At 44.1% G+C, this 107,587-nt stretch overlaps 1 protein-coding gene and 1 long non-coding RNA gene across 7 annotated transcripts; both read left to right on the top strand.

Annotated features, from left to right (window-relative positions):
* Positions 1–12,094: 12,094 nt before the first annotated feature.
* On the top strand, positions 12,095–93,284 carry LOC123612639 (uncharacterized). 6 transcript variants are annotated; one of them, XR_012507705.1, is made up of 9 exons: positions 12,095–16,904; positions 51,723–51,995; positions 55,414–55,612; positions 67,744–67,833; positions 76,948–77,082; positions 81,613–81,821; positions 82,728–91,146; positions 91,745–91,838; positions 92,964–93,284. It is a non-coding gene; the product is annotated as an uncharacterized LOC123612639 (long non-coding RNA). The 6 variants fall into 6 exon arrangements; XR_012507704.1 differs by having other exon boundaries at positions 82,725–91,146; XR_012507702.1 differs by having other exon boundaries at positions 81,613–91,146.
* Positions 93,285–105,129: 11,845 nt separating this feature from the next.
* On the top strand, positions 105,130–106,994 carry LOC141577824 (C2 calcium-dependent domain-containing protein 4A-like). Its single transcript, XM_074364815.1, has 2 exons — positions 105,130–105,559; positions 105,754–106,994. Exons 1-2 carry the CDS (start codon positions 105,294–105,296, stop codon positions 106,913–106,915), a joined length of 1,428 nt encoding a protein of 475 aa, XP_074220916.1. The 5' UTR covers positions 105,130–105,293; the 3' UTR covers positions 106,916–106,994.
* The last annotated feature ends 593 nt before the right edge of the window (positions 106,995–107,587 follow it).

Genomic DNA, 107,587 nt, shown 5'->3' with positions numbered 1-107,587 from the left:
CCCACGTGGGCGTCTCCATAGGACTGCATGAGGGTCCTCACAACATGGCAGCTGGCTTCCTCAGAGTTGGGGGGCCCAAGAGGGCAAGACTGAAGCCACACGCCTTTTATAACCTGACTTGTGAAGTCACACTCCACCATTTCCACACTTCTCTATTCAGTGTGGGAAGAGTATGAAGACTAGGAATAAAAGCATCAGAAGGGAAAGCCCCCTTCGTTGCGTGGGGTTCGTGCTGGGCCAGGCAACAAGTAGGAAGAGCCTGTTCAGAGAGGCATGAAGGGACCATCAGGGACTCAAGAGGGGCTTTGGAAGCTTTCCTCAGATTCATGCTTTCAAGTTTTTAGTCTTAGGTGGTTTAGTGTTTTTTCTAACCTTTTACCAACAGTCACACTAGAAAGCTGCTGGGAATATTAAATTTTTAAAAAAAAGAGGAAAGTCAGGAAAAGTTACCTCTTTCTTTTTTTGCCTCTGTGACAAAAGGCTGTCAGCAAAGAGGGAAAGGAAAAATATTTAGTTCTCCAGAGAAATATGTTTTACGTATAAAAATGCAATAGTGTATCTGGTATACCTGGGTTTGGATACTCTCCTAAGTTTGCCCGAATGTTTTGAGATTCAAGATTAACTGGTTGTGAGACCAATTTTCCTGGAGTCTTTTTTTAATTAGAGGCATAGAAGGTAGAGATTATCACGTTGGAAACATAATTTGAAATGGATCAGAATCTGTATTTGTAAGTTTTCCTCAACCCTGGGCATCTAGGCTTTCTATAATAAACTACTTTAGCTAAGAAAGAACATGGGAGGAAACGAAATGCTGGGCCAGAGCTCTCCAGACTGGAATTCTAATCTGATGTGGCCCTGGACACTATGTATGGCACCCTGGCCTCGCTCGTCCCTTAGGGATACATGGTTGACAATGCTTTTCTCCTTCCACAATGAGTAAGAGTAATAATGTCAAAGGGTCCCACTATTCCTGAATAGCTTACCCAAAGATTAAAGAGTGTTTGAAGGCTCTAGGGGGAATCAGTAGACAAGGAGAAAGAAGTGGTGGGAAGGAAAGTAAGAGAGGATTATAAACATGTTCCAGGCATTGGTTGAGTAAGCAGGTAACTCTGGAAAGAGCCAAAGAAGGCGTCTTTCCTCTTATCAGCATGGTGATGACCATGCAGCAAGGGGGAATCAAAAGGAATAACGTGCAGAGCAATTAAAACTCCCTTTGGAAGCCTGCATGTCTTCACCCATGTCTGAGGTCAGTGGAAGGTTTATTACATACTTTTATTGAAAGCTGGTCAGTTGGTCAATAAAGTATCCATTGTAGTTTATTTTCTTTCCACAGGATAATTTAACAAAAGTTTAGAGACATCAAAGCAAAGCTTGGGCTTTTACCTGTAGTCATTCTTCATGCAATCTATTCCTAGAATAGATTTCTGATGTACAAAAACTGTCTCTCATTTGATAACTACTCATCTGAGACCTTTGTGGTACACTTCACCATTTGATTCTATTTATCTATGCATTTTAAAAAATTTTATTAGTTTTATTTGTTTATTTTTATTGAAGTATATAGTCAGTTTACAGTGTTGTATCAATTGCTAGTGTACAGCATAAATATCTCTGCATTTTCAAAATCATTAAGCAGTTAAGGGCACATTTTTAATTAAAAGTACTGAACTTTAAACACATAGTCCTTTTGTGTATGTCTGATACAAATCATCAGAGAGAGCCAAAGCAAAATACGGTGGGAAAACAGGAGCCCAACTCTGCCCTTGTGAAACTCAGGGGTCATGAAAGTGCCCGGGACTTAGTATCAGGAAACCTTGGTTTGGAAACCCTCTTTGCCTCCTTGAACCAATCACTCAACCTTTCTGAGCTTTAGCTTCTCAACTGGAAAATGGAATTATAACATCTACCTAACAGGGATGTTGTAAGGATCAAATACAATGATGTATGAGAATGTAATTAGTATGTTCCCGATACATGGTTGTTGGATTAATCCATGGCCATTGAATCTGTGTCTCGACTTTTTTTAGAGGGTTGCTGATAATTTTTTAATTTTTTTCAACAAGTAGTCATTTAGAATGGACCATGAGCCAGACCTTTGTGGCGCGCTGGGAGGAAACAGTGAAAAGGTTGGTTTCCATCCTTACTCTCACGGAGTTTACAGCCTAGAGAGGAATACAGATTAGAAGCAGGTACTTATGGGGGGAGGGTGCCAAGTGCGGAGAAGTCATGTGAGAAATTGTTTTATGCTCATATCACATTCATCTCAAATCTTCAGCTGTGTAGCTTTCATAACCTGTAAACCCAGGAAATGCAAGTGCTGGGCAATGTCAGGGCAGGATTGCACTACGGGACAGGCCTGTTACTGGGCCGGAAGTAACGGCTGGTGTCCTGTGACCCGACCCAGGAATGGAAGAAGGGCTGCACCTCACCCACCTGAGATGATGCTGCAAGATTGTTTTCCCTCGGGAGTGTTTTTGGGGGTTAGTTTTTGTGCCCTCAAAACCATAGGCTGGAGTCAGCCCTAAGTTCTCTTTTTTGTTTAAAAAAAAAAAAATCAGCTTACTGAAGTAAAATTACCACACCCTAAAATCCACTCATTTTAAGTGTACCATTCAATAACTGTTTAGCTTAGAGTTGTGCAACCATCACTACAATCTAGTCTGAGAACCTTCCCCATCACCCCTGAAAGAAACCTCATGCCCTTCTGCAGTCATTAACTGTTCACACGCCCAGCCCCAGGCAACCACTAATCTATTTTCCATCTTGATAGATGTGCCTATCTGGGACATTTCATATAAATGGAATCAACAGTATGTGGTCGTTTGTGTCTGGCTTCTTCCACCTGGGCTAACGTTTTTGTGGTGGGTTCCTGTTGAAGCAGGTATCTGCACCTTTACTGATGAATAGTAAGTACGCCATTATTTGGATGCTCCACGCATTATCCATTCACCAGCTGATGGACATTTGAATTGTTTCCACGTTTCAGCTATTCTCCTTGATTTTGCTGAGCCCCTCCTTGAATGGATCAGATTTCCAACAGAATTATCCTTGTTTTTGCCCCAAGCGCAGAGTCACAATGGCATTAAAGCCTTCAAGCAGCATCCTCAAGAGAACATGGATTTCATTCTCTGGTTTTTCTTAAGTCGTCTTTCTCTGTGCGGTCTCTGGCTTTTGCCTGCCTTTCCCTTGGACTTCTCCATCTTTCCCCTGCCTCACTGTTGCTTTCTCTTAGCTGGTCAAGACACACGCAGCATGGTTCACTGGCAAGAGCTCCAAGTGACAAGCCAGAACACCTGGGTATAAGTCTGGCTTTCAGTCTGCTGTCAGCTAGACCCTCTTGGAGCCTTAGTGACTTCATTTGAGGGAGACAGGCTAGAACAATTTTATTTGACTCTTTTAGCAGAATCATTTTCTTCAAGTAAAATCTTAGTAGAATCTCAATGCATAAAAGACTATATTTCCACAAAGTTTGCAGTGAGGGGTTAAGTTTGGGATTCTGTTGACTCTGTCTAGGGGTGTTCTGTGGGCCTCAGAGGAGCTCTAGGGTCCATAAAATGAAATGCCCTGGACTAGTTTCATTCTAAGAGTCTATGAATGTTTTTAAAACCTCAGATCATCCCAGCCTTTCTCCAACATTTTCTTATGGAAAGAACCAGGGATAATGGTCAAAGCAGTAGACATGAGAATCAGAAGACCTGGCTCCAACACTTTTTGACTATGTAAATCTGGGCAAATTATTTAACCTGATTCTTAGCTTCCTCATCTGTAAATTGGAAGTAGTAATATGCACGGTGATGTCCCATCACATGCACATTTAACACACAGGAACTCAGGGCTACCACTGGCACCAAGAGAAGTTTAATTATTATGCGAGCCCTGGTTCTATTTGTCCTCAGCGCCATCCCTCACCCTTTACCTGCACTATGTAAGGGGACTGACCCCTGCAGGCTGCATCTGATGGGCTCCCTTGTCCACTGGCTTGCAGCTCTGTTCCACCAATGAGGGGTGCTAGTGGGAGACTGGTGGGCAGGAAGACAGACACTTTAGGGTATTTCTCTCTCTCCTTCTCTTCTCGGGTGGCATCTCCTTTATGGCTCCACTTCCTGCTGACCTAGCCCACCTCGTTCCAGTTTAACCCCAGTGATCCCAGCCCCTAGATCCTGATAACATCTCCTCTTCCTGTTTCCCTCCATCCAAGAGATGGTACAGACTTCCAGAAATCGGGAACCTGTTGGTAGCTTCACTGTCTTTTGTCTGACTTCTCCACTCTCTTCTGAGCATTTCTATCATCTGTGTAACCAGTTCTCTATATTAAAGCCCCTCTATTTGAATACCTAGAGTGGTTTCTGTTTTCCTGCTGAAACCCTGACTGTTGCAACTAAACACTTGGCAAAACAGAGAGGGAGAGAATAAGAATTAAACAGGATGGGCAACTCCACTGGCCATTCGTCTTAATGAGCCAGTGTCCTCAAGTGAGGGTGAGTGGGAGACGTGGGACCCCCAGTCAGTCTCTGGTCTTAGTGCCCCTCATTGGGCTTAAAGTTATGGAAGGTTTTGGTGTATCCAGGTTTCTGAAGGCAAGCTAACTTATTTACATAGCCATCACACCATGTGTTTAGTACTGTGTGGTCAGGAGATGTTAAGTAGGTGTGATTTGACCCTTCCTGATGACTACAGAACCCAACCTACCCCAAGTCCCAATAAAAGATAAAGCTCTGCTAAGAATCACAGGACAATATGAGAACCAGATAAAATAGTACGTGTGAAAGTATGCTATAAACTCTAAAGTTTCAAACAAATACAGGGCATTATTATTACGTATATTCCAACGCCAGGTCTTCCAGGAACAATGCAGTTTAATACCACCTTTTTATGAGACTTAAAAAGTTACTTTGGAGATTGTTCTAGGATCCTTCATTTTATACAAATGCGCCACAGGGGAGATAAAGGAGAGAGTATTTAACCTAAGTTGACAGGTTTTTTTCCCTTTTTTTAAAAACTGAAGTATAGTCAGTTTACAATGTTGTATCTGGTGTACAGCATAATGTTTTAGTCATACATATATGTACATAAATTCCTTTTCATATTCTTTTTCATTATAAGTTACTGTAAGATATTAAATATAGTTCCCTGTGCTATACAGTAGAAACCTGTTTATCTATTTTATATATAGTAGTTAGTAACTGCAAATATCGAGCTCTCAATTTATCCCTTCCCACCCAGTAACCATAAGTTTGTTTTCTATATCTGTGAGTCTGTTTCTGTTTTGTAAATAAGTTCATTTGGGTCATTTTTTTTGTTTAGATTGCACATATAAGTGATATTGTATGGTATTTTTCCTTCTCTTTCTGACTTACTTCACTTAGTCTGACAATCTCCATGTCCATCCATTATTTCATCCTTTTTTATGGCTGAGTGGTATTCCATTGTGTGTATATCGATATCTATCTATCTATCTATCTATCTATCTATCTATCTATTTATCTATCATCTCACAACTTATTTATCCAGTCATCTGTTGATGGACATTTAGGTTGTTTCTATATCTTAGCTTTTATAAATAGTGCTACTCTGAACAATGGGGTGCATGTATCTTTTCAAACTAGAGCTTCCTCTGGATATATGCCCAGGAGTGGGATTGCTGGATCTTATGGTAAGTCTATTTTTAGTTTTTTAAGGAATTTCCATACTGTTTTCCATAGTGGCTGCACCAAATTACATTCCCACCAACAGTATAAGAATATTTCTCCACATCTTCTCCAGCATTTATCATTTGTGGACTTTTTAAAGATCTAAGTTAATAATTTTGTTCTTCTACTAGAAATACAAAAACAACAACAACAACAAACAAAAAGTGATGTTCTTTTCTTTTCTATAAAGTTCATTGGAATTTACAGAATCATTAAAAGGCCACATTGCTGTCTTACAGATGAAATTGGTTAGGGGGAAAGTATGGAATTTTTGGCTTTATCTTGCTAAGTGCTCAATGTCAAATTAATATTTCTTTGTATTTCCTTACATCTTCTTTCTCAAATTAACCCTAAAGCTTAAATTAGAAAAGAAAAAGAAGTTTAAATTCCACTTTCCTCTTTTTCAAGTCAGAAAGGTGATTTTTGACAACCACAGGTTTTTCACATTGCTGCATCAAATTACAAATTTTACTAACATGAACTAGGCCCTCACATATCCCTTCCTCTGAAAATTTGGAAGTTGTGGGCACCTGTTTTGAACAAGTGAACATTTTTCCTAAATCTTTGTCCAAATCTTCAAACTGCTTTACTGGCTTGTCTTTTAGGACCAGCAACTGAAAATTCTTTTTGATTCTAAGAGGTAATGAAGTTAAAGGGGCACTCATACAATCTGGCCTGTCACTAATTTTCATTTTATAAAATAACAATAATGATGGTGATAATGAGCCCCATAAAATTGTTGTCTCAGCTTTCAGAAATCAGAATTGAGGAGTTGCTAGCCAAACGTCATAAAATTATTTCCTGATTGCTACATTTGAAGTATTTGTCTCTCTAGTGACGCATACTCGGCTGGACCCATGGAATGATGAAATACCCTTCTTTTTGCCTGATCTTTGTTTTGGATGCTAACTCAGCAATAGATCTGAATTTCTATGTAGGTGTTCAGCTTTTAGATTATTCCAAGTGTCTCCAAAAATGTAATAAAGAGTTCCAAATCAATTTTTTGAATAGTCTGAAATGCAGTTTTTCTACTGAGACAAGCATTGATGGATGTTGCTAGATTCCTGCCAGCATGTGTGTGTGTGTGGAGGGGTGGAGGGTAGGATGAGGATGGCACGGGATGGAGAAGGATGGAGAGGGTCTGTTCTGCTTTACACAGGGCTGAAGTCTCACAACATGTGCCATGTAATCAGGCTAAGGACAAATAAACCCCATGAATAAATTTACAGTGAGTTGACCTATATTTCACATTAGACAAAGCACACTTAAGTCATTAAGTGAATTTCTCCCCCTGGTTCATTAGTTCTCAGCATGCTCTGATCCTTTACCCATTTGTCACATAGCTCATGAAAGCTGAACATGAAAAAAGAAACTAAATCACTGCATCCATCCCGTTACCAGGTCAGGACATGTTCCCCACAGAGGAATTATGACGATGTTGGAGATGGGCTGGTTCTCCTCGTGATCTTGGCTAAAAGACTAAGAAGCTGCTTTGCTTGACGAGAGGGCCTTATGGCCCTCTGCCAAGCACTGTGCACTTTAGCAATGATGTGCCCACACTTGCATTTACCCAGGAGTTACCTAGTGCTAAGAGCTTACATTCAGCATTTTGAGAGCCCTTGAGAATGGACCTAGTGACAGTTTTGAGCATCAGAGTTGATGATTAAAGAGGCTGGCCTTTTAAAAAATTCTCACTTGAAGCTCCAACAGCCTCTCTCTCCTCTCTGAAGACACTGGGTGAAGGTGGTGTCGAGGGCAACAGTGTAGGTCTGCCTCGGGCAGTATTTACCACACCAAATGGATCTATTTTTAAACAGAGTTATCCTTCTTGGTATGGAACTCATGGTATTTCATGAAGCTGCTGGTCTGGCTTTGGAAGGTCTGAGAAACAAAGCAACATTGTGGTATTAGCAGTTGAGGGCAGTATTTTAATAAATAAGGACATATATACAGTAATGCTCTAGAGTAGAGACAGAAATGCTGCAAAGTGAAAAAAAGGAAACCAACATAAACAAGACTCATCATGTGTCATCAGTGGCTGCCTGCAGAGTTCACGGGATCCTAGTTCTCATCACTTAGAGGTATGAACAATGGAAGGAGGGAAGTGCATTGGGAAGATCAAACGTATGGTATCTGTTCAGAATTTTGACTAGTGCAGTGAGAGGTACACAGGCAGAATGGAGCATGTTCAGAAGTGAGAAATAGATGCCATATACAAAAACTGATTCTATTTAAGTAACATACACGAAGACAAGCCCTGAGATATACAACACCCTCTCTGCCCTCAAGGAGATCACAGCTGGTAACGCTGAAAAAAGATGAGTAGCTAGGTAAAACGAAGACCCTAAATGCTTACATTCTTGAAAAGTCATCATACAGAAGAGGGATTAGTCCTGTTCTATGTGTTACTAAGGATGGAATTATATCCAATGGGTGGAAGCTCATTTTAGTTCAGTATGACAATATCAGGTTGAAATTTTTAACAGTGAGAGGTATCTGAAGATATAATGGACAGCTTGAAGAAATTGTGAGGTCCAGCTTCTTGAGTGTTTAAGAACAGACCTGATGAGCCATTATGGAAAACAGTATGGAGATTCCTCTAAAGACTAAAAATAGACTTACCATATGATCCAGCAGTCCCACTCCTGGGCATATATCCAAAGGGAACATTAATTCAAAAAGATACATGCATCCCAGTGTTCACAGCAGCAGTATTTACAATAGCCAAGACATGGAAACAACCTAAATGTCCATCAATAGATGACTGGATAAAGAAGATGTGGTATATTTATACATTGGAATACTACTCAGCCATAAAAAATAATAACATAATGCCATTTGCAGCAACATGGATGGACCTGGAGAATGTCATTCTAAGTGAAGTAAGCCAGAAAGAGAAAGAAAAATACCATATGATATTACTCACATGTGCAATCTAAAAAAAAAAGATAAACTTACTTACAAAACAGAAACAGACTCATAGACACAGAAAACAAACTTATGGTTACCAGGGGGGAAAAGGGATGGGAGGAGATAAATTGGGAGTTTGAGATTTGTAGACACTAACTACTATATATAAAACAGATAAACAACAAGGGAACTATATTCAATATCTTGTAGTAACTTACGGTTAAAAAGAATATGAAAATGAATATATGTATATTCCTGTATGAATGAAGTATTCTGCTGTACACCAGAAATTGATACAACATTGGAAACTGACTATACTTCAATAAAAATATGTTAAAAAAAAAAAAAAAGAACAGCCCTGATGACCTGCCGGCAGAAATGTAGGGGTGGTGGCGGTACTCATTCACTATTTATCCTGTTGTGTACCAGTACACCAGGTACCCTACTATCCCCAATTTTATGCATATACTGGTGAGCAAATTCAAAGACCCTTTTCTAAAGGAACTTGTGCCTAGTGGGAAAAGACAAGTATGAATTGAATAATCACAAAAATACATGTAGAACTGCCACTGGGAAAAGTGTTTGGATGGAAAGGCACATGGCATTACAAGAACAGATAAAAAGAGTGCTTTCATTGACAGACGACTGGATAAGGAAGATATGGTACATATACACAATGGAATAATAATCATAAAAAAGAATGAAATAATGCCATTTGCAGCAACATGGATGGACATAGAGATTGTCATACTAAGTGAAGTAAGCGAAAGACAAATATTGTACAACATCACTTATATGTGGAATCTAAGATATGACACAAATGAACTTATTTATAAAACAGAAACAGACTCACAGACATAGAAAATAAGTTTATGGTCACCAAAGGGGAAAGTAGGGGGAGGGATAAATCAGGAATTTAGACTAGCAGACACAAACTACTATATATAAAATAGATAAACAAGGTCCTACTGTACAGCACAGGGAACTATGTTCAATGTCTTGTAATAAATCATAATGAAGAAGAATATATGTAAGTATAACTGAATCACTTTGTTGTACACCAGAAACTAACATAACATTGAAAATCAAATATACTTTAATAAAAAAAATTTTTTTTTAAAGAGTGCTCAACTTTGTTGGGAAGGCCAGGGAAGACTCTGACGAGGAACTCTCAACTGAGCTGAGATCCAAAGGGTGAGCGTGGGTAGAGAAGGTGGCTCCAGGAAGAAGGACAGACAGTGCAAAGTCCTATGGTGAGAAGAAACCTCTCAGATGATGGTGTTTCTCCATGACCTTTAAAGTCCTTTACTTTTTAAAAATTGTATTTATTTACCGAATGGGTGATCCATAAATGAAATACAATTCAAAAATAGGAAAGGGCATGGAGTGAAAGTAAGTCTCTCCTTCCTCTCTGACTTGCCAGAGACAAGTAACTGCCACAGGTTTTTCTGATCCTCCTGGAGGTAATAGATGCACCAACCAATATTCTATTTTCTTGCCTCCTTCATTCCTCCACCAAGCTGTAGCTCCCTCCATACCACTTAGTATCTTGGTTTATTCTCCAAATGGTAGATCTTGAGGTTTGAGAGAGCCTCACGTAGAGCTACCTTGCAGGTTTTTTAGTAGCCACACAGCAATGCATCGAAGGAGGCACATAGTTTATTTAGCCTCTTTTTTCCTGAAGCCATTTGGGAGGATTATAAGCAATGTAGTGATGAATAGCCCTGTATGTACATAATTTTGCACATTTTTTAGTAAATCTGTAATGCAAATTTTTGTTTCATTCCTTAAAAAATCTTTCATTTCATTTTCGATGACAAAAGTGACACATGGTTATAGGGAAATATTTAAACATTGCAGAAATACATCATGAAGAATGTGAAAGGACCCAAGAATTCCACCCTCCATAAATAACCACTATGACTATCAGTTTACTTAGGCGATTTCTAATCTAGAGCAATTGAGTAAGAAGGGACATGGCACAAAAAGCAGATAGTAGATTCCAGAATTTCTCTCTCTCTCTGGTTTAGGGCTCCTGTGGGAGAAGTTGCCAAAGAGAACTCATGCATTCCTCTGTTATTTTTAAGGGTTTTTAGCCTGGCTGGGCTCCATGGACGGCTTTGGAATATAGATTAATTTATCAACATATGTGTATTTTCCAAAGAAGGGGTCTATATCTTTCATCAGATTCTCAGAGGGATGTATGACCCCTAAAAGTTAAGAACCAACAGAGAGGCCATCAGGTAAGTTTCATTTTTGTTTAAGAATGATGTTAATCTTGGCAGAGGACTCTTCCAAGAGTTCCTAAATTCTTTTCTTTTTAAGATTTCATTTATTTATTAATTTATTTAAATCACTGAGTTTTTCATTTTGGAGTTTTTTTTTTTTTTTTTTTGACGGGGGGCAGGAGGTAATTAGGTTTATTTATTTTTATTTTTTAATGGAGTTACTGGGGATTGAACCTTGGACCTTGTGTATGCTAAGCATGTGCTCTATCACTGAGCTATACCTTCCCCCAACTAAATTCTTAACAGAATTTGGACAAATGATTTAGCCTCATCTATAAAATAAGGATAATAATAGTCATTCTTAGGGTGGTTGTGAGAATCAAATAAGTTAGTATTTATAAGTACTTAGAAAAGTTTCTGTCCAAGAACAAGACTTACATACATGTTCATAAATTAACTCTAGTTCCCACATCCCCTGCCTCCCCAACCTCAACAAGAAAACCAAGGTCCGTAAGTAAAGAACAGCAGACTCTTGACAAGCGGCCCAGATCTCCTGAATAATTTCTACTGCAGAAACCTTCCCCAGAGCAGCATGCTAACCCTATCCAGGGATCAAAATGTATCTAGGTCATTTGAGGAAGTAGCTAAGCAAGGGGATGTTGAAGCACTGCAATAAAACCTATGTAAATTTTGCAGCTAGTAAGGGTAATGCTTTACCATAAAAAATGCAAATTATGTGGGATAGATAGATACATACATACATGCATGCATACATATGCCATATTTCCATAAGAAGTTATTTAATTTTCAACTGAGGGATTTTTCTTTCCAACAGCAAGAGAAGAAACTACCTCTGAATCAAAATATCTGAAAACTCACAGTTAGGATATGGAAGCAGCAAGAATTATGATTGCCTTATTCATTCCTCATCTTTACCCCCAAGAACCCCCCAAAAATACACACACACACACACACACATATATGTATGTATTATTTTACTTACAGGATAATGCAGTTGAATTATGTTATCTAAAAGGCACCTTAAATATTCCACAGACTTGAGGATTGCTAAAAAAGCACCTGCACACTTGAATCCCAGATCCTTCATTTCTCTCCTTCTGTCTCATGATGCAGTGCAGTAGGGTCCCAGCCTGCACTGACTAAACTTTAGGCAGTGGAATGAACTCAGTTCTGTCTCACAAGTACTTACTGATCACGTGGTCTGTGCCAGGAGCTTTGCATAAAGCAAAGAGAAATCAGATGGAATCTCTGCCTCTGTGGGCTTGTCTGTAAAATAAGATGCTTAAATTAGATGATTAAGCCATCTTTCCCCAGTTCTGAGCTCTGTGATTCCTGTGAGGTTAAAGTAAAACCAAGCAAATGTTCTCCAACCAAAAGTTCTTCAGAAATACTTATCGATAGACTTCATATGATGATCAAATTGCTATTTAACCCACTTCCTCAAGGTGCTCCCTCCAGCACTTAAATCATTAATAATGTATCACGATTATTAATGATGTGCTATTTGTACAATGCTCCCTAATACCAAGAACTCTTCACAACTGCGGATCAGAGAGCACTGGTAGTCTCATCTCTATTTTTGCAGATAAGGAAACTGAGGTTGAGACAGGTGAAGATGGCAGAAGAGGCATTTGAACCAGGTCTGACTTCTCATGAAGGCTCCTTCAGCCCACATCACATCTCCACTTATGAAATGGCTACCATCCTTGCTGCGTCCAAGTCATCCCTCCCTTCTGCATGGGCAGAATCAGTCCTTCATATTTCCTTTATGGTACCCACACATCCTGTCCACCTCCAGCAGACTTCTGCTTTACCCTGGTGCAGGCCACATCCCACATCTCTTTGATGGGCCTGGGAGGCTGCTCTTGGGTGGATCTGGGCTCTGTGGACAGGCCTAAGAGTAAGCAGTTAGAAAACAGTCCCGCTTGCCTGACTGCTTGGTCCTATGCTGCCAGCACTGGCAGCTCTGTTCCCTGGGCCGGAAGCAGGAGCCCAGAGCTCTCTGTCCACCTTATCCCAGCATCAGCAGGCCCTGCATTGTTCATTTGAAACTCCCTGAAGAAAGCTGTAATCAGCTGAACTTGTTCTCTTTCAGGTTTTGATCTCAGCAAAGATGAATGGGTCATTTTAAGTGCTTCTGTGTGTGGCTTGGAGAGACATGCAGCCAAGGCTGCAGGGCCAGCCCCTCACCTCAGTCATACTGACCCATCTGAGGCCAGTCCCCAAGGGACATTTCCACTAGTAATGATAATAAAATGTACTTGTTTATTTTATTTATGGCAGGGGGAATATTTTTCAAAGCACAGCCACACACAGACAGGTTGGGGCAGGCATGACTGACCCTTCTTTATGGCTGAGAGAAGAAAGGATTAGGGATGGGAACTCAGGGTTCATGGAGCTATTAAGTTGCAAAGGTGAGACAGGAATGTAGATCTCCTAACACCAGGCCCTGGGATTGCAACATTCTTTCAGCCTTGGACCACCCTGTAGAGCTGGCCAGGTGTATCTTGGAGACGCTGTCTGCCCTTTTGGGGATCCAGTGCCCTGCAATAGCCAGCTGGGAAACCCCAATCTCATCAACAAGCTGAGACCTTTTCTCCCTCACTTTATCAAATCTCTCACTGTGTTTTTTGTTTTTAATTGTTTTGGTAACTTAGAGCTATTTATTTATTTTTATTGAAGTTGGTTTACAATGTGTTAATTTCTGCTGTACAGCATAATGATTCAGTTATACGTAAATATGTATATATTCCTTTTCATATTATTTTTCATTATAGGCTATTACGAGGTATTGAATGTAGTTGCCTGTGCTGTACAGTAGGACCTTGTTGTTTATCTATTTTATGTATAGTAGTTAATATCTGCAAATCCCTAACTCTAAGGGGGAAGGAAAGGAATTAAATATATTTGCATATAGATGTGAATTAATAAGTAATTATTTAATGTGCATGTCAGGGATACTTTGGAATCCCCAAACATAGGCCTTTGGGAAAGTGAAAGTTCAAGAACTACTCTGGGCACACAAAATATGTTTTATAATATAAATAAATATAAAGGTCTCTGCTCACTCTTAAACTCCATTCTAGATGCCCCACAGCATGGATGCCTGGGTGGGCCCCGGAAAGAGGAGGTTCTCAGACCCAGGACATCATTTAAGTTCTGAGACCATGACCAGTGACCCAGTGACAGTATGAAAAGTAGGCAGATAGGATGCAAAGGAGCTGAGACTGATTCGAGTAGGGACAGTGAATTAACCTGTGAGGCACAGCTCTGAGAATAGTCAGGTACAGGACACTGAAGACCAGTTCCCATAGATAAGCCTGAGGCTCTGAGCGGGGCTGAGTCACCCTAGAACTATTCAACCACATTCCCATCACTATGCCAACCAAGATGGAAAGGCTCTGCTCCGGTCCTTTGCCCCCTCACTCCCTACCCCTGCTTGTTCTGGAAGTCCAGACACACTTGTGCAGCAGGGGAGCACCAAAGAGTCCACTCTGAGACTCTAAGGCTCCTGCCAGGCTGGTAACTTTCAGAAGGAATTTTGGGGCTCTTTGGTTGACACCTTCACCAACCACTATTACGGGTCTTTCCAGGCCAGTCCTGAGCCTCCTGCTTCCTTCTCTCCTGTGATTGAGGTATACACTTCTCAAACAGACTCATCTTCTTTTCTGTCTGCTCTGGACTTTCAGCTTCTCTGCAATGCTCTCCCTGTGCCCAGACACTCGCTTCCATGCTAGCAGACCTCCCAGTAATGTGCCATCAGAATTCCCATTATCACTGGGAATGTGCTTGCTACACAGCTGGACAGTGATTCAGGCACCGTGCTAAGCACTTGGTTTGCATTATTTCTTTTAATCCTCCTAACCAGTTAATGATGTAAGCACTATTATTTCCAACTGTACAAATGAGGAAACTGACCACAGGCAGGTTAAGTAATTTGCCCCAAATCACACAACTGGAAATTGAAGCAACTAGGGTGTTCTTGCTAATACAATGTTCCAGTGCATAGCTCTTATTTTTGCAAGCTGTTGAAAGATGATTTCAAGTTGACTGATGGAGTCAAATAGAAAGCACATTAAACATTTTAATACATCTTTCCAAATTGCCCGCAAAAATGACTGTACAAATTATACCCCCATCAAAAACACATGAGAGCTCCTATGGCCAATGTCCCTGCCAATATTGAATATTTCTATTTTTCTTTCTTTCTTTTTCTTAATGGCAGTGCTGGGGATTGAACGTAGGACCTCGTGCATGGTAAGCATGTGCTCTACCACTGAGCTATACCCCCATTATTTCTGAATCTTATATCTTTGTGAGTTTGATAAGAAAATGATCTTGTTTTAACTTCTGTTCTTTGGTTAATAGTGGGGTTGAGCATATTCCCATGTTTATTGGCCAGTTATTGTTTTCTGCACAAACATGAATAGCACAACAGAAGTGACTTCCTCATAAAATCTGCATTTCCTTTATCCCCTGTTAGTTGATGGCATGATCATCCACCCATTACTCAAAATAGAAACCCAGGTATAGATTTTGGTTTTCCTTTTTCCCTTTCCCTCTACAGCTGGTCAATCAAGCTGCAAGGACTCCACCATGTAAATACCCCTGAGATGGACACCTTGCTGTCCCTAAGGCCTCCTCGATGGTGCAGTCCCTCGTCATTATTCTTGGAACGAACCTTCGGCACTGCTGCTGAGGTGACTACGCCATCTTCCGTCCCCCTAGGGGTAGGTGCTGCTACCCCTATTGTACATGTGTCCCCTAGCCTCCACCATGAGAGAGGACGGATTGTTTCAGCCCCTTCTCCATTGCCCCCGACTGCAAGGGCCTCTTAGTCCTACATTCCAACAGCCTCCGCACACCCCTCCACCATCTGTGGAAGACCCTCCCTGCGGGCCCAGGGCAGACTTTCCCAAGGAAGCCGCTGCGAGGCCAGAAAGCCCACGGCGAGACCACATAGGAGGAGAGTTCAGATTGTGACCCTGACTGCCTTGCTTTCTCTTTCTTTAATTTTTCTTTCTTTTTTAATATACTTTTTTCCTTTTTTTAACTCCACCTCCTCCTTTTTTTTTTTTTTTTGCAAACCCTTGTTAACGGCTGATTTTCAATAGATGGCAGCGAGGGAGCCGCTCTGCTACGTACGACCCCCACCCCCCCAAAGCAGGTCGTCCCGAAATGGTTTAGCACCACGTTCCCCACGAACGTGCGGAGCGTGACGGGCGAGGGGGCGTCCGCCCTTCCGGCCGCGCCCCGCTTCCCAGGACCAAGGCTCTCGGCGCCGGACTGCGGTCCCCACGCGCGGCGGGAAGCGCAGCGCCACGCGAGCGCGCGCGCGGCGGGGACCGCGAGCCTAACCCGTCCCGGCCCCTTCTCCTTTTCGCTGCGTCGGTCCCCATCTCCCTCTCCTTTGTGCTCCCCTTCTCTGCTGTTATTTTCCTGGTCTCTCTCTGCCCTACCGCCTCTCAGCCTCCATGTTTCCCCACTTGTTTCTCTGGCAGCTTTTCTAGCCCCAGGCATTTAACTGCCTCCCTGCCTCCTTCCAGAGAGAACAGGGTCTCGGGCCCCCGAGGAAGAGGGAGAAGGGACACCACGCAGTCCTCCACGGAGGCCGGGAAACAACTGCTCCGTTCTTCTACCCTCGCTCCCGGGACAGGCCAGGCGGGGCGCACCCCAGCGTCCCCCGGACCCGCGCGCGCACGCCCGAAGGCTCACCGCTACCACAGGCGGGCCGTCCCGGTGTCAGGAGCCCACGTCCCCCGCTCAAGCTGCCGTCGCCCGTGTCCCTGCCCTCGCCATTACCCTGAGGCGGCTCTTGGCCCCATTCCCGAAGCCAGCCAGGAGGACCTTTGCCCCTGAGCGCCCGTCCTTCGGGGACCCTCGCCCCCCCGCCCCACCCCCCACGCCTCCGTCCGCACCCCGGGCCCCACGCCCACCTGGGTGCCACACGGAGGCCGGGCTTCTCCCGCCGTCAGTCTGGCAGCGCCCGGAAGCGGGCCTGCCGTGAGGAGACTTCGGACGGACGGAGATTCGTCGGACAACTCCCCAGAGACAGGTACCGCTAATCCTCCTCAGAGGGAGGCTGACTTTCCTCGTGGTGCCAACTTTTTAAAATGCTTCTTCTTAGAACCTCTTTAAGCACGTCTGAGGTACAGAAGAGGCGAGCCGGGGGTGACAGTGAGGCATGGGGCAGAGGGGCTGGAGCAAACGGGCTCTCCCCGCCTGGACCTGGACGGGTTCTGCAGGCGCAAGGGGCTGTCTCTGAGGGAGGCAAGGCATCAGGTGGAACCCAGTGGACGTCAGTCCGGGACTCAGAATCTTTGGTGAGGCGTACGACTTAGGTCCTGCTTTAGTGGGCGAGCCTGTAGCCTGGTTTAGCGAAGCCCCGTGTGGTCCTCCCGCGGAGGCCTGCGCTCTGGCCACGCCCCCACCTGAGGGGCGGGGCTCCCAGGCCCGCCGCGCCCTCGCCGCGCCTCGCCGCTCCCTGCGGGCGGGGACAGTTGACGGCCTCAGCGCTTTGGGGCGCCCGCAGCTGAGAAGGAACGGTACGCCTTCCTTCCCGAACGGCTGACCTGTGGGCCTCCTTGCTCCCACCCCTGGCTCAAGAGCCTGTTAAGATCGGATTTCCTTTCAGTTATAGATGCGTTTACTCTCCGTTTCGTTGAGTTCGTTTTAAACAAAAGTAAAAAAACGAAGTCAGCATCTGTTTTGTGATACTCCTGAAGCCGCATCGCGGTCTAGGCCTCTGCAGCTGGCTCTTGTTTGCACCACGATTCAAGAGTCTCCACCACCACAGAGGGGTGCTTCTCAAACTTGAGAGTGCTCCAGGATCACCCAGGGTATTTGTTAAACACGCATATTCCTGGGCTGCTCTTCTCACCTGCTGAATCACAATCTCTGGGTGATGGGACCCAGGTTTGTATGTTTTTAACCAGCTGCCCAGGGGTTCTGTTGTGTAATGAAGCTCAAATCAATGACTTATATAGGGTGTGAGAAGGTGGGCTCTGCGTGGGAGGCTTGGGCTATAATCCTCTGCTGGGTGACTTTGGGAGAGTGTCTTAACTGTTCTGTGCTTCAGTTTTCTCGTCTGCAAATTGGGGCTGACAGTACCTCCCTGAGGGATTTTTGAAAAGAATGAACAGAGTAATGTGTGCAAATCCCATCTAGGACAGTGCCTTCACTCAACAAGTGCTTAATAGAATTGTTCTCAAGAATTGTTCTCCTGCTGGAGGAACAGGAGCTCCCAGAGTCCTGCCTGCTATTAGGTAGGGGGTTTCATATCCTGAACAGGGTCTTTGTGATTGTGACTGAACAGGGCTGGAGGCAGGAGGTGACAAAGTACTGCTGCAGGCATCTCATTAAGTTTTCAAAACTATATCTTCCCACAGACAGGCAGCTCCCATGGGCAGGGTCCATTTGCCCTGCTCCTCTGCAACCCTTCCGACCCCTAGCAGAGAGAATGATGGGGTCTCAAAAAGGCTGGCTCAGGTACCCTGGCCCTTTCCTCCCTGCCAGCCAAGGCCAAAGGGCTTCTGTTTTGGTATTTGAATCCTTTCTGAAGTAGCAACGCTATCCCCAAAGCCCCTTTTCTCCTGCCTCCAGACGGTCCAGACGCTGCTTGGCCCTCATCCCACAGTAAACTCCTGGGCCTGTATTTAAAAGTCACATGACCCCACGCCTGACACAGGCCAAGCACTTCACACATACCCTCCCCGCAACTCCACAAAACAGGTGGTGTCATTGTCCCCATTTTTCATCTGAGAGAAATAAAGTTCAGGGAAGTCCTGTCACTTCTTTAAGTCCATACAGCTACTGGATGGTGGGGTGAGGATTTGAACCCAGGTCTCACTCCAGAGTCTACCCTTAACCTCCACGGTCCTCTGGGCAGGCACCTGCCTCTGTGTCCTCTTCCAGCATCTGGCCAGTGAGCCACGCTGCAGGGTGTCCCCTGCTTGTACTCTCCATTCTTTCTTCCGAAACTCTTGCTAGCTCTGTTATCTTGGCCAAGTTAGTTAGCATCTCTGGGCCTCAGTTTCTCGTCTATAAAGTCAGACTCGTAAGCAACCTAATCATGGGGTTATTGTGAGGACAGTGTGCGGGGCTTAGCTGTGTGCCAGCCCCAGTCATTTATAACGTCATTTATATATGACATCTCTATTATTTATAGTGATTACCCTACATCTTCATCTTTTAGGGCAGCGGTTGGGTAAACCACAGCCTGTGGGTCAAATCTGGCCCACCACGTATTTTTGTATGGCCTTTGAGATGAGAACAGTTTTTATATTTTTAAATGGTTGAAAAAAATTCAAAGAATAATAATATTTTATGACATGTGAACATTATATGCAACTCAAATTTCAGTGTCCAAAAATAAAGTCTTATTAAAATACACCACGCTCATGCTTACACATTGTCTGTGGTTACTTTCATTCTACAATGGCAGACTTGAGTAGTAGTATGGCCAGCAAAGCCAGAACTATTTACTATCTGATCCTTTACAGAAAATGTTTGCCAACCACTGTGCTTTTACATAAGGAGGGAAAAGAAATTTTTGTCTGCTGAAATCACTGTTATTTTGAAATTCTTATCCAGAGTCAACCTTAATCGTAACTGATGCAGTCTTCAAGGTGTCTTTTGGTGATAACTGCCTCTTTTCTTCCCTTTCCAGAGGTTCTTGAGCTTTGTTTTAATAGACTTTCCCAGTGTCAAAGTGTGGGGAGCTTTGGGGGGGGGGGTATCTGTCGCTGGTGATGCAGAAGGTGGAGCAGGAGGCGGTGAGGAGGGCAGGCTTGCTGAGGGCTGATTTCTGTGCTCACCTCCCTCAGCCAGCAAAGTAATGGCAGTTCCCGTCTTCGGCTTAGCCCCAAGCCAAGCACACGCGAAGAGGTTTTAATTTATTTCTATTTTTTATTTCTTAAGCTAGCTGTTTCATTTTCATCATTTATGCTCTGATAGTTACCCAAGTGCTGAGGGCAAGCGCTGCCTTTATAAAATGGAGAACTGGTCACTTGTCCCCCCCCCCCTCCTTTAAAACTTGTGTTGCCCAACGTCTCACATTGCCCATAAAGCAAAGCTCAACGTCTTTAGTCCAGCCGGAAACCCCTTCACAGTCTGGCTGAAGCCAGCCTCTTCATTGCATCCCCTACCTCTCGGAAAACCAGAAGAGCAGCCACTGCGAGGTACCAGCCTTCCAGGGGCATCCTGTTCCACTGGGTATTATACAGATTTGCCACTAGAGGGACCCTTCTCAGAGTTGAAAACGTGTGTGTGTGTGTGTGTGTGCGCGCGTGTATGTGTGGGGCTGGGCGTCAGGGCTTCATAACCAGCGTCCTCACCCAAGAGCAGGTGGTAAAAGATGCTGACCTGGCCTGGGGCCCTGAGTGTTGACTCTGGCAGACTGGATCAGACTCTAGGAGCTAGGGGGAGGGCAGAAGAGGGAGAGGGAGCCCTGGAAAATCTGGCCCAGACCTCCCTTGCTCTCCTAACACTACAAATCCAAGCACTGAATAGACAAGCATCCTTTTTTTTTTTTTTTTTTTTTTGAGTTAGGGCTCAAGTCATTTACTTTCCTAACTCAGGAACTCAGGAATCAAATAGATTGAAATATCACAGTATCCCTCTCTATCTCGATGTACTTTCCAAAGGCAGAAATCAAATGGATTAGAATGGTGAGGGATATTTCTACTTTCTCTTTTAGGAGAAAAAAATACATTGAGATGTATGATAAAATGTTTTCCACCTGATAACCAATGAGTCTGTATTTTATAAAAATGTAATTACCAGGCTTATGGAATTAAATTTATTACTTGAGTCATGTTTATTAAGACATTGCATCTTTCATTTTTTATTTTTGATTTTTTAATGGAGGTACTGGGGATTAAACCCAGGACCCTGCACATGCTCAGCATAGGCTCTACCACTGAGCTATACCCAGCCCCCAAGATACTGCATCTTTCAGGCTGCTTATATATTTTAATTCTGTAGAACCAGGATGTTGACAAGATGGCTTGTAATTGTCATTTTTTTCATGGCCATATGTTGGCTGCTAGAGAATCAAGTTCAGTTTCCTCAAAAGATGTTCGAGACCCTCCACAATATTACCCATGTTTTCCTATCCAGCTAAGCCGTCTTACTGCCTCCCCACACATACCTATTCATTTCTCACCTTTGCTATCAGTTTCCCATGCTAGGATCTCACCTATCTTTCTCCTGTGCCTTCCAAATATAATCCCTTCTTTAGAGAGAAACCTAGCTCTTCTGAACTGAAACCCTCGGTGAATACCACAGACTGTAACACTGTAGAACTTCCTCCACCTTTTTCCTTCCTGAAAGTACATGTGCATAAGCATCCCTCCTTAATAAAACCATAAGCTACTTAAAGGCGAGGACTGGGACGCTTCCTCCTTCTTTTTTCACTTCGTTATCCAGGGTCAGGCTAGTAGCAGACTTTCAATAAATATCTCTGGATCACTGCTAAAGTTGCCAGTTGTGCAAAGGCAGACATTCGAGTTAGAAGCACACCAGGACCAAATGGGAACCAGAGATAATCAAATCCTGTGAAATGCAATTTCCTGTTTTGTGTAATGCCAGAGTCAAGTATTTCTACCACATCTCCTAGGAAATATAGAAAGAATTGAAACTGAAAAAATGTATGGAAGCCAAACCGAAAGGCGGCTAAGGAAACAGAAACAAAGCACAGGTGTTTCTGGCCACAGAAACAGGAGTGTTTCCACTCCTACTCCTGCCCCAGGGTACCAGTCTCAGAGTAAGTCCAGCCTTTTCCAAGATCAGAGCTCTGGGTGAGCCCTGAGCCTGCCCCTCCGGTGCAGGTGTGCCTCTCATTCCTCTCTTTCCTTTGGTCTTTGTTAACATTGAAACCCTCTGCAGGTGAGAGGCTGACTGGAGGGTGCTCTCTGAACAGCTAAGGCAAAGGGCCAAGGGCCAGATGGCAGGTCCTGTGTCTGGAAGGATGCTGTGTGGCTTTGCGTGGGGGCCGCCGGCTCCAGTCCCAACCTTCTGAGGGGTCTCCGGCCTGGCAGGTCTGGGGGCGGCAGCAGCGGCAGGGCAGTGTTCTGACTGCATTTCCCAGAGTGTTCTGCCAGCTGCTCTTGGTGGGAGTCTACCTCTGGGAAGTAGCCAAAAGTAGAAGAAACCAGCCTGCACCGTCTCTCACCCTTGGCGGGGCCTCTGGCAGCATTAGCAGTGACAGGAGTGTGGGTTCCTGGCTCCCACCCAGGGTGGCAAGCAGCTCCATCAGTGGCAGTAGTGGGGGTCAGTGGGCTTCACATCCCGATGTCTGGGTCATCCCTTCTCTCTCTGCCCTGCCTACCCCCTCAATACCCTTGCAGCCAGCTCTCTGCATGAAATGTGTAGAGCAGGTGCAGATTTCCCAACTGGACCTTGCTAATATAGATGCCAGGTTAAACAGTCCAAAACCTGGATGCTGTGGACAGGACAAAGGCCCCAGGTGTGGGCCCAAACTAGGCAGAAAAGCGAGGAAATGCAGTGTGGAAGGCATATCAGACCAGGAGGACGGCCACCTACAGGAAGCTTCCTCCACTGTTCACAGGCCACGGAGTGAGCATGAGAGAGCCAGCAAGGGCCTGGGCTGGATGTCAGGTCAGCCCAAGTACAAGATCAGGGACTGTCCTGAGAAGGGGTTCAGAAGGAGGAGAGGAATGGAGAGGACACACAGGCAGTGGATGGAAGAGAGGGGCCGCCAAGGGGCAAAGGGGTGGCCACACTCCCAAAGACACTGCCATTTCACTGCGTGGCTCAGGGCTGGACTTCTAGCAGAGTGATCAGAAAGCAGGGTTTCAGGCTGTAGCTGAAGATCACACGTCGGAGTTAAGGTGGATTTGATAATACACTCTACTTTGATAATAGAGTTAAAATGGATTTGGTGTGACTTTAAAAAATTAAGATTTTGTTTAGGCTATGAATTTGGTGTTATCCCAATAGAAATTCTTTTTATTTCTCTCTCTCAATGTTTCTCAGTCACTAGGCTGGACTTGCTTCTAACAAATAACATGCTGTAAAGGTGGTGAGATGTCACTTCCAAGAATAGGTTATAATAGACTGTGACTTCTGTCTTGCTAGTGCTGTCTCTCCCTGGCTGGCTCTGATACCATCCCTGTGAGCTGTCCTATGGAGAAGTCCATGTGGCAGGAAACTGAAGGTGGCCACTGGCCCACAGCCCATGAGAACTGGATCTTGCCAAGAGCCTCATGAGTGAGCTTGGGAGGAGATACCTTCCCAGTTGAGTCTTGAAAATTCTGCAGCCCTAACACCTTGATGACAGAGAACCTAGCTAAGCCACACCCAGATTCTGGACAGATAGAAACCACGAGATAATAAATGTTGTAAACCTGGGAGTGAAGGGGTAATTTGTTACATAGCGTAGACAACTCATACAGACACTCTACCCTGAGTCCAGCCAAGATGACGGCTTCTGTCCCCTTCCCTCGCCATCTGCAGAGCCAGAGCATGGGCCCCATTCAGCAGTGGATGGACAGAGATAAATGACCAATGATCCACTCAGAGACTGACCGCAAGGAGAGGCAGGATCCTTTGGAAGGAGGAGGAGCAAAGGAGAGAAATAAACTAAAATGGAGCAGGGGGAGGGGGCAGTGAAGGAGGGGTTCCAAGAGGAAGGGTCCCTGAGAGCTGAGAGCTAGGCTCTGTTAGAGGGGCTGGCAGGGTTGAGAGGAGGTGGTGAGTGTTCATCAGTCCTGAACTTCAGCCACAAACTTGGGCATAGGAAAAAGATGACATTTCCTTTGCTATTTTCAGACAAAACTTCATTGTACCTCTAAGTCTTCCTCGTGACAGGCAATCACTCCTGGGACCTATGCCACTTTCCCAAGGTGGGGCAAAGGTTCTGGGTCCTTCCTGGGGCAACACCCCAATCTCTTAGTTTGTATCACACCTTCAGGTCTGCTGGAACTGCTGGTCCTTCCCCTACTTGGAGCATGGGAATCTTGGCAAGCCAGACCCAAGCCTGGAATCCTCTCTGGGCAATGCTTCCCTCCAAGGTCCTGCCATCACCTTGGGCTCTCCCAGGGAGCAGACTCTAGTCCTGTCTCTTACTGGAAATCCCTGACCCTTCTCCCCTGAATTTCCTTTGGGTCAGGGGCAATCCTTCCTCTCTCTCTCTCTCTTGCTCTCTGCTTCCCTTGGATCCCTCCATCTCTTCTCAATAGGCCTACGCTTTTGGAAATAAAAGCCAGGAAGTAACTACCACTTCTTGCCCTGCTCCACATCCCCACTGATGCAAGGAATCAGAGTTCCATTCTATTCTATTCTTCCTGCTCAGATGGGGGAAGAGAGAAGGGGAACTATGGGGAGAAAAAGGTAAATTAATTTCTTCAAAACTTCTGCCAGAGATGAACATGTGGAGAAGCCATAGCCCTTCTGTAGCCTTCCTGCCAGTGCGCCCTAGTCTGAGTCTCACCAGGAAGAAACGATCAGACAACTTCAGACTGAGGAACAGCCTACAAAACCCCTGCCTGTGCTCGTCAAAAATGTCAGCGTCATGAAGGAAGAAAGGCCAGGAACTGCCCTGGAATAAAGGAGACTCAGAAAGACATGACATCTAAATAAAATGGTGATCTGGAATTGGAACCAGGATCAGGAGAAAGAATGCTAAGAGGACATTATGGAGATCAATGTCAAAATTTGAATATCCTGTCTATATCATAGAATGGTATTACATTTCCTCAGTCTGTTGCTTGTGTTGTCATTATGTAAGAAAATAACCTTGTTGAGATACACACTGAAGTACACAGTTCAAGGGAAAGAGGTAAGACGTCTTCAACTGACTCTCGAGTGGTTAAACAAAGGCTATACGGGAACGTTGGATAGCTCTTAGAGAGAGGAGGCAGATTCACAAGCAACGCATCAGAACGAGTAGGACCAAAACAGACAAAAGCTACGGGGGCAACCACTTTAAGGTGCTGAGACGGGAGACGGAGCAGGTGGTGAAAGCCACATGAGATGCTCCCAGAATGAAAAACTGTGAAGGATGCCGGATTGGCGTGGAAAGGGGGAGGTGACAAGAATTGGAGTCAGCTAGAGGAGTGTTACAGGGATGGATGCATCTGAGGACTCTGCAGAATTGACAGGATTCTGCTGAGTGCTGGGTGGGATGAAAGCAGAGAGTTCGCTGACCAGGTGTGTGTCTGGGATTGGTTTTGGGTAGGATGTTTGGGAAGATAAAAAGTGAAGAAGTGTCCCACGTTCTTGCCCACTTGGAAAGTAGTGGGTGAGACAACTTCTAATTATTGAATGAGATTTGAACAAGTAAGGCAGGCAAGGAGGGCTTAGACTGGAAACTGGCTGCAGCCTATGCAGTGTTGGCAGGAGACCAGTACGGTGGCTCAGCTGCCTCTCCTCTGGTGGAATCCTCTCCGCCAAGGCAGTTAGTTCAGACAGAGGGTGATGAACGACAGGCTGCTTGCTCCTGGACCTGGGCACTTCTCAAAAGCCAATCCAGAAAAGGCTATATAATCAGACAGGTGAAGTGTTGGCCGTTGTACTAGAGTGTCATGCAAATCCAGGCCGCACTCCCAGCCGCTCCATCCTTCCACATGGATGTGGGCAGAATAGGCAGGTGACAGCCCAGGGCCCCCTCCTGAGGAAACCCTCTGTGGTACTGGGGAAATGCAGATGTGCAGGGAATGGTGTGAAAAGGGTCTGGGGTCTGCGGGTACCACTAGGTTCAAACCCTGAAAGGCAGCTCCAGGCTCTCACTGCAGCCAACCATGCCTGGTACCCAAGCGTCATCCCATTGCTGTGTCGAGCAGGCTGAGAGCAGCACTGCAAATGTTCTTAACTCGAGTAAGGGATGCTGGCACAGTAGGATCCAGAAGGCTGAGCGAAGCAGCTTGAGACCTCCACTAACCCTCCCCTGGGAGGGAGTGGTCAGGGAATTGGGGCTCCACAGCTTAAATTCACAGCTTCCCCAGAAATGAAGGAGTAGAAGGAGAGGTAAACAGCAGTAAGGTAGCTGTGAGGTGCAATGGAATTACAGCAGGTTTGTATTTAATTCAACACATCCAATTTCTGGGCTAGTGGCTGCAGTAGAGGCAGAGGGAGAGAGAGGCATGAGAAAGAGGGGAGATTGAGGGCAAGAATCAGTGTGAGGGAAAAAAAAAGCCCCAGGGTGCCCCCCCACCCCTGCTGTTGTCCCTTTACCTCAGCCACACCTCTGAAGATGGTCCTTTCATTGTGTGCTATTTAATTACCCTTTGCACAGTGTCTTTTTTGTTCCTTGCCAGGACCCTGACCTAGACAACAGTAAGGGTTATTGGCCCATATTGACACTGGCACACAGTGCATCTCAAGGAAAATGTTACCCCCAAATTTCTTGCCTGGAGACTGTGCAAATGAGCCTGCAGAGTTAGTGAGCATTGGCTTTTATCAGTAGGACAGGAAAGCCAAGACCTGGCCCTGTGTTAGTGACTGCTCTCAGGGGAAAAATTGTCCACCATTTCCCCTTGGGAGCAGAAAGTTGCCACTGTGCCACAAATGTGTGTGTGTGTGTGTGTGTGTGTGTGTGTGTGTGCAGACTCTTCTAGGTTTATGGGTTTCCTACCCAGATCCAGGACTCAGGACTCTTCACTGCTCTGGATGCTGGTGTATGTGCTTGTGGCCTAGGAGTAAGCCTATGGTTAGAAACTGAACAAACTCTCCCTGCCACAAGACTAGCCACTGAGCACTGGGGTTACAGGGGTATTGGTACAGAGAAAGCCTCAAAGGGTATCTGCCAGTCTCTTCACAGTGGAGACCTCTGGCAGATGGGATGAGAGAGGACCTTTTTCTTTCTATTTTGTATATTTCCATCTTGGTTAATGACTTTTAGAATTCCTATGTTATTTTTATAATCACAAATATGATATCACTGAGTACTATAGAAACCCCTTGAAATTTTGATCGGGATGGCATTAAATCTCTACATTAATTTGATAAAGAGTTGTCATCTCTAGAATAATTTATCTTCTTATCCTGTTCATGGGATTCAGTATTACTTTTATACTTTCCAATAACATTTGGTTACCCTGGTATCTGTGTGTGTGTGTGTGTGTGTGTATTAAGAACAGAATACTCTAAAATACTCTAAAATATACCGGTGTGTGTGGGGCATGTATCTCAGTGGTAGAGTGTGTATTTATCATGCACGAGAACCTGGGTTCAATCCCCAGTACCTCTATTTAAAAATTAATTAATTAATTAATAAACTTAATTACCTACCCCCCAAAACAAAAACAAAAGAGGGCAGTAATGGCTCAGTGGTAGAGCACACGTCCGGCGTGCACGAGGTCCTAGGTTCAATTGCCAGTACCTCCATTAAAAGAAAAAGAGAATTTTAAAAGCTTCGAAGAAAATAAATGCATTAAAAAATAAGAAAAATAAAAATAAAATATACCATGTGCTTGCCCACTGTTTATTCAAAGGCCTCACTTTAATACTATGAAGCAGGTATTTAGGGATGAGAAAAAACAGGCTCTGGACTTGCTGGGAACTGGGCTCCCAGTCCAGATCCAGATGACACAGAAGCTGGAGCTTTTTTCTAGGACCCCACGCTGCACCAGGTTCCCCATACTCTGGAGTACATGACCTGGGTGTAGACGAGATAAGCTGTATGATATCCATTACGTAGTTCTTGAAGCTATTTCCCCTTCAGACAACTAATCAGCACCTGGAATGTACTACAAACATATATTAGTATGAAGTTGTGAATTGTCCTTTAAAGTATTGAAATTCAACTTCCCCTGCAAAGACTGTACTAGCCTATATGAAACACTCTTATTTCAAGGATCCAGGACTTTAATTAGCATTCAGAGTAATTACTGTCAAGCACCTGACATAAAATTTTCTGTTTCACACATCAATAGTCATTTTTCCAACACCTTTATTGTGGTATGGTTCCTGTACAGTACACATATTTCAGATGTGCAATTTGATGAATTTTGATAGATGTAGACACCCATGAAACCACCACCACAATCAAGATAGTTGACATTTCCATCACCCCTTCAAGAGGTACAATTTTTGAACTCCCCATTTATGCCTTCCCACCTCCTTTATCCTTTGGTAACCATAAGTTTGTTCTCTATGTCTGTGATTCTATTTCTGTTTTGCAGGTAAGTTCATTTGTGTCATTTTTCTTAGATTACACATATAAGTGTTATCATATAGCATTTTTCTTCCTCTTTCTGGCTTACTTCACTTAGAATGATGATCTCTAGGTCCATCCATGTTGTTGCAAATGGCATTATTTTATTCATTTTTATGGACGAGTAGTATTCCACTATATAAATATACCACATCTTCTTTATCCAGTCATCTGTTGATGGACATTTGGGTTGTTTCCCTGTCTTGGCTATTGTAAATCGTGCTGCTATGAACATTGTTGGGGGAGGGGGGTGCATGTGTCTTTTTGAATTACATTTTTCTCTGGATATATGCCCAGGAGTGGGATTACTGGATCATGTGGTAAGTCTATTTTTAGCTTTTTGAGGAATCTCCATACTGTTTTCCATAATAGTTACACCAAACTGCATTACCCACCAGCAGTGTAGGAGGGTTCCCTTTTCTCCACAGCCTCTCCAGCATTTGTCATTTGTGGACTTTCGAATGATGGCCATTCTGACTGGTGTGAGGTGATACCTCATGGTAGTTTTGATTTGCATTTCTCTGATAATTAGCAATATTGAGCATTTTTTCATGTGCCCATTGGCTGTTTATATGTCTTCATTGGAGAATTGCTTACTTAGGTCTTCTGCCCATTTTTGGATTGGGTTGTTTGGTTTTTTGTTACTAAGTGATATGGGCTGTTTATATATTCTGGAAATAAACCTTTGTCAACCATATCATTTGCAAATATTTTCTCCCATTCTGTAGGTTGTCATTTTGTTTGCTTATGGTTTCCTTTGCTGTGTAAAAGCTTGTAAGTTTAATTAGATCCGATTTGTTTGTTTATGCTTTTATTTCCATTACTCCAGGAGCTGGTTCAAAAAATATATTGCTGTGATTTATGTCCAAGAGCATCCTGCCTATGTTTTCCTCTAGGAGTTTTATAGTATCTATACCAGTAGTCATTTTTCTTTAAAGTTATTTGTTTTTAAAGGGTATAAAGAGTTTTGGGTTTTTTTTAATCTTTTGAAATAGGCTTTCTTGAAGAAAGCTAAGACCAGGCAAGTCTCTTTTCTCTTGAGATTCTAAGCCAATTGCAGAGATGCTCTTAGTGGGGCAGGGGTGAGCAGGCAGTCTGGAGTCAGAGGGAAGTAGGTTTCAATCCCAATTCTACCATTTCTTGCTGTGTCCTTGAGTAACTTATTTAACTTCTTTGTCAGTCAGGAAAATAGAAACCCACTGGCTATTTTACCAGAGAGAATTTAATGTAGGGAATTGTTTAAATTGGTGCTGGAAGACTAAGAAAGCAAAAAGGCAACCCAGCGTGTACACAGTAGAACTACAGGAAACAGCAGTTTTGTCTTCTCTGGGGTTGGGGGCAAAAGAAGCAGTTGGGGTTCTCAGAATCCAGAAGATGGAAGGAGAGACACTGGAGCAGGAGCCTGGATCTTTGAAGGGAAGAGCCATCTCTGGGAGAATGTCGACAGGAACCGGAAGCAAAGGGAAGGGACAAGTCCCTCCTCCTCCTCCTCCTTTACCCCCTGTTGGCAGAGCCTGATGAGGCAAAGCCGAAAGGAGGATCACAGAGTCCCAGCCCTCAGAGTCACAACACAGTGTAGACGGTAGCTGTGTAGCCCATACCCCTCTCTAAGCTCCAGCTTCTTCAGCAACGCATTACAAATGATAAGAGTACTTATCTCAAAAGCTTGGTGTAAGAATTAAGTGAGATCGTGACTCTAAGTGCTCAGCCTAGTGTCTGGCATTTAGCGGTGCTTCATTTTTGGTGGCTTACTGTTAATAAATCACATCAAAGTTAAGGCATATGCCCATGCAATCAGTGTTAAGGAATAACTAAGGGATATTTATTTTACATGCAAATTGTTTACTCACATGTGAAGGACTCAGTTATTAGGGGAGAGGAGGAAACAGGAGGGGAAAGATGGGGAGAGGACGGGAGGGGATGGGAGGAAGGGGACAAAGTGCCTAAGTATGTGAACAGTGATTCTTTCTTGTTTGCACATTTTGAGTACACTTGTTTCCTGGCAGCTAGCAGAGGCGAAGCTGGCATTCTTTGAGTACGCTGACTAGGGGTATCAATTTATGGGTTCTCTAGAAGACCCCAAGAGCTTGGCTGTGAGCACATCTGGCAGACTAGGGTGACAGGGTCCTTCCGTCAGCACCACCACCTTTGTTAGGTCAGAGCTGCACTATTTCCCTCATTGGGAGGTCTTACCTGTGTTGATACTTCAGTTGGGGTCTCACCCAGGGATCCTCATCCTGGGCTGATGGCGGAATTGCCTGGGGAGCTTTGAGAGACTGATGTTTGGCTCCATGGCTCCATCTCTAGCAATTCTGATGTAATTGATGAGGCGGGGGGATGTAGGGGGGCTGGGCATTAGGAGTTCTAAAAGCTCCCCAGGTGATTCTGAGGTGCAGTCAGGTCTGAGAACCACTGGTGTAAACGGACAAATCAATTTGAACTGGTATTGTCTGAATTAATACATCAATTCATTTTTTTTAAATCGTCAGCTTAATAAAATAGTTGACAAAGGGTCAATTTTTTTTAACTTAAGAAACAGACAGGAAAAAATAAAGAAAAGCATGAAACACTTTAGAAAATAGCTCAAAGTGAGAAACAAGTGAACATTAAATGCTCTTTCCCAGATCTGTTAAATTACAATCTTGGCAACCTGCTTGGGAATGTGGAATTTTAAAAACTACCCCCTAGATGATTCTGATGATCAGCCAGGGTGGGAAACCCTGCAGGTAAAACACAATTCATTAACTTCAAAAATTCCTCTCGATAGTAACATCAGTGTTGGCTTGACTCACCCTGCTGTGGCATCCAGGCTTAATTAGGATATATCTTCCCAACGTACCCTGCATCTTTGCCGCATATCACTCTTGGACTTGCCCAAGTTCCCTCTGACTTCAAAATCCCTGCAAACTTTCACCAAATGACACTTTTCTGTGGTGACCTTTGCCTACAACCTGCAGTTGAAGGAGTTAGAGCAGATTTCAGGTTCTCAGGGTCACAAGTTGTCCCCAGTTGCAAGTGCTGAAGGTTGGATACAGGGTCCGATGACTTGAACAATGAATAGGGCAGTTCTGGAAAATGATTCTGTTTTGGGGGGGCCAGGAGGGAAAGAATAACATGATCCCAGCCCTTAGACTCTAAGTTGAAGTGGCCAACATCTCAGCTGTGCCTTTATTCATTAGCAGGTGAAGGGGCAAAAGGCACTATTTCCCAGTTTGATAAAGTGAACTACACCAGGGCCAATTCTGGGGCTGGGGGCACTGCAGATCCATTACATGGCCCCCCCAGGGCCCAGGCCCGTCTACAGTGTCCAGGTCACTTCTAGACATGTGACCATGTTGGATGTGGAATAGAGCAACCCTGCAGTGGGGTTCCTCACCAGGGGTCCTGATGGCTGCATTTTGATGGCCAACATATATGGAAACACTTAGCTAAGTGTGGAATGATTTTTGGATGAAGTGTGATTGGCAAGTGTTGTCAGAACCGTTTCAACACCCACCTCAGTCAGAATAGTTATTTTCTTCTCTCTATTCTGTTATAGACCAGTGTTGTGGGAAAGCAAAGAGGGGGGAGAAAAACCAAATTAGAAAACAGTGTGTACTCCAGGAGTCTATTTATGTAGAAGAGTATTTTTATGAGTAGAAAAAGGCTGGAGAAACAGATTAATGAAATGCTAATAGTTATCTTTGAGTGTGGGACTTACGAGGCATTTAAATTTTCCTCTTTGTTCATCTACGTGTTCTAAAGTTTATATTTAGTTATCAAATTAAAATGTAAGAGGTATAATAACTATGCTTTAACAGAATACCGCAGACAGAGTGGCTTATAAACAACAAGCATTTCTTTCTCACCGTTTTGGAGGCTGAGAAGGCCAAGATCAAAATGCCTGCAGATTCACTGCCTGGTGACAGACCACTTCCTGGTTCACAGACGGCCATCCTCTCGTCAAGTCCTCAACACGGCAGAAGGGGCTGGCAAGCTCTCTGGGATCTGTTTTATAGGGACACTGATGCCATTCATGAGTGCTCTGCCTTCATGACCTAATCACCTCTCAAAGGCCCCACTTCCTACTACTACCGTCACCTTGGGGGACTAGGTTTCAGCGCATGAATTTTGTGGACACAAACATTCGTTCTATAGCCATGATTTCATAAACAGGAAAGGAAAAGCTGTGGAGCAGCAGAGTCCCCTGGGGAGTGGGGACAAGGACATTGGCAAGCCCAGTCCCCATGCCAACATGTCTGTGCACAGACGTAAGATAAACTTGCATGATTTATCAGTATCTATTTGTTGGTTGACTTGTGTAGATCATCAGGGAAAAAATCAAATGAGGGAATGTCTGAGGTGCACATCAGGAAACCATCCTTGAGGGTTTACCTTCATTTTTCACTGCAAAGTATCTCATAAGTTTCTGCGTATAGTCCTAGATGAAACATGTCTTTCATGTGTTTATCTAATGAGGAAGAGAGAGAAGTTTTAAGTGGCAGCCCTTCAAAGAGAAGGCTAATAAAATACAATACGAGTTAAATATTTGTATCCTGGCAGGAGCTTTGGTTTTCTGAAAGAAGAGAAAGAAAAACAGAGCAAACCTCGTCCACTGTGACACTCCCCAAATGAATTCTGATCTTCATTCCTCCACAGAAAAAATTTCTGCAGTTTAGTTCTCTCTCCATTACATTTTTGAGGGTCTTTGATCTCCTCAAATCTATCCTTCAGGAATAACCAACTAATTAATTGTCTCCCAGAAGCAGATGTTTTGGAAAAATGATAATTAGGAGGTGAGCAAAAAAGCTTTCATCTCAAATATTTACTAATGAGTAAGCATATTCACCTTACCTCAAAGGCCAGAGACAGACTCCAGAAGACCCCAGAGCTCTGTCCACCTGAAGTCTGGTTGCACAAAGCCTTTCTTTCTTTATGTATTTATTTTCTCATCTAAATTTCTCATCATAGCATCATGTTTTGGTGAGCACTGGATCTCTGATGTGGTCTTTGTTTTGAGTCACGGTTTGCAATTCTAATTGTAACAGTCAAGCCAGGCAAGACCAAGCTGCCAGATGAAAATGATCCCACCTACTCTACCTAATAGGATGTCATCTGCTAACTAGTCGGGTGGCCACAGGGAGCGCCCAAAGACGGGGTAGCAGCTGGGGTGGGGTTGTGCTGGGGAGTAGGTAGAAAATGATACCGCACAGGAGGAACTCCTTTTCCAGCCTTCTGAACATTTTTAAAATGAAGTATTTTTTGAATAGATAATACATGCATGAGGCACGAAATTGAAAAGGTGCCAGAGGCTATACAATGGAGCTAAATGTATTTCAGGCAGGCACATTGCCTATGGCTATGCAGGTAGTGCACTGCACAACTCCTGGGAACCCTAATCCCACAGTTTAAATTTTTTATGTACTTATTTTTTTCAAGATAAACTCTTTTCTTATTATATAAACAGTCTATCTTCTTGGAAAATCCTGAAAAGTTCAGAACACGTAAAAATAAACTGTCATCCCAGCCAACTAGCAATAACATCCGCCTGCATTTGGATGCAGTTGCTTTCAGTTCTTTTAAAAACACGTACATTTGCTAAGTGCATTAAATAACGCAATTGCATTAACTAATTGCATTTCGACTCCCATCTGCTTGTCGCTTCAGTGTCTTTCCAAAGCCCAGCGCAGCCAGGGCCCAGAGAAGGCTTTGCTTCACTCAAATAAAACACTGCTTAGATTGAAGATGCCTGGGGTAGCCTAACCTTTCAGCTGTCCTGTCCTGTTACACTCCCCAGCTACAACCTTGTTCTTGGTGAGGAGATGGAGGTAGGGCTTTGGGTACGGTCAGCAGACTTTCTGGCAACTTTATGCAACTCCTGGACAAAACCTATTCCCTTAGACTTCTGAGGTTTTGAAAGGGAGCAGTTACCAAATGCCTTGGGTCCGTGAAAAGGTTTTCATCTATTCATATTGTGGAAACAAAAGGACAATGCAACATTTTTCAAAGAGTTCAATTTGTTCAATATAAAAGGATTGTCTTTCATAATGTCCCACTTTGTTTTTACAGTTTTTATTGAGTTATAGTCATTTTACAATGTTGTGTCAAATTCCAGTATAGAGCACAATTTTTCAGTTATACATGAACATATATGTATATTCATTGTCACATTTTTTTTGCTGTGAGCTACCACAAGATCTTGTATATATTTCCCTGTGCTATACAGTATAATCTTGTTTATCTATTCTACATTTTGAAATCCCAGTCTATCCCTTCCCACCCCCCACCCCCTTGGCAACCACAAGTTTGTATTCTATGTCTATGAGTCTGTTTCTGTTTTGTATTTATGTTCTTTTTTTTTTTTTTAGATTCCACATATGAGCGATCTCATATGGTATTTTTCTTTCTCTTTCTGGCTTACTTCGCTTAGATTGACATTCTCCAGGAACATCCATGTTGCTGCAAATGGCATTATGTTGTCAGTTTTTATGGCTGAATAGTTTTCCATTGTATAAAATATACCACATCTTTTTTATCCAGTCATCTGTCGATGCACATCATAATGCCCCATTTTTTGATGTTAAAATAGGTTTTTCTTTCAGAAACAGTGAAAGTTTAAAAATGACTTTGTTAACAATAGCAAAAAAAAAAAAAAAAAAGTTGGCCACCTTTAATCAGTGCCCTAAATTAGTTTTGAGATTTTAATGACCTGTGAAATCTGAAAGTCTCAAAAACATTGAACTCCATAGTAACCTCTTATCAGATGAAGCCATCCCAGGGAAGGCTCTGGTGTGTACTCACTTGCCTGGCTCACCTGAGTCACTCAATGTATGTTTGTCAAGTCACCATGCACAAAGCTGGTGGGGGTGGGGTGGGGATGGGGAGCGAGGAGTTAATTGGGCTGAGGCTCCCTGAAATACTAGGTCTGAGAAAGGTATTCACATTTGCTGCAGTGACATTATTACCTACCCCAGAGGAGATGCTTTCAAGTCTTTACATCTCTGAATTGCCCCTGAGGACATTATAAGGATCAGTATTCTCATTTTATGGAAGAGGAAATGACTCTCAGAGATTAAATTGCCCAAAAACTACACAACTGCAGAGTTTAGATTGGAACCCAGGCTAGCTGGATGCCAGAGTCCTGACATCTCCCCTACCCCACACCCAGATCACAGACCACCAACTGAGGGCCCCTCTGGGTAATTTGAAATGTCCTTAATCTACCTCCCTCTTCCCCCAAGATAAGAAAAGTTAAAGGAGAGGAAAGGGGTGCCTTCTTAACTCTTAGTGCCACTTTGGTTGATGACTCTGAGCCCCTTAGACCTGGTCATAATGGCTCCATTTAAAAATCAAATTGAAGAAAAATCATAAAGAGCTGATCTAATTTTGTGCAAATGCAGCAGGTAAATTATCTCTGTTCACCCTCAGATTCCCTTTCTGCATTTTCCCTCCTCTCAATTTATTGGCTTCTACCCAAACACCATCAATTTGATTTAATAGAATCCCTTAAGGCTGTATGATGAAAGTTTATTCACAATTGTATGTGCAAAGCACACAGTTAGATATGAGTTTCTTAAACTTTAAGTGCCAACAAATCACTCATGAATCTGGTAAAAATGCAGAGTCTGATTCAGTGGGGCTGGGGTGGTGCCCAAGAGTCTGAATGTCTAAGAGCACCTAGTAGACACTCATGCTTCTGGTCCTTGGATGACCTATTGAGCAGTGAGACTTCAGGTGATATCAGTTTTCCTAACTAGGTCCTTTCTGAGCTGGGCCCCACAATAGAGCCTTTCAGGGAGGATTATCTTTCAGGAATTCCACCATAGCATGAGTTCCATCCTGAGCTCTGTCAAATGAGAGGCTGTGTGCCCTCTGAAAGGAGCTTGGAGCCTCAGCAAACAATTGTGAAATACCTTTTTATTTTATGTAAGGAGACCTTCCCGGCTGCTTTTGAAGTCACGTCATCAGTTGTCAACTTGAATTCTGCATAAAGATGACTCTTCGTGGAACCTCCACTTTCACATCTGCCTAAATACATAATTTGATTGTGAATTATCCACTTAATGAAGAACGTGCTAGTCAGGTCTATCCATCTATGTGACGGGTGAGAGTTTAGATAATATCATTCTTGTGTTTGCCCTAGGCCTTGTGTCTTTATTTAGCATTACAGAATTATATTCTGGAAGAACGGCAGAGGTCATCTAGTAACACTTTAAAGAAGAATTGTGGTCCAGAGAGGGTGACTGACTTGTCTGAGGAGACACAGACTGTAGGCTGTGCCAGAACCCAGACCTCAGCCTGAGGGCTCTGGGCATATGGGCCAGGTGCTCTGAGCCAGCTGGTGTAGGCAATCCAGGGCGTCTCAGCTCTCCACTGTCTGCATCCTGAAATGGTTCCAATGAGGCATCTTTGATATACCCACCTACATCTTCTTTATGTAGTTTTTAAGAACCTGCAGACCGCAAGGGGTGGCAGGAAGACCACGTTTAGTGGTGAAGGTCGGGACATGGTACCAGATAACTTCAAGCTTGGCTGCTCAAGCTGATGTAGGTGGCTCCCATCTCTGAGGTCTCAGAGGTGGGAAAGTTAGGGGAAAAGACAGCAAAGGAACCCACGATGTTGCCTAGGCAAGTAGAAAGCATGCATGAGGCTGTCTGGCTACCTGCCCTCACATTTGAGCCCCCTGAACTTCAGCACATGAGGAATCAGTCTAATGAGCTGCCACTCGTTACGAATTAGCACGTTCTCAGAACAGGAACAATGGTATTCTGGTGGGTTCTATGTTTAGCACCACATGTCAGGGTATCTGGCACCTACTTTTCAGAATTTAAAAAAGAAAGTGCTTGGGAAAGAAAATTGCCTTATGGCAGAAACAACTTTCAAGTAATTTTCAGCCCTCAGACTATTTTTTTCTTTTTAGCAATTATATAATTAAGTGCCTGCTGCCTGCAAAATATATAGGGTTTCCTCCCTCCCTCCCTTCCTTCCTTCCTCTTTCTTTTCCATCTGTCCATCCATCCATCCATCTATCCATCCATCTTTCTTTAGGTAATATGGAATTGTCTGGAAATATAGATGTGCTGGGAAGCAAAGGTTAACCTGCATGGCATGCATGCAATATTTAGGAAATGAGAATTTAGCAAAACACACTTCAAAGTTCTTCTCAAAGTATGTCCCATGAAACACAGATTCCACAGGATGTGCTGGTAACACCAGTCAACCAAAGGAAGAGGTTCTGTGCTCTTATTGAATTGGGAAAATGTCCCAAGTGTTCCATGTGAAATCTACCTCGTATAGATTCACAGTGTCCATTAGTATGTGAAAATCTCTGAGAAGTACTTTGGTAATGAAACATCTGCCTTTTGTTTAAACTTAAAATACAGTCTGTGGAGTTAGTCAGCTGAATGTTTGAACTGTTTTCTTCTTGGTGTCTGACAAGAACTAAAATGAACAGAGTAAGTGTTTAGAAACTTTAGAGAAATTTGACAGAATAATTTAATGTTTGTTGATCATCATAATAAAGGAAATCAAGCCTCTTTGTGTGCCTTTTAAATTTCATTTATTTGGTGATTTGTTTTTATTATATTTTCAAAAAAAAATGGCATGAGACAAATTTGAAATAAAAGGAAAATTGATCCTTCATCACAGAGAGTTTGAAAAGATTTGACTTAAACCAATTTTTCCAGACCTGTTTGACCAAAGAGACCCTATGATTGGCCACCCCGGTAGCAGCCTGAGGAACTGGAGTTGCACACTGCATTTTGGGAAATGCTCTGCAAAAATTTAACCAGGCATGATTTAATCTTTAATATTTTCAAAAGCACTTCAGGATTTTGAATGCCTCAGATTCATAATTTAAACATAATTTTTACTGTGCTTTATACAGCTGGTTTGTAGTTTTAATTACTTGAGGTATGGACCACCGATGACCAGGCTGTAGTATCTGCAGTGTGAAGAGCCTGTACCGCACGTTAAGGGTTAAAGACAGAGCAAGGGGTGAAATTTGCAAAAGGTAAAAACATTAAAAAGGAGAGACATTAGATGAAGCACTTAGTGCCAATTAAAATTTCATGCTTAGTCAAATTACGTGCTCATATTTTAAAGAAATTTAAGACCCGTCATATAAGCTATGAAAATTTTATTTCATTTTATCATTCCTTCAAATCTGAGTTGAAAGGATTTTCCTTTTTTTTAAAATGTTCTTACTTCCCCCAAATTACCTTAGTTCAGTACTAATTTAATCTCTTCATTATTAATTCAAATTTGCAAAGTTAAAGGAAACCAGTTTCTCTGTTGATCGTGAGAGGAAAAAAGAAAGGGCTTTATTTCAAACCTACCAGTGTGATTGCTTTTTAAATTTCTCTCTGCCATCATGCTGGTCATTTGTGGGTCCTCAGCTCCTGTTCCTTCCCTCTGTTTCCTGCTGTGTATTTTAGGAACTTCGTTTCCCAGCCCACCTTGTGTGTTGACTTTCTGTTGGGTTCTGCCTGTCAGAAGCTGTGAGGAAGGTCTGGGAGGCAGGTGGGAGAGAGGTGCAAGGGTCCTGCGGCTGAGGACGTTCACAGCGGCTGAAGCCGGGAGCCTCTTCTTCACCCCGCAGCCTCAGTGGTCCAGCACCCGCCAGGCAGCCCCTGCATGGTTTCTGCCCCTGCCCAGGGCTCTGGCTGGGCACTTCGGGCATTGGCCCGAGGGCCCCACCCAGTGGTCCCAGTGCCCCACAGGACACCCCCAGCAGCCTCACCTAGAGGATGCACCTGGGGCTCTTCCTCCAGCTTTGATTCCCCAGCCCTACGAGTGACAGCGTTTCCTCAGATTACTAATACTTGCGGCTATCTCCTCTCAGCCTTTTTAATTCTTCCACCCTTTTCAAGATTTTAGTAATTAGTTGCCTGTATTAAATCGTCTCTGAAATACTTGGCAAGGTACGCATCAGAAAAACATTCTGAAGAAAACTGATATTGACACCCTATTTAAATATGGATATATATGTGTGTGTATATGTATAATATATAATATGTATACATATAAAGGTAAATATATAATACAAATACATCATATGTATGTGCGTATATAATAATTACACAGTACAATTATATATGTACACATACACTGTATATATTATATTACATTTTAATATCCAATAAAGACCCCTTGAAAATATATTTTAAAATCCAGTGACAAGATCTCCCTCTGCCAAAATTTGTACAAAAATGCGATTGATTGTAAACTAATGAAATAGGCAAATAAAATAAAGGTAGCTAATGGTACTAGGTGAATGGGAGTGAAAAATCTGCGTTTCATAAAATACGTAGTGATAGATACTGGCTTTTAAAATGTATTTCACTTCTGGAAGAAGTTTCACTTTTGAATGGGTTGAATAAGAGTTTCCAGAGTGTGTTCCAGAGAAGAGTTGGTCTTTACGTAGGAAAAGGGGGCTCTGTGTTCGTGGGAGTCTGGCATTTAGAGGGCGTTGTGCCACTCCTCTCCAAGATTCACAATATATTTTAGTGTCTTAGCTGTTAGGGCTGCTGTTACAAACACCACTGACTGGATAGCTCGTAAACACCAGGAGTTTACTTCTCACAGTTAAGGGGGCTGGAGTCCCGTGTTGGGGAGAAAGAACACTTTCCTCCCCGCTTCTAGGGTCTTCTGGCTGTTCCAAGAATTAAACTGACATGAGACAAATTAAGGGGGAAAATCAAATTTAATTTCTTATGTAGGGGAACCCCACATACATGAGAGGTCCTGAGACAGAACAGTAAAATGGGGTGTACCTGCCATCCTGAGCTAAGGAGTGGGTTAAGGACCTGGGGCTTCCAAGGACAGGAGGGCCACTCACAGGACGGTAAGAAGGGCAGATGTTTGGTAACGAATGTTTGCCTGCCATATAGATGGGGCCACTTAGATACAATTTATTTTCCATCATAACTGTTTTCTAGGAAACATCCTCCACTTGAGGGAGGGGCAATGGTTTCTTTTGACCCCCAGGGTCTTGATTGCCTGTAGCTCAAAGTAATCCTCATGCAAAAGGGCCACATTTCAGGAGGCTCGCTCTCCTGTACAGCAATATCAAGGTGCTAGCATGGTGGGGTTCTTGCTAAGGCCCCCTTCCAGACTGCTGACTGCCAACTTCTTGATAAGTCCTTACTTGGTGGAAGCGGCTAGGGAACTGTGTGGAGCTTCCTTCATAAGAACACTAGTCTCGTTCAGAAGGGCCGCAGCCTCATGACCCAATCTTCTCCCAGTGGCCCTACCTCCTACCCTATCTCACTGGGCATTAAGATTCCTACAGTGAATTTGGGGAAGATACGGACATTCAGCAGATAGCAATTAGCATATAACTGACTCTGAGACATACTGCAGTAAAGATACCTGCTTAATATTGTTTAAATAAAACTTTCCAAAATTCAATTGATTGTGGGATTTAAAAATATATATCCATAGTAAACTACCATATTTTAGAACTTATTGTGGGCCAGGCATTTTGCAAGAATTACTTTCTTTACTCCATTGCTTCAAACATATACAAACACACAAAATTTCTTTTTTAAAATTGAGGTATAATTGACATATAACCTTGTGTAAGTTTTAAGATGTGTAACATGATGATTTGATACACATATATTGCAAAATGATTACCGCAGTAAGTTTAGTTAATACCTCCACCACCTCACATAAGTATGTTTTCCCTTTTTTTGTGGTGAGAACATTCAGCAACTTTCAAGTATGTAACACAATGCCAGGCGGTACATTAGATTCCCCAGAACTTACTCATCTTATAACTGGAAGTTTGTACCCTTTTTCAGCATCTTCCCATTTCTCCACATCCCAGTCCTGGGCAACCACCATTCTATTCTCTGTTCTATGAATTTTGTTATTTTCTAGTATATAAGTGAAATCATACAGTATTTGTCTTTCTCTGTCTGACTTACTTCACTAAACATAATGGCCTCAAGTTCTATCTATGTTGCCACAAATGTCAGGGTTTCCTTATATCACATGACCGAATAACATTTCATTGTATTTACAGATATTAGTGGACACCTGTTTCCATATCTTGGCTGCTGTGAATAACGTTGCAGTGAACTTGGGAGTACAGATACTTGTTTGAGATAGTAATTTCATTTCCTTTGATATATATCTAGAAGTGAGATTGCTGGACCACATGGCAGTTCTATTTTTAATTTTTTGAGGAACCTCCATACTGTTTTCCATAGTGGCTGTACCAGTTTACATTCCCACCAACAGGGCACAAGGGCTCCCTTTTCTCCACATTCCCACCAACTTTTGTTAACTCTTGCTTTTTGAGAATAGCCATTCTAACAGGTGTGAGTGAGATCTCATAGTAGTCTTGATTTGGATTTACCAGATGATTAATGATGTTGGACATCTACTCACATATCTGTTAGCCATTTGGATGTCTTCTTTGGAAAATGTCTATTCATGTCTTCTACTCATTTTTAAATTGAATTATTTGGGTTTGTTTTTTTTTTGGCTATTGAGTTGTATGTGTTCCTTGAGTATCAAGATAGATGGTTTACACATATTTTCTCCCAGTCCATAGGTTGCTTTTCCATTTTGTTGATTGCTTCTTTTGCTGTGTAGAAACACTTTAATTTGTTGTAGTCACACTTGTTTATTTTTGTTTTTGTTGCTTGTGCTTTTGGTGTCATATTAAAAAAAAATCATTGCCAACACCCATGTCAAGGGGATTTCCCCTATGTTTTCTTCTAGGAGTTTTACAGTTTCAGGTCTTAAATTTAAGTCTTTAATCCCATTTCAAGTAATTTTTGTGAATGGTCTAAGATGGAGGGCCAATTTCATTCTTTTGCAGACAATTATCCACTTTTCCCAACACCATTTATTTATTTATTTATTTAAAATTTTATCTTATCGTGTTATAGTCAGTTTACAATGTCATGTCAATTTCCAGTGTAGAGCACAATTTTTCAGCCATACATGAACATACACATATTCATTGTCACATTCTTTTTCACCGTGAGCTACCTCAAGATCTTGTATATATTTCCCTGTGCTATACAGTATAATCTTGTTTATCTATTCTATATATACCCCTGTCAGTATCTACAAATTTCAAACTCCCAGTCTGTCCCTTCCCACTCCCCTCCCCCGGGCAACCACAAGTTTGTATCTGTTCCCAACACCATTATTGACGGGACTATCCTTTCCTCATTGAGCATTTTTGGCTCCCTGGTCAAATATTAGTTGACTGCACATCCTCACACACACTTTCATCACTATTCCTAAAGGGCCAGTGCTGCTGCTTTGGATCAAAGGAAATGTTAGGTGAAAAGATAAATAGTTCATCACACATTATGCCTATCTCCTTATACCTTTTACTCTATAACATATTTGACTTCTCAATATTTTAATTATAAACATCCCCTTGTGAAGTATAAATTGCATAAAGAGCAAATGTGTGGTTTCCCTTAGCCAGTGCTGGCAACGCAGTCTGATTAACAGCATCTCCCCTAGAAACTGCTTTTCTTCACAAAATGTCCTGGGATTAAATCACAGAAAGAGGTAGGAGTGAAGAATTATTTGGTGCTTCCCATGTTTGTATTTAAACACTCGTCTTCATGTGATAAATAAAAATAATCAAGGTCCTCAAGGAAATAAAAGCAAAGCACAGCAATGTCTTTGTGCTTCGCGCTGCAGGGTAATGATGGGAGAAATACAATATCATATCCTGTGTGCCAGGCGGCCTCCTGAGTATCCAGCACATCCAGCAAAGCCAGATTCCATTCCGATCTCAGGCCCCCTGCGATATTTCTAGGGCGAGTGTCGAACCACAGCACCATCAGGGGAAAGGCCGCTTTCTTCCTTTTTTTTTTTTTTTTTTAATGCAAAAGGTAAATCAGCTGTTGGAAAGAGGATTTTTAAAATTTGTTCATGTACGAACAAGCTTTGGCACCTTCTGCAGCTCCAGAGATGTAAACATAACTTGGAATTTGAATCTGGACAATTCCTAACAGGAGCCATGATTTGGATTTGGCTGAAAATTCTCTGTCTAATTTTCCAGGACAGGCTGATGATGGCTGCTGGCCAGCACTTGGGCCTGGCCTGGCAAGACCTGCTCCTCTCCCCTCCTGTCTCCCTCCCCTTGCTTGGGCCTCTGAAATGCCCACAAGCCAGCAGCTGACGGAGGCGGGTGGGCAGAACAGCCTGGTGCGGACAGGTGGCCCCACCTGTGTCTCAGTTGTGCCAGCTCCAACAACTGGTCACTCGGCTGGGAGGTGGGCAAAGGGGTAGAAAGACAAAAATGAGGGTGGGTGGAGGGGAAGCCACAGTGACAGGGGGAGTTTGGGAGAGGAGTGAGGATGGGACGAAGCCTGTTTAGCTGTGTAGGCAAGAGGGGTTTGGCTCCTCCCAGGGACTTGCTGGATTCCCTCAGCACCAGTGAATCAGGCCTCATGCAGAAGGCAGAGTGAACAATAATTCTCTTTTGAAAATATGGCCACCTAGGTAGTACTCTTAAACCCTCTGATCCTGCAATCCCAAACAGGTTTGAAACCTGATAACCATTACTGACTCCACCAGAGGTAAACAGACCACACACACTCCCAGGCCTGAGGGTGAGCTCCACGCTTGCTCCCCTAAGGTGGGCAGAACATCTCAGGGAGCGCTGATTTCAGACAGCCGTGGCCAAGGCCTCCAGGGGGAAGCCAGCAGTCAGGGCAGCATCGTAGCCGAGGGACAGACAGGGCTCTTCAGGGTCCTGGCCGGTTGACCCAGCCCTGGAATTCTCCTGTCGCTTCTTCTCAGGTCAGGCCGTCAAGGGCAGGGTAGGACACCTCTGCGGCTCCATGTGATGTTTTACGAGCTCCTCCCCAGCCTCTGTGAGCTGTGACTTCAGGTCCCTGTGACTCACGTGTGACTCTTCTTTGGAGGACTGCCCTGGGCTACTGGACAATTTGCCCACCTGCACAGAGAGCTTGGAAGGCCCGGGCCCTGAGCCCATGGTTCTGGAACCTGGTTCCCTTGTCTCAAGTCAGGACAGAGTCTGAGGCACAACTTACCCTCCGGAGCTCCCCTGCAATATCAGATTGAAGTTACCTCCTGGAGAATTTTGTCTGAGCTCGCACCTGTCAGGGAGGAGATACGATTTTCCCTCTACCCTTCTAGGTTCTTCGCTGAGACCCTACCCCAACTCCCCCTTAATAAAAGATACATGAACAAGAGAAAAACAATTTAAATTACGTATGCACATGTATACCATGTGGGAGCTTCGCAAAGATGTGAGACACAAAGAAGTGAACAGGCCAGAAAACTTTTATACCTTTTAGACAAAAAATAATTAATTTGTGAAGAATTGACAAGACAAAGGGGTTTGGGTTTGAGATAGTAACATGGTAAAGATATAACACAGTTTGTTTAGACAGCCTTCCTGGCCCTAAATTCCCTGCCTCTGGTGATAAGGATGTCCCCCTTCCTCCTGGTACAGGGAGGGTACCTTCCACATGGGAGATTTATCCCTGGCTTTCAGGGAAGAAGGCTGGGGTCAGAATGACCTTCCTGCTTCTGCTGGTTTCTCACTATGCCAAGGGTAGCGTGCCCTGAAACCCATCACATCTTTCCCTGTCCTGTTCCCCCTTCTCTTTATCAGTTTCTTTTGGAAGCCCTTTGGTAATACATCATTTGCACCTAAATTCTCTTGGCATCTGCTTCTGAAAATCCAGGTGTCCCTGAGAAGAGTAGCGCCTTTAAGACATGGACAGGCTGGCTCTGATAATTTAATAAGAGCAGTTCCATTAAAGTGTTTTCCTGGACAAAACTGAGCTGAGGATGGATGACTTTTCAGCCATTCTTTCACCTTCCCAAGAAAGTCTTGTTGGGGTGGGGCAGTAGCTCAGGAGCAGCCAGAGGCTCTGACGGTTTTGTGGGTTGGAGGCTAAAAGAAGACCTTTGCCCAGGGCTGCCTCTGCCCAGGGGTACTGAACACAGGTGGGGTCCCTGCACACAGGAGGGCTCAGTCAGTTATCTGGGGACCACTAGGCCAGCCAGTCAGGGTTCTAGGCTGTGATTTCAAAGCAAAAGAGCTGCCCACTTTTCTGGCTACTTTTAACCATTACTCTGATTCTCTCTATAATGAGAATGCAAACTAGGAGAAGTTCAAGGCTGTATTCTTTTAATGACTTTAGCAATGTTTTACACTCTCTTAAAAGCATAGCCTATCGCAGTAATGAAAAAAAATCCTTTCAAGTGGTCTTTTCCTCTAGGCACACAGGTGTTTGGTTCTTAACTACATGATATTGCTCTGTTATATATTTTTAAAAGTGATGTGTAAACAGGCACCATTTAGTGAATATAAAGGGAACCCATTTGACTTGAGCAGGGCAGGAAATATAACCAATTTATACCTTGAGGCGCAAGTGAGAAAATATGGTAGAAGTTGAAAAGTCTGAATCAGTGAATCAATTCACATTTATTTTAAGTAGCTTGGGACCGAAGCATAAAGAATGTGATGTTAATTTAACTGAAATAAGTACCTGGGGCTGAAAATTCACGGTTTTGTTTTTAAAGTGTGAGGAAATCTAGACTAAGTTAATTGTAAAGCCCTAGGTGGATATGACTGCTTATAATTTTTTTGCTCAATGTGAGGTTGGAAAAAGATAAGGGTGTTAATAGGACGTGAGATCTTTAAAAAAAAACTATTTTAAAAAATTGTTTTAGTGAACACCAGAGAACGTATAATGCATGTGTGATAATCTGAAGAATAGAAATGGCACGTACCCCTGTGTATGCTGCTCTCAGCATTAGAAAGAGATTATACTAACACTTTGGAAGATCCTCTGGATCCTCTCCTCTCTCACATGGCATCCTTTCCTCTCTCTTAAGGCATAACAGGTGTCCTAAACTCTGTATCAATCATTCCTTTGCTTTTCCTTATGGCTTTACACACATGGATGGAGACTTTAGTAATATATGGTTAAGCTTTGTATGTTGCAGACCTTCAAAGAAATGGAGTCACATTGCGTTTTTCTGTTAGCAGCTTTTTCTTTCTTTCAGCATTGCTTTTGAGACATGTTACCAGCAGTTCATTCATTTTCATTGTACTACATTATTCCACTGTGATTATACCATCATTTTAAATCCGTTTTAGTCTCGGTGGGATTTAAGTTGTTTCTTTTTGCTTTGTTTTGTTTTGTTGGAGGGGAAGATAATTAGGTTTATTTATTTGTTTATTTTAATGGAGGTACTGGGGATTGAACCCAGGACCTCATGCATGCTAGGCACTCACTCTACCACTGAGCTATACCCTCCCCACTGAAGTTGTTTCTGATGTTGTGAAATTACAAATCGGGTTTTTATGAATGCTTTCTTGGTGAACAATTTTTAGCTTCTCTAGGGTAAACCTAGGGGTGGAAATGCTGGGTCCTAGGTATGTGCAACTTTAATTTTGTGGACAACGTGTGGATTCCAGTCAGGTTTAATGTGAGTGACACCTGACAGTGCTTTGACTCAGGTGTGTGGCACTACCTCTTACCTCCTGCTCTGGATGTTCAATTTGGAAATATGGAAGGACTTAGCACCTTCTGGGGCAAGCCTCTGACTGATGGTGGATGAAGCCTATGGATAAAGGCTCGCCCCTCCTCTCTCCACCGTCAACAGTCAGAGATGCATTTCGTCCAGCTTCTCAGTCGAGGACCCAGAGCACCTTCGGCAGCAACACAAATGCATCCTTACCTCACTCTCCCTCTTTCCCTGCTTCACTCCCTCTTTCTCTCTTGCCCCAGGGAATCGCACTCTACAACACAACGCTTTGTTTTATTTGGCTGCACTTTCTGGGAAACCCAGGCTAAGATACATTTACCCTCTTATAAACCTTTACAGCTAAGCGCTTTCTTCTGAGGACGCCCGTCAGTTGTGTCTCAACACATCTTGTGGATCTTTTGCGGGGGGCAGAACAGGGGAGCTCTCAGACTTCCTCAATTTTTACTTTTTTGGGCATTGACCTCTGAATTATTTATGTGTGTCTATTTTCAAATGTATAGATTTTAAAAGTTATCTTTTAAAAAATTAATCTCTATCTTAGTTACATTGTGATTAGAGAATGTGTTCTGTTAGGCACTGACTCTTTGCAATTTATTGAGACTTGCTTTACGGCTTACTGCGTGGGCAATTTTTATTCAAAAAGCCTTTTCTTCAGTTTTGTTGTTACAATGTTCTATCTTATTGTCCTCCCCAAATCTTCTATAAAAGCTGATTGCTTTTCTGTGTGTCTAATCTGTCAGTTACTGAGAAAAGGACATTAGTGTCTCCCACTATGATGGCAAGTTTGTCAGTTTCTCTGGGACGGCCAATTTTTGCTGTATATATTTTTTGCTTTATCTGGTCAGCAAAGGTTAGTCAGGCCTAAAAAATGGAGTGGAGGTCAAGAAAATGATGGCATCAGCATTTCAGATTCTCCTGGCCTGTTTTAAATGGAAAAAATGGGTAAACCTCAGCTGAGCTAGTTCTTTTTAAAGTAAGTAATGGGTGAACAGGTAAGGAAAACCTCATTTGTCTGTAATAAATTGTTATATATAAATATATGGATTTTCCACACGACTGAAGTTCAGGCCAATTAAATGTCTAACCGTTAAAAATAATTAACTGTTTCCTCTCCCTATCCTTTATTTTGAAAAAATTCAAACCTATATAAATTTGAAAAAATAGTATAATGAAAGCACACAAAACATTTACAACCTTCTTCCAAGTTCACCAATAGAAATGTTTGACATGTCTGCCTCCCCTTCACCCTACATATTTTTTTTTAGTTGAACCAATGGAAGGTACATTTCAGACATCGTAACACTTCACCTGTATATGTTTTAGCATGTGTCTCCTAAAAACAAAGATATTTTCTTAAAGAACCACACCATTATGACATCGAGAAATTTAATATTGATTCAACAGAATTACCTAACATATATATATATAAAATCATATTCAAATTTTTCAAGTGTCCTTTGTAGTTGGTTTTCATTTTTAAAAGTTATTAAATTTCCCATTGCTTTTGGCTGCCGTGTTTCTTTAGCCCCTTTACATTTTGAACAGCTGCCTCCTCCTACCCTTGTCTTGGTCTTTGAAGACATTGACGTTTTCAGAGTCCAGGCCCCTTGTGCTGTAGAAGGTTCCATTAGCTGGGTTTGTCAGATTGTTTCCCCATGATTAGATGGAGGTTATTTTTAGCCAGAGTTCTACGGAGGTGATACTTCCCCTGCTTCACATCAGGAAGCACATGATATCTTCCCCTCCTACCAGTTATTGGTGATGCTAATTCTTTGATTAGGTTTATTGAAGTATAATATACATATAGTACCATTCACCTTTTAGTGTAAATGTATACATTAGTTTTGCATAAATTGTATAAAAGGTATACAGTTATGTAACCACCACTTCAATCTGGATACAGAGTTTCCATCATCCCCCAGAGTTCCCTCATGTCCCTTGGACTCCCTCTCTTTCTCCAGCCCCAAATCCTAGCAGTCATAGATCTGATTTCTGTCACTGTAGTTTTGCCTTTTTATGAATGTAAAATAAATGGAATCATACAGTTTACAGGCTTTTGTGTTTGGCTTCTATCACTTAGCATAATGCTTTTGGGTTTTATCCATGTTGTTGCATGTATCAAGCAGTTTCTTTTTATTGTTGGTTAGCATTTCTTTGTATGGATATAGCAATCACTTTTTATTCCTTAATCAGTTGATGGATATTTGGGCTATTTGTAGCTTTTAGCTATTATGAATAAAGCTGCTGTGAACATTTGTGTGGACTTCTCTATATTTCTCTTGAGTAAATATCCAGGAATGGAACTGCTGTGTTGTCTGGATGAGTGTATGCTTAGCTTTGTGAGGATCTGCCCAACTCTTTCCAAAGTGACTGTACCATTTTCACTCCCACCAGTAATGTATGAGAATTTTAGTTCTGTCACCTCCTGGGCAGTACTTGGTGTTGTCAGTCTTTTAACTTTAGCTATTTTAGTAGCTGTGTAGTAGAATCTCATGGTAGGGTGATGCCAACTTCAATTATGTGGTAAGGTGGTGTCTGTAACGTCTCTCCATTGTAACCATTCCATTCCCCCTTTGTCTTTAGTCAGTAATTTGTAGGTGATACTTAGAGATCATGCACATGTTTTTTTTTCACTTAATGGTTTTGGCGTTTATTGATGAAATTTTCCTGAATCACTTAATGCTTACTAATTATTACACTTGTGATACATTGGCAAAATAGTGATTTCAGGAAATTTCATTATTTTTCTACATTCATTAATGGATATTATTTTGTAAAAGAGAGTTTCTCCCCCCCCCACCCTTTTCCTCTTCCTATCTCTCTGGTTTCAGCATGTACACAAATAGATGCTTTTTTATATAGTCCATTATAATCCATTACAGTCACTATTAATTTTGATGCTCGCATTGTCCTGGATTTGACCATGGGAGCCTCTCCAAGCTGGGTCCTGTGTCCCTTTGATATGTCACTGGCAGTCTTTGAGCATGATTGTGATTTTGGGAACAAAAAACGTTTCTAGGCTCATCTTACACGTCCCTGGAATCAGCTGTTTTTCCAAGGAGTCCCGGTTCCTTTTAGTGAGGAGTGCTGTTTAAGAAACAAAATCTGGGCATTGTAGCTACCGGAGTGTTATTGTTTCTAAGCCCCTGGAGTGGGCAGACCTGGAATATATACTGTATTTTAAAAAACAATATTGAGTTTATATTGACACCTCCAATTAAATCCATTACCACAATATTCTTCTCAGTTTCACATTTCAAATTTCCCACAGTGAGAACTTTGGTTCCAAAGATATCAATATATTTATTTATTTGTTCTGCCCTACAAATATTCACAAAATAGTTTCAGAATTTCTAAAACTGGTTGCTTTACTAACAACAAACCTACTGAGTAAATTCAAGGTTTTTTGTAGTTCTTTTTGTCCTCAGGATCTTTTTAACCCAGTCAGATTACATTGTTTTCAATAACTACTTGAATTATTTTTCTCTGGTGTTGTGTTAGCAATTTGATATACAGTTGAATTCATTTGTGTCTATTTAATTTTAAAGCTTGATTCATCCTTTTAAATTTAATTTGATTTTTGAATGTGGAAGATATTTCCTTGGTTTAATAATGTAGGCCGTGTCTTATTTTCAACAAGACACCTGATAACTTTCTCCCAATAATTTTATAGGAAGTTATCATCTGATAGGACCATCCCAGCCAAACAATGTTGACTTGTGGGTCAATCCAATTTTGGAGGATCATTTCTCATGACAACCGCAGGGCTGTGATACTGTGAAAATGATTATCAATGTCCTCCCATGAGACAGTGAGCTCCTATGGAACAAAGGCAACAAAGGCAATGTCTCTGAATCCCCAGAATGACCAACAAATCTCAACAAATGACCAAAACATAAAATTTGTTCAATAAATCTTTATTGAATGAACAGAAGGATGAACAAACAGGTGGGTGGAAGGGAAGAGTATCTGAACAAGCTAAAACGATGAGCTAACATCAGCTAAAATAAATTTATTGAGACTGAATGAAGTGTGATATTTCTATTATAAGGGAAAAAAAAAAAAAACACAACACATTTACCAAGGTATAGAATGTGAGAATCTTGGCTTAACAACAATATTTTTTGTTGTCTTTTTGACCTGAGAGATTTCACTGACTCAGGATATTACTACTCAAAACCCCAATACATTTTTAGATTTCATTAACATAAATATGTTTTGAATTGTATAGTATCCAGATCATCCATCGCTCTGGTCAGATGAGCCCTGAAGTGCTGTATCCAATTCCAAACTGCATACTCATGAAGCAGGACATTGATACAAAGGAAGAATTTTTAGGAAGGTGACCGTAAGCCTGAGGGGTCTGAAAACCACCTCATGTTACCAGATATAAACTTGTTTATCTGTTTTGTATATACCAGTCAGTATCTGCAAATTTCGAACTCCCAATTTATCCCTCCCCACCCCACCCCCGGGTAGCCATAAGTTTGTCTTCTATGTCTGTAAGTCTGATTTTGAGCAACTTTAAATACTGAATGATATACTCCTCTGACCGATTCACAATCAGGACATATTAGGGGGTGGGAGAAGAAATTTCTTTTAACTTTAACTCAGCATTTCCTAAACTTAATTGCCAATGTGACTTTACTTTTTTAAAGAAACACAATAAATATCTCTTCTTCCAAATTTCCTTAATAATGAAGCCTGCTTTCCTGTTTTTATTTGTTTGTTTCTATCTCCTTCCTCCAGGGCATCCCCATTTAATGCTGTTTCTGCAAGACGGCAGCCTCAAACACAATTTTCTAAATCGACCACAAGGTGGCTCTGCTTGTCTTACAAAAGAAGGCTGTGGGCTCTTTCCTAACGTCTGGCTCGCAGGGCCTTTAAAGAGGAGGGCTTGAGTCTTGTGCCAGACAGGGTAGCCAGGTGTAGGGAAGGCTGGGGTGTTACCTGTGTACACGGGTTAAGTTAGAACTGTTGTCGTCTGACCCAGATGGTGGAGTTTTCAAAAGAATGTTGTAAGAAGTGGGGTTTTCTGGCTGTCCCTTCCATGTTTCCATTTTGAGGATACGTTTCCGTGGAGTTCAGGAAACTGGACACCTTTCTTCCAGGTGAGCGGTGAGTGAAGCACCTGAAATTTGGGGAGAGACTTTTCCTGCAAAACCACTGCGTTCAGCAAAGCATCCTTTCTTTTCCTTTTAGGTCTTTGAGAATAAAAAGATGTTGAAGCAGGAAGCCAGAGCTGTTGGCACTGAGCTCTTTAGTGTCCTAATCTCCAGCTTGGCCCTCAGTGCTGATGAATCCATTCTAATTAGCAGCAGCAGGAGCGATTCAGTAGTGCTCCTAGCCTGACTGCACCGTTTCCGAAGAATTGCTTTTTGCAGGCGTATGCACTTTTAATGAACGGGGAAAAATAATCGTTGTCCTCAAGGCCAAGAAAGGGATATTTCTCACTGCATTGAAAGGGCTCATAAGGTAAGCTGTGCTGTGGGTGGGCAAGAAGGGTTAATGATTTCCAAGGGCTCTCAGTATCCTTGTGGTTGCCAAATTTAAGATCTGTGTTCATAAATGGTACCTTCAGATGTCTTCAGAAAAAAATCAATCTCTTTACATCAGCTTTTTCTGTTACCCACTCTGTTCTTTTTAAGTCCTCTCTCAACTTCAGGTTTTCATTCACCCATTTACTCATTCATTCACTCGGAAGATTTAGCACCTACTCTTTGTAAAGCACATATGCTGAGTGCTACAGGGGATTTGAAGATGAATTCCCTTGACATGGAGGTTGGAGAGGGATGAGGTAGACAGATACATAAAACGCAGCGAATTCTGTGCCTAAGGTTCAACAGGACAGGGAACATACGCTGAATGTGGAACTCTCAGCTATGGATTCTAAACTGGAGCCCTGCACTCTGATGTGGAAGAGATCTTTTCAAAATCCTCTCCCAGGGGGTTATTGGGGAGAGGATTTTAAATAGAGAAGGTTATCTGGCTTATCTTTGCTTAGTCACCATTTGTCATCTTAAATTATCTACAAGTTCTCAAACAATTAGAGAGGAAAGGAGAATCAGTGGTTGTGACACTGTTTATCCCAAGGGTTCCAAGAAGGATGTTACCAACAAGAAGGCATTAATAACTAGAAGAGGAATTAGGAAATGTCAGTGACAGAAGTGTAGGCTGCTATATAAGTTGACCAAAGATAATTTTCTTGATATTTCTGCCCAGCAGGATATGATATTTGATATAGAAATGTTTAGTCTTTTTCCAAATGGCATTTTTCATTCCAATTTTATTAGTAAAACTTCTTGAACATGTAAGAATAGTACAATGAATGTGCATTTCTGTAATACCAAGACCCAACAGTTGCTAGTATTTTGCTATATTTGCTTTATCTTTCTATATGTGCTCCCAAAAATGTCTTTTAAAGACATTTCCCATCAAATTAGGATCCAGTGAAATCTCATGCATTATGTTTGGTTGTTTTGTCTCCTTAGTCTCTTTTAATCAAGGAGAGAGTCTGCCTCCTTTAAAAAAAAAAATGGCACAGCACTGACTTCTTGAAGAAACTGTAACAGTTGTTTTACAGAGTATGAAATGTTTCACATTCTAGATTCATCTGATTGTGTCCTCTTGATGTTTTAAAATTTGCTTTGCTATCCTCCTGTATTTCCCAGAAACTGTAACAGTAGATCGAAAGATGGCCCTGTACACAGTCTCTCTGGCTTAGATTTTCCAGAGAGTGCATCTTAGTCCTTTAGTCCTCTGCCTGATTAGCAGAGGGAATCTGGGATTTTGCCTGTACCTTAAAGACTTTCAGCCAGTAATGAAAAAGGTAGATAACAACGAATGTTGGTGAGGATATAGAGAAATGGGAACCCTTAAATATTTCCGACTGAATACGTCTTATAATCTCATCCTAGTGAGGTTCCCCTTCCATCATCATAATAATCCAGACACTGTGATAAGCCAGAGGCATTCCTGAGAGGGAAGTGGTCATGTGTTCTTCACCTGCAGTTCAGACATAGGTGTTCTTTCAGGTCTTTTTTGATGATGTTTTCTTCTTGTGGGTGCATATGATCTATCACTCATACCTGCCTATGGGCATCAGAAATGCCTGTGAGTGGACCTGGTAGCTCCTGACATCTTGACTTCCAGGGTAACTCCTTAAACATGTACATGTTTTCCCAAGAGCCTTGCATCAATTAATAAGATAAAAATTGGAATTTCAAAGCCCTTAACTCAGATAAGGTGAAAGGGACAGCCCAGCTCTAACTCTTGAACTATGCTTTTAACTACAAGGGAGGCTGTATGAATATTTCAGTCATAAGATTTTTTTAAAAGAATATGGATTATCATCAGATGCCTTATACACACGTTAGAATGTTGTGAAACAGAGACTGAAGGAGGATAAACACTGATTAAGGCAGGTTTTATTCTCTATTTCTGCCCCTTTAAATTGAGAGTTTTGTATCTTTTACCGAAATCTAAGTTTCCTCCCCATGTCTGCCATCTAGTCATGTGACCCGGGTCAGCCATATAACCAGGGATGACATTCAGAAATGTCCCAGCTGAGCTGAGGCAGGCTCTGGCCCGACAGCGGATGGTCCTCACACTTCCTGCTGTGCTGAACATTCATCCTTACCTGGTGGATTGTGGTCCAGGAGGTCCTAGGGGAGGGTCTAGGACATCTGGAGCCAGAGGAGCACTTAGGAGTCTTGGGGCAATAGCTACTTACTACTTGGTTTACAATTATTTCAGTATTAAATCAACTGATATGACTGCACTAGTGCATAATGGCTGCATGTAAGCTTTCTGAGGTTATGTCCCTCCTCTGTAAAATGGAGATAAAATCCACTCTGCCTGCTTTATAGAGTTGTTGAACCATGTCTGTAAATAATCTATGAGCACAGTAGAGCCCTGTATAACAGAAATATGAGATTAGAGTTCTGGTTATAATTGTTTCCTTTACTGCACTAGCTTTCTGTTTCTGGAATTATTGAGTGCCCTTTCTCCCAACTATTAGTTAAAAAAATGTGTATATATATATATATATATAAATTTTCCAATACCTCCCAAGAACCTCTCACTTTTCCATGTGCTCAGTCCTGTCGGATAACTTATCCATTTCTTTTTTCCTTCTCACTCACACCCAACCTGAAGACCTTCCACTCAGAGACCTCTGTTTTCCTGCTCCAGTCCAGACGGGGGGCTCTGTGGGCCTGCCACACAGCTGTCACGCTGAGATGACGTTTTCCACCAGCCTGGGAATGAACACAGCCTCTTTTCTACGTAGGTCCTCTCTAACCTGAATCTCATCTCTTCCTCTTTATGACTGTTCTGGGTATCTTCAATTTGTCTCTCCAGATCCATTCTTGATCCTATTCTGGGCACCAGAAGGTTAACTTGTACAGACTTCCCCCAGATGCCTCCTTGACCTCCAGATTCTAGCAGGAAGCACTGGTAGGAGACTCAAGGGAAGGAGGAGAGTGAGGTAGGGTATGAGTACTTCCTGGCCAGATTGCTGTGAATTGGCTGCATCCATCCCTATACTTTCTCAGGATTCTAAGATCTGTTCCTGTGCCTTGCTCTTTCAAGCTTCGAGTGGTAACTTCCTAGGGGTATTGGACCATTCCTTGCAAATTTCCTTACAGTAACAATCTAAATTCCATTGCATTGTAGCATAGCTTCTACAGTGACCACATTGAACTCATTGCATTCTTTTGTCTATTGAACATTTATTAATGAACCAATACACTCAACATTAGTGTTATAAGTCAGTTTACTGAGCACGTACTGGCATATAAAGTTAACAACTCTGAGACCTGCTCTTCAAATATGACTTGCTGAAACACATAATATCATCTTTCAAGGTCTAATTTGATTTTCTGTTCTTCAGGATTGCACTGCATCTCTTGATCAACGATTTTTTAAAATGTCCACTGGGGAAAAAAAGAAGCATTGTCAACAACCTCTATTCCCTTCTTCAACACTGCACATGAAAATTTCACTTGCTCCCATGCTGGAAGAATATTTAGTAACTCCACGTAAAAGAATGGAATTCTTTAGGGATGAAACCATTTCAGAAGATAGTCATGGTAAGTGCCATAATAATTATCCACGTCAAGTAGGAATTTCTTTACCTGTTTATAATCTTCCTTTAAGAACATCCTTAACACTGAAAAGGATAAAAAATTTTTCTGCCAATGCTTTCTTCAATGCCTTCAACAAATTCCTATAAATAATGGAGTTCTATAAGAAAGCTATTTTCTCTTCTTTCAACATACATAATCCTATTGCTAACGAGATACTGAAAATTATGAACAAGAAATAAGTGGTCTTCACTCAGTGGATTACTGGAGCCTTTTCTTCAGCATTTAACTATTACTTCAATGCTTCAAATAAACTGGCATTCTCACAACTACATTTGTTAAAGGGAGCCAACAGGGTTTGAACAATAGAGAATTGCAGAATCCTGAATGGTAACTGAGTCAGGGGTCTGCAAGACCTCCCCCACACTCAGAAGTTTGCTAGAAGCACTCATGGGCCTCAGGGTTTAGTTGTGTTCATCACTAAGACTTGTCACAGAGACATGGTAGGAATACATGGCCAGGTCATAAGGGGAAAAGACACCAGTGGAGTCTGGAAGAATCACTGTGCCGGCTTCCCTATGCTCTCTTCCTGACACAGAATCCGCTCCTCCCCTGGTAAATGTACGCAACGTTCTTGCCCAGGGAAAGCCATTAGTGTCTCCGTGCCCAAGGGATTTTTTGAAAATACATTTAAAATTTTAGAATAGTTTTACTTATTTATTTGGGGGGGGGTAGGTAATTAGGTTTATTTATGTATTTATTTAATTTAATTTTTTTAACAGAGATGCTGGGGATTTAACCCAGGACCTCGTGCAGGCTAAGCACGTACTCTACCATTGAGCTATACCCTTCCCCCTAGAATAGCTTTAGATTTACAAAAAAATTATGAAGATAATAGAGTCCCCAAATAACCATTTTCCTCTATTATTAACATCTTACATTCATGTGGTATATTTCTCACAGTCAGCAAACCAATATTGATATGTTGTTATTAACTAAAGGCCATAGTTTATTCAAATTCCCTTAATTTTTACCCAAGTCCTTTTTCTGTTCCACGATCCCATCCAGGACAGCACATTATAGTCATCATGTCTGCTCAGACCCTTGCTGAATGTGACGGTTTCTCAGACTTTCCTTGTGTATAGACCCAAGTCACTTCTAATTAACAGTGGTTATGTTCTTGACTTGGGATTTTGGTTAAAGAATAGTTTCTCCCTTTCTTGAATATGAAAAGTAAGTGCTTTCACTTGCCAGTCCCCTCTTTTGATGCTCCCACAGCTAAGTCTGCAGGAGAGAACATAAAGAGTGGTCCAGATCTTTATTTAGGAAGGATGTGTGTGATTTTTAACTAGTGCTGCCATTTAAGTGATGCAAGCACCAGTAACCGTGGCAGAAAAAAAGCTCTAATTGCCAAACTCTTGCAATTTATTGGAAAGAAAGCTGAATACGAGACATTCAGGGCATTCTGACAAGGTCAATATAAGATGCAGGGCAAAATTATATGGGACATATTATGCATATATGCATATGCTGCATATACATATGGGGCATATTCTGCATATACCGGATATGCATATTTTCTGCATATCTGGCAACTCTTTCTTGGGGTCACCACCCTGGGACCTTCCCCAGGCCCAGACAAGGCTTGTTCTAACCCTGAAGATGGAGGAAGCCTGGGATACAGGGTGTGGACCGCCTGGCTGATCCTTCATTGCAAGGAAGCTTTGTCTTTTTTCCTGAACTTTCTGGCCCTGGTGCGAACCTTGCTGACATCCATGGTCTTTTAATGTTTTCTGTTCCTAGCTGTATACAATATTTCACCTCAAAAATGCATCCTCCCCTTCACCAAAGGGCACGCCTTTCCAATGAGAGCAACTGGGCTGGGTGATTGAAGGTGACCCACCTTGTTCTGGGGGCTTAAAGGAGGCCCAGCCCAGCACAGTGGAGAAAAAGGTGGCAGAAATATCTCTCCAGACAGAGGATACGACCTCCTGGGCCAGCCTGAAGCCTCGTGGTCCCACTCAAAGCCCCACTTGAAGCCCGGATCCACTGCCAGGAGGGGGCCACTCGCTAGTCCTGTCCCCTCTGGGACTCCAGTCCCACCCCTCCCACTTGCCCTCTGACCCCGGTCAGGTGGCTTCATTTCTCTGAGCCCAAGGGAGCCCACCCCCATTTTCCTGAAAATATGACAGAGATGCCTGAAATCCACTGTCCAGGTGGAGATAAAGCACTTCGAAAATGCTGGCGAGGGGCCCTGCACGTGTGCCCTGTGACTTTCCAAGCCAGTCCTGCCTGCAGACAGAGGCCTCTGAGCCACCAGCCTCCTCAGACACAGGCCAGGCCCCAGCAAACCTGCCTGGTGACCCCTCTGCTGGGCAGCCAGGTCCTCCCCAGGGGAACCGAGCCTCCCTTCCCCAGACACAGGCCCTGAGCCCAGAGAGTGGAGCTGGGGGCCAAGGTCACCCTGCTCCCGACCCCCGAGCTGCAGTGAAGGGCAGCAGTCACTGGAGAATTAAGCAGGGAGAGGGCCAGGTGCCCTGTAGGGAGAGGGGGAGGGTGTTCGGGGGCCTGCTGGGGAGAGCGACATCTGCTTTCCTTGTCCTGGGAGAGGATCTGCAGAAGGTTCCACAGCCCAGAGGAAGAAAACAGCTGGAGAGCCAGGCGCCTGGGGAGGGGTGGGGGGGTGTGTGGAAAAAACACACTTCTCACAGTGGCCGCGCTCACCCCGCAGCGCCTGGGCCCCACGTGCCTGGCCTTGGACAAAGACAGGAGGAGGGGTTCTCTCCAGGGGGCAGCCCAGCCAAAGTCCAAGTTCCCAGACCAAGGCCAGAGCCCTCAGCCTCCTCGGGCCCCAGGTTTGCAGCGGGGCAGGGCACAGGCCAGGGGGCTAGACCGCCCTGGGAGACCTCGGCCATGGTGAGAGGAGGCTGCTGGTCCTCAGCACCTCTGGTCGCTGGAGACCCTGTTCAGGGCTTTACTCACAGCCCAGGTCCCAGGCTCCTGGCTGGAGGGAGGGAGGGAGAGGGAGGGAGCGTGGTGTGGGGGCTTTAAACCTCATGAGGGATGCTTGTGGTTATGAGTCCTCAAGGGATGTTCTCCTTCCCCTTCAGAAGAGGCAGTTTAAGGGAGGCAGTTTGCTTTGCCATCTGTTGGGAAGTGGTAGTGCTTCTGTGGACCTTCCATTCGCTTTTGGGGTCCGAATTTTATGGGGGTAGAGTGTTATTAGCTCCACCACCTTGAGTGCCCTGGGTTTCTCTCCTATCATGTCACCTCCATGAAGCAGGATTTGTCAGCTGAAACCCCTACATGTGGCTCAAGGTTCCTCATAGCTAGCTTAGAAGGTACGTGTCTCAAGAGAGAAAATAGCAAGTCTTTCTAAGTCTCAAAATATGTCTTAAATCTGTCTACTCCCCTCCATTTCCACTACCACCACAGCCATCAGCATCTGTCACCCAGATGACTGCACCAGCCTCCTAACGAACCCCCCCCCCCCAGCTTCTACTCTTACCTGCCTCCTCCCACCCCCGGGCCCTTCTCACAGCAGCCAGAGTGACTTAAATTAGATGAGGTTGCATTTTTGTATGGCTTAATTTATAGTTGACATACAATAAACTGCACATTTTAAGTGTACAATTTGATGAGTTTTGACATATGTATGCATCCATGAAGCTATCCTTCCAATAAAGATAATGAAGGTATCACTCTAAAAGTTTCCTCATGATGCTTTGCGATCCAAACTTCCCTCCTTCACCTCCCATCCCTAAGTAACCACCAATCTGTTTTCTGTCACTGTAGATTAGTTTGCATTTTCTAGAATTTTATATAAATGAACTTATATAACATGTACTATCTTTGGTATGGTTTAATGATTTCATTCTGTTACCAATAGTTTGATCCTTTTTTATTGCTGGGTAATATTCCTTTATATGAATGTACTGCAATTTGTTTTTTCCATTTACTTATTGATGGACATTTGGGTTATTTCCAGTTTTTAGCTATTACAAACAAAGCTGCTATAGAAGTCTTTGTGTGGACATATGCTTTCATTGCTCTTGGGTCAACAGCTGAGAGCTGAGAGCAGACTGGCTGGGTCATATGGTTGGTGTATGTTTAACTTTTTAAGAAATTGCCAAAATATTGTTCCAAAATAGCTTTACTATTTTGTATACCCTCCTGAAGTGCTGAGCCTTTTAGTTTCTCATCCTCTCCAATACTAGGTATGGTCAGTCTTTCTGATTCTAGCCTTTTTAATAGGTGTGTAGTGGTGTCATCTCACTATGGTTTCTATTTGCATTTCCCTGAAAACCAAAGAAGTTGAGCTTTTATTATGTACTTATTGTCAGGCTCACACACCAGACAAAGCCAAGGCCTGCATGATTCAACTTGTAAGGATACAATGAGCCACTTTTCAGTTCAGACAATTACTTATGAAGGTAGTGAGTGGAAGAATAAACCAAAGGTGCCAGCTCCCCGTGGTCCTTGCCACAAAGCATTGATACAGAGACCAGAGGGGCCGGATGATTGTGATGTAAAATATGGGAAACCCCACTGCTAAGGAGCCAATTCTAGACTATAGCTCAGGTTTTATATTCTGCAACCCTATTCTGATGAAGTGGGATCTCCCAGGAGAGATTGCCTTGAACTTCTCACAAGCTTCCCATCCTCTCCTGTTCTGGGAGTACCCTAAGGCATTATGTCAAGACTCGGATAAGCTATTGTTCAAGCTTTTGCCTGTGGGGTTGCCAGGGCACCAGGGCGAAGCTGTTTCCCTATGTTTATTTACTGTTCGTATTATCTTGATGAAGCATCTGTTCAAATTTTTTGCCACTTTTAAAATTGGGTTGTCTTACTGAGGTATAAAGGTCCACTACATAATCTTTATATAAATCCTCTGTTGGATATTATGTTTTGCAAATAATTTCTCCCGGTCAGTGGCTTATCTTTACATTCTTAATGGTGTCTTTTGGAGAATTAAAGTTTAAAATTTTGATGAAGGCTAGTTTATCAAAATTTTCTTATTGTTACAGTTCTTGGACAACATATCTAAGAAATCTTCGCCTAGCCAAGGTCACAGTTTCCCCTCTGTTTTCTTGTAAAATCGAGAAGGTTTAGCCCTTTCATACAGGTTTATGATACATTTTGAATTAATTTTTGTGCATAACGTGGGATAAGGGTGGAATTTCATTTTTTCCCACACAGATATCCAGCCAGTCGTTGGACCTTTAGAGTTGGTTCCCAGCAAGGGTCCTCCTGCCCGGTGTGGGACTGAAGGAGACGGGGTCTGGTTCAGAAACAAAGAAAAGCTTTCTTCTTTGCTGAGAGAGTGGAGAGGCCGGAGTTCAGGCTCCAGGGTCCAAGCTCAGGAATCTTGTCAGGGGGGAGGGGGTGGAGTTCTCACCAGGCAGACGCATGCGTACAACCCACGTCCCAGCCGGCAGTGTCGCCACCTTGAGCTGAGGGATGGAGTGCGCATGCGCAGCGCTTCCTCGGCTGAGCACGTGACATCAGTCTAAGGACAAAAGAAGAGGTTAGACCGTCATAGATTCTCTTATTTTTCCGGGACTTTGCTGGTGACAGCACCACGTTGAAAAGATTCTCCTTTCCCGTGGAATTGCCCTGGAAGACCAGTTGGCCGTGTATGTGTGGTATTACTTCTCTCATATTCCCTGCATCTGTATGTTTACCTTTGTGCCGATACCACACTGCCTTCATCACTACAGCTCTTTCCTAAAACTTAAAACCAAACAGGACAAGTTCTTCAGTTTTATTGTTCATTTGAAAAAGAGTTTTGGCCATCCTAGATTCTCTGCCATTAATGTTATTCTTCCTTCAATTTTTTTTTTTTTTTTTTTTTTTTTGTGATAGCTTTCCTTCTTTTTCTAAGTTCTGGATGTGTTAGATTGTTCCTTACAGTTTGTGTAGAACTATTCTGTGAAACTGTCTGGGCCCAGTGCATTTTTGGAGGGTAGTGGTTGCTTTCTGACAGTTTCCTGGAAAATTATTTCACTCACATTTTCAAATACATTTGCCTAGAGCTGAGTAAGAGAATCAGTTGCGATTCTACGTATTATTTTTTGGTGCTTAATTTTTTTACTGCTTCTTCTTTTGGGTATTTGTACCTGTTCTTTTCTTTTCTTTTTTTAATATAAACATTTTTTTTATTGAGTTATAGTCATTTTACAATGTTGTTAAATTCCAGTGTAGAGCACAATTTTTCAGTTATACATGAACATACGTACATTCACTGTCACATTCTCTTTCGCTGTGAGCCACCACAAGATCCTGTTGTACCCATTCTTTTCACTAATTAGGTTATATAATTCGTTTTTCAAAAAGTTAATCTACTTTTTAGTCTTTCAAAGGACCAGCTCTTGTATTTATTAGTTCTGTCCTTTTCCTGCTTTGTTTGCTGTAATGCTTTCCATTTTAATATTTATTAATAACGTCTTCCTGTTCTCCAGATTTTTGAGCTGAATGCATAATTTGATAATTATTTTTATTTACTAGAAGAATTTACGTCTATGAAATAAAGTTCATAGTTTATTCGGAGAAAAGCTTGTGTAGAATCCTACAGGTTATGATAGTGGGTGCTTTCACTGATTATTTTATGGATATTCTACAGTTTTAGGGTTCATTCCCTGCTGTACTCAGAGCTAAGGGACTTCAGATGTTTTCCACGTGATGGTCTTTTTAATCTCTTTAGTTTTGTTAATTCAGAGTATATTATCTATACAATTTTCAATACAATATTTCTACTTTGGGGAGTTTATTGAGTTTTTTTTTTGTGGTATGATAAATGATCAGTTTTGTGAACATTTCAAAGGCTTTTGAAAAGATGTGGTCTTTTTTTTTCAATGAACAGAGTATAATATATATCAATTGAAATCTACCAATCTTGAAATATAAAACCTGAGAAGGTATTTTTGTGTTTAGTATAATATACTAGATTTTTGCTTCACAGATGTTTAGAAATCATGAAGGTTTTATCTGTTTTTCCCTTACTTATTTGTTTTCCTCTTTATTTCTCTTCTATGTATCCTATGTGTAATAAGTAAATTAGTTTTTTTAATTGAGTATTTTATGACTGAAAATAATGAATGTTCTGTGTTCTTAAGTCAGAAGGCAGGTGTTGAATGGAATAGTTTAGAGTTCTTCCTTTATAAAGGAAAAGCATATAATGAGTAGCTGTTTTAAATTCATGTGACTTCCCACTCCTTTTTAAGAGATAGTGGACTTTCACATGTACAAAAAATAGCCTGTTTGAGGTGGATGTCCTTGTAATGACCCTAACAGGGTAACAACCTAAGGACCCATCAGTGTATTTATAGAGTAGCATGTAGCTGTCAAGAAAGGAGAAAGACCCACCGACACAGACAAGCAGTCATCTCAAAAATGAGTAAAGAGTGGAGTGTATGTACATACATGCATGTATATAAAGACAGAAAAGACATGAAAGATGGACAAGAGGTTGTTGGCAGCTGTTACTTTGGAAGGATAGGAGCTAAATGGGACATTTTGCTTTTTACTCTAAATTTCTCCTAATTTCTTGATGTTATATGAGACCATATACATTTTTTAAAAAATCTTTTTAAAAAACGTCCAGGCTGTCGAAAGTGGAGGAGAAAGGTGCTCCATATGTGTAGCCTAGGTGGAGCGTGGATGGCAATGCCGTGGAGCACATGGTTTCCTCTTTCCGCTTGTCAAGAGGCCTTCTGATTTCTTTTCCACACTCCCTTTCAGGAAAGTTGTGGCAAACACACTTCTCCTTTTCACCTGTCTTTGGCATCCAAAAGTCATCCACCTTGATGTCCTCCCTTAGTGACGGGAATGGCAGTGTTAAGATACAGCCCCCACTCCTTTTCTCTGAATGGAATCTATCTACCCTTATCCCCTTTCCCTAAAATTCATTTCTTTTTAAGTGAAAATGGGTAGTAATGACTATCCTGAAGCTATTTAGAAATAGTAATGATCTGTGGGTATATTTTGAAAAGCTAAATCATTACCTAGCAACAAGTTAGGTAACATATCATAAACCCATAGAAGGTCCACCTGACCCAGCAGAGCACGAGTGCACATTTCTCAGAGGCTTCTGCTTCCCTTTCCCCAGCCTGGGAGTTGGCTGCTGGCAGGCCCTGCTTTCTCCCGCCCAGGCTCCCCTCCTGTTGTGTTAGTGGTCCCCTTGGACTTACATGAGCACTCAGCTGTTTGCAGGGAAGTGTTGATGCTCCCCAGCCAGCCACTGATGGTGCAAGTCTGAAGACACACTCAGGAATGTCTTCTGGCTCAGGCACTGATGGCCGGGAAAGGCCATGCCCTGCAGAGAAATAACCCCGACGATTCCATCCCGGGTCTCAGCATAGGGGGCCCATCCAGTGTCTGGTTTATCAGAGGTTCTTGGAGCAGTCCTCCTGCTTCCTTCACCCTGGAACTTTCTGAGCAGCAGACTCGCTCTCAGATCATTTTCATGGACGAAGTCCCTGGAATCTAGAAACCTTAGGCACAAAGCACCTTTTCCTTGCAGCTCTTTTTCATTTACAGTAGGAATCTAGGTCTGCTTTCATCCTGCTTCCTAAGAGAGTTATATTATTTTAGAGTTGTAGAGGGACTTGGGGAAACCATGGGCTCATCCCGTCATTTTACGCACAAGGTCATTGAAGGTCAGGGAGGGGAACGGTCTTGCTCAGGGTCAGACAGCTGACAATAACAACACAGGCAGACTTGCAGCCTTGCCCTTCAGCTTGTGGGCAACTGCATAATCTTATGCCAGTGAGCACGTCACAGATTTTTCCTCATTGTTTCAATTTCAGGTATCCTGTCTCACAGTCAGACACCACCATTAAATTTGCTAGAACCTTAGACTCACAAGATGAGAGTGACTTCTGTTGATGAATTCAAAGGTTGAACTCTCGAGTTCCAAATCTGAAACTCTTTAGATGTTGGAATCTTTTGGGGAATCCAACGAAACCTATGAATATTCTCCCCAGAAAATCCTCCCCACACATACAAATACACTTCTGCAGGCAGTTTCAGGAGTTCTTCAGACCACATAGAGCCCGTCAGTGTCTACGGAGTATAGGTTCAGACACTGAAGAAGAAACTTCAGTATCGGTCAGAGAGGATGGAAGCGCCGTGGGGGACAAGGATGTGCCCATGTGAACTGGCAGCACTCAAGCCACAGTGCTACAGTGACAAGGAACGTTATGTTTCACACCCTAGAGTGAGCCTTTTAACCTTCCAACACTGTGTGGTTAGTAGCAGTAAACCAATTTTGTCCATGAGGAAATAGAGGATCAAAAAGTTCAGGGGCCCATTCCATGTTGCTGGAAAATGGCAGAATCAGAAACAAAACAGATCTTCTCTAGCACATGCTATGTCCTCCAGCACCTTCGTAGCTGAACTATTGCAGTTTTATCTCAGAATCTTTGCTGAACAACTGAATGCCAGCCTTTTTAAAAATGTAGCTCTTTTTAGGGTCTTATTAAAAAAAAACCTCGGAGAGCAGTTTCAGGACAAGGCAAATGAAACCTCTTATGAAACCAAAGGCGTATAAACCTGTAGGCATAGCTACCCTGTGGACTTCCTTTCCCTAAGACCCCAGGAAGCTCTCAGGTCAGACTGGTTGACCCAGGATGAGTTCCCATAGCCACCAGGGCAGACTCCCCAAAGGCAGGTGACTCACAGCGCCCCCTCCACAACTGCGCTTCCCCAAGGGTTATCCCAAGCAGAGGTGCCTGATATGCAATCATTAGAACTTTATTGCTTTGGTTCTAAGGACTGTCACTGTTTCAAAAGGAAAAAATACGGATCTTTTCTATCCTATTCTGAGTTATCTGGTGTTTTCCCCAAACAATTTAAAAGTGGGGAGAAGACAGAACATCTGCCAAAATCTTAGCGAAGGGGAGGTAAAAGAGCAAGAAAACAAAGTTTAGTTATCAGCAAAAAGAATTCTAAAGCGGGACAGTGGGACAACATAAAGGTCCTTGTCTATGAAGTCAGAGATTTCAAAAGTGGTGCTGATGACCTTTCCTATAACACTTCTCACCCAGCGAGTGGGAAAAGTTCAGGTCACTTACAAATTTGGGTCTCGCTCACTGGACCCCTCACTTGTACAGTCTGAATAGACAGAATGGGGAGCTGCATGCTTTTCCCACCTTAATGTGAGTTATGCTGGCCTTACGCCAAAGGACAGCTGGTGGTTGAAGTGAGCATCCCAAGAAGCTGTAGCTCGCATTAGGAGAGTGAAAAACATGGAAGGCAGGGCTTAGTGGGGAGGTGGAAGGCCAAAAAAGCAACCTTCTTTATTTCATAAATAGATCAAGGGCAGTCCCTGAAAAAAGATTCTACACAAACCTAGAGATCCTCCTCCCTGCGGAGGGTGGCAGTTCCCAAAGCAGAGCGCATGAAGACCCACCCGTGGTCGGGGGTTTCAGAAGCGACACCAGTTCCTTCTGTCCTATGACGGGGGAAAGCACAGATGTCTGGGTACCTCAGGCCAGATCCTTGGTGACTGCACTCTCTCTTTGGCGACAGCTTGGAAAGGGGAGATAAGAGGGGTGGGGGACTTTGTGCACATTTTTCACTTTCATTAACTGGTCCCTTCTCTGAGGATGGATGAGAGCTGGTTCTGATAGGGAAGTGGGAGATGGAGGGGGAAGGCCCTGAAGGAGGGCTGGAAAATGATGCAGCATCAAGATGGGAGGTGGAGAAACTGGAGTAAGTAGTCAAAACTCCTCTGCAGATCTAGGGCAGGCTGCAGGAGAACCCTACACAGATCCTAGAGACACCCTCTGCAGAGAACGTGGCAGAGCTTCAGGTTTGCAGGACAAGGTCCTATAATCTATTTATAAATACGATCATTTCAAAAATGATATTGTTAACCCCTCCCATGAGAGAGAGAAAAGCACAGATCCCCAAGAGCCTCAGGCTACGTTCCTGATGGGCCCTGGTTTCTCCCTCGGGGAAATAGCGCAACACAGCACCTGTGGTTGGGGAGGGAGCCGTGATCTTCCCCTTAGTGAATCCCCTGGCCTCTTGGAAAAATGACAACTTGCAGTTAGTTTTGCACAGGTGGGAGGGAGAAAATGGATACCTAGGGGGTGACAGCTAACAAAGGAGAAAAAAGTGCACAGGCAGTAGCTGGGAGAGCAAGAAACAAGCTGCTGTATTTCCTACAAAGTCTCGAGCAAGTCGTGGGACACAGGTTCTAGACACCCCCCAAATACCTCCTGTGGTCGGGGTGGCGTGTCTCAGAGCCAGGCAGGATGAGGACCCAGAACATTTCTTTTGTAAATCAGAGTTTTTTGAAGGGCATCACCTCCCTTTCCCCTAGAGAAGGGAAACAGACCTGTGTAAACCCACTGTGAATTTGAGCCTCTGTGCCTTACAGGCGGCTCGGAGAGGCACAGAGGGTACGTGGGACTGAGGCGGTTTCTGAGGGGCAGGAGCTGGATTGGTGGTGTGGATGCTACATGCCAATCCAAAGACTGAGGAGGAGCCAGGGAAATGTTTCCACTGAAGCAAGCAAAAGGAGGAAAGGTCAAACCGTGTACTGAGTTTTAAAGCCAAATTGTTCCTTTTAAAGGCTTTTCCGTATTCTGATAATTAGTTCTATTTTATGGTGTCAAAATGTTTTTCATAAAATGACCTGATAATACAAAGCTGCTTGGTTTTATAGATTTTTGTTAAATGTCCTTAGTAGGCTAGATCAAAGATGTCAAACCTACATTAGTTTTTAAAAATTTGTTTGTTTTGTTGTTAAATTTACTTGTCCGTGAACTCTAAGTCTGAGACCAACTGGGTTAGCTCACGGTATCCTCAGCTGACTTTTAACGTTACATCAAAGAAGGCCTGAGAGAGTGGGGCGGGAAGCGCGTGACCACCTCTCCCACATCAGTCAGCGTGCACCTGCCCTTCCCTTTGTTCTTACCTCCTGTGGCAAATGGGTTTTCTGGGCACAGGAAGCACCTGCTGGCCCTTCAGGCCTCTAGGATGCCGTCCAAGTAGAGACTCACTTCTTTCCCTGCCTTGTCTCCATGAATTGTACCTCATTCCAAACCTTCCCTGTATCCCTGCCCTCTCTATGGTTAATATGTAGAAGTAGACAGATGCTGCTTAATATTTTTTTCTCTTTTCACAAGGACATTGAATGTAATGGAGATTGAGATAAGAAGAAACAAGAACCAAGGGGAGGAGGGGCACTGACTATCCACGAGGAACAATTCCCTGAGGTAAGCAGGAGCCTGTCCGTCCCTCCCTATGCTTGCCCCAGTGATCTGAAGGGCCCCCACTCCCAGATGAGCTGGGCTCAAGCCAGACTAAGGACCCTAAGGTGCCTTCAGATACCATCAACTGGAGCAGGTACCATCGAGAGATTGCTAAGGAAGGAGTAACTGGTTTAAGCGCCCGATGCTACAATGCTGTTTCCCAAAAAGGCCCCCTTTAGGCAGCCCGCAGTCCCCGACCATGGCCTGCATCTATACTCGAAGCTGAGACGGAACACAGAACTTGACTGTCAGAAGCAGGACTCATCTGAACACCCTCTTCCTGCAGTCCCAGCCCAATCCGTGAAATCACACGGACGTCTCCAAGGAAGTCTCACGGTAGCCCCTGCACCCCCCAGGATTCTTTCCACAAGGAGGGAGATCAAGGATAAGTGTCCACCTGACCACGAGTTCCACCCTCGTCGAGTGTTCCTCATTCTCTGCGGAAACCAACGTGAGCAAGAGTCCTCGACCCAGGGTCCACGTGCATCCTTAGGAGTTTAAGGGCCTGCAAATAGGGCTCCAAATACACATACACATTTTCTTCTTTTCTTCTTCAGTGTGCTTTCTATTACTTGGGGTGAAAACTGATTTTCATTTTCTTCCTTTTTTGTATTCACCAGATTTTCAAAAACTTTCCTCCCTTATTCTCCTCCATTCAGGAAAGACCAGACAGTAGAATGGCCAAAAGAGAAGGGGCCAGAGGACAGGCCTTGTGGTCTGTCTTTAAATCCCGAGTAAGAGCAGAAAACATCCATCCCCTACTCCAGGCTTTTACACAGCAGCCCTAAAAGTCACCCTGGTCCCTGCAGGGGACATGCTGGCACCTTCAGAGATCTGACACTGCAGCTGACACCTACCTCACCTGACATCCTGCCAAGACACTTAGATCACCTGGAAAGGTACACTTGGGCCTCACTGTGGGATGGCATCGTCTCTGGTCCTTCTTCCGCCTCTGACACACACACACACAGCCTCCTCCAAAATGCCATCTTGGGAAAGCCACCGCCCTCTGCCATATACTTACTCTCAGTTTAGCCCAAAGTCATCTATCAACCAGAGATTTTGTAAATGATACATTACCCTTCTCCAGAGATAGGAGGAAAAATCCCATCACAATATTGGTTAAAAAAGAAGAAGAAGAAGAAGAAGAAGAAGATTTTAGCCATCATGACAGTTATATGACTGCTTCCCAAAGAGTAACTGAGGGTTGGGCTGAATAAGGGAGGGAGGGAGAAGGGGACAGAACATAAAGGCTCTAGGCATCTGAGAGCAGAGCACAAGGAGATCCACTGCGGGGGAGGCGGTAAAGCCAGAAGGCAGACACCCAGACGTCATAGAAGTACAAGCTGTTGGAGATGCCACCTGCCACGGGGGGCAGGTGCCAAAGCAGGAGGGATGAGAGCCTGTAATACACTCATAAGTCAGGGTTTCAGAAGTGACACTAATTACTCCTTTCTAAAAAAAGGAGAAAAATGTGTAGATCCCCATAAACCACAGGCCATGTTCCTAATCCCCAGAGAATCCTCCCCTGGGAAGCAGGTTGCAAGGGAAAGTAGAAACCCATGGATTTCTCTGACTACAGTGCTGATGCTCTGGCCTCTTATGCAAAGAGCTTAAAGTGGATTTTGACAGGTTGGTGCTGAGGACGCCAAGAAACTGGGCATGAGGCAGGAGGCTGCCAAGGAGGAGGAGGAGAGAGAGCAGAGGAGAGGGGAAAGAGAGCAAGAAGACAACCTTGTTTCTTTTCTCAGAGGCATTTAGGGCAAGCCCTGGGGAAAGGTTCTAGCTATATTCTTGGGCTACAGTATGGCGTATCCCAAAGCAGGCGCAGTAAGAATGTGCAGTCCACCTGTATTTCAGGGTTTTCAAAATGCATCTGTTCCCTCTCTCCCTGCAAGAGGGAAAATGTGTAGGTCCCTGTAAAACCGGGCAACACTCCTGTTGGCCATCGCAACTCTCCCTTGGGCAGAGTCAAGATGAGGAACTGTGTTCTTTGTCACCTTGGTGTGAGACGCCTGACCCCTTGCAAGAGGATACCTGACTTCTGATTTTGATGGAGGAGGAGACAAAACATGAAGGTGCTTGTTGACTAAAAGGAATCCTAGAAAAATGCTTCCGCTTTGAGAAGGGACGTGGGAGGACTAGGAGATAACCACGCTTCACAGAAGCTCAAGAGACAAAGACCCCTCTGTATATATGGCCCAAAGATGCCAATGGCAAGAGGGAGTGGTGTGTCCAAGACCAGGCAGCCTGAGAATACGTCCCCAAGCCAGAGATTCAGAAGGGACAACAGCTGCCCTCCCCCACACCCCGCACGCCCCCCAGGCGAGGAAGGCGCATCCTTGCAGACTTAAACCTCCATCTTTGTCCCCATATCCTTGCTGGAGGAGCAGCTTGGAGAGGCAGCAACAGGAAGGTTTTATTTGACTTCCTGTGAGTTATGTGGCCTCCTGCCAAGGATGGCTGAGAGCTTATGTGGGCAGGGGGGATTATGTGAAGATCAAGGAACCGGGTACTGCAGAGGACCGTGCTGCGGAGAATGCTGACAACATCAAAAGGGCAGAGGAGGGGCTGGAATACAACACCCAAACTTCATAGACCCCAGGGCGCATCTTGGGAAGAGCTCCAAATGTCACCCTAGTGGTGCCATCCACAAAGCAAGGGAGTTTCAAAGAAGATGGGATGCAGAGCCATAATTTGGTGTTGAAACGTCTTTTATCAAATTACAGGAATAGTACACAGTTGTGTGCACGTGTGTGTGTATATGTGAGTGTTGTTTAATCCCTTTAATAGATACTAATTCAGGAAAAGTAGAGGCAGTCTCGTAACTTCTCCCACAACGTGTGTGAGGGTGCAGCAGGCACAGGCCCACCAGTTCCAAAATACCCAATTAACACTTTGAGGGGAGCCAGGAACTTTAAAGGTCTGAATCTTAAGCCACTACCCACATCACTGGGCCCCCTGTCCCCTGCATCGTCTCAACAAACAAGACAGATGTGGACCCAGATTTGGGGCGATTGAAATCAGTCTCTCCGCGGTATGCAGGTAGAATGCCCTGCCCCCGCCCAGCCTTGCTCCCAGCCATCCCAGCCACAGTCGAGCTGCAGGAACACTATTATCCCCGCCCTTCGCAGGGGATCACGTAATTCGCTTGAAGGAAACTTAAGAGCAAGGCATTGATCTCACTCGTCTTATTCCTCCTTTTTCAAGCCTAGTGCATGGGATAATCAACAATCAAGATTTATTTATTAAAGGAGAAAGGGAGAGGAAAGAGAGGGCGTTGAGAGAAACCACGCTTACGTGTAAACACAAGGGAGAAAGGGTACTGCCATGGGCTGTTTCTGTCCTGTCTTGAAGAGCTCTTTCTGACCCCTGCCTTTTTTCTCTCCTTCTTGCCCAAATCCTTCTTCCAGTGACTAATTCTTTCTTTACTTCTCGTATCACTTAATCTTTTCCTGTTTTGGCCATATTTCTGTCCTTCTTGGCTTTCTAGACATTTCTACTTTTTTCTTTGTCATTTTTTGCATATCTCATCAGTTCTCTATTTTTTTCTGATTGAGCTCTTATTCCATCATCTGACAACTTTTTCTTTTAAATGGGAATGTCAGGGCTTCAGGAGAATAACGGGGCAAAAGAGTAGCTAAGAGGGAGGATGTCATCTAAGAATTCCCCGTGGGGGTGGGGCCCATCCGTCCTCCTCCCCTGGCTTTGTCCCAGGGAGTCAGAAATGACCGTTCAACGGCGGTCCTACCCCCATCTCCCTCTGGGCTCTACTTAGTGGCCCTTGGGGTCTACCAGTTACCATTAACAGGGGAGCTAACCTTTCAGGCCCTACCCAGCTTTCGTCCTCTGCTGCACTACCTCAGAGAGGCAGCCCCAGGCCCTACTTCTCAGCCTCTCTTCTTCCGTGAAGACCTGTTCGTACAAAAGTCAGGAGAACTCCCTTCTCCAAATGGAACGTCTTTCATGTAATTCTTTTTTCCACAATAACGTTTGAGTTTGGGGGTTTAATTTAAGGTCACCACACGCTGATCCTATGAATAGGCTTCCTAGACTCTAGCAGCTGACACACACTCTCACTCTGAGGTCAGGGTCTCTTCCAGGCCGCACCCTGCACAGGAACGTGTGGGCCCAGCTGCAGTTCAAGTGCTCAGCTACCACGGTTTTGGACTTTCCAGTTTGCTGTTTTCTAGGGGGAGTCCCCTTCACAGTAGGAGTGTTTTAAAAAGTCAATTATCTTTACCATCTGGTCTGAACCAAATATAACTAAAGTAACAGGCATTTCTAGGAGACACCACTCCCTAAATTCTGACAGAAGGCCGGAGGTCAGCGCTTGCTTGGCTTCCTGACAAGTTTCCTGGCAGGAGCCACCAGATGTCCTAGTGATGTTGTCAGGTTTTCCAGTTAGCATCTCAGGGCTTCTTGGCAGGAGTTCTGGGCTCGCTGGTTCATTCAGCTCGGACAGGCCCAGCCCCTCCAACAGGTCACTCTGTCATTCATACACTTGCTCTGTGTCAGAGCACCTACTACACGCCTCTCGCTGAGCTTGGCAGTGGGCATATGAGAGGACAAAGTGAAGGAACTCATGGTCCGTCACTGCTGACATCCCCAGGGCTCTCTCCTGCCTGTGGCAACTTCCAGAAGCTGTTCTGTCTTCAGTGTTCTGTGTTCACAATGTCCACAGTGTTTCTTGTCTCTTCAAACTTGCCAAGTTCCTAACTTACCTAACTTCTTCCTGCCCTGTAGTTCCATATCTTTTATTTTAATTGTGGTAAAATATACTTGATATCAAATTACCGTTAGTGACATTTAGGATATTCACAGTGCAGTGCAGCGGTCGCCACCATTTAGTTCCAGACCATTGTCATTACCCCAGAAGGAAACTGTACTCATTATAAATGGTCACTCCCCATCCTTCCCTGCTTCCCCTCCCACCACCACCCCGGCAACCATGAGTCTGCTGCCTCTATGGATTTGCTTATTTTAGCTATTTCTTAAAAAATTGAATCATGCAATACAACCTTTTGTGTCAGGCTTCTTTTACTCAGGTAAAAGCTTCAGAGTCCATCCATGTGCTATCATCTGTCATACTTCACCCCTTTTTTTGACAGAATAGTATTCCATTGTACAGATATACCACATGTTGCTGATCTATTCATCAATTGGACCACCTTGGGGTTGTTTTACTTTTTGGCTATTATGAGTAGTGCTGCTATGAACATTCATTTACTAGGTTTTGTTTGAACACCTTCTTTTTTTTAAATATATTTTTATTGAAGTATAATCAGTTTACAACATTGTGTCAATTTCTGGAGTACAGCACAATGCTTCAGTCATATAGGAACATTCATATATTCGTTTTCTTATTCTTTTTCACTGTAGGTTACTATGAAATATTGAATATAGTTCCCTGTGCTATACAGTGCAACCTTATTTATTTTATGTATATTAGTATCTGCAAATCTCAAACTCCCAATTTATCCCTTCTCACCCCTTTCCTGCCCTAGTAACCATAAGTTTGTTTTCTGTGTCTGTAAGTCTGTTTCTGTTTTATAAATAAGTTCCTTTCTCTCTTTTTTTTTCTTTTATATTCCACATATGAGTGATCTCATGTGGCATTTTTCTTTCTCTTTCTGGCTTACTTCACTTAGAGTGACATTTTCCAGGTCCATCCACATTGCTACAAATGGCATTATTTTATTATTTTTTATGGCTGAGTAGTATTCCATTGTAGAAATATTCTACAACTTCTTTATCCAGTCATCTATCAATGGACATTTAGGTTGTTTCCATGTCTTGGCTACTGCAAATAGTGCCGCTGTGAACATTGGGGTGCATATGTCTTTTTGAATTAAGATTCCCTCTGGATATATGCCCAGGAGTGGGATTGCTGTATGATATGATAGGTCTATTTTTAGTTTTTTGAGGAATCTCCATACTGTGTTCTACAACAGCTGCACTAAACTATATTCCCACCAGCAGTGTAGGAGGGTTCCCTTTTCTCTACACCCTCTCCAGCATTTATCGTTCATGGACTTTTGAATGATGGCCATTCTGATTGGTATGAGGTGATAACTCATTGTAGTTTTGATTTGCGTTTCTCTGATAATTAGCAATATTGAGCATTTTTTTCAAATGCCGATTGGCCATTTGTATGTCTTCATTAGAGAATTGCTTGTTAGGTCTTCTGCCCATATTTGGACAGGGTTGTTTGTATTTTTATTATTAAGTTGTATGAGCTGTTTATATATTCTGGAGATTAAGCCCTTGTCAGTCTCATCTTTTGCAAATATTTTCTCCTATTCTGTAGATTGTCTTTTCACTTTGATAGTGTCCTTTGATGCACAAAAGTTTTAATTTTGATCAAGTCCAATTTATGTATTTTTTTCTCTTATTACTTGTGCTTTTATTGTCATATGTAAGAAACCATTGCCAAATATAATGTCAAAAGATTTACTTCTGTGTTTTCTCCTAAGAGTTTTATGGTTTTCACTCTTATATTTAATTCATTTTGAGTTAATTTTTGCATGTAGTGTGAGATAAGGGTCCAACATCATTTTTTGCATGTGGCTATTCAGTTGTTACTGCACCATTTGTTGAAAAGACTATTCTTTCTTCATTGAATGGTCTTAGCATCCTTGTCAAAAATCAACTGACTTTTGATTTATGGTTATATTTCTGGGATTTCAGTTCTATTCCAATAATCTATATGTCAATAATATCCCAGTACCACACTGTTTTGACTACTGTAGCTTTGTAGTAAGTTTTGAAACCAGGATAAGTGTTAGTCCTCCAATTTTGTTCTTCTGTGTCAAGATTTTTTTTGGCTATTTGGGACCCCTTGCAATTCTATATGAATTGTAGAATAATTTTTTCCATTTTTGTAAAAAAAATGATCATTGGTTTTTTGATAAGGATTGCATTAGTTCTGTGGATTGCTTTGGTTATGATTGCCATCTTAACAATATTAAGTCTTGCAATCTATGGGGTATCTTGTCTTTTCATTTATTGATACCCCTTTAATTTCTTTTGGTAATGTTTTGTAGTTTTCTTTGTGCAGGTCTTATATCACTTTGGTTAAATTTATTCTCAAATATTCTTCTTGATACTATTGCAAGTGAAAATTTTAAATTAATTTCTTGCTCGGACTGTTCATTGCCAGTGTATAAAAATACAACTGATTTTTGATCTTACAAAAATTTGCTGAATTAATTTATCAGCTCTAATAGATTTTTTATGTACATTTTTAAGAATATTTTATATATGTATAGGATCATGTCATCTGTGAATAGAGAGTTTTACTTCCTCCTTTTCAATTTGGATGCCTATTTTTTTCTTGAATAGTAGCTCTGGCTGGAACATCCAGTACAATATTGAATAGCAATGGCAAAAATGAGCATCCTTCTCTTGTTCTTTCTCTTTAGGGGAAAGATTTCCATCTGTCATCATTGAGTATGATGTTAGCTGTAGGTTTTTTCATAAATGACTTTTATTATATTAAGGAAATTCCCTTCTACTATTCCTAGTTTTCTGAATATTTTTACCACTAAAGGGTGTTGGATTTTGTCAAATGTTTTTTCACATCAGTTGAGATGATCATGTGTTTTTTTCCCCCTTCATTCTATTAATGTGCTGTTTTACATTGATTAAGTTTTGTATGTTGACAAACTTTTGCTTTGCTGAGATAAAATCCTATATCCGTTTATTACTTTGTTGTTCCATCTCTCCTATCTTATTTGTTTCCTGCTGTATCTTGTGTATATTATTTCTGTATCCATCTTTCTCCACATTTGTCCCTCTCTCAGTCACTGTTCTTTCTTTTATTGCTTCTATGTTTTGCTATTATTTTCCCTAATTGCCTTATATTTCACTGTCACAGACAGATTAGAACCAAATTAGCAAGGGAGGCCAGAGGGAGGGCAGAAGGACTCAAAGGAGGACACTGGTTGAGCAATTATAGGAGCAGAGCCCATTAACCCAAGTCAAGATGAGATCACTATGTCCATCTTTTCTATGCCCAATCCTCATAGATCAAGAATGCTGATCCTCCTGGAATCTTATAAAATTCTGTCCTAGAAGAATGGTGAGAAGAGCTACCATCCTTAGGGTCTTTATATGGACTGTTGAGAGTTTCCTTGACCAATGAGATCATGTCTACATTGCAGCATTTGGGGAAGTTTAAAGCATCAGGAAAGCCTCACTCCTTAAAAAGGCTAAGCCAACCCTTGCTAATAATGCATTAGAGTATATCACTGCAGCTGTATTTCCTTAGGTGAAAGAACTGGACCTTCTTAGAAATTAAACACACTGGCAGGTAAATCATTAGATCTTTTATAAAGGTATATGTGCAAGCTCTGAGAAGAGGAGAGAGAAGGGGAAGGTCAGGGGTACATGGGAAAAGGTTTTAGGAAAAGGAGAAGAGTGCACAAAAGAGTAGGCTGAGAAATCTGTAAGCACACTTGCCAATTCTATACATAGCCCCAGGGTGAATTCTGAGAAAAGGTTCCAAAGACAGAAGTTGCCTTCTACAATCAGGAGTTTTCCTTAAAGAAGGTAAATGGGACCATTTACCAATTTGTCCAAGAAGATTCATGAGACACAGGTTTCAGAAGGGACACTAGAAAAATCTCTCCAGAATGAATTAGCAGTTCATTTTCCTGGTTCCAGATAAGGTACACTAAGGCTTCCTGAGTTTCCATCAGCAGGGGAATGAGGATAAAGTATTTTCAAGAGTCTGAATTCTCACCTAACACAGCACCACCAGCCCAAAGCCTTTCAACATAAACCTATCGAGTCAGTTTCTGGCTCTAATTTCAGGTCTCACTTTACACTCCCATAGATCTGACTGCTCTGAAAAATCCCTGCTCCCCCCCCCCCCCCCCACTTTTTTTTTTCTAAAACTAGTTCTTGGTTTCATCAAAAACTCTCAAATTCTCATAAGATTGTCATGGGGAAATACTAACCTTAAACCAAAGACATTAACTGTAAAAAATATCAAAAAGATCAGATTTCAATCACGTTTTCCTATTTGAGATTGCCTTTAGCTCCTGATTTGTGGTCATTCCTTGTTGATTCTAGGTGACTGAGTCATTTTTCTGCTGACAATTGGATCTAATGCCAAGGACAGCTTCAGTAAAAAGTGCCATGATGGCCCCGTCTTTGCCCAATGCCTGTAAACCAAGGGAATAAACACACTCAGCCCTGCAGGGAGAGGTGAGGACACCAAGAGGGATCCCGCTGCCATGTGTGTTCTGCAGGTGGGAAACTGGAGGGGCTACATCCCTGCGTTTAGGAGGCAAGCCACCTCCAGAGCTCATTATTTGGGACTCTCCCTAAATTAAAGGGTGGATTTAATGTAGTGTTTAAAAATAACTCTTTCACACACCCTGCAAGCTTGTCTACCTCAGTGTGATTTTAGATCCCTTTATATGATTGAAAATGGAGATGTAGAGGAGAGGGATGGACATAGATACTTAAGAAGTGGGAGGAGGGTACTGAGACAATAAAGTCCCCCGTTTCTCCAGCTCATCTGCTGATGATGGCGAGAGGAGGCCCCCAGTCATACAGAGCAGGTGCCGCTAACAACCAGAGGAAGCCCTCCTGAGGCAGCCAAGTCCGGGGCCTGTTTCAATCAGGTCGTGGAGGTAGAGAGGGATGTCAGGTTTCAGAAGTGTCACCAAGACCCCTCTCCATGTTAGGCCTGATTGGGAACACTTCTGACAACTACCAAGCCTTCTTTTTTTCTACAGTAGAGCTGCTCAGCAGCACCTATACCGTTTCAGATCATTCAAATGGTCCCTAAGGCGTGGACTGGATTTCAGCTTCTTAGCTTGACTAGAGAGGAAGGCATATGGGGAACACATCAGCTCGTGCTCACCCAAGGCACCTTGTGCGGAAAAGGCTGCTCCTCTGGAAAAGCCTGTGTGCCAGGCTGAGCCGCCAGGAACCTGGGTTCTGGTAACTTGGATTTAAGGTTCCTGCCACCCTAACCGATTCGAGTGGCTCACTATTTATACATCCAGTTTGTACAAACAGTTTGGTTTGTGCTGAGCACCTGTGTTCCTTCTGGGAGTCTGGGATTTTGCTACACGGCAGGCAGAGGATGTCCGTATGACCAGCTCCCAATAAAATCCCTGGGCACCATGCCTCTAACAAGCTTCTCTGATAGACAGTATTTCAAGTGTGTCATCGTAACTCATTGCTAGAGGAAGTGAGCATGTCCTGTGTGACTCCACTGGGAGAAGACTCTGGGCATCGTGTTCTACATACTATCTCCTTTTGCTGACTTTGCTTTGTGTACTGTTGCTGTCATGAATCACAGCTGTGAACCTGACCATGTGCTGGGTCCTGGGAGTCCTCCCAGCAGCTCACAAAGCTGGGGTTGGTCTTAGCCCCCCATATGCCACCTAGTTCTTCTTTCCCTTCATTCTATTAGATCTTATGCCTAGAAACACATTTGGGGAGGCTGGAAGAGGAGAGGAAGGAGAAAGGAAAATTTTTATCCTTCAGTCCCAGTATATTCCCTTGTCCCTTTTCATTTCTGCCTCATTCAGACACACCCCTTAAGCCACTTGTCTTTTCTCATATCTCCTTTTTCTCTCAGAATTACAGAAAGTCTTTCTAAGGAAGCTCACCAACTATGACAGAGATGCCTTCCACCATCCAGTTGACAGCAGTGCCCTGCCTGTGTGTTGGTTTCTGATACTGTGAGCCGTGATTTCCCAATCTTTACTGCCTCCTTTTACTTTAATATCCCTTTTTAAAATTTGTGTTTTTTTTCCCTTTCCCTCTGCTACAGGATCTGTCTACATTTTTTTTCTTTTTCTGAAGCTGTCCCTGCATCTGTCTCTTATCTCTGACATGAATGTTTTTCTCTCTAACAGCTAAATACATTTCAAAAATGAGGACCAGCCTTCCCAAAGTCCCACCATCTTGATAGGAGACCTGGGAACTCCATGCCCTGTCCTTTTGGGATGGGCCTTCTGGGTCCAAGTGACTGGGACACAGCCACTGCTATTAAAACAAAACGGTAATAACCTTCCTTCCCGTCCCCTACTCCAGCAGGAATTGTTGCTGCAAAGGCAGAGACAATGCAGTAATGCAAGCTTGAGAGGCTGTCCGTCACCCTGAGCAGCACTGCCAGGGCTTCCCAGCAGGGCTCCCCAGCAGGGCTCCAGGGTTTCCTGGTAGGGATTCCAAGGATTTCAGACGGGGGCTTCCAGACTTCCTTTTAGAGGTTTCAGGATTTTATGTTATGATTTCAAGGAATTCCCCGGAGGAGCTCTAAGACTAGTTGCCAAAGTTTCCAAAGCTTCCCCTCGGGTCACAGGGCTCCCTGGCAGAGGCCATGGCTTTACTCTGTGGGCTGTTTAGAGGCTGCAGGCAGCAGCTCATAGCAGTGTCTTCAAGGAGTCAGGGAGGAGCTGATTATTATTAGTCAGGGGGGTTTCTAGGCGGTCTCATTAGCATATGCTTTTCTCAGCCACCTCCTTTCATCCGTTCAGCAAGCACTTGGAGCACGTCTACCACACCCTAGGGGCTGAGCAGAGTCAAATTTATGACACAAAGCATCAGCCTCAAAGAGCTCACTGGCAGAGCTGCTCCAAGGCTTTCCTGCTGGTGGGGGCTGCCACCACCTGTCCCTGCCTTCAGCTCCCACGGAGCCCCTAGTCCATGTCGCCTTGGTTCCCTTCCAGGCTCAGCAGCTCACCGCTAACCTTTCAGTTCCATGGCTGGGGCACAGCTACCCACTGAGTCTCTGGGAGCAGCTTTGTTCCAAGCTCCTTCAAAAAGTTTACAAACACCTCCTGTGGAGCGGCCCTAGGAAAGCAAATAAATCTGTTATCACTCCACCAACTACAATTCTTGGGACCTCTGGCGCTTCTTTGGCTGCACATGGAGGCAATGGTCTTTACTCTGCTTTCCCCTCTCCAAATTTGAAGATTTGCAAACATCTTTCTCCCCTTCCCTTGGAGCTGAGAGCTGAGGGAAGAGAGAGGTCTGCTTGGGCAAGAGAGCCTCTCCACAAGGTCAGGGAGCCCGTGTGTGGTCAGCAGGGTCTGAGCTCTAGTGCCTGAACCTGCCCCGAGTTCTTGGGGGCACCTGCTCTCCTGCCCTCTCCCTCCGGCTCCTTGACCACACTGTCTTCCATAGCTCTCTTCTGCTGTCACTCTCCTGGCCTGTGGCTCCTCCCACCCCATCCACTGTCCATTTCCATCTTTTTGTTGCTTTATTTGTTTTTCTCTGCCATGCTTTCTTTCTTCTGATACGTGTTTATGTCTGAAATATTTTTCCTCTGTTTATTTTTTTCTGAATGTATCTTGCAGAAGACGTGTCTGTGCTGATTTATTCTTTCGGGGAAGCCAAGAGGGGAGCAGGAACTAAGATTAAAAAAAAAAAAAAAAAAGGACACTGCTTTTCTCTTTTAACGTGTTTTAAAGGCCTTTGCCACTCCTGCCCTCAAACATGCGCCACTGCAGCCATAAGGAACTTTACTTTTTTCCCTAAATATGCTCTACCCTTTGCAGGTACCATTCCCTCTGCTGGAAAGCCTTCACCACCCTGAAGCCACTGTTCACCTACTCCCATTCATTCTTCAAGGCTCAGACATGGCTTCCTCCCGGAGGCATTCCCTACCTGCACAGCTGTCTCTCTTTTATGGGCCTCCACCCTGTATTTCTACTGTTAAAGCAACAAGCGTGTGTTTTCTATTTGCCTGCACTCTTATATGCCTCCCCATGAGACTTAGCTCTTTGAAGGCAAAGATTTATTTCCATACTTACTTCCTCTTAACAGAATACAGAAAAAAAAGGCTGTTTCTGGCTTCCTTTCCCACCAGCTATTCTTGCCCCACATCATCTTCTGAAATGTTGGCTCATTTTTGCTGATTTGGGGATTCTGCAAGCCCCAAATACTATCCGCGTCCTCCTCCAAGTCTCAAGATCCTGTGGGGGGTGTTTCTTCAGGACCATCCCAAGTCAACCTCTATTATTATTATTATTTTTATTAATCATGGAAGAAAGTGAAGTTAGATAGAGGTTTTCTGGAGTCCTTGCAATAACTACCTAGCTGGCTCCACTTACGGTAGGAAACTTAGGTGAAACCAATCACATATCAGTTAGCCTTACCCACTGTTCTGTAACAACAATGTGCTTCCCTCTAAGGGAGCCACCGTGTCTCAGTCTTTCCCTCCCTCTCTCAGTGCCCTGAAAAAAGTTTATCCATTCACATACATATATGTATATATGTGTGTATGGGCATGTGTGTGTATATATGCATATATATATTATCTAGATATATATATATGTAGATAGATCTTCTACATGACAGGTTTCTTTCACAAAATATGCATTGAGTATAGGAGTATAGGATAGGGATGGGGATAGGAGTCCTAGACAGCAGATAGTACCCTGGCTTCTCTGGTTGCATCTGAGAAATTGTGAGTTTGGGCCACGAGCTGGGTTCTGAGAGGACCCAGTCAGTTCCAGACACCGTTCAATCTGAGCCGTGAAGTGTATATAACCCCTTAAAGGAAAACGTCTTCTCCTGCAGCTGTAGCCAAAGAGTAGCTATGTCACTGCCTGGCAGAAGTGATCCCCCTGTACCCTGCCTGTAGGATCCGTTTGTTGAATGAATATTCAAACATTGTCCAGTCAATTCACATTTCTTTATTTCTTTGCATGTTCTCCAACCCTAGAGTGAGAAATCATAGCCATGGCGTTATTTTAAATTTTCTATCGCTAGTTTCGCCACCAGCCAGAGCCACCAGCAGGGGCGGCTCTACCCTTGTCTCCTTCCTGGTGGAGGCCACCCTGCAGCGCCCGTGCAGCCACTGAGAGCTGGGAGCTGCCCTCTCCACAGCGGTCCCTGGCTGGGGCGACCCGCCAACCCTCCTGTGCCCCAAGCCCTTGCATTCAGCAGCTCTTTTGAGGACCTTATCCACATCTCACGAGGTAAGATCCTCAGCAGTCTTCCTCTACATGATTTTCTTAGCGATTTTAGACATGTGCTCTCCCACATCAGTTCTAAGATCATCTTATCTAATTTTGGAACAATAAACAAAACAAGAGGATTCTTGGGGTATTTTTAAATCTCCCATCATGGCTGTATTTTGAAATCAAGTTCTTGCGTGGCTAATTGTTTTTGCTTGTTACACTTAGCTACTGTATCCCTAGATGTATATAAGTTTGTGACATAATTGGGTCAACCTTGCCTCATAGTAATACTCCTATTTCTGCTTTCTTGTTTATAGATTTGCATTTGACCTTTTTTTTTTTTTTTGGCTTTCCTTCTTTTCCATTATTTTTTCTCCCCTTTCCCCTGGCTAATTTAGAAGTTCTGTTATTTTTCCATTTGGCTTGTCATTACCTCCCAGTCCCTGACACTCATGATCAAATGCATGTTTTTTATTTTTGTAGTAAATAAAAAAGATCTAAATATTCCTCCGTTCCTCCCACAAATTCTGCACATGTCACGGAGAGATGGCCTCGCCCAGCTACACCTGGCTGGGTGGGGGAGGGTGGCAGGCAAGCAGCGTGGGCTTGGACCTGAGAGTGGGACTCCAGAGGCCCCATCAGAGTCCCTGTCTCCATGGACAGACTAGAGCTGACAGTTGCCAATTACTGACACCCAAAACCCTGCTTTTAAAGCTGGAGATGCCTCTTTCGAGACTTGATGCCCCTGTCATCAGACCCCTTGGAACTTGCCAGATGGGGGCTGATTTAGGAGGAAGAGATTAAAGAGGCTGCTCCAGGACACTGGGAAGGGGACAGAAGAAGTGGGGAAATGTGCTGAGGGAAGCTGAGGGGGTGACGCGTGACTGCAGGGCTCCTCTGCCTGGTAAAAATCTCTCTCAGCAGGTACAGAAGCTCCCCACATCAAAACCTGACAAGGCACTGGACAGGATGAATTCTGGGGGCCTCAGCACTCACAGGGAGAAGGTAAAGGCATGAAGGGGAAGAGGACCTTTGAGGATCTGGGCCAGGGAAAGGGCAATGGTGAGGATGCAGTGGGAACAGAGGTAGATGAAGGGGCCCTGCTGGGGAGGCACAACTGACTGAGATCCACACCCGGGGCCTTCCTGCCACAGAGGAGGTGGGATTTTGACCGGGGAGGACAGGACCCTGGGTCTTATGCAAGTGTTTCCTCTCAGGGAGCATCAAAGTCTGGGGCGGTCAAGTCAGCCTCGGATTGGGAGTGGGAGGCCCATTCACCCTTGGCCCTCAGCTGGGCACTGCTCATTTAGGAGGTCAAGTCAGAGCCTGAGTGGGACTCTCCATGCCCCCTGGGTACGATGGACCCTCCAGCTCTGGCCAGATTCCTCTAGAGACCCAAGATCTTAGACCCTGGCACACCCTAAGGGACTGTGAGGGTCAGGGGGCACCCTTCCTTAGGGTCTGCAAAGTGTTCTGTGAAAAGGAAAAAGATCTTAGCTATCTACGATTATCTAAGACTATCTCATATTGAGTCCATGTAGAGTGTTGCGGACACAGATGGGAATAAGGTGCATGCTGAAGGAGGCTGTGGGCTCCGGGGTCTGACAACGGGGGGGAAGCAGGAAGAGGGCTACTAACTCTCATCAGCTAAGCGTTGACAACGTGACAGGTGCCGTGATGTATGATGATCCTTCTGGCGAGTATTATCACTCGTGCAGAGATGGAAAAATCAGGGGCTCTGTGTTTGGATGGCTTGCCCAAGGTCACACACCTGATCAGTGTGGAGAGTTTAGATGAAAGCTGGTCCTGTCTGATTTCACAGCCGGAGTCTTAACCCCTAGGCTCTCCCAAATTATTTTGAATACTCTGGTGGCTGTAATTTGGAATCCTGCCCTACACTTTCCAAAGAGTGGGAAAGCAGCCTGAGGATTGAATAAACAAAATATGGGATACCCCCCTGGGGACAGAGCAATCTGCTCCCAGCTCACAAGTGCGCAGTGTCACTCGGCTGGTCCCTCTCTTAGGGGAGAGAATGAATTGGCTCAGGTTCCTCTGCCCCAAACCATGGTCAGAATCCCCACTAACCTTTTCCACACCAGTTCCCCTCCGTCTACCCTAAGCTGCCCTTGCCTCTTCTTTCGGTTAGGGCCACACTGTGTGGGAAAGGCGTGCAAATGTCAGGGAAAATTCCCTGAAAGAGCAGACACATGTCCTTTCATCAGATTGTCAAAGGTTTTGATTCCCTGTTCCCACAGTCTCTTCATGTCTCTTTTAAAAAAGGCTTTAAAGATACATTTGCTTTGTAGAAAATACAGATAAATAGGAAAATGAAAAGCATTCATCTCATCGCTAACAAATAACCACTGTCCCTGTTTCGGCATCTCTTTCTCCCTCTGCCCAAGGAACGAGTAGGTGTAAGAAGCAAAGCTCAATTGTTGCCTTTGGGGAGGTGGGGAGTTATAAAGCTATTACAGTTTTGGTAAGAAGTTCAAGTTGTGTCTGCTGTTTAAGCCACCGAAGTGTTCAAATGACTCAACTATCCTCACTTTGTAATTTAAATAACATAGAAGATGTGTGTTAAACCCGTAATCAATAAGTAAATGCTCAAGTAAAAATGTTTTTCAAGATGATATTCATTAAATGTCTGAGTTTAATAAGCCAAGCACAAAAGCCAATACAGACAGTGCCAAGTGCTGCTTTCCGGCAGCACATGCCCTTTGGACCTGAAGGAGTAGCAAGTTGAAGGATGTGTGATGACTGACACCTGGGAGAGAGTGATGACAGGACAACATAGAGAATGCCAGATAGACCCAGGAGGGACCAGAAACATGGCAGTGACAGGAGCACAGATGCCTCAGATGCTTGCGAACAAGGAGCTGCGTGGGGAGGGTGGCAGGATGGCCACCTTTGCTCAGACAGAACCTCTTTACCCCAGATGAGGGCAAGAAGAATGGGTGGGCACAGAGGCAGGAAGAAGCGTGGTATGAGAGCCTCAGCATGGAGTGGAGGAGGGAAAGAGTGAAATGACTTCATTTCTGGGGAGGACTGAGAGGTGGTAAATGGGCACCTGCCCCAACCCCCATGATCCAGAAAAGTCTAAGATGGCCCAAGCAATTAAGATGAAGAAAATGAAGCCAGAAGGGCTGGTTAGGGCAGAGGGCTATACCACTGCCTCCCCACGTCCAGGTTGAAACTGTTCATGTAGCACCAGAGACCCTATGTGGAGCCTGTGCAGGGAAATAGGAAGGTAACTGCAACTGGAAGCCACCGCAGGCGGGACAGAGCCTCGGGGCTGCCACCAGCCAAACCTCCAAGTGGCCCCCAACGTTTGCAGGGCTCAGCCCAGCGCGAGCCCGGAGGAGGGATCCGTGCACAGAACTCCAAGGTCATACAAGTGCAAGGAGGCGGGGCCGCCCAGGAGAGCGGCCACCGGCCAGCGGAACATCAGCCCAGCCGTTGGTCCGGCCCCTGCAGGGAAGCCCTGGGATCCCTGTACACCAGCAGCGCCCCTGCCCAATCGCCGGGAGACCCCCGTTCGAGCCCCCCCTCCCCCGGCCCCCAGCTGCCGTTGGAAGGCGTTGGCCGCTCTTCTGCCCCCTCCCAACCTTCCTTCCGTTAAGCTCGCTGCGGGGGTCGAGGTGGGCACAGGCTCGCACACTGGCAGGCAGGCTGGCCGGCCAGGAGGCTCTGTAGATGCAGGGACGCGACCACCTAGGCTGTTGCTCAGGCCTTGAACTGTAGCAGAGCCATATATTCTTGTGGTGACAGTGGCCTTAGGAGAAGATTCTGTATCTAGGATGATTAGGTCGGAGCTGCACAGGCCTTCTTAAATAATGCAGCTGGCCTGTGCAGTGGCCTTGGGGGAACCACTGGAACTTTTCAAACCTTGTCCTGGGCAGAAAGTTATACAGTGGATGCTAAATTGGGTAAAATTTGCAGTTGCACCCATAAATACTGAGTTCTGAGTTTCAGCTGCCAGCCCGGCAGATGACTTCTCTTTTGCTCAAGGCTGAGGGTTTTTAGCCAGCTTTTCTGACTACAAGAAGGGAGCAGGCATGCTTCCTGCTCTAAGTGATCACCTTGGGACTGTGGTCATCAATTTATTGAAGCCTGCAACCAGTCAGGGTCGCACGGACTCAGCCTCTGCACCCAGATCCCTGTCTCAAGCCTAGGGGTTTCTGCCATCTAGGCCATTCCTATTTACCTTCTGTTCCTATCTTTTCCCTATCAGAGCCCTCTTATTCTCTCATCTCTTAGGGGACGATGTATTCCTTCTCCCCATTCTTAGGAGACAGGAAGAAAGCTATTTCCCAAAAAGACTTTTAAGTCCCTTTGATGTCATTGGAGAAGTCACTTAACAATGTGCTGTTGGGTTCAAGGGGTTAAACAAAAGAAAATTTCCCTCTGAGACTTCTCTCCCTCGTGGGAGAGTCTGCTTTTCTCTCTTACTAGCACAGGCTTTCTGGCTTGTAGATTTAAGCACATGTGTGAGCTCCAACGGGGCTCTGAAGTTTTGTCTGTTAATGAGGCAAACATTGGTGGTGTTCCCAAGGAGGAACCCTGAAATGATATTAGACTGGATCTAGGTGTGGGTTCTCCAGAGATTCTGGGCATTTTGGAACTGAGGGGGTGTTTTTCCTGAGGCCAGAACTGGGAAAGTGAAGTAGATACTAACTGGGGTGGTAAGAAAGGCTGCCTTGAAAGTCCTGTGGGCGGGGCACTCTTAAAACCTATTTTAAAATAGGCTAAGCCTGCGTATGGATGTTCATGTCCATGGTGGTAGTGGTTAGAAGAGACTTACAACAGTCCTCACAGACCCAAAGGGAAAGAGGGTAGGACATCGCTGGATAGTCATTCCTGACCTAAGGGACACGTGTGAAATTAGAGGAAGATTGCTTCTTCATTTCTCCTGAATTAGTACCCTGTCTCTTTAAGTGGGCCTGGGGAATAGAAACAATATTGCAGGGACAACTAAACAGCAGTCCAAACATAATTCTAAAGGCTGTTGAGAATTTGGGATCCAACCTTGAAACTGAATACCCCTTAGTATTCAGGATCTGGCAAGTGGTGTCAGAGTCGCTGGAGTCTTTGGTTGAGAATGAGACATGATATTCATTGTTAGGCAGGTGGTCCCTATGGATGGCATTCCCCAATAGGAAGGACACTAGATGTACAATGTCAGTGATACATCTACATTCTAAACTGGAAAAGCCTTTTTTGGTTATTTGCTTCTTTGACCTCTTAGCTCTCCCGTCCGTTTTAGCATCACCAGAGTGCCTCCAGTTAGCCTGGGCTGTTTGTCCCCAAATCGAAAACCATACCTTCTGTGCTGCTAGACTAGGTGGTAGGGAGTGCTAGATTCTAGTGAGAAACTGGGATTTTGGATTTGTAAGTCTCCTAAGTTTTGTTCCCTCCTCCAATTGTGAGATCATCTGAGGAGGCCCAAAACCTTTGGAATCCAGATTTGGAGCTGGGAAGAGGGAGTTTGCAGAGATACCAGCCCCCGGGGACACTGCATTATGGTCAGGAAGTGGGAGAGGGACATGAGGCACGTGATAGTGGTGCTGAGCAAGGACTCTTCCCCAGCCTTAGGGTGCTAGCTGGGGCCTTTGCTGTCACTCATATAAACAGGGCCTGGGGTGGCGGCCTGGGAGCAGTGTGCTGACAGACAAAGGGCCAGGTGTTCCCATGCTGAGCAAGGATACATACATACCCTTGAAAGGGTCCGTTTCTAGGTTGATGGTAACTGGAAGAGCTTTTGCGGTAACTTTGAAGAAGCTAAAGAATAAGTTAGAAAACATATAAATAGAAATTTCTTGTCCTTTGTGATAAGGGAAAAAAGGAATTAATGGCTTCTTTTTGCTGGGCCCGTGGGCTTGGGTTTGTGGGCCTCCTCCTCTTAGCTATTTCCCCTTTCATCATTTTGTGGCATTCCTCTTTTCAGCATTACTTGCCTTTTCACTTCCCTTGGGTCTGTTGATCCTCAAGGAAGCCAAGAAGAATGACGAAACTAGAGCAAGCAAAGGAGAAACCAAGAAAGTTATAGAGAATAAAAGTGTTAGGGAAGTTAGGCTGCAGCAACAGAGAGAGGAGAAAAATAAGGGGGAAAAAAGTAGAAGAAACACTGATTTAGGTAGAGGTTGTACAAAAGGAAAGATAAATGAATATTGAGGAAAGGGCAAAGGCTAAGGGGAGGGGCGACGGCAATGGAAGAAACACACAAGAAACCCACAGAACAGGAAACAGGAAACATCCCTTCCTGTGCTTCAACGTTCCTGCTTTCCTCCCTCCTTTCCTTCCTGTAAATGCGGAGTGCTGACTACATGCCAGGCACTGTCTAGGTACTGGTGATAAAAGATGAACATGAGTCCTTCTGTGCTCTAGAAGAGCTCGTATGTAGTGGGGAGATAATGTCATGGTTGCCTGTAGGGCGTGGGGTGAGAAGTGGGGTTCCGAGTACTCCCTTTTCTGTGTTTAAGAAAAGGGAGGACCCCAGAATGGGTCCTGAAGTCTTCTTGTAATTGCTCTTGGGCTGAGGGTGGATGACAAGCTGTCGTGTATGGTCTAAGGATACATGGCTTCCCTCCTTCCCCAGGGTGGCAACCCGGGTTATGGTGTTACAGTCACTATTCTGAAGTGAGTCAGGGATAGGACGCTTTCTGTGTCCTGGCACCATACCCGCAGGCACGGAGTGATGGGCCGTATTCTCTCCTCTCCTCTCCTTGAAGTACCTCTGTGCTGTTGTGAGTGGTTCAGTTGCGACTCACCTCAGGCTCTCGCTTGGCTGTCATGCTGTGTGAAAAATGGAGGAGAAGGGAGTTGTGAGAAATTTGGAAAATGCAAAGGAAGAATGAAGAAGCATCCTTATCCCCAAATGACCAAAAAGAAGCTGAAGAAAAACATTTTAGTATCTGAGTTATGGGTCCCTAAAATCCAGAGATCCCAAGGACCCCTCTTGTAGAAGAGGCTACCACTATGTGAAGGGTGGGTTAAGGGTCTTTGCTGAAGCTGGGGGTCCTTCTGAGGGAGTCAAGGTTTGCTGTATGTGTAGGTTTGGTTTTACAAAGCAGACATTGAAAAGTAGCTGTGGGTTTCCAGAGTTTGAGGAGGGTAGATTGGTAGGTTATGATGGGATCCGGGAACCCTTTCCTACGTGGTCTGTTTTTAAGGTATTCATTTCTGCTGAAGATAATTGGCAAGGGCCTTAGGGTTGCCTGGCCAGAGTCCCAAAGACCCTGGAACTAAGGCACTGGCTGGGTAGGCACTCTGATACATACATACAAAGCTGGGTGAGGGAAATTGGCTCTATTACTGCCATTTTACCAAGCGTTTTGAAGAGTGCTTTTTGTACTAAGGTAGCACAATGGTGGACGGTGCTCTCATTTGGATAGATAGATTCGTTTACTAAAACAACAGCACCACCATAGTTTTCTCATTTGCTGTGGACCGTTGAAATCTTTCAAAAACCTGCCACAGTCCTTGGACAGCATTTAATTTCCACTGATCCAGCCCAGAAACAATGGCATGAACTTCCCTATCTTCGTGTCTTTGAGCAGATGGCCAAAGGATGGTTCTGGGTCATGAAGAATATGACCAGAGACTTTGTGGAGATTCTGAAATCTCTGGCTTACGGGTTGACTAGGGTTTCTCACCCCACCTTTCCCTATTGGAGGTGTTTCTCTATGGCCATTTATCAGGTTTCCAAGCATCTTAATCTTTAGGTGAAGTTTGGATATTTGTTTTCTGGCTCTCAGATTCCCGTTTTGGTGTATGTTCTGCCTTTTTGAAAATGTTTTTGGGTCCTCTCCCAGCTAACTTTCAGCTCTTTGGGGAAAGAGCCAAATAATTCATAACTATGGTGAAAACAGAACCAAAACCAAACCTGTGTGTCTTGCAACTTCTGGCACCTGCTTTGGTTTTGTTTTGTGTTCCTTTGAACGGTGTTTGTTGTCTGGACCCCAAGGCCTGCAATTCTAATGACATCCTTTCTGGTATCCCTGCCCGGGAATGATGCTCGGGGAGTGTGTCCACACAGCTCACTGGGCTCTGGTCTGTAGCCTCTCATAGTTCCCTCTTTGTTGAAAGGGCTTGCCAATGAGTCTTCCCTCGGTAGGATCTTGATTCCCAAACTGAGCACATTACATGTAAAGAAGTTTTGATCAAGGAACAAAAAGCCCATCTTCTAGTCCTGGCACTGCATGCAACTATTAGCTGTGTGAACTTTGGCAAGTCTCTGAACTTCTTTGGGTTGTGGTTTCCTTGTAGGTAAAACTGGGGTATTAATACCTACCTCACAGGGTTGTTGTGAGGATTAAACGTGCTCTGTAATCTGTCATATAAATGTTGGCAAATTTTTGTTAGGATTTAAGAGCTATTTTAAAATTGTCCCTGACCACATGGCAGATAGGCTGATTTCTGCTCTCAGAGCAATGGTTTTCACAGTCATGTACTGCATGGTTAATTCACTGGAGCAAAATTTTGTGTTTCTCTGGAAATATTTTTGTGTGGAGAGGGCCCATAAGTTTCATCAGTTTCCTAAAGAGAGTTCATTGCACTAAAAAGTTAAGAATCAGTGCTTCATAACTGGAAAGTTGGATTCAGTAACAGAAGTAAATGTATTGCTTGCAGAAGGTCCCTCTTAACACATCTGCAGTAGCAGTTGCAATGTTAGATAGTGAAATTCTTAATGTGTCCTGATGACCGTACAGGACATTTGAAATCGGGATTCAAAATCTTGGACACATGGTCATGGCAGTCATTTGATTATTCAGTTGCCTAATATGGTGGCAATGGTGGATGTGGAATTAACTACATTGCCCTACAGTAGTCACCTTACCTCATGGAATCTGTTACCTCCTTTGTAAAGTAATGGATTTGACCTTGAAGATTTCCAAAGTTCCTAGGTTGAATTCTCTAGGAAAGAGAGATCAAAACTGGACTTGGATGGAGACCTGCTGTGGCAGAAATGAATCAAGTTTTGTGGAGGAGGAAAAAGAGGGAATGTTGGAGCAAGGAGGCGGGGCAGAGCATCCAAGGAGCTCATTCTGGATAAAGGTGGGAAAAGCAGGCCTGCAGAGGTGAAGGGCCTGGTAATTGGGGCAGGAAGACAGCTGGTGGGCTACTTAAGATCCAAGACTCTGACGGACCAGAGGCTCAACCTCCACCTTTCACCGTGGGACGGGCTTGCCAGAACCCAGGCTCCCTGAGCAAACACATCGTCTTCCTCGCACACACAGAACTTCCAGTTCTCAGGGGAACAAACGCCTGGAGTCTTCCCACTTTCTACGTCAGGATGTTTGCTTACTTCTGGAAAATGCTGCTTTTCAGGTGCCTTAAGACGCAGGTAAGTCATAGGAATCGCAAGGCTGTTTGGAGGGGTTAAGAGAGCCTCATGTCTGTGCTTTAGGGAGGGTGGATTTGGAATCCCCACCCCCACATGAGGAATTTTAAACATAAAAATCTTTATAATTTTAAACTTCTATTGATACGTTATTCTTAACTAAAGTCCATAGTTTACATTAGGGTTCACTATTTGTGTTTTTTTTTTTTTTTAACTGGGTTGAGGCTATTTGTGTGTGTAGAATGAGTGGCTCATCACTTGGAAAGTATGCATTTAACAACCAGTGAAACTACCAAACTGTTCTTTGAATTGGTAGTTCCATTTTGCGTTCCCACTAACAGTGCAGAGTCTGGCTCTGTATTTGTACTGTGCTGTTTCCCTGGTGCACCGAGTTCTCCTGTCTCTGCCTCCTCCCTTTGCCACCCCTTTACCATTCTCCTCACATCTTCTAGGTTGTCACAAAGACTGAAATGTTCCATTGACACCCTACTTAGTGAACTACAAGATTTATAGTAGTTTTTAAGCACTGTTCTATTTTAATTTGCAGTACAACACAGTGCCTTGTTAATCTTCATTTAAATCTTGATTTAATGTCTTCAAGGATTCAAAACATTACGAATGAGAAGGGCTAGAATATTTTAGAGAGGAAGAAAGAAAGAGACAAGAAGCATGAAACTAAAGAAACTAAGAACTAGGTAAGTTTCCATCCTTCTCTTTTCCTCTTACCTGAAAATAGAATTTGAAATTTGGAGGTAGTCATAGAGCCTTCCCTAGTTTAGCTTCCTTTGGATCAATTTTAACCAGATTGTGTTTTTCCAAAGGAACCTCTCTGGGGTAACCATTGACTGCATATTAATTATGACATGACTAATTTTAAAGGTCAAGAATCAAAATGACCAAAATCATATATTGTAAACTACATTCATTCATTCATCCTAATGTGAACATCTCCAGAGACACCGATCTTCTTCTTTGGGAATGGGTTGGGATGCGTCTGTCCCGTGCTCAGTTCCACACAGACCCATACTACTGAGTCCTTCCCGTGGCTGGCCTCCATCAACGGCCCTGGGCCAGGCCTGATTCGGTGCTCCCACAGGCTCGTGGTTCTTGGTTTTCCCCTTTCAACGTAAGTGCATTGTTCTCTTATCAGGCCCCCAGTTGTATGGCTTAACGTGCATACACGCTGGCGAGGTAGTGTGGGCCTCTTTTTGCCCGGTGAGGGGCCCCGCATTTGACATTCAAGGGCTTCAGGGACAACTGCACTATGATCAGGCCTTTTCCCTTTTTCCTGAGCTTTCAGGGAACTCATGTACCCTCTCGTGTGACTAAAGGCTTTTTCTTTTACCCAAATTTGTCCTTTCCCAAGAACCCAGGCTCTAAAATGGCAACTCTTAATACACTAACTCTTAAGTTCCACCCTGATGTCTTCAGCTATTGATAACTCACATTCATTGTCTACGTAAACCAGCTTCAGCTCCATCTCTCAGTAGAAGCATCTACTTCTTGAGCGGGAGGGGCTCTACTGTAGAGGCAATACACCTTCACTTTGGTAAATCTAGAAAATACAGATAAGTAAATAGAGGAAGACTAGGATAATCGGTGGTCCAGCCATGCAGAGTCAACTTGCCGGTGACATTCCACAGTGGTTGCCATGGGTGCTTTTTTTTCCCTTCAGAAATGGCATCACTTAATACAATTCTGGTTTGTGGACTTTTTTAATTTTTCTGAGCTTATACTCTTCTGGATTATAAAACATGGATGTTAATGGTCTCTCACACAGGTGTGCTTTAATTTATTAACGAATCTCCTGTTGTCCACAGGTCCCATCCGGGAGGTTTTTGTGTAGATGATGAATGGACACCAACTAGAGACACTGTGCACGAGGCCCCCATGATGTGATGTTTGGCTTCTCCTGATGGGGAGGGCAGATGTGCTTTTGTGGTCAAGCACAGGATGTTTGGGTTCCGTCGTGTGAGTTTGCTTTGAAATTGTGCATTTTCACTTAAGAAACAAGTGGCACACCCAGCACCAAGTGTGTTAATGTCTTATTGAACCTTCCTGAGGTGTGTGCTGTCTCACAACGTATATACTTCAACGTAATCGCAGGGCATTATAATAAAGTGTACTTCTGGTGACGTATGATCTGACAAAGCATTTGTATGGAACATGTCTCAAAGATGACACACGTTGAATAGTATTTAGTCCTATATGAAACAGATAAGGATTTCTTGATACCACTTGGGATACAAAAATGTCGTATTATTTGAAGCCCTCTCTTGTAAAGGGCACCAAGGAGTGTTCTGTATTAATCACTGGAGGGTCCGTCACGTTTCAGGCTGTACCAGTGTCGCTGATAGGTGCAACTGGTGTTCCAGGTTCTTGCCCCGTCCCAGAAAGAATTCAGAGACAAGAGGTAAAGTGAGGATTTATTAAAGGATGGATAGTACACTCTCAGGGGAGAGCTGGCAGGCTCAGGTGAGCAGCTGCCCTGAGTTTCTTTGGCAAGTTAGTTACACAGGGTGTAAAAATGAATGGGCGGAGTATTCACTGGGGAGGGAAGGGTTTGGGGTCGTGTTCCCTGATTATCATCCCAACTCCACCTTCCCAAAGGGAGGAGGGAATTTTGTCCTTATTTAGTCTGGATCGGAAGTGTCATGGCGTCGGTGTGTGATGGGTACTTCTGATCTGCAAGGCTAATTTTATTGAAATGAGGGCATAATGAGTAAAAGGTTACATTCGGACACTGGAAATTCCTGCCTTTTCTGACCTTTCTTGGTCTCCAAGCCAAAAGGTGTGGCCCCTTATCAGCCCAAAGATTCCAGCTTTTCTTTCTCTGCCCAAGGGTCCCTGCTGCTCACATGATGTGTGGTTTCCTGCATTTGGCCTGTGCCCCTCCTTTCTGCCTAATTCCTGCCATTTGGTCTGTGTCCCCCTTTCTCTGCTCATATCTAGCTATCTGTCTGCTCTAACACCAAGAGCCAAAGTCTTAACTGCGAGAAGTCAGGGGACTGTAGGTAGCTTTGTTCTTCAGTCCATTGGTTTGCTTTGTAGATGCACCTGTTCAAGCCCTAAAATTGTAAGTTGAGGCAGCACCTCCTGTGGCTGCACTGAGCCGGGCTGTGCTGGCTACAGGGAACTTACTTCTCTGCTGCTCCCAGCAGTTATGTGCATGATGTGCAGCCTCCTGTGGGGCCATGATGGCTACTCCTTTCCAAGATGCCTTTGCTTCAGGGATGCCAAATGGGAGTAGAGTGGTAATATTGGCCGCTTTCAGGACTGGAAAGCCCAGCTACCCCAGTGGATCCAGAATCTGTCTTTTCTTCAAGGTGGACAGTTCATCCTCAGAGCCTGGTCGGGTCTCTGTCATCCAGTCAGATAGTGGTGAAGGAGGGGGTTGTTCAAGTTGGCTCGTCCCCTCCTGGCTTGAAACTTGCCAATGGTGTCATTTGAATTGTGAGCAGGAACATATGATTCAAGGCAAATGTCAGACTGCACTTCTATAGAGAGAGAAAGACTTTCAACTTTTGTTTTGCAAAAGAACCACAGTCATCTCTCTTAAAAAGAGTCCCTGTATGGCACATGGAACTTTAAAGAGTAGAAGTCCCAGGGACATGGCACATTTGAATTTGAATAACTTAAATTTACGGGAAATGCTAATTGCAGAGAATATCTGGCATTTTAAGAGAAAAAAATTTCTCTAAGCTGAACCTTTGCAATGTTTATTATGGAGAGGGAAAGACATTTTCACAGCCCTTTGTTTCCTTAAGCAGCAACTGTTGTTCTTTAAGCAAATCTGGGGAAAGGTTCAGGGGTGAGGCAGGACCCTGGCCAAATGGGTGCGTTTTCACATTTCCCTAGGGAAAGAAATAGATTTGAAGATGATCAGATGCTCAGATGAGCTCAAGTCAACATCTGGTGTGTGGGTGCCACGGGCAGCTCCCGGGCAGCACCCCGTGACAGGCATGAGGGCTTTTCCCAGGGGAAGATGCTAACAGCTGTCTACAGCAACACTGTGTTTCCTTAACTCTCCGTGAGCTGATAGAGTACAGTTACATGGATCAACATGCACGCTGTTAAGTGGTTGCATTTAATGGCCTTGTAGCACCCAGAGCTCGTTTTTGTTGTGCTCATTTGTCAACCAACTGCCCTTTTCAGTGCTGGTCCTGTGAAAGCCCCAAGTAAAACTAAGGTTAGTGGGTATCCTGTGAGGCAATCACTCTTTCAAACTGCTTGTACTTTGGGGAAGTATTTCAGAGAACTTGTGCATCCTGCCAGATGTCTAGACCAGTACTGTACAAAAGAAACAGGAGAAATTATTTTTAATATTATATTTTATTTTACCCAATATATTCAAAATATGATCCCCTCAAGATGTACTATTAAAAATTATTACTGGGATATTTTACATATTTTAACACTAAACCTTTGAAATCTGTATTTCATATTTAAAGCACATGTCAGTCCAAACCGGCCACATTTCCAGTGCTCCAGTGGTCACACGTGGCTGATGGCTGCTGTTCTGAACAGCACAGGCCTAAGTCTCCTTCTCTTACCCAGACTTGTCCTTTCCTAAATCTCCCAGGCTCTGAAGTGGTCACTGTTAATATTCAAATTCCATTTAAAGTCCTGCTCCTGATTTCTGTCCCTGGTGATTAAACAAATTTCACTATTAGATTGATCTAGTCACAGGGCCTTACAAGATGTGTCTACTTTAGAGGAGAAACAATTTTTTCCCTATTACAAAAGAAACATGCTTTTTAGGTTGATCAGAAAATACATCTAGGCAAAAGGAGAAAGATCAGGATGATCTGGAAGCCCACCATCCGGAGATAATTCCATCCTCTGGCTTAGTGGGCATTCTGATCAATTTTTTCCCCATGTGTGTATCTTTCCCCAGAACTGGGATCATATGGTGCACACTTTTATTTTCTTTTACAGTCTTCTACAACTTCAGTTTTAATGACGTAACACTGATGTGCCTCAGGCAACATCCATATGCTGTTGCCCACAGGCTACCAGACCTGAGAACTTGCCCTCAAAAAGGGGTGGTTATCACCTGGATGTACCCTGAGAGCAGCCCCGCAGTGTAATGCACACGTGTCTCCAGCTGGGAGGAGTGCCTTTGTGATGGAATGAGGGGTGGCTGGGTTGTGGTAAGTGCAGGAATCTTTGGGATTGGATGTGCCAGCGCATGCTGAGTGGCCACTGTGTACACTGAATGCATCAGGCCCTGTGGTAGTGCCATCCCATGTCACCCCAGAGTGAGAGCATTGTCGTGGTAGAGGCTGGTGTGCTGCCCAGACCACCACCCCACTTCAGTCCCTAGGCACTCATTCCCCTAGCTGCTGACAGGTCACAGACAAATTCTCCAGGAATTGCCTTAGCTAAGGGCATCAGGGTCATGCCCCCTGGCCCAGGAGAGCTCCCAGACAATGGATGATTGATGGGGACCCATAATTGCCTGCCCCCTTACCCCGTCCTGAGACAACTCTTCAGGGCTCTCCCAGTTCCGGAGCTCTCTGTGGAATCTGCGGAGGCCTGTGTTGGGACAGCAGTGCATCTCTTCTCCCTCTGCCCAATCCCCTTTCTTCCCTCCATCCCTGCACTCCCACCCACCTTTCCCACAGGTGTGTCTCCCGAGAGCATCTTCTGGCAACCTCCTTATATGCACGTCTCTAGTTCACTTAGCTTCCCAGGGAACCCAGTCTATGACAGACACTAAAATAAAGCTTACTGATCTGACAAAGAGTTTATGTGTGCGATAGATCTTACACAGACAATAGAAGTTAAATGATATTTAGCTCTTACTGTAACAGCTCCAGATTTCTCCACAATACTGGTGTTGCTAGAAATGTAACATTTTCCCTTCCAAGTTAAATCAGATCTGGCTTGGACCTCTCCCTTGGGAAGTCTGACGGAAGTGCTCTTTATTTGTCCTTCTCGATGGCTCTTCCCCCACCATTTGGGCTGTGCTAAGATCCCAGGTCTCTGGTCTGAGAAGTTGGTAGGGACGGGGGATGGCCCTGCCAGGGCCTTAGCAGTCTTCTCCTAGGCAGGCCACACCCCTTGTGACCCCCGTCACCCTGCGTTGGCCTGGGACCCTCCATGCTCCACTCTGTACTGGCATGGGTCCATGTGGAGGAAAATATTTCTACAGCCTATTTCCTTCCTTGAAATTCCAGGCTTTATTCAGCCATCTCCTTATTCCTGATGAGGGGATTTTGCTCCTTAAATAGCAACTGTTGGCTGTCAGCTAACCTGGCGCAGCCTCAGGAAAATAGCCAAGCCCTAACTGAGTCGGCGACCTTTCACATTTCCCCCGGAGAGGGAACAATTATAAATTTCTCTACCCGGAAAGCAGGGGTGTAGAAGTGACCTCTGATTCTTGTGCTGGGAATAGATGGTTCAGTTTTTATGGGGATTCCTATCTTCCCTCACCACCCCTGCTTTAGGTCCTAAAATTGCCTCCCTCTTCTTCTATATTAAGTTGGACTGAGAAGCCATCGCCGATGGATGGATCAGACAAGGCATGATTTAGTCATTGTTATGGGTTGAATTGTGTCCTCCCAACTGCAAAAGATTTGTTGAAGATCTAACCCCCGGCACCTCAGAATGTGACCATATTTAGAAAAATAGGATCTTTACAGATGTAATTAGCTAAGATAAAGTCAAGTTGGGGTGGGGTAGGGTAGGTCCTTCATGCAAGATGACTTGTGTCCTGATAAGAAAAGGAGAGACACAGAGGCACAGACACAGGAGGGGAAACGCCATGTGTGAGGGAGGCAGAGCCTGAAGGGCTGCAGCTGCAAGCCAGGGAGCTCCAAGGATTTCCGGCCAACAACCAGAAGCCAGGGAGAGGCAAGGAAGCATTCTCCCCCACAGGTTTCCGAGGGAGCACGACCCTGCTGACACCTTCATTTTGGACTTCTAGCCTCCAGAGTTATGAGGCAATACATATTTTTGATGTAAGCTACCCAATTTGTGGTATTTTGCTGTGGCAGCCCTGGGAAACAAATATAGCCATTATCACAAAACTTTTAACTAGTGATGCTAGAAATAGCTCTGGTTTTCTGTCTTGCAGTCCAGAACTGGATCCAGGTGCTATTCCAAAAGCAGCCAACTTCTAACTGCTTAGGGAAACTAACAGTGTAGATTCTTTGGTGCCTAATATTGTCGTGGCTGTAACAAATAGTTGAGCACCATAGATATGAGTTAGGAGCCGAGAGGTCCATTTTGAGCTCAGGGAAATTAGTGAGGCTGGAAGAAAAGTGAACAGAATGTGGGGAACTGGAAAGTCACTGTCTGCATGTGGCTGGGGCCCAGGAGGGCTTTCCCTGCAGGACCCTATGTGCTGCTCTGCAGAGTTTCTAGGCTCTGGGAATGAAGCCCTAGAAAGGAATTTAAAGATTACCTGGTAGCATTCAGTGTCTTGTTTCATGTGAACGAACCCAAGAGCTGGGAAGTTTAAGTGACTTGCCCAGAGCAACCCCAAGCATCCTTTCCCCAGGTTGCACTCCTGCTAGGCCTGTCAAAATACTGTGCAAAGTCAGGAAGCACCTCTAAGGAAGCTATGCACTGACTTCTCAAAACTAGAGGCAGTGAGCAGGTTAGGCTCTGGGGATAAGTCCATCAACTTGTTTTAACCTCAAGTGACTTCTGAAGGCAGCGTTAATGCCACGGACAGACTAGGCTTTTGTATCGGTTCACAGTGTTTAGGTCTGAGCTGTGTGGTCACAGACCAGGCAACTTTAGGAGGAGTTATTTAAACTCTCTGAGCCAGAGTTTATCTTTATAAGTGAAGTGATTGTAACCTTGTAAGATTGAGGAAGATTAGGTAAGGGTTCTTTTGTAAAGGGCTTGGCTCAGAAGAGGTGTCCACGAAAGTTTTGTCTTTTTCTCTTTTGTTCCTTTTCAAGTTGTTATCTATGTCTTAAAATTTAACCTGATATACTAACAATGAGTATAGTTACAAAATACTGCTGTCAACTTTTACTACTACTCCCACAACGTAGGGAAGATTTACTGAGTAAATGCCAGACACTGTCTCATAATGGCCTTACATGGATTACTCATGAGCATCACCCTCGGATGCGGTGACATCTATTAACCTCATTGTATAGATGAAAAAACTGAGGTCTAAATAAATTAAGGAGCTTGCCCCAGCTAGAGAGTGACAGAGCAGAGGCATCCAGGCAGTCTCCGTTTTTTGTAACTAATAGGAAAAATCAATAAGAGCCTCATTTAGTCCCCCAGGATCCACAATGAAACTGGAACAGAGTCCTGTTGCAAAGCAGGAAGCTGTAGTTTCACAGTTGCCAACTGGTGTCCAAGTCTGTCAATGCACAGCACTTCCTGACTTATCCATACCTTTAAATGACGTGGTGGAGTTGGCTGTGGCTTTCAAATAACAATCAGTTGGTCAAGTGCAGCCCAGAGAGGATAGCCAAGTACTTTGAGGTGATATTTGAAATGTTGGATTATTTTCCAGTAATGCTGTCTGTTGTACTCAGATCCATGACCGAACAGACAGAACGTTTTATTCATCCACCTGATCCTTGCATGCTCTTTAGAACACCCCTACCTCTACACTGTCCAGACTACCCGAACGCCTCCAAACACGGGCAGCATACCACCTCTTCAGGAGAACACCTTTGGAGAACACTGACTGGAAATTCTTTGTCTTGGTGGATTGACAGCCCAAAGGTAAATAAGCAAACCTTTTAAAACATCAGAAGAAAATAGAGAAAAGTATTTTGATGACCTTGGGGACAGGGATTTATCTCTTAAGCAAAATCACAAAGGGGAAAAAATGGATACATTTGATGATTACATCAAAGTTTTAAAACTTCTATTTATCAAAATACATCATAAAAATATGAAAAGCAAGTCACAGGAAGGTGATGTTTACAGTACTTAGAAATGACCAAGAAGTAGTATTTGATGTGCATATATGTGTATGGAAAGGAAATAACACAATAAAAATATTTTTAAAAACACTTCTGAAAGAATTTTATAGAAGAAAGCTGAATGGCTAGTTAACATATGCACAACTGCTTAACCTCAATTATAAATACTAGAAATGCAAATTAAAGCTATGTTAATTCACCATTTTTAACTCACTGTATTATTCTACCAGGGCTGCTGTAACAAGGAACTTCAGACCAGAGGGCTTAGACAACAGAAATTTATTTCTGCACCGCTCTGGAGCTAAGGGTCCAAATCCAGGTGTGGGCAGGGTTGGCTTCTTCTAAGGGACTGTCTCCTTGGCTTGTAGGTGGCCATCTTCTTCACATTGTTTTCCCTCTGTGCATGTCTAGTCTAATATAATGTCTTCTTAGAAGGACACCAGTCACATCAGATTAGGGCCCACCCTAATGACCTCGTTGAACCTTAACTACCTCTTTAAAAGACCCTATCTCTAAAGACAGTCACATTCTGAGCTACCACGGGTTAGGACTTCACATATGAATTTGGGGAGGACACAATCCAGCCCACAACACTCACCGTAGTAGCCATATTTTTAAAAAATCCAATCATACTGCATGTCGTTGAGGATTGGGGCAATAGGAAATCTTACATACTGCTGTGAGGAAGGTGATTTTGCATTAAAAGTGAAGATGCAATTACCCTATTGCTAGCTATTCTCAGAGATGTACTCAAGAAAACCTTTGTACGGGTGATTGAGAAGACATGTATGCCAATTTCAATTTGGAAAAATTTGGAAACAATCCAAGCATCCATCAGCAAGAAAATGAAGTATGTTTATACAATGCAATGCTATACATCAGTGAAAATGAATGAACTAGAGCTATACCTGAACACATAAATGAATCTCACAAACAGAATGTAAAGAAAAACACATTGCAGAAGAGTATTTACATTATTATCATTTTTATAAAAATCAAAACCAGAAAATAAACAATAATATTAGGGATATAAATACATATATGTAGTAAAACTAATATTTAAAGAGAGAGAGCAAGAATAAACCCAAAATTCAAGATAGTGCTTGACTCTGGGAAAGAAAGAGACAAGAACATGGTCAGAAAGGGTTACTTAGGGAGCTTTAGCTGTTTTGAAAATAGTTTATTGCTTAAGCTGGTTGGTGAGTAAACAGGTGTTCACTATATTTGTACTTTGGGTTTTTTGCATATATAGAATGCTACAGATTGAAAAAAAAAAACTAAGAAAGAAAAGTTGAAGAAAACGTGAATGGAGTCTAGATACCATGGACAGAGAAACAAAAATAAGTCTTCACAGGAATCTTGCTTTTGGTTGACATTAAAGTAGTTAGTAATGGAAAAGAGAATGGAATACTTAAAACTTTGGTTGCTATTCACAGAGAAAGGAGAAATAAATCAGTAACCAACTAGAATCAAGCATTTGGCTGGGAATCAAGACGGGAGCAGTTTATTCTAGACAGCCTATAAGGAAGTATAAGCTGTTACACATTAATTACTGTGTTCATCAATTTAATAAATCATATCAAGTACTCGATTTAATATGAAGGTATCATAATCACTTTCATAACGTAAATGTACCTACATGGTTGAAATTTTAAAAGACTTTTTATTTGACCTGAGGAGATTCAAATAACATTCATGACACTGTACGTAACTTGGATTAAGCAATAATTAAGACAGGCAGCACAGGAAAGAATACACTAACGTCCTTATAGAATGGAAAGTACTAATTTATAGAGGTTAGTACTAATTTCTCACCTGGTTCCTTTTTAGGTCCCAACATGAAATTTGCAAAATGGGGAAGCGGTCAGATACAAGAAATGATTCTTAACTTCAGATGAGTCTGTTTGAAAAGACAAGGTACTTGAGCACATACAGACAAAAAACAACAATAACAAAAAAACCCCACTTAAATAGCAGTGCAAGACTGTGTCTAATTTCAGCAAACGTTTGACTACCTACATACTTGTGTAGAGTCTTTGGTATGGAGGGGAAACCAAAGTCTCCTTTAAAGAGCTCCATGGCAGAGACAGACAGAGGCAATTAAACAATCTGAATACCACGTGAAAAGTGCTGTCATAGCAGAGGGCACAGCCCAGCCTGGGGGTGGGGGGCTCACTATCCCCAACTCTCCCGCTGGAGCCTCTTCACCTGCCTGCACACCCTGTTCTTCCCATCCTGGGGTCATGGGTATTGATACGTGTCAATTTGTGACCTCATTCAGGGTTCTCTGCTCAGCTAATAGCATGTCTTTTCCATTTTCACCATGTCAGGCTCTAGCTGATGATAAATTCCCTGGCTCTTTATTACGTAAATCACCTCAAATCCTGTTTTGGAACGAGATATGTATAAATAGAGAATCAGTACACTTCCGGGGAGGACAAGGATTCTGCCTATAAATGGGACAGCACTAGGATGCATAATTAGCGATTTCCTGCTTCTGACAATTGCATGCTTTAATCTGGTAGGTGCCGATATAATCAATAAGGTGTATAGCTTCCATTCAAGGCTTGGAACAAGGGTCCCTTTTTCTTTTATCTAACCACCCTGAGAGGAGATGGGTTCAGGAGAAACAGCTCTGAGGGAGGCGCTCTAGGGAAGTGGTTATAAGCACACACGGGATAACGAGCCAGATGGATCTGGGTTTGAGTCCCAGCTCTGCTCTCACTGGATGCGAGACTTTGGACAAGTTGTTTATTCTCTATGAGCTTCAGGTCTACATCCCTACCTTCTTTAGGGGGTTGTTTAGAGATTAAATAAGACCCCTGTATATTGTGAGTGTTTAATAAACAGTAGTAGTATTAATGGGATAGCTTCTTTGAAATAACAATGTCACAGCTTGAATACAAGGTGATGGTGAACCTTACGTGGTCACCAGGCACAAAGTAACGAAACAACTGGGGTGATCAGAGTTTCCACTGAGAGGCTGTGTGATTTAAGAATCAGGAAGGAAACCAGGCCTCTAACTATGGATACAGCCTGCAGCTACGGCTCTAGAGGAGTGAATGACTGGAGCGCATCCCTGTGTAAGTAATTTAATCTCCCGGTATCTGACTTTCTTTTCTGTAGAATATTAATTCATGGGAAACTAAAGGTTTTGGAAAACTCTCTAGACTGTATTTAAAGCTGTGCTTACGTTCTTTAATGAACTTGGATGTGGTAGCAGCACAATTTCTCAAATCCCATGTCCTCTTCCAGTGGATTTACTCATTGACCAAATGTTTGTGTGTTCATGTCACAAAGGCCCTCAGGGGAGTGAAAGCCATTTTCACTGAGGTCTAATTCGAAGTGAGCTGGTACGTTGGCAGGAGGGTATAACGCAGGTGTGCTCTGCTTTAGAGAAAACCATTCACCTGCAAATTTGCAGACTAGCCTCAAGAATCAAAGGGAAATGATCCAGTCAGAGACCCCCGGGGACTCCACTGCTGCAAGTTTGGCTTCAGCAGAAATGGTTACTGCTCTCTGGCTGCATATTGACTCATGCTTGTCCTATCAAAAGAGCATATTCTAGAGGACAACAGTGATCAGTCCAAAAAGAAAGCATTAATTACTATTTCATGGAAGGCAGTCACTCTCCTTGCCGTTAAAGATTTGGGGGAAAATGGTACTAATTCCAAAACGAAGATAATGGAAAACACTTAGCAGACTGGAGTGCTTTGAGAATTAACATTCCAGATGTAAAGTGCAATACAAGCCTTGCACACAATGCCTGACACACGGTGGACTCAGTGAATGATACTGAACTGAGTGGGCGGTTGGAGGGAGGAAGGGAAGAAGCAAGGAAAGAGAGAAGGAAGGAAAACATCAGAAAAAAGCTAGGACAGGATATATGGGCTGAGATCCATAACTTGACTCATCTTAGATGAATCTCTTAACCTGAGCTTCAGTTCCTTATCTCGTAGACAGAAGCAATGTCCACCGCACTGGCGTGTCATGAGAAAGAAATTGAATACAGCAGTTAGAGACATGTGGTTAAAAGCACATGACAGTCATAAGACCTGGATTGTAGATCAGGCTAAATTCAACACAATATAATTCATCAAATATTTACTGAGCAGTTACTATTTGCTGGGCACTGTATCTCCAGGTGCTGAAACTGGATGAGATGAATAAGACAGCGAGGCTTGTCCCTTGGAGAGGTCTGCTTTGGGATGGAGACCCCAGGTTCTGGATTGTAGCACTTCTTTTTATTTTACATGTATTCATAGTAGGTTCCCCCAGATTCCTCTCTGGCTGCGTTGCCCCAGTCCTTGCCCTCAGGAAACTCATACTAGGAGAGACAAACCTGTAAACCAAAAATTCCAAAGCAGCTTGCTAAATGCAGCGATGGTGGTATGAAGAATGTGTACGGAGGGGATGAGGAGAGGCTGAGAACTGCAGTGGGGGAGTTGGGTAAAGGGTCCTGAAGAGAATGATGTCTGGCTCAACTACAAGAAGGAGTTCCTATTGAGAAAAAAAAAGCAGAGAAGGGCATTTCAGATGACAGGAAGCATCACATGCAAAGCCAAACAAATATACCGGAAATTGCTAGTTCCAGGTTCTGCCATTAACTAGCTCTACTTCCTGCTGACGGAATTTCCTCAAGTCCCACTGGGCTTCCAGTTTTCTCATCTTAGAAAATGAAGGGGCGGGGGAGGGTGGAAAGAGGAAACCTAGATTTTCTGTAACGTGCTTTCTAACTGGACACTTCCATGCTGGAGCAGAGAGAAGGGGGTAGCTTTGGAAATATCAAGCGTCATTTTGAGGGCATGAGCCTGAACCCCATCTTTTGCGACAGCCAAGATGACAGGTGGAGCCTGTGGTCATTCAGAAAGTTTTGCGTACATTAATCCACCTACTTCACCAACATACGCGGCTTTGATAGAGGCAGGCCATATGCTATAAAGGAGGCCATGGTCCAGCAGAGGGAGACAGACGTATAAATAAGTAAGTACACGAGTGCCAAGGGAACTGTATCGGTCTACACTCGGCAGGTTCCCGGGGGCAGTAAACTAGAAGCCCCTAGTGCGTGTAGGTCATGTGCAAGGGGGCAGGATTTAGCTCTGTTTCCTCACTCTGCTTCACCTTCTCCAAGAGGCCGCCAAAATTTTCAGCCGCCAATTCTCCCTCGGCAGGGCGACGAGGAGGCCTCCCTCCACCTGTAACCGTTCACAGGCCCGTGCAAGCGGTTCCGTGCACGCACAACAGATGCAGGCCCCAAGCCAAGCCGAGTGCCTGCTCCGCCACAGCGTCGCTGCCACGCCGGAGCCCGGCGCTGGCGGGAAGGGGTGGCCCCGAGGGCGGGCCGTCCAGCGCCTCCGGGGGCTGGGCTCCCGGCCGGCTGGGCGGGACTCAGGCTCCGTTATAAGACAGGCGCGCCCCTGTCCTGGCCACAGTGCTGAAGCTGGCGTGCCAGCCGGACTGGGAATTGAACTTGCAACTCGTGAATCAGAGGGACTGAAGAAGAGGCAAAGGTATGGTTTCTACTTCATTTATTTATTTAGCACCAATGAATGGAAGGCGGGCGGGTTTATGGGTGCGTGAGAGCTCGGCCCGGACTGGTAGGGGGTCGTAGGTGCGTTGATACCCTCAGAGGGCTCCGGGGAGGGGTCCCGCCACTCCCGAGAGGCCCAGGCGCCCAAACCCAGCAATTTCTCTCCCCCTGCAGGAGCGCTTCTTCTCACCACTCCCAGCCTCAACCTTGGAGGATGAGGCTCCTCGGGAAACTCCGCGCCTCGGCCGCCGGCAGCGCGGCTCTGGAGCCTGTCTTCTCCAACGTGCTCACCCCCGACCGCATCCCCAAGTTCTGCATTCCGCCGCGGCTGCCCGCGCCCTGCACGTCCGAGTCCCCGACGCCGGCCGCCACCTTGCCCCGGCGGTGCGCGGCGGAGCCGGACTTGTGGCACCGAGGAGCCGACGACGGGGCGGGGCGCACGGACTGGGACCCGCGTTCGCAGGCCGCCCTCTCGCTGCCGCACCTGCCCCGCGCGCGCACTGCCTACGGCTTCTGCGCGCTGCTCGAGAGCCCGCACACCCGCCGCAAGGAGTCGCTGTTCCTCGGGGGCCCGGGCGCCGCCGACCTCTTGACGGCGCCCCGACCCCGGGCCCGCACCTACGGCGGCGGCGGCGGCGGCGGCGGCGTTGTTGGAGGCAGGAACGCCCCCCTCCCGCCCCCAGGAGGATCCCCGGACGCCTCCGCGGAGGCTCGCGGCAAACCCCGCCCGCCCCGGGACGAGCTCGCCCGGAGGCCCAGCGGCCGTCGCTTCCTGCGCGCCTCCGAGGGGCTGCTGCGCCGCGCGCTGTGGGCCCGGAGGAGCTGCAGCCTGGCCCGCGCGCGCTCCGTCTCCAGCGGGGACGAGGACGACAACGAGGACGACGAGCGCCGCACCGACTCTGAGCCCCCGATCCCCGCCCTCACTGCGTCCCCTCCGCCGCCCCCCGGCCCGCGGCCCGAGCGCCTGGAGGCCGAGGGCACCGTGGCTCTGGGCCGCGCCGGCGGCGCCCTGCGCCTGGCCGCCGAGTACAGTCGGGCCGGCGGGCGCCTCCGCGTCCGGCTGCTCCCCGCCGAGGGCCCGGCCGGAGGGGCCGCCGAGCTCCGCGCCCCCGTCGGCTGCCGCGTCAGCTTCGTCTTGCAGCCGCCGGGCCAGACGCGCCGGCCGCGCGGCGCCGTGGTCCGGCGGAGCCGCCGCGCCGTCTTGGAGCAGGACTTGTGCTTGGACGGGCTGACGGAGGACGAGGTGCGCCGCCTGGCCGTGCGCGTCAAGGCCGAGAACCGGGGCCGCCTGCTGGGCCGCGGCGAGCTGCTGCTGGGCCCCCTCCTGCCCCTCTGAGGGCGCGCCTGCGCCTGGGGCCTCCCGGACACTGACGGCCGCTTTGTACAAAATAAATGTTATTTATTCATTTTTCTAATCCTGTTCTTCCTTTATTGCCATTTTAGTTCTTGGATGTCTGCTTATGTTATCGTCTATTTATAGGAAAGGATAAAATAATGACGGCCTCCTCTATTCAAAACAATCCTTTTTTCCAGACCCATTTGTTACATGAAAAGGTTGGCTGTGGCTGGAAGAGAGAGAACAGAACTACACCCCATCTACGATGTTTTTCCTTGCTGATTTATACCAATGCCAAATGACTTACGGGTTTTAAAAAATGTTATTCTTTCAGAACCATGCCCAATGCTAAGATTCATATAGACGGCTCTACATATTAGATGTGGTATCGGTTCATATCTTCATTGGCGCGCGCGCGCGCGCGCGCACACACACACACACACACACATCAGGGGGAGAGACCTATAACACGGATACCTTGATGGGAAAAGAATTCCTTTTCCATTAAGAACAGGATTCTTTTGAAATTGAAGTCTTCAAAAATTGCTGAAGAAAAAGCAAACAGGAAGTGAAGGATCTTCCAATGGTCTGTAGAGAATAGATATTTCTGGCATCCCCCTCTACCTTCTCAGAAGGAATCTTGGTATTTCAGAAGGGAAATCATTCCTTTCT

The sequence above is a fragment of the Camelus bactrianus genome, chromosome 6 (assembly GCF_048773025.1).
Source record: "Camelus bactrianus isolate YW-2024 breed Bactrian camel chromosome 6, ASM4877302v1, whole genome shotgun sequence".
NCBI classification, from domain to species: domain Eukaryota; kingdom Metazoa; phylum Chordata; class Mammalia; order Artiodactyla; family Camelidae; genus Camelus; species Camelus bactrianus.
This window is presented reverse-complemented; position numbering and strand designations above follow the sequence as displayed.

What these genes read in the sequence shown, in the direction of transcription:
- LOC141577824 (XM_074364815.1), top strand. Translation starts at nt 105,294, where the DNA reads ATGCAGGCCCCAAGCCAAGCCGAGTGCCTGCTCCGCCACAGCGTCGCT. An exon ending in GGACTGAAGAAGAGGCAAAG is followed by an intron (nt 105,560 to 105,753) that starts GTATGGTTTCTA and finishes CTCCCCCTGCAG; the next exon opens with GAGCGCTTCTTCTCACCACT.